At 49.8% G+C, this 139913-nt stretch overlaps 5 protein-coding genes across 19 annotated transcripts; 1 reads left to right on the forward strand and 4 right to left on the reverse strand.

The window, feature by feature from the left end:
- Positions 1-1043: 1043 nt before the first annotated feature.
- Ralgds (ral guanine nucleotide dissociation stimulator) lies at positions 1044-40253 on the reverse strand. 7 transcript variants are annotated; one of them, XM_021152626.3, is made up of 18 exons: positions 39847-40253; positions 13157-13267; positions 11517-11710; positions 11001-11099; positions 10225-10418; positions 9585-9982; positions 8721-8936; positions 8427-8530; positions 7994-8078; positions 6690-6758; positions 6347-6433; positions 5853-5885; positions 5493-5614; positions 5240-5335; positions 4909-5110; positions 4531-4773; positions 3527-3641; positions 1044-2015 (listed from the first exon to the last, which is right to left on the reverse strand). In XM_021152626.3, the coding sequence occupies exons 1-18, from the start codon at positions 39862-39864 to the stop codon at positions 1840-1842; spliced, it is 2562 nt and encodes an 853-aa protein (XP_021008285.1). In that variant the 5' UTR covers positions 39865-40253; the 3' UTR covers positions 1044-1839. The 7 variants fall into 7 exon arrangements, with proteins under 7 accessions (XP_021008285.1, XP_085691199.1, XP_029330120.1 ...); XM_085835073.1 differs by lacking the exon at positions 39847-40253 and adding an exon at positions 19937-20198 and having other exon boundaries at positions 4531-4599; positions 11001-11060; XM_029474260.2 differs by lacking the exon at positions 39847-40253 and adding an exon at positions 19937-20198 and having other exon boundaries at positions 11001-11060.
- Positions 40254-48149: 7896 nt separating this feature from the next.
- LOC110290105 (globoside alpha-1,3-N-acetylgalactosaminyltransferase 1) lies at positions 48150-69315 on the reverse strand. Of its 6 annotated transcripts, XM_085835074.1 has the most exons (8): positions 68854-69315; positions 56997-57167; positions 56227-56394; positions 55621-55686; positions 52257-52307; positions 52142-52177; positions 51087-51221; positions 48150-49499 (listed from the first exon to the last, which is right to left on the reverse strand). In XM_085835074.1, the coding sequence occupies exons 3-8, from the start codon at positions 56295-56297 to the stop codon at positions 48815-48817; spliced, it is 1044 nt and encodes a 347-aa protein (XP_085691200.1). In that variant the 5' UTR covers positions 56298-56394; positions 56997-57167; positions 68854-69315; the 3' UTR covers positions 48150-48814. The 6 variants fall into 6 exon arrangements, with proteins under 6 accessions (XP_085691200.1, XP_085691201.1, XP_085691204.1 ...); XM_085835075.1 differs by lacking the exons at positions 56997-57167; positions 68854-69315 and having other exon boundaries at positions 52257-52348; positions 56227-56390; XM_085835078.1 differs by lacking the exons at positions 56997-57167; positions 68854-69315 and having other exon boundaries at positions 51142-51221; positions 55621-55682; positions 56227-56382.
- Positions 69316-85337: 16022 nt separating this feature from the next.
- Mrps2 (mitochondrial ribosomal protein S2) lies at positions 85338-88457 on the reverse strand. The gene is made up of 4 exons (XM_021156396.2): positions 88368-88457; positions 88151-88267; positions 87552-87681; positions 85338-87077 (listed from the first exon to the last, which is right to left on the reverse strand). The coding sequence occupies exons 1-4, from the start codon at positions 88408-88410 to the stop codon at positions 86492-86494; spliced, it is 876 nt and encodes a 291-aa protein (XP_021012055.1). The 5' UTR covers positions 88411-88457; the 3' UTR covers positions 85338-86491.
- A 1570-nt stretch (positions 88458-90027) lies between these two features.
- Positions 90028-94808, forward strand: Pierce1 (piercer of microtubule wall 1). Its single transcript, XM_021156394.3, has 3 exons — positions 90028-90435; positions 91228-91306; positions 94386-94808. The coding sequence occupies exons 1-3, from the start codon at positions 90242-90244 to the stop codon at positions 94572-94574; spliced, it is 462 nt and encodes a 153-aa protein (XP_021012053.1). The 5' UTR covers positions 90028-90241; the 3' UTR covers positions 94575-94808.
- A 5893-nt stretch (positions 94809-100701) lies between these two features.
- On the reverse strand, positions 100702-109476 carry Ppp1r26 (protein phosphatase 1 regulatory subunit 26). Of its 4 annotated transcripts, none has more exons than XM_029474710.2 (5): positions 109181-109476; positions 108100-108201; positions 107155-107369; positions 106223-106330; positions 100702-105959 (listed from the first exon to the last, which is right to left on the reverse strand). In XM_029474710.2, exon 5 carries the CDS (start codon positions 105899-105901, stop codon positions 102401-102403), a length of 3501 nt encoding a protein of 1166 aa, XP_029330570.1. In that variant the 5' UTR covers positions 105902-105959; positions 106223-106330; positions 107155-107369; positions 108100-108201; positions 109181-109476; the 3' UTR covers positions 100702-102400. The 4 variants fall into 4 exon arrangements, with proteins under 4 accessions (XP_029330570.1, XP_029330573.1, XP_029330569.1 ...); XM_029474713.2 differs by lacking the exon at positions 109181-109476 and adding an exon at positions 108779-109068 and having other exon boundaries at positions 107155-107266; XM_029474709.2 differs by lacking the exon at positions 109181-109476 and adding an exon at positions 108779-109068.
- Between the last annotated feature and the right edge of the window lie 30437 nt (positions 109477-139913).

A 139913-nucleotide genomic window follows, 5' to 3' on the forward strand; every position in this document is an offset into this window, starting at 1 on the left:
ACACGTGATGGTGAGCCACCATGTGGAATCCAGTTCGTGTCCTCTACAAGACCAACCATCAAGCGCCCCGCCAGCCCCTCTTCCTACAAACCCCACACATTTCTGTGTTTATGAGCATGTGGTGCACCCGGTGATCTCACTTACAGGAGTTGTATTTTCCCCACCATGTTGGTCCCAGGGAGCAGACTTGGGTTGTTGGGCTTAGTAATGGGTACTTTCACCTCCTGAGCCACCCTGCTGGCTTACAACCTACCACTTCTTTCTATCTCATTCACCTACCTATCTTCCTTCCACCCATCTTTCTATCTATCTATCTATCTATCTATCTATCTATCTATCTATCTATCTATCTATCTATCGTATGTGTATGAGTGTCATGAGTGTTGGCTCTATCTATCTATCTATCTATCTATCTATCTATCTATCTATCTATCGTATGTGTATGAGTGTCATGAGTGTTGGCTCTATCTATCTATCTATCTATCTATCTATCTATCTATCTATCTATCTATCTATCTATCTAATGTGTATGAGTGTCATGAGTGTTGGCTGCATGCTTTCCAGTACCTGAGGAGCCAGAAAAGGGTCAGATCCCCTGGAGCTGGAATTACAGGTGGTTGTGAGCTCCCTGACATGGGTGCTGAGAAGCAAACCCAGGTCCTCTCCAAGAAGCCTGCCTCTGGGCTCTGCCCTCCACACCTCCCTGAGACCTCCGCATATGTGTGTGCTCTTAGCTGTAGAGCCCCCACCCCACTCCCCAATCTCCTATCTCTATAGAGACGGATCCCTGGAGCCACCGCCTGACACCAGCCATTCACAGGCCATCTCCTCATGAGAACACTCCAGGAGTGCTGAGAGGCTGTAGCACTGAGCACATCACCCCTTTAACTTGTCTGCTGCACATGAAGTGGGTATGTGCTCCTTCAGCTGCCTCTTCTCTGCCTGCATGAAATCAACTGAGAGTCCTTACAAAAGAGTCAGAAAACCCTGCAAATAAGTAAGGAAATAAAAACAGTAAAACCACAGTGACCAGGCCGTAGTAGAAACTGGATTTTAATATAATATTCAAGTCTAGCATTTTCTATTTACAACAAATAAATATTGTCCCACCCCAATCAGTAAACTTTTTACGTTTTATACAAATATTCAGTTGTTTTCCTCCTCCCCACAAACCTCCCACTGTGTGTAGTCTTGTACAGCCCGGATGCAGCGGTGGTGAATGGCACTTTCAGTGGACTGGGATTCAATACCAACCGGGCAGTTCATGAGAGGGCTTCTCTCTCTGATCCAAGGGAGGGCTTGGGCTCCTGGTGGGCGAGACTCCCTCACTCTGTAGGCCCTGAAGGTGGAATCTTTGGTGCAGCCTGAGAAAGGCTAGAGTGTGGGAGGAAAGGCTAGGACCTCCATGAAGGTCCCAGGCCAGTGCCTGTGGGCACAAGGAGAGAATGCAGTCGGCAGCCCTGCTGGGTGTATATGTGTCCTGGAGCATCCGGAAGCATGGGTGGCAGTGATCTGCACCTGGGGAGGTGTCAGGAAAGTGTGGTGGATAGTGTCCAGGGCAGGCAAGGTCCCATGCCCAGTTGGCAGCACTCCTTGGCAAAAGTCAGCTAGTCCTCTGGTTCCAGAGAGCAGAAGGCACCGAAGGCGGCAAGTGGTCCCCAGAGGCCAGGTCAGCCTGTCAGTGGCAGGTGTCAATCCCGGCAGCAGGAGAGGTTCAGGGTGAAAGTGGAGTAGGGGGTAGCCTGGACTGGCAGGGGGCAGAGGTACCTGTGTGGCCTGGGCCACTCTAGTCCGTAAGTGCTTAGTCCCCGGCCCGTCAGCCCGCCCCAGGAGACGTCCTTAGAAGATGCCTTTGGCAATCCTGAGTCCCTTCTGCTTCATACGAGGGAGGGTGGAGCTGGCTCCATGCTTGACTTTAGCCCCCTTAGTGAAGGTCCGCTTCTTTAGAATGAAGTCATAGTTGGCGGTAGAGTTCATGGCATAGAACACATTGGCGTTTTCTGGAATCTTCAGCTCTGGTGGGAGAGGGACAGGGAGTGGTGCTTTATGTGGCTGAGATGCCCCCACCTCCTGAGAGCCTCCTCCCCGCCAGGCCACAGCAGGGCCTTGGGAGTCCTCCAATCCAGCTCCAACAAGGACCTCTCCTGTGACCCCAGGAGAGGTCGATGAGAGCCTAAGGAAGTCTCTCCACACCACCTTTACGGCTGTCTCTGCTGGCTAAGACTTCCAGCCAGAGCAGGTTTCCTGGAATCCACACTGCTTTCCTTGATGCTCCACTGCTACTCACCAAGGCTCCAAGGACCAGCAGAGGGCAGAGCCTTCCTCTGGGTTCCATTCCACTAGTCACCGCTGGCCTAGAATCTGTCCATCATTACCAAGCGGGACTTGCTGCTCCTGCTGACCCCGTGTCTGCCTCTAGTTCCTGAGCCTCTGTAGGCCTGCCTTCTGGAAGGAAGGGCCCCCCTCACCCTGTCCATATAACCAAAACAGTGGAGAAGCTGAGAGGAGGTTTGCAGTAGAACATCTAGGTATCTTGGGAGTTACTGCAGACAGCAGCAAATAGTGAGATGGGGGTGTTTAGCTCACTTCAGCAGTGTCTGTGGTGACAGACATGGTGGCCTCTGTGGTGATGTCTCTCTCTAGCATTAAGCTGCTGGCCACAGCCTCCTTTTGGGGAAAAGGACATAGGCACAGAGCCCCTGAAATTCTCCAAGATCCTTGAGAATGGCCTGATTTTTCTATTTATCTTTTTAATTACGTTCATGCATCTATGGAGGCCCAAAGAGGGCATCACATCCTGTACAACTGGACTCATAGGAAGTTGTCAGCCAGCTGATGTGTGTGCTGGGAACTGAACTCAGATCCTCTGCAAGAGCAGCACACACTTAGGGGATTATAAGTAACCATGTGGGTACTAGGTACTGACTCAGGACCTCTGAAAAAGCAGCAAGTTCTAACTGGGGAGCTGTCTGCCCAGCATACAGCACACTGTAACCATTGACTGAGCCATCTGTCCAGCACACAGTAGCCTGTACACTGTAACCACTGAGCCGACTCCCCAGCCCAGGCTTGTGACTCCATCCTTCTTTCTAGAATGCTGACTTGTCTGTGTGCTTTTTTGCATCTCATGTGTGTATTTTTTTTTAGAAGATGTATTTATTTGTATTTTGTGTGAGTTGGTGTTTAGCCTGCATGTATGGCTGGGAAGGTGCCAGGTCTCTGCAAATGAAGCTACAGTGATGAGCTGCCATGTAGGTGCTGGGAACTGAACCTGGGTACCATGAAAGAGCAGCCGGCGCTCTGAACTGCTGAGCCATCCAGCCTCTCGTGTGTGGATTTTAACATAAGCATTCTTCCTGAAGTACCTGCTTTCTTATTTTAACCAGGCAATGTCCTCTCTGACAGGCCCACGCATGAGCCTCTCTCCTCAACTCTTGTCTCTTATGGAGAGGCCCAGCAGCAGACTCTAGGGAAGGGGCCGGTGCTGAGCCGCCCCTCGGCCCTGGCCTACAGTTGACTGACTTACTGTGATCCTCTGAGATGATCTGCACCAGCTCATAATCCTCCGGCTCGTCCTCATCTAGGTTGTGTTTGTCCATGGCTTTTCGGATGACAGTCGGAGCCTTATCCTGGCTGGTCACCTGAATTGGGATGGGGAGCAGGCTATCAGGACAGGGCACAGTGTCCTACAACAGCTTGCCACCAACTTCCACATGGTCTTGGGGAGCTGTGTGCCCCTGAAGCAAGAGAAACCAATAATTTCCACTCCGATGGTAAGGAGGAAGCAGCTAATGCTCACTGGCCTCCCATGGCCAGCCCTGCCCTAAGGCTGCAGTGGCAGGCAGCACAGGCTAGCTCAGGGGGTTCAGACATGGGGTCACCCAGGTGAACATGACTAAGCACCATTCCGGCTCCTGGCACTGAGGGGCACCGAGGGGCTAAGGCCCTACTGGGGTGGGTACGGTAGGGTACCTGACCCAGTGTAGCGGCCGTCTGCAGCTTAAGCCCTGGCAGGTGGGAAAAGCCCTCCGTGTGCTGCCCATCCATAGTCTGATCCCATTGGCTCCACATTCAAACAACATCCACACCTTGGCACTACTGAGTCTGGCCATGGCTACCAGCCTGCTTTGGTCCCTACCTTCCTGAGCTTGGACTGCAATAAGCTCCTAAGCAGTCTGCCTCCATCTTGGTCAGCAGCCTATCCCCATGGACACACCCAGTCACCACTGGCTTCTGTTTCAACCCTCAAGAGAAAGTCAAGGGCCTTACAGGTCAACGGGTCCTGAATGACTTTCCCTTAATCCCTTGGGCCTGATGCCCTACAGGCTGGCCCATTTCCTGGGTGCGTGGGCACAGTGCTCCTCTCCCTCCTCATGGGCCCGAGTGCTGACCCAGCTCGCCAGGTTTTCTCTCTATTCTTTTTTAAGATAGTTTAAGATGGTTCAAAGACCGACAGCAGGCAGGTATCTGTGCATGTCTGCCGTCCAGCCAAGTCAGGCCCCACGGGCACACGGGCTGCAGCTCACTCACCAGGATGCTCTTGTACATGTTGCCGTTGTCCACATCCAGGCTGACCCTGATGATGCAGCAGTCGCCCACCTGCTGGTTGTAGAGAGGCAGTGAGGAGCTGTAGCTGCAGACCCCTGAGACGGAGCGCTTGTGGGTACGCGTGGTAGACACGGGCGTGGTGGAGGCTGACGAAGAGGAGGTGCTGCTGGAGGCGGAGCTGATGCCAGAGGTCTCTGGGGACGACTGGGAGGCTGACTCCCAGAACTGTGGGCGACAGCAGTGTCAACAGCAGCCTGAACCACGAAGGGCCCTGAAGGCCAGCAGCCAGCTTTGGGGACTTCTGGGCCCCTTGTTGGACAAGGTGTAAGGATGGGCAGAGGAGGGAGCATGGGTGGTCACCTTCTTTTCCTGGCCATCAGGAGACTCTGGGACAAAGCTCATGTTGATCTCCTCCACATCAGAGCTGGAAGAGCCAGCTGAGTGCACACTGAGCGCGTCAGTGATGTCCCCGCTGCTGAGGTAAGGGCTGCACCGAAGCTGGTCACAGGACTTGGAGTGGGCACTGCTACTGGTGCTGAGCTCTGTGCTGGGAGCCTGGCGGCTACAGGAAAAACTTGGCTTACTCTCGGGGTCTTCCCATCTCATTAAGGTGAAAACTGAGGCTCAAATTGCTGACTCAGCTCACTCTGTGAAGGGCTGGTGGGTGTTAGGATTAGGCCCCAGCACTTACTCGCTCCAGCGCTTGACAATGGCTGTGCTTTTCTTGCTCCTCAGGGTGTTGCTGGCTGACTCAGATGGGGGCTCCAGCTCACACGACAGGGTGTAGCTAAGGAAGACATGGCTGTGAGGCTACCAGGAGCCAAGCTGGGGCTCCCAATCGGGGTAGCCCCCAAGCTGGAGCCTAGATGCGCAGTTGTCACCAGGCAACAGTGATGACATCATGCCCCCCCACCCCCACCCCACCCCACGGCCAGCATCCTCACCTCTCAGCCTCACTGAGTCGCTCCATAGCTCGGAACCAGGCTCCAAAGTGTTCTTCCGGAGCAATGCTGTAGTTGTTGCAGGCTGACTGCAGCAACTTGATCTGGGCAATGACTTCGAACTCCTGGATCAAAAGACAATAGGGTGGTGAAGCCTCTGTGTCTTTACCGCCGCCTTACACCCACTCACACGTCTCCCTCTTTTTACACAGGAGGCTGTCCCGGATGTCATCACCCCAAGACCCTTTTCTATGGAATAGCCTCTGAAGAGTGTACCAACTATCACCATAGAGCAACACAAGGACGCACATGCCTTGCCCAGCCCACGACCTCCCCCATCCCCTGAAGCTGGCAGCTCCTCACCTTCCTTCTCTTTTCAAAGTTGATCAGTCTCCCCTAGAAGACAGACAGCCAATGTCCATAAGTAAACAGGCACCTTCGAGCACTGCCTACCTTCTGTACTACCACAGACACCCACTAGGGGGCAGGAAGTACCCACGCCTGGCTCTAGGCACTAGCAAGGGGAAAACCCTAAGGGCAGAGGTTGTGGGCAGAGGTTGTAGACATTTCTGTCCAACCCACTCTGAGTTCCAGGGCTCTGCCTCGCCCACATGCTGTCTGTCCAGCCCACTCTGAGTTCGAGGGCCCTGCCTGGCTCACATGCTGTCTGACCTTGGAGTGGTAAGGTTCACTCTCTTGCCCATGCATACCTAGTCTGGCCAACCCTCAGTTCTGCTGTCAGAACTCTGTAAAGTCTTCAAGGGGGCAACCTCCAAGCTCTCCTGAGAACCAGAGCTCAGGGGGCTCCTCTGTCCTCCTTGCCCTTCAGACCCTACCACAGGCCCGGGTACACTTACATAGAGATAGTCCTTCATGGCAGTGTCCAGCATCACCAGGTCAGTGAGGAATGTGCCCAGGTAGGGAACGGTGCCCTGGATGACTCCCTGGGGCATCAGTCAGGTGGGAAAGAAGTGAGGCCTGGTCAGGGCCTCTCCACGGCTCACCCGACCCCAGCCAGGCCCACTAGGGCCTGCAGCCCAGGCTACAAACATCTATGGCCCCTGCTCATACCCTTCCCAAAGATCTCTGCCACGCCCTGATTCTGATATCCCCAAAGATATAGCAGGTCACCTTGCCACAGGAGGTTAAGGGCCAACCAAGGGAGCCCTTCCTCTCCCAACCTCCGGGCGGGCCACTCACTGTCTCCTTCTGACGTCTCTGGGCTCTCCTAGGGTTCATCTCCAGTGTGGCAAACTTGGAGGTTCCTTCCTGCCAGGGTTGAATGTGAAGTCAATAAGATTTTCTTCCTCTCCCAAGCCCAACCTGTGCTCCGATCCTGGGCCTGGCTGGGCCAACGTGTCTGCTGCCACATTTGATATTTCTAGATCAGTGTCCTGTTTTAACACTCACTGGGTGGGGGAGGGAGGGCCTGGGCCTGGCCTTTGTGCACCTCACCTTCAAAGTTCCTGGGGACAGGAGGGCTTAATTCCTGGCCCCTAGTGCCATCTTGACTGGCCTGCAGCAGTGAGGGGCATGCAGCCCGGTGGCCTCCTGCACACCCCTCATTTCCCTTAGAGCCATTGCGTCCTGCGAGCTCAGCATCCTCCATTTGCCAGACAAGAAAACAGAAGCCTGCACAGTGGCAGTACCTGGCGCACAGTGGCAGTACCTGGCATGGAACCCCACAGGGACCCAAAGAACTGCAGGCTACTGACTCGAGTCCTGTCCTCCGGCCACAGGAAGCATGGTAGGACGGTCTCTAACTGAGCTGTCATACGGGAGAGGGAGAAGGCGGGGCCTGAGACCAAAGCTTCCCAGTTCCACAGGTCCCTTAGCAGATGCTTTGTTCTCTAAGGATCTTGGGCCCTGCAGGGCCACCTCAGCCTGCTCTGCATAGCCAGGGCAGGGCCCACTGATAATGCTCTTCTTATGCGGTAACTTCTAGGGTGAGTTCATCAGCCCCCGATCCGGCTAAGCTGCCGGGGCACCCTATGGCCTCAAGGGATGAAGCAGTCAGTCCACCACCGTTCCTCATGCTGGTCAGCTGCTGCTTCAGGGCAGCGGGGAGAGCCACCTATACAAGCATAGCTGCACCCTGGGACTAGATGTTTGGAATGGAGGATGACACCCATCCCAGGTAGCCTCTCACTGGGACAAGCCTGGCACCACAGATAGAACAGGCTGACTCAGGGAAGTAGCACCCTCTTCCATCTGCCATCAGTCTGCCAGTGGCTAAGCCACAGCAGGAAGCTGTAGACCTGCTAATCCGGCTGTCTCATCTTCCTGCAGCAGGCTGGCTGGCTGTCCCTACTACATCAGATTACCAGAGGCCTACTGTTCCACCAAATGCCTGCCACCTGTCCAAGAACAAAGTCATCCCCTCCTCCTGTCTGGTCTTGACAGGACTGGAAGTTGGCCAAAAGCTTTCAGTGAAGAGATGAAACCCTGCCATCTCCTGCCCCCTCCTCTGGCCCCTTCCTCCAACACCCTGTCTGCCACCTCACCTTGATGAGCAGCTCTCTGCTCAGGGAGTAGTTGTTCTCATCAGAGAAGATCTCCGACAGTTTCTGGAACACTCGAAAGCTGTCCCTGAAGGAGGCACAGAGTGAAGGCGAAAGTAGGGAAGGCTGTGCACTGGGGCAAGCACTGTGGGGAACCCGTTTTCCTTTACAACAAAGCTTCCGTACTGCTGGAGAAGAACCCTAAATATGGTTTCACGGAAGCCTACCAGAGCAGGCAAAACTGTTTTGCTCTCAGCTGGGTAGTTCTGTGCTGTGTGCAAGCACGAGATACTTACCTGGCTCTAATCAGGGAGTGCACACTGAGCTGTGCCTACCAGTGAGCCTACCCTTCCCTTGGTCTCTGCTGTTGGGCCTCACTAAAGGTAGAGCCAGCCTGGGATACAGGGGGTGGGGATGGGGAGACAGGGAGACCTACCTGGAGACCTCCTCCCACGTCTTCTTTAGGCGGTGGATGGCATTGCTCTGTAGAGCAGAGAGGATGGCGTAGAGGGAGGAGAAATTCTTGAGCGCTCTGCACTCCTGGGGACAAGGAGTCTGTGAGTGGAGCCCATGGACGAGCCCTTCCTGATGCCAGGAAGCTCCCAGAGGGCATGCCAGGGACACACGTTCACACAGCAACTCAAGTGTACAGTGCCTGGAGGGAGTATACACCTGGCTGTGTGGCCCTGAGGTCTATGAAGAAAAAGAAGAGGCCCCTCCTGTAGCCTACCCTGGCCACCTCGATCCAGTGTTCCACCACCCGGGCCCTGTCCGGAGCCTTCATACTCTGGTCCCCAAGGCAGGTAGTAATGACACAGTTGGCCACGTTGTTGAACTGGGCGACAGTGGCGCGGATGGTAGGCGCGAGGTGCTCCTTGCCCTTCTTGTCCCTTTGGGACCAGATGGAGCCCAGGCAGTGGTAGGGCACGACTTTCTTGAATAGTTCCTAGGGAGGGGGTCAGTGTCACAGCCCTGCACAGCCCAAAGGCCCAAGCTGCAGCATGTAAGAGTGAGGATGTGGCTGAACCTGTGGGACCCTCGCCCCTTCACCTGACTTCTGAGGGTACCCAGTGCAAGGCAAGCCAGGTAAAGTGAAGGGAGAGGAAACGCACACATAGCAGTGTCCCTGCCTGCTCACCTCTGAGAGCATCTGCTGCTCGTCGCTAGCAGGCAGGCCTGCTGCTATAGCCCACCTGAGTCTCAGTCTCCAGTGCACAGTAAGCACGTCATAAATGCTGAGGTTAGACAGGCTTCAGGGTGGAGTGGAGGAGGGGGACCCAGGAGCACCTTGGCGAGCACTCCTCCATCCCTCAGAGATGTGCGTGTGCACGTGCGCAATACACACACACACACACACACACACACACACACACACACACACACACTCATTCTCTCTCTCTCTCCCCTCCCCCCTTTCCATGTTCACCACGGGGGTGGAAAATCAATGCCTTGGGTTAAGTAGTATGCCCTAATCACACGTTTGTTAACAGCGGAGCTAGGACTTGCCCTGGGACAAAGGCTCTGAACCAGAAAACAGGTCTAGACGGCAGAGGATAAAAGGAAGCCTGCCTTGCCCCAGCCCCAAGCCACTCACTGCATCCATCAGAGTAAACTGTTCAGCCACCAAGTCAGGAGGGAACAGCAGAAGGTGAGGCTTCTCGGTTAGTCCATTCTCTGTGACTTCAGGCAGAGACCAGGAAGGCTCTAAGGCAGGAGTGGGCATAGGAGTTGACTCCAGTTCCAGGCTCTGTGAGACGGCGGGCTCCAGCTCTGGAGCCAGTGCTAGGGATGGCTCAGGCTCTTGAGGTGGCTCTGGAACTGGTTCTAGCTCAGGAGCTGGTGCCACCACTGGGCTGGAGGCCAGCACTGGCACTGGGGCCGTGGCGGGCTCTCGTACTGGAGTTGATGTCACCGCTTGGCTGGGCGTCAGCAGCAGTGCTGGTTCTAGCTGTGAAGCTGGCTTCAGAGACAGCACTGGAGCTGGGGACAGGGCTGCAGGAGATAAGATGCCCACTATGGCTGTCTTGTCCAGAGCACTTCCAAGACAGAGAATCACTGACTGCCAGAGAACAAGCCCCCATCCCAACAACAAGATGGTATCCCAGACTCTGGTGTACTACCTACTGGGCCCCAGGCTCGCTCTTGCTCCTGGCTTGGTGGCTGGAGCCTCTCTGTGATAGAAACTTTTACTGACCCTCCTAGCAGGCTCTGTGTGGCTGCCCCTGGTTCCTCACCCTCAGGCTCAGCCTCACTGGGCTCCAGGTCCTCCAGCTGGGCCAGGAGAAGGTGAGCGCGGCGCTCCAGATCTGAGCCAGGCATGTTGAGCTGTACATAAGCCACCAGCTGCTTGAGGCAGGGAAAGTCCGGAGGTTGACAGAAATCCTCTGAGTATTGGTCCAGCCAGGTGCCCAGGATGGAGGAGATGGCACTGGGGACACGCAACAGAGTCAGAGGCATGGTCTCTCCTCGTACCCTCCCACAGCATCCTGGTGTGCCTCCACCCACAAGTCCCCTTTGGCTGTTCAAGTAACTAGACAGAGGTTACAGAGGGCCCTACAAGGAGGCAGCAAAGGCTCATCAATGGGATGGTGGCTCACCCGGTTCCCACTCCTGCCCAACTCTACTGGAATGGAGATGCCCAAAGGGCCTGCCATTCAACCAGTGGTGAGGATTACCTCGGTACCTATTCTTTGTAAGCCAGGTGTGGGTTGCATTTTCCTGAGGGACTCAGGGACTAGCTAAACGCCCATTCTTAAGGAGTGAGGTTGCACGTCTATTGAGACAGGCTATGCTAGGGAAGGATTTTCACAGTGACTGGTTCTGAATATCACATACTCTCTCTCTCTCTCTTTCACACACACACACACACACACACACACACCCCTCCTCTTCCATCTGACACAGGGGTAGCCTTAGACCTTAGCCCAGCATCAGGAATCACATGTGTGGGCCTATAGTTTGCTCAACCCTTGTTCCCTAAACCTCCCCTCTGGACTCAAAGCCTACTTACTTTTTGAGTTGGTCCTGCGGTCCACCGTCCTCACTGGAGTAGGGGAGGATGCAGCCATATCTAGAGGAGGCCGTGAGGGCGTCACATCTACCGTACCTGCTTATGATGTCTAGTGTTACTGGTCAACTCCCTGATGGGAATGGGGCCCAGGGAGGCAGGGACTCAGCTCCTGTCACAGAGTTAGGTGCTTGGGAACATGGCTACGCACAGCAGACTGCTTTAGAAACCGAGGCACTTCAGCAGACCTGAGGTCTCTCAGTCGATTACCACAGGGCCATCCTTGCTCTGTGTATATCTAGGTTGAGGTCCCCCTCCTTTCTATGTAGGGAACCCACTTAACCTGAGGCTGAGGAGAGGAAGGCCCTGGCAGCCCAGGCTGGCTGGGGCCACCCCACCCCGACAGGACCTATGCAGCTCAGCCCTGACAGGAGCCTGGGAGGAGGCTTATCCCCAAGCTGGGCTCTCCCAAGGCGCTGCCGGCAGGAAGGGTGTCCTGGGTCTGGCGGCAGTGCTCACCTTTTGAACAGCAGGTCTAGCACCTGCTGGGTGGTAGTGAAGGCTCTGTAGGTGCACAGGAAGACGGTGACGTAGGAAAGGTCACTGCCCTGGAAGGCAGGCACCAGGTGCTCCACCAGCTTCTCCAGAGTGCCAGCCTTCACCGTGCGCACCTTGCAGGTCTCATAGAGGTTCAGAGCCGACTCGTTCTCACACTGGGGGGACAGGAGAAGAGCGAGGTCAGTAGCAGGGTCATGTTCTCAGGGAAGCTGGAGGCTGGAGCTCGGGTCACCTCCTGGACACCCTCAGCAGAATGTGGCCCAAACTGGGACAAGAGGGTCTCTCTCTGGTTTTAAAGTCTTGGATTTTCAAGCAGAATTTGAAGTGTTGAGCCCTTCAGGGTGGTTTCTTAGGTGAGTGACAGCATTCTCTAACATACTCTGTGGGAGGGGAATGTTTCCAAACTGAACAGTCCATCCCAGAGGAGGAAAGACAGGCTTACTCCAGGGGGTGGGGGGGTGTTGGCCTATCAAGACCCAGAACCCTGAGCAATTTCAATGACCACAGGAGAGAACCATGCTGGGATGCAGCAGTGGTGAAGCATGGCTGTGTGGCGGCACCAGCACTGTCTTCTGGAATATTATGTGGCTGAGTCGCTCAGGCTCAGCTTCTTAGCTCAAGGGGCCCACAAGACTTGTTCTGAGACAGCAAGTTGCAGAGAAGTGTATACATGTTGAAGAATTTTGTCAGCTTGATACATCTGACAAAATTAGAGTCATCTGAGAGAAGAGACCCTCCCCCCCCAACTGAGAAATGCCTCCTTAAGTCTGCTGTGGACAAGACTGCTGGGAGAGGGTCCAGCCCTTGTGGGTGGGGCCTTCGCTGGGCTGGTGATCCTGGGTTCTGTGAGACAGCAGGCTGAACAAGCAATGGAAGCAAAACAGTCAGGAGCTCCCTCCCCTCCACGGCCTCTGCATCAGCTCCTGCCTCCAGGCTCCAGCTCTGCATACGCTCCCTAACTTCCTTCAGTGATGGATGAGGATGTAGAAATGTGAGCCAAATGAACCCTTTCCTCCCCAGCTTGCTTTTGGTCATGGTGTTTCTTTATAGCAATAGTAATCCTAAGACAGACAGCTTACAAAGCCTAAACTTCCATTCAATGGGGGCAAAGGGCAGCCCTTCTATGTGAGAGGATTTCTGAGACTAGGGGGAAGAGGACGGGGGAGGAGAGGAGTGACATGTGAGGACAGGTGTTTTTTTTTTTTTTTTTTTTTGGTTTTTCGAGACAGGGTTTTTCTTTATAGCTCTGGCTGTCCTGGCGCTCACTTTGTAGACCAAGCTGGCCTCGAACTCAGAAATCCGCCTGCCTCTGCCTCCTGAGTGCTGGGATTAAAGGCGTGCGCCACCACGCCCGGCTGTGAGGACAGGTTTTAAACCTAGCAAAATACTTGAATATGCATGGCCTTATGGGCAATGAGAAGCAAAGTCAATGGCTTCTCTTCTCACCTGTCAGCAGGTGATGTCAGCAGGATCCTTGTGCATGGGCTGGGGAAGGGAGGGAGGCTCGGCCCAGAGTCCTCAGAGGGACTAGGGCCCTCAAACAGAAAACTCTGGAAAGAAGTCTGGCAGGGTCACCCTCCTGGTCTCCTCTCCATACTTACCCCTAGCCAGCGCTGGCCCTTAGTGGCTCCTTGGTGTAGCTGGACCTTGCGCAGGGAGATGGAGTAGATGACCCCGTTGATCAGTTCCTCCCCAATCTCCTGCGTGGAGCTCTGGAAAGACAGGGCCCAGGAGCCAGGCCAGGCCATCAGGGGTCTGCTGCAGGGGCATGGCACAGGCAGCTGGCTTCTGGACTTCCAGGACTTGCCACCTGGCTCCTCATGACCTTAAGGTCAACATCTCAGGAACCTGCTCCTACTTAGTACTGGACAGCCCGACACAGTCTACCTGGACAGTACTGTTATTCAGCCATTTCAGAGGCGGGTAAGTGGAGGCTGAGGCAGCCAAACTGTCTGGTGTATATGACAGATCCCCTATGCCAAGGCCCTAGCATGGTCACAGGCGGCACTGGCCTCAGAGCCCAAGGCCAGGGTCACCCACACTCTTCTCTCTTTGTCCCATCTGAGGTTCCAGGCTGACCAGGCGGCAGCAGGCAGCTCTTTCTAGCCCAGCGCTGGAGTCGGCACCATGGCTCTAGGGCAGGTGCAGACGCTGACCACATCTGAGGCCACTTCCTTCCCCTTCTGCTCATTCATGCTGCTGAGACTTCTTGGGTAACATGGGGGTTCCCAGCTGGCTATTCTTCCTCATGTGAGTGAGTGGGGTACAGCAACAGTGCTGGGGATCCACAGAACCCCAAATCATGAGGCCTGTGTGGGGAAGGGGGTCATGTGACTGCTTCTCAGAGCCTAAAGCAGAAAGGAAACACTCACTTCCTTGCACCTCAGGCTCTCTCTACTCCCGCCCTCTGGAGAAAGGATAGAGGGGACCCGATTCCTGGAAGTCAGTGGGTAACAAGAAGGCTCACCACCCTAAGCAATCCTGGCCCTCAGCGCAGGGAACTTCCCTTCAGAGACTAGTGGCACTGTCATCAGCTAACCCCTGACCCAGATCTAGAAAGTCTTTCAGCAAAGATAAAGGAGACCATGGCTCTGGAACACCCACTGTGTCGGCTCAGCGTTCTTAAAGTCGGGGCTGGCAGAGTCTTCCTTCCCCAAGGAGCCTGTGATGCCTGTACCAGCATCAGCAGCAGAGTCAAGGTCACACATGAAGCTCCTGCCACACAACACTGGGGTTCAGCCTGGGGACCCTAGTACGGTGCTAGTTTGCAACAGGTTTTTATCGATGCCCATTAGACAGAAATGTGCCCTGGCCAGGCACACCCGCGGGCGTAGCTGGATGCAAGCAGCAGTGGCCATCCCTGAGCAGGGCGCAAATGCAAGGCTTTGCTTGGCCTGGGCTTCCGCTGATAGCCCAGCAGCTGGCCTGGGCCCTGTGGGAGTGTCATGTGATCCCCGTACCCTTCCCCCAACCGAGGGGGGCCATTCTGCCAGCTGGATGGGGGTGGGGGTGCAGACAGGCTCTGAGAGCCATACATGTCTTCCTCTGGGGAGTTGACACCCTGTTGCACAGATGGGAACTGTTCCAGCCATGAGGAGCTAAGCCCTCACTCTGCTTCCTTCAGACAATCACAGCAGAGTGAGCCAGGCCACCTCACAATACTGAGTGTGGGCCCCTTTGCACCAGATACCCAGAGAAGGCAGAGATACCCCAGGCCTGGTTAGAAAGCAACAGAGAAGAGCTGCCCTCCCCAGTCTAAGGATCTATCCTCAGGTCCCTCTGAGGTTGGACGGGCAGGGACCATGTAACCTGAGGCTACCTTGAGCTACCTTTCTAGCAGGCAGCCCATGTAGGAAGTGTCATGATCCCAGGAATATTCAAGCAGTCCAGGGAGGGGAGGGGGTAAGCTGGACTGGTAAACAGCTGAAACAGCAAAGATGTCTGCCAGCCTGCCTGCCTGGGGCAGGCATCCAGGAGGCCTCTGAGCTCCAAGAAAGAAATGCCACATGGTTGGCTGTGTCCTTAGAGAGGATCATCTCCTCCCAACACCCCCCACCCCCAGGCCCTCAAATTTGCAAGGCCCCCAGGGACCTGGGATGAAGCTGGCTGTTGTCGCTTGAGGGTGAAAGTGTCCCTGGGAGTCCTGGGAGTAAGCCGTCCCCACAATCACAGTCTCTTGAGCATAGCCCAGAGCTCCCAGAATGGGGTGTGTCACCTGATCAAAGTTCTCAGGGTGGCAGGCCAGCAGGATGTATGTCCCCCAGCTAAAAGAAAGAGAGCTGCAGGCCAAGCCCAGAACAGCAAGGGGCTCAATAAGGATGGGGATGCCAGGCTTGTGTCATATCTCCCTAGAGAGCACTGGATGGTGGTGGTGGCCTGGCCTGGCAGACACTGGCTGCTTCTGCTTTGGAAGGCCTTGGCAGATGTGGTAGAGTTCAAACATGAGACCACAGTTTCTCTCTATGTGTGCAGAGGCCGGGTGATTCCTACCTCACCACACCTACCTGTACCACAGTCACCAGGGTTTCCCAGGGCTCTAGCAGCTCCCTTGCAGATCCCCTACAGCTCTGGACACACAGGGTCCACAGGACCAGACCCAGGTACTGTATCTCAGGAGGAGTCTCACTCCCCAGCTTGGCTCAGTAAGCTGGCCATGGGCTGAGAGAACAGCAGCAGCAGCTAACAGGTGGCATGGTGGGGGCTGCAGCTGACTAAGGATGGCAGAAAACACTTGGGACAGCACAGGAACTGGTGATGTATGAGAGCCGCACCTGCCCGAGGACCACCTGGACTACTGGATCCAGATGGCAGCTCACTCAGAGTCCTGCCCCATGCTTGGAAAGGAGCTTCCAGACGAGGGAGGGGCAGTCCAGATTCGAGTGAGCCATCTCAGGCTCTTGTCATGGAGGGAGCGCACCTTCCAGTTTTACAGGTGGAAACCAAGCCCAGGGGAGGGTTGAGGTGAGAATCCACAACTTCTCACGCCCAGGCCATGAGCTCCAACAGAGTGGGTAAAATGTGAACATCAAGCATTAGAACCCTGTCTCAGCCCCGGCACTGGGTGGGCAGCCTCGAGGCTGTGCCTCCGTGGCAGCCCTTGGTGATCAGAGGAAGCTTCAGCTAGGGACTGCACAAGGGGCCTGGTTGCCATGGCAGCAGGAGAGCACCAAGACCAAAGAAAAGTCTTGGGCCTGTGCAGAGCTCCCACCAAGTCAGATTCAGGTCCCAGGAACCCTCCCTGTCAGTCTGAGTCCTGCTAATGGCCAAGTTAGCATTTCAGGAAAGAAAACTAGACTCAAGTGGGAGGGGGCACGCCCCAGTATATAGCAGACCCAGCTGACGTCAGACTCACGCCACCCCATGACCATGCCATCCAGCTAACACAGGCACTTCCTGCCCCCGAGCTTCTGTATATTTGATGCATGTAATTTAGTGTGGTGCTTGGTGGATGAAGGGACACCAGGTAGGGACAGGTAGAGCTAGGAAACAGCAGCCAGGACAAGGATTTCACCCCTGGCCTGTAAGGACACACCCAGAGCTGGTTGCGGCTTCTGTCAGGCACACCGTTAGGGCAGGGTCCAGCCACAGTACACAGATGCAGGGGAGAGGCTGAAGACAGAAATGACTTCCTCGGGCTACATAGCAGATGGAAGGTGGCCAGGCTGGTGGCGTCACACCCGTGCCTCTGAGCAGAGGCTTAAGGACGTGTCCTGGGGAATGGATCCTCCAAGCCTGGCTCCTCTGCCGGCTGTCAGTTTCACTTGGCCAACTCCACAACTCCTTTTTGTTTGTTTGTTTTTGTTTTGTTTTTCAAGACAGGGTTTCTCAACTCACTCCATAGACCAGGCTGGCCTCAAACTCAGAGATCCGCCTGCTTCTGCTTCCTGGGATTAAAGGCATGCACCCTCTCTCACTGGGCTGGGCTGGCTCACTCCTCTGCGGTATATACCCGATAACACAGCATTTGTGAGGGTATCAGAAGTTCGGTTCAGGGCAGGTGCTAAACTGTAAGACCCTTCAGAGTGAAGCTGAGCCCCTCCAGATGCTTCCTTGGTCGGAGCCAGCAAGAGGTCTATCCACCCACAGTCTTGAAAACTGTCTGACAGGCGGTCCCTGTTCCTGTCCCGCTAGCAATCTGGTTCCTCCTGCTCCAGAGCTGCCAGGAGGCTCCTAAGAAATGGGCCAGCATCTATCTATCTCTCTCTCTCTCTCTCTCTCTCTCTCTCTCTCTCTCTCTCTTTCTCTCAGACTGGAGACGAGGACCAGTGCCAGCCATCTGGCCCTCCTCATCCTCATTACTGTGCTTCTGAGGAAAGCAACTGGAGGAGGAGGAGACCCTGGGGGCGTGGCTTTGATGGCAAGTCTCCTCACCAACATAACAGGCTCTAAAGTTCTTGAAGGCTACCCTTTTAGAGTCAGCCAGGAAGTATCTCTGGAAGATTATCTTGTGCAAGCGAGCGTGCACGTGTACACATACATACACACACATACACATACATACACACACACACAATGTACCTATATCTCTGAGTTTTCAGGGTCAAGGGAACAAAAGAACCCTCGGGTAAACTACGAGCTGCACACAGTGTGATCAAGAAAGCAGACGGCTTGGAGGAAGAAGCCTGGACTCACTGTGTCCAACCCACACAGCCTTCAGGCGACACACAGGCAAGCAGCCAGGATAAGACGCCTGCCTGCCTAGCTTCGGCCTCTGCAGTTGACCAGCTTGTTGAGTGCAACCTAATTAGTTGTTTCATTTGTTAAATGAGCTATTAATAGCCCTGAACCCCTCAGAGGACAAAAATGCATGCAAATTATTTAGCCTAGGCTCTTCCACCAAGCCCCAGCGGCTGTTAGCTTTTATGTTAAGCCCCTGGTTACAGTTCCCAAGGTCTCAAAATCTGAGGTACTCTCACCTTCTCCTAGACTCTAAGCCTCCCCATCTCTCACCCGACCAAGGCTTTTTTGCAGTGCTTGGGTCAAGCTCTATCCACGACCTTTGCTGGCTTCTACTGCTCACTAGCCATCTCTGCTGGGTCCTGCTTCCAGATCTTATATGTAGCAGACACCCAACCCCCAACCCCAGGGAACACTGTGCTGAAGTCCTGTCTGCGACCCTTTCTGACAATGTATTTATTTAGGTCAGGGACTTCACCTCTCTGGCCTCCAGCCTCTTAGCAGATGGCACTGGCATCTGAGCTGGAGGTCTGTGTGAGCCGGGAGGAACATGGTATTGGTGCCTGCTACCCGTAAATGCTACAGATCCACAGTCACTCTCGCCAGGATGAAGCTGAAGCAAGCCTGTCGCAGGAGCATAAACCTCGTGACCTCTATAAAGCAGACTGGGGCAGGTCAAGCTAGGTCGGTGTGGGGCAGGTCAAGCTAGGTCGGTGGTGGCTTGACTTAGAACTGAGAGGGTAGGCAGATGCCCAGATGTGTGAGGACATCTGGCAACCCCAGGCTGATGGAAACAAATGACAGAAGACGAAAGGCAGAGACAGAGAGTGCAGGGACCTTAATTGGATCGATTTCATTTCTGGACCTGGGTCTGCTACCAGGAAACCAGATTCAGGATGGGGATGGGAGGGAATTATTGGCAAAACAGACAGGGATTTCCCTGCCCCCTCCCCCAGGCGAATGCTAAATGGTCATTGTGTTCAGTTTCCGGCTGTGGCCTCCTCTCCTGCCAGGACCCTGGTTTTCCTGCCCCAGCCAGAAGCTTCCCCTCTGATTTCTAAACAGTGACCAGGCTGCATGACAACACAGAGGCCTGGAGAGAGGGCAGCAGAGGAGGCACAGATAGCAGCAACCCATGCAGGAACAGAACCTTTCAACAGCCCTGCCACAAAGGGTCCTTAGGGATGTAGCTGGACAGAGTCAGAGAGAAGCTTGACACCCCCCTCCAGGAGTGATCAGGCTAGGCCCTTCCAGCACACAAAGCCGGAGACTCTGCCAGACATAATGAAAGCCAGATGAGTGCAGGGCTGGTGGTGGGCCGCCCACCACCAAGCTCCTCGGAGTCCCTCCCCAGCCGCCTCCAGGATGAGACCACTGGGTGAATGAGCAGCCTGGCTTGGGACACCTGCCAAGCACAAGAGGCCTCCTAGGCCTGGGGGCCCCATGACCAGAAGTTCCCGAGCATGCTTTGTCTGAGCCTTCTTTAGGCAGAGCAGGATGCAGGGCTGCCTTGGGATTCCACTACCCCTGGGGCATGGTGGCAGGTGTACACTAAGGTGGAAGGAAGAGGGCACTGCTGGGTGTCCCTGCCCAGGACACTAGAAACAAGCTCCTACCCACACTCACTATTCCCACCTCCCACACATAAAGGCATGGCCTCTGAATCTTCCAGCCCATCCACTCCCTTCCTGCCACTGCCTCCTCTGAACAGCCTTGATGTTCCCGGGTCATTAGACCTATGTCTGACTCAGTGATGGGTATTCAAAGGCCCCTGAGGTCCCACTCACCTCTGGGAGTTTAGGGCTGTGCCACCACAACCACTTGCTGGTCTACTATATTGTGGCCTCCTCGTGTAACGCGCCCCATTGACAAGGGTTTGAAATGAGGATAGGCCCTCGTGGTTGGTGCATTCACACACCACAGGCGTGTAAATAGTGACAGCATGGAGGGGCTTAAAGGTTTGACTGACTGCAGTAATTGGCGTTGTCACACCTGTGATGGGTGGGAGCAGGTACCGGGATGAATTGAGGGGGTATGGAAATTCAGCTCTGATTCCCCACCTACTGCTGAGGGTGTGCTGGAAGCTGTAATGCCCAACTGGCTGCCCCGGGGCAGATACAGCAGGGGGACTTCTGAGGAAGGACCCCCCCCTCCCCCAAGCCACACACAATGCTGCACAGGACCTTGGGCCTCGGCTCACCCACCTCCAGGCGCGGCAGATCAGGGTCGAGCTGCGTGAAGCTGTGCAGCACCACTGGGCAGCTGTCGGGGACGCCCACCTCCAGGCGCACGGCGTCCCACACGCTGCGGCTGCGCCGGGAGCCGGGAAACAACGGCTCGGTGCCCCCTATGGGCCCGGACGCCTCAGCCCACATGCGCTGCACCATGGACGACTCACGGTGGCGCGGGTGGCCGGCGGGCCGCTAGACCCCGGGCAGCGCGGGCGCAGGGCCGGCGCGGCTCCGCGCTGCCTGCGCTCTGCGCCAGGGGCCGGGCCTCGCTGATGTCAGCTGGGGGCGTGGGCTGCTGGGGGAGTGGCTTCAGAGGGGGCGTGGGCCTCCTCTAGTTGGCAGGCCTGGTGGACAACGCTTGCATACACAGTCTATGTATTGTGTGGGCGTGCCCGTGATGCTGTTTTGCTGAAATCAGATCCACTTCCGGGGAATTCCAGTTACAACACCCCCCTAGCTCTGTAGCCTCAGTTTCTTCACCTAGAAAGTATGGGTAATGTAAATGACTTCCTCCAAGAGTGTGACTGGGAGGATGTCATGAGGTCACTGGCTATGTGCTCATATATCAGAGCACGGGTAAGGATGACCCTAAGGATTGATTGGGCTCAGTGTCCACAGGGCGTTGGCATCCAGTCCAAGCTCCATTGGGAGAGGGATGCTTCCAGCCTCAGCACCAGTCACCACAGTCATGCACAAACTAGACAGACCTACTGTGCAAAAGCAATGCTGGTTACCACTAGGTGAGGTGGTGTACTTTTAAAGGCTTGTTTATTTTATTGTATGTGTACTGTTATTTGCCATGTATGTGTGTACACTGCAGACATGGTATATACTGGTGTCTGAGGGGAACAAACTGTGAGTGCTGGGCCATCTCTCCCGCCCCAAGGCCTAAATTTTCTCTGAAATTTTTAATTGTCGGAAAGTATTTTTATGAACAGGCTCCAGTGAATATGATTTAAGAAAAAGATAGGCAGATTTGGCTAGGTGTGGAGATCCCCTAAGGCTGCTCAGAACCCCGGGCTCTGCCCTACCTCCAGGAAGTCCAGGTGTGTGGGGTATATCACAGGAAGGCAGTGGCTCCCACACATTCTGTAGGCTTTTCCCCAGCCCCATTCCTGGGCCAAGGACCCGGCAGCAGCTCAGCTTTGTTTCCTGACCCTGCTGCTCTCTCCTATTCTGGCTTTCTTTTTCTAAGGGCCGCTTCTCTCTGATACTTAGTCCCCAGGCGTCAACCCTGCGGGCAGGCCGTCGGCAGGCAGGCTGCCTCCAGACACACTAATTGCAGGGATGGACGGTGGCAGAGGTGAGGTTCTATCGTCTACTCTGCCTTTCTGGTTGCTGTCCACCTGTTTTATCAAGTTCCTTTCCTGTCTCGTTCTGCATTTCCCTCCTGGGAAGTCTGTTCATGGATATCACATGCACAGATACAGAAACACAGACACACATATGTGTAGGCAGATACACAGAGACATAAAGCCACACAGACAAACAAACTCCTCACTCCCATAGGCCAACAGCTCAAGCCTTTTTACTCTGACCCCCTTTCACCAATATAAGTGTCCTCATGTTCCTGCCTGCTGCCCTAGACCCCACAGGGCTCACACCCTCAGCATCCCCAGCACCAGCTGTGACTTTTTAGATACTTCCCAGAAAGCAGAGCCCTCCCCAAGGCCTCCTAAGCATTCCCTCATGATTAGCCCCCGGCCTACAGGGAATACCCTTTACCAAGAGCAGGCCCATCAAAAGAGAGGGGATAAGGACAGCATATTCGGGACAGTGAAGAACGTCTTGCAACCCACACCTAAATCTAACCATCACGTGGGGGAGCAGCAGGAGTCAGAAGGATAGCCTCCACACACCACCAGTCTATAACCTATGGAGATCCAGCCTGTAGGACACACAGACAGGTTTTGCTTTGCTAACAAATATATGGGGGTGTGGAGGTACACAGAAAGAAGAGATACCAGCCAGTATGTGGGTTTGTGAACCTGATATGAACAAACTGACTGTTGAGTAGCAAGGCGATGCACTCTAGGATACCCAGCAGGATCCTGAAATAAGGGGAACAGTGAACTGTGCTAGGCACCACAATGGTCAGAGCAATGACCCAGGCAGCCAGGTTGCTCCCTAAGCAAGCAGTGTTTGAGTATAGCGGGCAAAGGGATGACTTCACATGGGAGGCGTGGCGTGGCGTGGGGAGAAAAGGCTTGATTTCATTAAGTTGCTCAGAACAGCAAGAGATTTGATTCTAGAATTTTCCATTTAATATTTTTGGAGCAGGGTCAACCTTAGGTAGCTGAAGACTACCATAAATTGATGGCATTGGCTGCTGCTGCTCCCCTCTTCCTCTTCTTTTTTTGTTTTTGAAGCAGGGTTTCTCTGCATAGCCCTAGCTGTCCCGGAACTCGGAGATCTGCCTGCCTCTGCCTCTGAGTGCTGGGATTAAAGGCGTGTGCCACCATGCCTGGCTGGACACGGACATCTGGACTTGGACATTGTTTCTTAGCCACCACTATGGTGTGGTTACTGTTGAGAGTGATATGGCAGGGTGGGGATTTAGCTCAGTGATGGAGAGCTTGCCCAGCAAGTGTGGGGCCCTGGGCTCAGTCCTCAGCACCAAGGGGAAAAGAAAAGGGGGCGTTCTATGGCTGTGCCTGGGATTTACAGATGAACTGATGTTATTAAAGCCATATTATGCCATATTCCCTACCTTGAGTCTATTTGGGATCTCTCCATAATAAAAGTTAAAAGAACAAAGGGGCTTGGCTGAAGACTCGCCCTCTGAGGCCCCTGGTGGGGGGTAGTGACCCTGGGCTAGATCTGAGCCATTTTCTATGTGCTTTATTCAGCCCAGCCACTGACAGGATCCTGAGAACAAAGCAGCCTCAGGCAGTGGGTGCCCAGGGAACTAAGTCCCGAAGTTCACATACTCTTAAGGGAGGCTGGGGACAGCCCTGGTGACCAGGAGTGAGACCAAGGCTGTCACACAGCATGCTCACCTCTGCAAGAGACGGTTACAAGGAACTGGTCTCTCTCCTCTTCCTCATCCCAGCCCTCCTGGGAACGCAGCTGGCCCTCACTGGGAGGCACAACAAACCCCTCAGGAACAATGCTGACTTTACACAGTTGGACGATGTTCCTCAGAGAGCAAGGCTCTGAGCTGACAGGCGAAGACTAGAGGGAAGCCAAGAGCACCTCACACATGTATTTTGTTTGGACTGCAAAGTGTTTTTAAATGTTTGAGCCAACAGTAAAAGGTCAGGTGATTTCACATAAAAATCCAAAATTCAGGCATCTCCCGTAACTCTGCGTGGCCTGAGCACAGCAGCTGTGTTCCTGAATAAGACTAGAGGCTAGGTGGGAGCTGAGCCGCTTGGCACCTGTGGGCTTTAGCTACCCCTGGACACCATTCCCTGATGCTCAGACAAATGAGCCCCACAACTGTCTAGGTCCCTGGAGTCTGACTTCCTGTCTTCTGAATCTTCCCCCGACTAGGATGAAAATGCGTCCGTCCTTACACCACTTCAGTGAGTGCATCGCTAGTCCTTTCATGCTGCCAAGGTTGCCCCTGCCATGGTTCTCAGGGGCCTAGTTCCATGTCTGCTGGGTAGCAGACAGCCAGAGCCAGACCTGGACACCAGGCAATGTCAGGACGACCACAGAAATGAGCCAACACTTCTTCACACCCAGGCTGGTGCTACAACCCCAGCACTGGGGAGGCTAAGGCAGGAAGATTATCAACCTGGAACCAGCCTAGGCCTCAGAGCAAGACCCTGCTTCAAAACAACAGACGACTTTTCATCCCCGGATGGCAGGTAAAGGCCTGCCGGCATGGCAGGAGGACACTGCTAAGGTGTGGCCCAGCCTAGCCCAGCTCCTCTGTCATTTCCCGACTAGGGCATCATCATTCCTGGCCTGCCTGGGTTCTGGGGTGGCCCTGTGTGGGCGTGTGAGCACACACCTTGGCGGGAGGTGACGCACCTGGGCCTGAGTGGCCCAGCTCAACCCGGTGCCCTGCAGTCAGTCTCAGGAGCCTCTCCACACAATGGAGGAGAGAACTGAAAATAGCAACTCCCCCAGGAGGTCATACTGGGTGGAGGGATGTGACATGATTACCCCAAATCTCTGACCTCACATAGAGTTGCTGTCCAAGGAAAACTGGAACAAAAGCAGCCTGAAGCTCAGTAGTTCCGGAAGCCAACTAAGTTCCAAGCAAGCTGTCTCCTGACCACCACCCATGCACGGTGGCACACATGCCAAGCAAACTGTCTCCTGACCACCACCCATGCACCGTGGCACACATGCCCACATACATCACACATACATGCATACACAATAATAAATAAGAGGGGCTGGAGTGATAGCTCAACTGTTAAAAGCACTCACTGCCCTGGCAGAGGATCTAAGTTCAGTTCCCTGCATCCACAGCTAGCTCTAACTCCAACCACAGGGGATCTGACACCCCTGACATTTCTGATATCGAATAGCTATACCCACATGCAGACACACGCATCTAAATATAATTAAAAATAGTAAAAGAGTTGTCTGTGCATACATGCACACTAAATGACTGTCTCACTCACACACACACACACACACACACACACACACCCCACATACATCAAGCCTGGGGCAATGGAGATGGCCCCTGTAAGGACACTTGAGTCTTGATTAGCCTCTCTGGCTTCAGCCTCAGGGAATTCACACTCTGGATTGTTACACTCTGTCCCACCAGCGAAACTCCACGCTGCCAGCCTGTTGACTGCCCCCCACCCCCGTCACAAGATACCCACTGTGGACCTACCCACACTGACAACCCTGGGTACCACTAATGCTCCAGGTGCCACATGAAGTACACAGAGGCAGAGAAGAAAGACAGTAAGGACACAAGCACATAAAAACGGAAATGGAGATTCAGAGCTGAACCCAGACTGAAAACTGAAGAGAGGAGCTGGTAGTGGGAGGCCGGGGGCATGGTGGTGGAGGAATAGACAAGTCGTGGCCTGTGTGAGCTGATCAGAGCAGTCAAGGGAGCCACTGAGCACGTGCAGTAGCTCCATGTGTCCCACAGTCTCATCGGTCCCTAAGCCTAGAGGCAGTGACATTTGTCCCCCAGCACACCCCAGAAAGGCCCTGGCATCAGGCTCCCATTCCCTCCCTTCCCCGAGAGCGTTCAGCAGGCTGCCAGCCTGGCCCTCCTCTTACACTCAGCCAAGTGCCAGGTAGGAAGCTTCCTGAGGCTCTGGAACCCGGCTTTGAGCCCTACTCCCTGCTCCACGTCTTCAGAGCCCCAGGCGCAAATCAGAGCTCAATATCTCTCTCAGAAAGAAGGAGACACTAAGAAAACAATGAGGACCACATACCAGCTATCGCTCTGAGTCAAGTATAATCCAAGAAGCACCATCCGATGTTAGCTGTGAGCTGCTGTGACGGCCCACAGGCATGCTGTCTGCCACTGCTGGGGACAGGTGGCCAGCCAGAGCTCATACACAGCACCCCAGCCTCTAAGCTGACACCGGGTACAGGAGACAGTCTCCTGGTGCTTCTAACCAAACTCCTTCAACCAGTTCTGACAAGAAGAGTAAGGAGCCCTAAGGTGCCAACTCCCACGGCCCAGGCCAGGTCTTGGCTGTGACCTGACAGCCTTTCTGGCAAACACTTACCTCAGCAGTGGGTGCCAGCAGGGGTGCCGGGCAAGGTGTCGGAGGAGTGGGAGAGTGGGCAGTGGTGCGGCGGGCAATGGCCCACCGCCTGGCAGTCACCACTGAGACACAGGCGAAGAACACTGAGCCCTTCCTCCCCCTGGGCACAGCAGGCCTAGCATGGACCCGGTCTGCTTCCCGGGCCATAGCAGGGCGAGAACCCAGTGGGGAGTGGGCTCTTTGGCAGGCTGTCGGATACTGTGTCTGTAGCCCGCCTGCCCCAGTGGAGTTGAGCTCCAAGAGTGCCTAGGCCTACTGTCACCTGCATGGCTGTCATACCTGCTGCTGTGACGGGCAGGGCCAGGAATTCCCGCTTGTACCAGGCCACAAGGCAAGCAAGGATGAGTGGCCAGGACTCTGTTCTGGGCTGGCCTAGTCATCTATTGCTAACCTATACCCCTTAGGTAGACCTAGCTTTCTCCTCCTATCCTCTGCCACCAAGACCTCATTCCATGGATCTCCCTTGGGGGGCTGGAACTCTCTACACTGGGATCAAAGCAGCCTTTGTCAGGAGCAGAGTCGCCAAATGAGCATAAGTCAGGTCTCAAAGCCCCATGTCACCATTCTAGAAGCCTTTCCTGACCACCTAACTCATAGCTCCTGTCCCGGGTATTTGGCATGGATTTTTTTTAAAAAAACAATTATTTATTTTATGTATATAAGTACACTATAGTTGTCTTTAGACACATAAGAAGAGGGCATCGGATCCCATTACAGATGGTCGTAAGCCACCATGTGGTTGCTGGGAATTGAACTCAGGACCTCTGGAAGAGCAGTCAGTGCTCTAACCACTGAGCTATCTCTCCAGCCCCTGGCATGGATTGTTTGTTTGTTTTTGAGATGGTGTCCTGTAGCCCAGGCTGACCTCTCCCTTACTATGAAGCCCAGGATGACCTTGAACTCCTAATGCTGGGATTACAGGTGCTGCCAGCCCACCGGGCACAGTACTTCATTTTCAGCAGAGACCGAGTAGGGTGGTAAACACTGAGTACTATGCCCGCCAAGATTTCAGAAAAGAGACCACAGAAGAAGTAGGTGGGATGTCTGTCTGTCAGGAGAAAGGCAGCAGCTGAGCTGGTGTCAGGCTTTAGAGCAGCTCACCATCCTTCCCCTGATTTTACTGCAAAACAAACACTGGAAGCTACTAACCGAGCTCAACATGCCTCTGACCCAGAAGAACCAGGGTCAGGGGAAGAAGCCTGGCTCCTACAGCCAAGCCCACAGGCTGCTTCTGTCTGCAACCACAGACCTGACCCAAGGCCCACCAAGCCCAGGAGGAAGTAGGCAGAAGCCAGGCTGTATCTTTACCCTCCTGGAACTCTCGCTGGGCTTCCAGCACCGAAGAGGCAGGAAGCCAGTGGTGGCCAGGGAATCTCCAGCTCCCCCAGAGGCACTTCAATCCCCAGTGGGGGTGGCAGAGACCCAGCATCCAGACTGAGCCCGCCAGCCCCCCAACTCTACTCTCTGAGCAATGCACACCCTCTTTCAATGGTCTTCCTGTGACTCTTCCAGAGTGACTGACTGACTGATCAGTGTGGCTCCAAGCCTTGAGGAGGGAGGGGGCTTCAAGCCTTGGCTCCTGTGCCTGCTTGGTGCTGCCGCCTGCAGGACTTGCAAGCACACCACACTCCTCCATATTGGCCTCTCTCTCCTGTACTACCCACCTAACCACTGGCGTTGGCCAGTACAGGTTTACCCGTGAAAAAGGGGTTTCCCCACAGAGGCATGTGGAGGAAGTACGAAGGGACCAGAAGGGCAACGGCATTATGTTTGTGCCTTTGACGGAGCAGCGTTTACATGGACTTCCTGACTGCCAGGCCTGTGCAAGATACAATGCCTGCCTCGGATGCAGGCTCCTTACTGCCCCACAGACACTCCCTCCAGCCCTCCCAGCATCTTCCAGGCCTAGCACTCTGATTTCCTCAACCCGCCCCAACCTCAGTGTAGGCTGCAGGGCTTGATCCTGCGGCTATTCTGATTCTCACAGGGCAGGGCTGCCTGGGGCAGCAACACTGAGCAAGCTGAGAGGGCTGGAGGGTCTGAGTCACAGCTAGGTCAAAGAACAGGACCAGAAGGACCAGCTGCCACTCCTGAAGCTGGGGTTCCAGGAGGAGGGACCAAAGAGAGGGAGGAGCCAGTAGCTCCCAGCCCCACCCTGCCACAGGCTGGCCCTGAGAGAGCAGGCCCTTTGTTCCAGGCCCTCGGGAGCCACGTGACACCTGTCACTGTCACTGCCTGGAACGGAGGATGGCCACAGGAGCTCCCAGAGCCACAGAGTGGGCTCAAAGGGCCCCCTGCCACAGGGACAGCGCACCACCCCTGCCTGCACACCAGTGTATATGCTCCTGCCCATTCTCTCAGGACACCCCTGTCATCTGCTCTGTTCTACACACCAGTGGCCCTGGGAGAAGGTACCTGGCCACTCACACAAGCCTGCACGGTGTCCCTAGGCCCAGATGCTAACATCTATGGGGGTACTACTGCTGTGGGAGTGTCTTCCCGCCCTTCACAGGTGGGGAGGGGGGCTCTGAAGGGTGAGAGCCCATTGTTTATAAACAACTGGTGGCTGTCGCTAGGAGGCTAGGAGCTGTGACTCAGCTGAGTGCTGACTCGCAGAGCTGTTTACTCCACACAGCATCCTGTCCCTGAGGCTGACTGGGGCCATGGCTCTGCTCTTCTTTCCTGCTGCCTGCTGACCTGACACTGGGGGTCCTATGGGGGAGGGAGAGGACAGTTCCTCTACCCCACCATACACCAGGAACTGGGCCCGTTATCAAGTCACCTCACGCATGTTCCTGTGGTCCGTGCTTCACTGGCTTCTTCTCTGGGGCCAGGGCGAGTGCAGGCCTCAGCTCTGGCCAAAAGGCCCCGAGCAGTGGTGCTGCCATTGTCTGTACTCCTCAGCCCCAAAACAAGATTTACCCACAGAGGGGGTAGACACCAAAGCCCTGGTCCCCAGGCAGGCCAGGCTTTTCGCTCTTCTCAGTGAACACAAAACATTTCCCACCCAGCCTGAGACAGAATGCTGAAGCCACCATCATTATCTTCATGGTAAAGCTGGGGACAGAAGCCCAGAGAAGGCAAACAATCTCCCCAAGGTCACGAGGCCATGGAGATGCTCAGACCCACTCAGGGTCCAGGGCTGCCTGCTTTCTTTTACTCTCAATCAAGTTAAAGATCAGAAAATATTTATGCCTGGTAGCACTGACAGGCGTAGTAAGGTTGCAGGGTTCATGTCACCAAGAGTGGTGGTCTGTCGTGGACAAAGACTAGGCTGGGATACTGACTTCTCTCTCCTGGCCACTATCTGTAACCTGGTTGGTGCCTGGAGTCCCAACTACTAGGCCTGAAGGGCAAATCTTTTCCACTCATTCCATAGTTTAGGTCGGTGACCTCGGAGAGCCTTCCCTTACAAAAACCACCCAGTGTGTCACTGAGTCACCACAATGAGCCAGGGAAAAGGCTCCTCACAGCCACGCAGCAAGGCCAGTCATCCAGTGCTGCTGGCTGTAGCTGGTTCCTAGCTTCTCTTCCCAAAATCTCTTGCCTGCCTTAAAAAGACCAGGATGCCTCTGTCCTTGCGGTGTCACCCATGGTCAGGAGGAGCTCCTAGGGTTTTGAAGAGCCAGAGCTTCCAAATGACTTATGGGAAGCTTCATAGAGCCATGGGTGGGTTTTGTTTGTTTGTTTGTTTGTTTGTTTTTTCGAGACAGGGTTTCTCTGTATAGCTCTGGCTGTCTTGGAACTCACTTTGTAGACCAGGCTAGCCTTGAACTCAGAAATCTGCCCGCCTCTGCCTTCTGAGTGCTGGGACTAAAGGCGTGCGCCACCACTGCCGGGCAAGCCATGGGGTTTTGTTGCCTTCTCCTGCAGTCCAGAACTGGGGAGGCCAAGAGCACAGAAGCACGTGCCACACCTGCCCCAGCATGTGGAGGCTGGGCAAAGCCTAGGGGGACCAGGAGCAGGCTGGCAGCTGAGGCCCGCCCCAAGCACAGCAGTACCTCACAAGAGACTGGCTCACCACAGGGCTTTCCTGTGCTGGCAGCCTGCTGCCAGGCCTCCCACCAGACCACTGAGTCATGAGATTGCCAAGAAGGGGAGGACCTGAGAATAAGTGCCCGCCCAAGCCACTCCCACTGGCTTTGGGCCCAGCAGGATCCAGCACTGCCAAGAGCTTGAAGCTCCTCTGGGGGTGGGGGTGGGGAGCAGCTGGGATTAGCTCCGCCTCCTGCAGCCTGGGCCTGCCCCCGGGATGTCCAGCAAGTATCCTCCCTCCAACTGGAAAGATCCAAGTGGCAGCTGTGAGCTAGGATCTGGACAAAATTCTAAGCCACCTGATGGTTTTGTCGGTTTTTTTCCCTTGCTGGTCCTAGCCCCCAAAAAGCTAATCTCTGCCTCAGACAGGCTGTATGTTTAAAAGAAATGTTCAGTGGAAACACTTGTGACAGGGCAAGATGATTTCGTGGGCCACTTGTTCAGAAGAATGGCACCCCAAAGCTGCTCGGGGTTGATCTTCTAACCAGACCTTTTTGCTAATTAAGAGCCATGACACCGGGCTGGAGAGATGGCTCAGTGGTTAAGAGCACCAACTGCTCTTCCGAAGGTCCTGAGTTCAAATCCCAGCAACCACATGGTGGCTCACAACCATCTGTAATGAGATCTGACACCCTCTTCTGGTGTGTCTGAAGATAGCTACAGTGTACTTAGATATAATAATAAATAAATCTTTAAAAAAAATTAAGAGCCATGACACCTTTGCAAAAATATAACCAACATGGTGACAAATGCTACAGTTTCTAAACCTGGTCAGTTTTGATACTTAACTAGAAAGGTCACAGGATCTGACCATCTAGGACCACAGGGGTCCCCCAGCCAGCCTGAGTTGGTGATAAGCTGGCAAACAGAGCAGATGCAAACCCATCTCTAGAGCTGGGGGACCCTGCTCAGTTGACAGAGCGCTGCCTAGTGTGCATGAGGCTCTGGATTCCATCTCCAGAAATGCATAAACTAGACATGGTGGCCATGCCTATCATCTTGGCACCTGGGAGTTGGGGACAGGGGAAGTGGGAATTCAAGGGCATCTGTGGCTACATATGGAGTTGGAGGCCAGTCAGGGTTATATGAGACCCTATCTCAAAACCAAAATTTCACAATTGCCATAAAAAAAAAATCTACCTCTGCTCCTATGACCCTAGGGCATCATGTAAACTTCATGTTTGAAAAGGAGAATGCCGAGGGGGGAGAAGAGCAGGGGGGACACAGAGGAGGCCACAGCAACTGTCACAAGCCAGGAAGCCCTAAGCTTCATGGGCACAGCAGCCCAGTGTCCTGCTTCTCATCTATGTCCACAGCTAAAGTGTGCTTGAAGGCTGAGATGCCTCACAAGTATTGAGAGCTAAGGGGATACACACACGTATAACAGCACACACACCAACACTGCTGTGTCAGCTTGAGGCCTGCCAGGTGGGATGGGATGGGAGCCAGGTGCCCCTGGAGGACTGGGGCTCTGCTCCCGGCATGGGTAGGTACCTGACTTGGCAGACTCATGAGTACCTGCATAGACAGGTGGATCTGACTGTCCTGGTGGCTCCTCTGGCTTCCAAATTCCTGGACTCTAGTCATAATTCCTCAGGGTTACGAGTGCTTCATGGAGGAGGAAGGGTGCACTGTCGGCCCACCTGCTCCAGGGAAAGTGTTGTCTTGCCCCAGAGGAGAGTGAAACAAAACACCAAAGCACAGGAAGGCAGGGAGGTGACAGCCAGGCTTTCTGGGAAGCAGGCACCCTTTTCCTTAGAACAAGAGCCAGGTGCTTCCCAGAAATCATCTTGCCCTGAGATGCCAAGTCAGCTCTGGCTCAGCACAAGGTCCCCCTCTTTCCTGGCTGGCCAGAAGCAATTTTAGGCAGTGGGTCTCTGGCCACTGGCTAACTATAGGTTGTTCTGGTGCAGCTTGGCCTGAGCAGAGACACTGGCACCAAGGGACAGCGGAGAGCTGGGAGAGGCTGTGGGTGAGGGGAGCCCACAGCCAGGCTCTTGTGCTCAGCAGGCCATGGCCATCCAGGGTTCGGGAACCACAGGAATCAGGACAAATGGGCCCTTGTGGTGCAGGAGACTGTTTGCTGTGCCAGGGACACTGCGTGCCCAGAGCTGCCACCAGCCTGCAGCCCAGGGCTGGGAAGCAGGACTGCCCTTTCAGAAGGACCTCCCGAGTTGCCCTGACCTAAAGAGGGCTTCAGACTCCGTCTAGATGCCAGGAGATGGCAGCGCTGGTGCCTGCTGCCCTATTTCCCACAGAACTTTTCCAACAAGGAAGTTACCCAGCCTGGGGGCTGGTACTGCTTTGTCCCACCCCCGAGCTACCTGCTGGCTCTCTACCGATCCTGATTTTGTCCTTCTTTGGTGTCTTTCCAGAAGGCAAGACTCTCAGATGCTCATATCTGGGAACCTAACAGAAGAGCAAACTGCCAGGCCCCCTCTCCTGTTGGGGCCTGCCAGGGGCAACCTGGTCTCCATGCCCCCAGTATGATAACAGAATGACCATGCACGCCAGGCACTGTGTAGAGCACTCCCTAGCCACTGAAATGCTGGGTGAGCTGAGAATGATGAACATATGAACAGATCGGAGAATGGACACCGAAGCAGCTGAGCGTGAAAGCTCACCTTCCTATCCCACAGCTAGGATGCGACAGCCCTCCCCGCCCCAGCTACTTGTCCCTTCACATATACACTGGCCCAGCCACCTGTAGGTCTGTCAGGTCTGGGGACACATATTATTGGATCACAGAAACAAGGGCCTGGATTTGCTCAAAAGTGGGCAAGGGTGTCCTGAGGCAGGGAGATGTCCCGAGCCACCCCAGCAGCATGCACACAGAGAGCACACACTGATCTGCACCCCACACAAGGCAGCAAACGATGCAGTTGCTCCATCTTGAAGGCCCAGAGAGAGGCCTGGGAAGAGGCCTGGAAGGCACCGCATTTTCCCCACACAACTACCCCACAAGGACAGACTGTTACCCGGTGGCTCCCTCCTTCATCTATAGCTTCTGTGCCCAGCACCCGTTCCTGGCAGGGCTGCTGGGAGCAGTGCAGGAAGCCAGGGCTCTGTGAAGGGATTTCCCAGCCCTGGCTGCTAGGAAGGAAACACTCTTAGAATCCCAAAGATGTTGAGAATACGAATCTCAGCCCCTTCCCAGGGGACACCACCTGCCCACATGCTCCCTCCAGCCTCTGGTTGTCACTCTGGCCACTCAGGGCTGCTCCAAGCCAGGTGAACCACCTTGCTTTTAAAATTAAAGTCCAATCTTGAGCATGGATGTTCAGTTCAGAGGCCTGAAACTGGCCCCGGGGGAAGCAGTGGATGAAGGCAAGGCCACGTCAGATTGCTCAGACAACAGACTCCACCTCCTGGGGTCTGAGTGGGAATATCTGTGGATTCAATTCAGAGCCTGCAAGTGTCCTTGCCTGCTGCCTGTTCTAAGAGCAGTCACTTCTGGAGAATCCTGTGGCTGTCTGCCTTTGGAAGGCCTGCTTGTGTGGTGTCAGGTGTCTGAGCACCCTCATATACACTTTATGCCTTTAAGCCTGTAGGGGAGGGAGGTCATGAAGGCTTGGGGTTAAAGAGCTAAGTGAGGATTTTCATCCACCTGGCTTCATCCTCCTCCCTTCTGATTTCCAGACAAGCCAGACCTGCTAGCACCTCCCCCTCCTTGTGACAATCAGGGCTGGGCCACAGTCAGGCAAGGGTGGATTCCTTGGCAATGGCTTTCTTTCAGGTAGGGAGAACCCCAAGGACTCAAAATCATTTCTTCTCTGCCCTCCCAGTTTGAACTTTTGTTTTGTTTTGTTTTGGTTTTTGGAGACAGGGTTTCTCTGTATAGCCCTGACTGTCCTGGAACTCACTCTGTAGACCAGGCTGGCCTCGAACCCAGAAATCCGCCTGCCTCTGCCTCCCAAGTGCTGGGATTAAAGGCGTGAGCCACCACTGCCGGGCCCAGTTTGAACTTTACTGGGCTATCTCACCTACCCCCAGTCTCTTGGGACATGTCACCTCTAGGGTCAGGATGGAATCCAGGAAGAGACAGAAGAGAAGGTAGGTTACACAGGCCCACCTCTCCTCATCTCCTTTGGCAATAAAGGGCCTTGGGCAGTGCTCAAGGGCAACGGCTCAGCCCTCTTCAGGGGAACACACTGGGTTTCAACTCAGAGGAGGCGAGCAGGGAGAGGACTCAGTTCTCTCACCCAGCCCCGCAAGAGCAAGAAGCCTCAGCTCCTTAATTATGCACCCAGTCTGAGGGCAGGGCTACAAGGCCAGTCCAGGAGGTAGTCAGAGACCACCTCTTGCTCGACTGTGTCCCTGAACAGCCTTCTTCCAGCACAGGGTTGGAGACCACAAATGAACACAGCACCTAAGGGGATCTATAGTTACCTATTCCCTTGCAGGGAAGCCAGGAGTGGGAATTTCCTTGGAGAAAGGGAAAGGGGAAGGAGAGAGAACACAGACAGGTTCTGAAGGATGGTAGCACACACCTTTATCCCAGAACGTAGGAGGCAGGGGCAGGCAGATCTCTATGAGTTCAAGGCCAGCCTGATCTACATGGTGATATTGTTCTAAAAAATATACAAACAAACGAAAAAACACTGACTGGCTTAGCAATCATTTCAGGATATTTAATACTAAATCCTCAAGCCCAGTGTCCAGCTGCCCAGACTGTGCGCCGGAATCCAGTTATCTCAACCTCAAACCCTGGAATCTACCAGCGGAGGCAGACTCAGCCAAGTGCAGGCCCTGGGCCCGATTTCCCACATCCCATGCAAGTCCCCAAAGCGACATAACTTACAGGGCAGTATTGATGCTTAAAGTGGTGAGCACAAGGGAAAGGGACAGATGAGCCAGAGATGGAGAAACAGGTCAAGAGGAATTATGCTGTGGTCAGCCGGCTAGTTAGTCTCAAAGCTGGTTTGGGACCACAGCCTTGTATTCCAGGAGCTCCAGGGGACTCTTGGTCTTTGCCACACCTGGGATGCTGCCTTGCCCCAGGACTAGGGAGTCTGGGGCTACAGGGTATTTGTGTATGGGGCAGGGTGTTGTTAAAACATCATGCCTGTCCCTCTGGAATGGCTGGCACTAGGCTACAATTGACTGTACCGCTGATTCTGAATTTTTCTGACATTCTACCACTGTCCAATTGTCACTCAGATATCTAGAAAATGGCATTGGTTGCTAAGGGACTGGCCTGATGGTAGGCAGCTGCAGCTTGGGGTAATAGGAAGAGGGAGTAGACTGGGGTTTCTCTCAGTAAGGATCCAGGGGCTGAGGGCTGCTAGGCCCTATATGGAGGTGTGGGTGGATCAACCACAGGAGGTAACCACTCAGAGCTAAGAGCCACACACAGGCGGTGGGAAAGCCCCTAGCCGGGAGCCTTCCTGCAGGTATTTTGGGGGACTGTGGTTGCTAAGCAACTGTACTAGGTTGCCATGGGAACTCTCCCTTCTTCTGGGACTTGTCATTTTTATGGAGAGGCCACATTCCTTCCCATCTCTACCTCCTCAGGCTGTCTTAGCTACCTGTAAGGGGACCTGGAGGCTCCCCAAAACTACCTTGCCTACAAGGAAGCCACCTATCCAAGAAAGTCCTATGCCTCTAAGACTCAGTTTGGGGGGGTGTGTAGGGTATGTGTAGGGGATTCAGGTTTCACAGTGTACCTCAGGATGACCTTGAACTCATAATTCTCCTGCCTCAGCTGGGATTACAGTCGTGGACCACTGTGACCCTCTAAGAGAGGATTCTCTTGAGGTTCAAGACCCAACACAGAAAGCAGAGTTGAGGCCCTCATTAGAGTCAGGGGGATGAAAAATCTGTCTAGCTTGGTTTGCATCTCCATTCTTGCTAACCACCAACTCAGGCTCTTCCTGCCTTACAGGGCTGTGACCACTAGAAGCCCAGTATAACTGGAAGGCATTCTCCACCCTAGCCCTGGTGCCTGGCCCCTCCCTTGTCTGTAAAGGAGTGTCACCTGGGGCTTGCCATTACCTAACCAGGGGTTGTCCCCATGCCCAGCCAACCAGTGTTGACAGCATGCCACGCTGGGTAGACATGCCTCCTCTGGGACAGGCTAAGGATAAGGTCCCTGCCAGTCATGTGTTGTACAAGCAGCTCACCTTTCCTAAAACTACTTCCTGTGGCCTGTGGTAATAGGTAGGGAGCTGTCTGCAAACTGCAGTAGGCCAAGGCAACTTACTGGTGAATCCAGGCCCCAAGGTGTGTGTGTTGGGGAGAGGGGGTGGGGGAGAAGCTTGGGTCTCCTCCTCAATGGTTACCAACAACAACACCCTGCTGCTCGCCTGCTATCATTCTGATTTCCTTCAGTGTGTGTCACCAAGGATGACTCCTGACCTGTTTACAGTTTGCTTTGTCTCCTGGCAACCAGGTGAGCTTTTGTGGAAACTCTGGGACAGGGCAGTGCAGTACTGAACTTCCACACCAGAGGTCACAGCGCCACCTGCTGGTGCTACCATTGGTGGCCTTCAAGCCTTCCTACACAGATGAAATTCTGCCACATCCTAAGGAACCTGGCCTTTCCTATAACCCTCGTCACAGGCTCAGCTGTGTCCTTCCGAAAGCCCTCGGGTCCTGCAGATCCAGTCAACACAAGGCTAGACTGGGATGGTCAGGTCAGGTCAGGGCTCACGCTCACCCTCACACACACACACACACACACACACACACACACACACACAAGTAATGGAGACAACCAGACACACACAGAGACACAGAGGCAGCTGTGTGGAGGCAGAGGACTTGGACTGGCATGTTTAGGGGGATTTAAAGCTAAGGACTACAGCCATGCCAGAAGCTGTGGTTCAGTGGTGTTGATGCCCTGCTTTTAGGCTTCTGGCCTCTAGAACCACGAGAGGTTTCTGTTGCACTGGGTCATCCAGTATATGGCATCCTGCTAGAGCAGCCACAGGACACTAACACAATGTACCAGGCCTGTCACCTTTTTGTCACCGTCATGCCTACCTCGCTGACTCCTGCCTCGCTCCCTGACAGCTTTCTGCACTGCTCTTCCTGCTTTCTCTCGTGTGGCTGACCTATGAGATGCTCAAGCTCACGGATGAATGGCTCTCCAGCTCTGCTACTTCACCAAGTTCAGACGACCGTAAAAGTCAGAAGCTGGGGAAATGGCTCAGAGGTTACAGGGCCAGGACCTCCACGACTCAGGCAAATGCCTGATGGCTGTGGCTATCCAGACAGATATAAATCTAGCCTCAAAGGGTAGAGACGGAATCTCCAGAGCCCAGCCCTATTAGTTGAGACCCTGCCTCCCTCAACAAACACAGCACCTACCATATGCATGTGCCAACACATGCATCTACGCCCAGTGTGTTGGAGTTCCCAGCACTTGGAAGAGGATGTCTGTGAGTTCTGGGGTCTACACAGTGAGTCCCAGGATAGCTAGTGCTATGTAGAGACCCAGTCTCAAAACAAATGAACCAAAACTCATGCACAACATATATGCACATATATGTATAACACACATACCTGAAAATGGAAGAAGAAAAAGTCAAGAGACAGCAGCAGGTGTGCAGATGGGGGTGGGGTGGGGTGGGGTTGACAGCAATGGAGGCAATAGCAGGTGAGGAAGAAGACACTTCCTGCTGCTCATGGCCACCCTGGTGCCAGGACAACCAACCTCTGTGTTTCCATATCTCTGACCCTTCAATCTCAGGAGGCTAAAGGCCATGTGAGTCACCCATCTCTGTTCTTTGTTTTCCTCTCATGGCCTACCTGGTCTCCCATAAGCACAGTGGAGACTCATTCCAGCACCTACTTAACCGTGTGTGTGTGTGTGTGTGTGTGTGTGTGTGTGTGTAAGATGACACCGTAACACTTGGGGACTGCTGTCAGCTGTGACTAAAACACAACCTTAAGAGTTGGAAGAATTGTGGGTAGGGATGGAGAGTGGCAGGGATATAAACCACAGCAAGCCTGGCTCTGGGCAGTGGTATAGGGACAGTCATGTCCTCTCTTGGTCTCCTCTCCCAGTCTACACACTGGAGGGTCGACAGGTAAGCAAAGTCAGATGTGCCCCTCTGGCACACACCTCCCATTGGCCTGCATGCTAAGTCTTCTGCTCAGCCCATACATCAACCCTAACACCGCCCACGGATCCCCACCATTCCTAACCCCATCCCCTGAAGCGTGCTGGATTTGACTAGCTTCCAACTAACAAATACCGTGACCACAAGGTCACTGCCAATGTTCTGTTTAGAAAGTATCTTGTGTCTTACTGGATTTCTTGTTTCCTCCTGGCCCTCCGTCTTCCCTGCCCGACTCTGAGGAGGAAGCAGGTTCTGATGTTATGAGCGGTTTTACAGAAAGGCAGGTCCACATGGCCAAGAAGCCAAAGAGGTCTCATGGTCAACATGGATCCTGCCAACCACAGCAGGATGAGCCCCAAGGTGGTTCTTCTCAGCTGAACCAGCGTGGGTCTTGTAACATGAAATGGATTATTATCAAGGTCCGGGGGCCGTTGGCTGTGAGTCAGGGGCAGACTCTCACACCTCAGAGGATAAACAGAACGTCTGCTTCTCCTCTTGTATTCTTGGGTGTTTCCTTTTTTTTGGGGGGGGGGAGGGGTCCAGACTGGGTTTCTCTGTATAGCCCTGGCTGTCCTGGAACTCACTCTGTAGACCAGGCTGGACTCGAACTCAGAAATTCCGCCTGCCTCTGCCTCCCAAGTGCTGGGATCAAAGGCGTGGGCCACCACGCCTGGCTCTTAGGTGTTTCCTAAGGGCAGGACCTACCTACAGCCTTCATTTTAAGAGCCACACCCAGGAGCAAGGCAGCCACTGGTTAGAGTTCAGGCACGCAAGGCACTACGGGAAAAGACAAGAGGAAGCCAGGGCCCTTACACCCAGCTCACTCTGAGGACAGGGATGCTAGTTGGGGGAGGCCTGAAAGAGTGGAACACACAACACAGAAAGAATGATTCTTGGAACTCTGCCCCCCTCCCCCGCAGTTGCTCCATTGACTAAAAGGATACTGCTGCCCCCCAGTGGTCAGTACCAGTACTACAGCCCCCAGGCAAGAAACCCTGAAAACAAAACACTACCTTTTGTTTGCGGGTTGTCAAGGTAGCAGGTCTCCCAGGCCCCAGCTGGGCAAAGGAACAAGACCTGTATGTTTCAGGGGTTACCACAAAGACCTCAGTACCCTCATTTCGCCCCTCTTTCCTTCTGATGGCTCTGGGACTCTGGCTCACTCAGGGGGCCTCCTCTTTCAGTGTAGGCAATGACCCTGACCCCATTTCAAATAAGAATCACACATTCTAACGAGGGTGGTCTTGTCCTTGGATCCTGGAGGAATGGTCTAGAGTTTGCCTCCCTCTAGTTACTCTGGCCTTTAAGTCACTCAAACCCTAAGGCTGCTTAGCAAGTCCACCAGGGGGAAGGCATTTTCCTAGAATTTTTATGGGTCATTGTAGGAGAACCAAAGCCAAAAGACATTCCACAAGCCCCTGGAACCCCCGGGGGCGGGGACGAGTCACAAGGGCCAAGCATCCTAAAGTGCAAAGGAGGAAACTAACGTCTCCTCAGCAGCCTCCTCCACACTAAGGACCTCCGCCCTGCCCTCCAGGCTAGTCTGAGGATGGCCCCAGACAAGCAGACCCCAGGAATCTTAACATCTCTCGGTCCATCAGCGCCTCTCGTACAATGGGCACCCCCAAATGTTGCTAGGAGACTGGACGCCTCAGCCCCAAGACAGAGCTGCCTCCTGCCTCTTCCTTCTTCCACCTCACCACACCACCTCCACTGTCCCACCCCTCCTCGGAAACCTAGGAAGTCTGTAGATCTATCGAGAGTGAGTAGGGGTGTGCGCTCGTGTTTGGGTAGGTTCCACAAGGAGGGGGTTAGCCAGTGTTCCCCAGGACCTCAGGAGACTCATTCCCCAAGCAAACCATACACGAAGGTTGAGCCCTGACCCCAAGGGCCGGAAGCCCTCCCTTCTCCGCTGGTCCCCGCCCACCGGGCATGCCTCTTTCCAGACCTCAGTTTCTCGATTGTACCCGGTTGGACAGGTTGGACGCGGAACAGCGTTAAGTGCACGCTCTGCGTGGACGCTCGCTCTCCGGGTGGGTGCGGGCTTCATTCACCGGTACAGGGCCCCATGCCGACTCACCTGGCAATCTACCATCATCCTCAGCCTCGGCAGCTCATCGCCAGCCCCAGGGCGCGGCCCGGGGCTCGCAGAGGCCGCTCGCCTCGGCCCGCGCACGGCGCAGCGGGGCGTCCGGCTGCGGGGCTCATGGCGCGGCCTCCGGTCCTCGCCAGGCCCGGAGCTCCGCGGCCTTCGCCAATGCCGCTTCCATTGTCTGCGCCGCGGCGCCCCGCGCCTCGCCTCGCCTCGCCGCGCTCCTGGCCGTTGGGGCCTCGCTGCTCGGTTCCGCCGGAGCTCCCGGAGCTCGGGACGGGTGGGCGGAGACAGCGCGGCCCCGCCCCGGCCCCGCCCAGCTCGCCCGCAGGTGCGAGGGGCGGGCCCCGGTGCGCGAGCTCGGGGACACGCTCGGCCTCTTTCCCTGCCGGGCGCAGGCGACTAGACCTGGGACGTCGGCCTGGTGTCCACCGCCCGGCGCGCGCACGTGACCCCGCCTAGCCGCGCGCACGCGCCGCGCACCGAACGCCTCTCTGGGTTTGTCTCCCGACGCCCCTACGCCCACCCCCCCAGTCCTCTGCCCAGCCGCCTGCGCTGTACTCCTGCCCTGGCAGAGTTTAGAATTACGGTCATGGGTGCTGAGTATAGGTGGACGTGGGGCAGCTCCAGGATGGAGATCCTGGACATTCAGTTTCTTAGGTACCCCGACGCCACCTGCAGGACTCATCTTGGTGGCAGGAGACTGAGACTGGCAGGAAGGTCAAGTCGCTCCTCCAGTCCCTCCCTGGACCTTCATCTCTCCTATCCCTTCTCTTCCCTGTCACCACAGAGAATCAGGTTGCCTCTGGCTGGTATGCCGGTTAGGAGAGAACCTAAAAGGAGGTTCTTGTACCTGGGGATGAGCAGGTGTTGGGGTCGGTAACTTACTTCTACCAAGGAGTTCTTAATCACTCGGGATTAAGCCTCATTTGGGGAGTTGGAGAGATGGTTCAGGTGGTAAGAACGATTGCTGCTTTTCCAGAGGAGCCAAGTTCAGTTCCCAGCACCTATTCTGGAGCTCCAACGCTGTCTTCTGGCTACACACATACACATAAATAAAAATAAATCTTGCTGGGTATGGAAGTGCACACCTTAAATTCCAGCTCTGAGGAGGCAGGGGCTGGCAGAGCTTGACTATGAGGCCATTCTGGTCTACAGAATAAGTTTCATGCCAACCAGGGGTCCAGAGTGAGTCCCTGCCTCAAAATACTTAAACAAAAAGCCTCATTTATAATGAGCAGTGGCACCAACGTTCACAGCTAACCAGCTTTTGTGACCACCTAAACCGTGCCTGACTTAAAAGCAGTGCTCATCCTTTGTCCAGTGTTGGGCGGGGCCTTCCCCAGCCGCTGATCTCCTGTCTAGGCCTATGGAGGGCCTCCATCTTCCTGTTTTATTTGGAAGCACACTTACAGGGGCAGTCACTAACCCACTTAATTTTCTTTTCTTTTTTTCAATTTATTTTACTTCTTATGTGTATAATACATTTCTGTAGCACTTATGTGCAGTGTTCAAGAAATCTAGAAGAGGATATCTGGTCCCTTGGAGCTGCCTTATGAAGGCTGGGAATTGAACCTAGGTCCTCTGGAAGAACAGCCAGTGCTCTCAACCACTGAGCCATCTCTCCAGCCACTAACCCATTTTCTTTCTTTTCTTTCTTTCTTTCTTTCTTTCTTTCTTTCTTTCTTTCTTTCTTTCTTTCTTTCTTTCTCTTTCTTTCTTTCTTTCTTTCTTTCTTTCTTTCTTTCTTTCTTTCTTTCTTATTACTTATTATTATATCTAAGTACACTGTAGCTGTCTTCAGATACACCAGAAGAGGGCGACAGATCTCATTACCGATGGTTGTCAGACACTGTGTGGTTGCTGGGATTTGAACTCAGGACCTTCGGAAGAGCAGTCGGTGCTCTTAACCACTGAGCCATCTCTCCAGCCCCCACTAACCCATTTTCAATGTAAGAAACAGGCTTTCAGAAGTCACAGAGACCCTACCTGTCAAGGGTCATGATGAGGTCCAATTATTATGGCTTTGAAACAAGGTCAACAGACCCCAAAGCGGTACTGTATAGGAACCCAGGAGGCATGATGGGGACTCTGAGGAGCTGGAGCTTGGAGTGCCAAGTGATACCAGGCCAGGAGTTGAGGGTTACTGCAGGCGAGGGGTCCTGAACCCTGTCTAAGAAGCCTCCTCAGAATCAAGGCATCTTAGAGAGGATGGCTGGAGGTGCTGGGTGGGTGTTGGTACCCTGGCATGGATCCCAAGCCCTGCTTCATTGCCTTCCTGGGCCTGTGGAGCTATAAGCAGTTGAGCTTCCTCAGAAGTGCAGCCTCCTGCCCGGGCTGGAGCCATCCAAATAGCTGTCCAGGAAGCGTACTTTCCAAAGGGTACAGCCATTATCCCATGTGACGGGGTGACCTGTCCATCCTTGCACAGGTCCTAAAACAAACTCCTAAACTGATGTTCATTCTTCTGCCTCTCAGACTGAGGAGTACTCCCTGAGTGTCAGCATCCAGAGGAAGCTCAGCTGCTATCCTGGAGCTCACTGCCCACAAGGACACTGCTTGGAAGGGGGAATCAGAGCTCTTGGTGGCATCCTATGGTACTGGCATCTCCAATACACTGGGTCTTCCTCTGCGACTAGGCTTCTCCCATAGCCTCTCATAGGCTCTCTTCATGGTGCCAAGCCTCGGCTTCTTTGCATGGCCCCTTCAGTCATTGGCCTTTAACTGCCACTGAGGCTGCACCTTCATCAATGGCCTCTCCTGGCATTTCAGAGTGCCAAGCCTTCACTGTTCTCTATGACCACTGCATGCCTTCAAGACCAGTCTTGAAGACCACCTGGGTGACTCTTACATATTACCAAGTCTGGCTCTCAGCATGATGTCTATCTCTGGAACACAGCTTCTCTGTGCTCTCATAAAATACTTCCCAGAAGATTTTTCTTCAGAGATACTGGTCTTAACTCCAGCTAACGAGCACCAATTGTCCCACTAACCCCTTCTATTCTTGACTCTGAAGCCAGAGCCACGTGGCTGAAGCTGCTGAGTTCTATGAAACATGGTACCCTTGTTCTGTTACATCTTTACCAGTGTTCTGGTTTTGATTGTAGTTCCACGTCCCACCTCTCCTCTCAGGGACCCTGCCAGTACACCAGCAGGAGACAAGGCAGAGTCTGGAACAAGTGGGGTCCACTGTCCACCTCTCCTCCAGGCTGGAAGGGGGAAATGGAGTCTGGCACAAGTCAGATACCAGTTGGTTGGGAGCAAGTGCCAGGAGAGTGGGGAGAGAGAAGGGCTTCTCTGAGAATCTCAGAGTTAAAGCTTTTTTAGGTGAAGGCCTTCTCCAGTGATCTTTAATGAAGCAACTCTCTGAGATGATCTTAGCTTGCTCATAGTTCTTTATTGGGGTGGGGTGGGTTTGAACACAGACACCTTATTTGGGGTGAACCAAGGGTTATATAATTTTGGGGAAGGCTGTGAGGATACCCAGGGAAGGAAGGCCGTTGGTATGTGAGGCTTAGCTTGGAGAGGAGGAGTTCCAGGTGTTGGGAGCGTGACTGACTGACTGCCTGTGATAGGAAAGGGGCTGCTTCTACTCCTGCTGGCCTCAAGTTTGGAGATTTCTGGGGTTTGAACTTGCTCTACCTTACCAATTCCATGCTGGTTCCTCTTGTGGCATAATTCACGAGCACAATATTCGAGAATTTCCTTCTCTGACTAAGCCTGGCTGTTCTGGAACTTGCTCTATAGACTGAGGTGGAGAAACCTTGCTGCAAAATGGCCGACTCCCTTGACCTTCTCCTTAACTGACCTTGTCTAGGGACCTTAAAACCCCCATACCCTCTTACATTGTAGCCGTGGTTAGATTACAGGTTCATCTCCCGTTCTTCTGATAAGAAACCCGTTGAGCAAGCACCTGAGATTCTTGAAATGCCTCCCCCTGCTAATGAGGCATCTCGGTACCTTAGCCTTCACTCAATGACCTTTGTCCATCCCGGATACTCCTACCCACTCCCCCAAAACTATATAATCCGTGATTCACCCCAAATAAAGTTGATCTGTCTCCCCAAGCTGATCCTGAAATGTGGTCCCAAAATGTCGACACTTCCATTCATACTCATGGGCTGGCTGAAAGCCTGTTCATGGACTCTGCTTCCTTTGTCTCTGTGGGCCAGCGGCCAACAACCCCAGGGGTGGGTTGGGGAGAGAAGAGGACCAGGAACTGGCCTTGATTTTAGAGATCTGCATATCCTTGTTTCCTGAGTACTGGGGTTAAAGGCCTACACCTCCAACGCCTTGACCTAAGCTTTTTTTTTTTTTAAACCTGGAACTTGCTCTGTACCAGGGTGGCTTTGAAGTTAGAGATCTACTTGCCTCTGTCTCCTGGGATTAAAGGTATGTACAACTTGTCTGGACCTAAGCTTTTCTTTAATTCCTTTTCACAATATCTTTATAAGCATGACCACTATGCTTCAAGATCTGGACCAAAAGCCTGTGTCTTATAGCCTCAAGATCTGGATCACAGGTGTGCCCTCCATTTGTGGATAATACAAATTATTATTGTAAATTGCCCTGATATCACCACTCCCTTAATTCCATTTAACATCCTTGAACACAGGATTTAGCTCCATTGTACTTCCTGGTCCCCTTTTATACTTGAACTGTACATTTTGTATTTTCCTTTCTAAGCCTGCAACACTTGATCAAAATACTCCCCATAAGAGTGAACCACAGGACTGAGTCTATGCTAGGCTGTTTTGAGATTTCCTTCCTCAATATAATTAATCTAAAACTCTTCACTTTAGCATCAAACAGTGCTGGGATAATTTTCTTATACACTGTGTAAAGGGTGTCTTTGTTTTATTCAGATGTTGATTTCTGTATGGGTAGAGAGCTGGGATACTGTCTGGACTTTGTGTCGTTTTTAGGACACATCACCTATCTCTTTGTTTGGTAAACATCCTCCTGCAGCATCTTCTGATCAGTGTAATAAAGCGCTGATGGCCTATAACGCGCAGGAGAGGAAAGCTGGGACTTCTGGGCAGAACAGGAACTCTGAGAAAGAATCAGGCATGGTGGGAATTTGCCAGACAGACAAGAAGAAGAAATAGATGCTGGTACTGAAAGAGAGGTAACTGGGCCACTCGGCCGAACTTAAATTAGAATAAAGCAGTTGATTAAGCTACATGAGCTAGTTGGGTAATAGCTAAGCTAAGGCCTGAGCTATAATAAATAATTGTCTCTGTGTCATTATAGGAAACTGCAGGGTCAACACACTCTGCTGGTAGGCAGACTCTTCAGACAAGGGCAAAAAGCAGCTATGTTCTTCAAAATATCACAAAAATGATCTTTAGGCAACATACGAAAATTCTTTTCCTCTGAAACTTTCTTCTTCTTCTTCTTCTTCTTCTTCTTCTTCTTCTTCTTCTTCTTCTTCTTCTTCTTCTTCTTCTTCTTCTTCTTCTTCTCCTCCTCCTCCTCCTCTTCCTCTTCTCCTTCTCCTTCTTCTTTTTCTTCGAGGCAGGGTTTCTCTGTATAGCCCTGGCTGTCCTGGAACTCACTTTGTAGACCAGGCTGGCCTCAAACTCAGAAATCCGCCTGCCTCTGCCTCCCAAGTGCTGGGATTAAAGGCATGCGCCACCACCGTCTGGCTCCTCTGAAACTTCTTGAGCCGGGCCCTCACAGTTCAAATCATCCTCAGTACAACTGCCTTTCATGTTCTTACTAAGATAACCCATTAAGCCCTACTTAAAGCACTCCATATTCCTCCAAACAAAAATCACGGTCAAGCCTATCACACCAATACCCCAGTCTCTGGTACCAACTTCTGTCTTAGTTAGGGTTTCATTGCTGTGAAGGGACACATGACCAAGGCAACTCTTATAAAGGACATTTAATTGGGACTGGCTTACAGTTTCAGAGATACAGTCCATTATCATCATGGCAGGAAGCATGGCAGCAGGCAGGCAAACATGGTGCTGAAGAAGCCTAGAGTTCTACATCTTGATCCAAAGGCAGCAGAAGGGGATAAGCATTGGAAGCGTCAAAACCCACCTATACAGTGACACTCTTCCTCCAACAAGGCCACTCAGACTCCGGTAAGGCCACATGTCCTAATAGTGCCACTCCGTATGGTCAAGCATCCAAGCAGATGAATCTATGGGGGCCTAGCCTATTCAAACTGCCACACCCATCCAGGTCGGCCTGTCAATCGGTGGTGTTATTTTTTTAAGTCTTGTTTAGGCAAGGATATGGTTGAGATATTTCTAGGTGATGCTCCACTGTCAAACATAAAAGACTATCTTGAAGCAGACAACCACCCATAGCCTGCCCGGGTCTTCTGCCTCTTCCAGTCTTTCCACGCTCTCTTCTGGGATGGTTCCTGAGCCTTAGGTGTCAGGGTTGTGTTTTCGATTTATCAACTGGGTCTGGGCACTCCGCAGTCAGTTCTCTACATTTTGACCAGTTGTGGCTTTCCACGACGCTGCAAAAAGAAGTTTCTTTGGCGAGGGGTAAGAGCTACGAGGGTAAGAGCTACATTTATCTTTGGGTATGGCTAAGTATTTAGAATTCTGTTAGAATTTTTGTTGGTTTTGAAATGACCTCACCAGCCACAAGTAGTGGGTTACCTTTTTGTTGTTGTTTTGGTTTTTGAGACAGGGTTTCTCTGTGTAGCCTTGGATGCTCTGGAACTCACTCCTTAGACCAGGCTTGGCCTCAAACTCAGAGATCCATCTGGCTCTGCCTCCCGAGTGTTGGGTTAAAGGCATGAGCCACCGCTGTCTGTTGTGGGTTTTTTTTTTGGGTTTTGTTTTAAATATAGCAAAACGTGGTGTGCTGGATAGTTTATGCCTACCTGACACAAGCTAAACTCATTAGAGAGGAGGGCACCTGTTTCCTGAAGAGGGCGCTCTGTGATTTTAAAGCTTCTGAGCCCATAAAACTTGTCTGTCCTGGAAGAGTGTTGCCCATCGCTCCACAAACCTCAAGTCTGATCTTTCTACACAGAGACTGAGGACCCCTTGCTGGGATTGTCCGTGGCCACCTTCAGAGACAGAGGGCCAGGCTCCTGCTGGAGCCGCTCCCAGCCCAACCCTTGCCTCTGCTGGAAAGCAACATAAATACAAATTGCGTTCAGTCTCTCAGCTATCGTCTGGGAACTGTGGCCCAAATAGGAACCAGGTGAAAGGCCTCAGCTGCCTATTGAAGAGGCCATATGACCAAGCTGGCTGGATGTGGGCACAAAGCTAGGCTGAGAGAGATCCTCCATCGTCACCCCTGCTGGCCAGTGCTACCCTAGGCCTGTCTTTCGGAGGCGTCTCCAAAGAACAATTCCTTGAATGTAGATACTGCCCCTGTACCACAGCTCGGCTTCAGGACCATTTCCAGGCTTGCCAACCTCAGACAGGTGCTTTCTACCAAGGACAGAGGCTACAGTCTGTTCCAGCTCCTCTGTCTAGAAGCCCCAGGGACTCTCCTGCTAGGCTGTGCTCTTGTAGTGGAGATTCTGCCTGGCCACTCTTATAACTACGCCTGCTTGGCAGATGAATTATAAGGTATAGAAAACCAGGCTCAGGGTGAGCTTTGCCAGGGATGGTGGGTTATGACTTCAGAGTATAGCCCCAATCCACACATTGCTTCCTTTAATGGAAAAGATGCTGCAGCTTAGGGAAGTGTGTACCAGGAAGCCAGGCTCTCAATCAATATCCAATTCCATCTCTGCCTGGTTTTTAAGGGCCTTTGAGGTTCTAGACCCAGGCTGTTACAACCTCTGATCCTGGCCCATCTGTCCCACTGCCCTGGAGTCCCCTGCTCACTAGTGACCTATGAGAGGTGTAGTGGCCATGAATACAGATGGGACCACCTCCTGTATGCCCTGGGGCTGAGGGTACAATGAGGCTGTTGATCATTGCTACCCTCTAGGTGTGGCGCATCTGTCCACAGGACCCCGCCTTACCCAGGCTTCCAGAACTGGAATAAGCAGTCTGTGGCAGCAGCAGCTGGAGCTCTATCTCCTGAATAACCATTAACCAAACTTCTTCCCACATTGATTGTGCAGCTGGGCGTGGTGGCGCACGCCTTTAATCCCAGCACTCGGGAGGCAGAGGCAGGTGGATTTCTGAGTTCGAGGCCAGCCTGGTCTACAGAGTGAGTTCCAGGACAGCCAGGGCTATACAGAGAAACCCTGTCTCGAAATACCAGAAAACCAAAAAAAAAAAAAAAAAGAAGAAGAAAGAAAGAAAGAAAGAAATCCAGCTTGCTTGGATTCCCCAGAACTATCTAGACTGGCAAAAATAGTCCACTGTACAGGTAAAATCCTGGCCAGGATCTAGTATACACCATCTTTATTGAAAGCTACCTCAAACCATGTAACAAAGTAGACATGGAGTGCCTGAGAGTGTGGCTCACCATGGGATACAGGTGACCAGAGGGAAGCCAAGCCTTGTCTGTTTCAGAGCTAGCTCAGGAATCCTGAGCAAGCCATAGCTGCCCATGGCTAGGGGAACAGTACTGCTGGGATGAGGGCATTAACGTGCAGCTTCAAGGCAGCAGGCAGGGCTGAAGGCAGCTCAGGGGCTGAGCATTTCCCTTCAGTGTGCAAGCCCCCCAGGTTGGATCTCCACCATCGCAGATTAAAACAAAACTAAGCATCAATATTTAACTAACAATCGAGGGCAGCAGCCCACAGGCACTCTGAGCAAAGCTGGATTCCCCAGCCTGCCTCGAGAAGGCACATCCATCCTGCTGGGTAGGTGTGGGGAGGCCTGAAAAGCCGTCTATTTTGATGCCTCCCTCTTGTCCAACCAATCATGTGCTGGATTGCTATATGACTGTGGGTACACAACATCTCATAGTTTACATTGTCTCTACATCCATTTTCCTGGTTGGATTCCCCTGGTATACTGAGATATGCAAGGGGTAAGCTGGGCTTGGCATGGGGCGGGTCTTAGCTCGGATGTTAGCTCCTCAGCCAGTTGGCATTCTTTTTCACTGAGGAGAATCGAATCATCTTCAGGCTTCGGGGCAGAGGTTTCCTTTCATCCCAGAGGTACTCTGGGGACAGCACCTTAGATGGTTTGTGCCAGATGAAGTGGCGGTTCAGGTGGCTCTCCTCCTGCCAGGCTGCCATAATGCTGTTAGCTTTGTCTGCCAGAATGGTCATGTGGCAGGCCCGGGTAAACTCATACACTCTGGCCACTCGTCCCCCAAAGAGTGCCCCACCATAATAGAAGTCCCCCTCATTGTCTGCCACAAAGGCAGAGGAAACTTGCCTGCGTTCATAAGGGAATTTCCGGCGAGGTACAGCAAAATAGCCTGGGTGAATGGCAGCCACTAGATCCCCCAAGGTCTCAGGACCCCATGGGTTATGGAAGACCATATCCACATCGACACAGAAGAGGTAATCCACTTCTTTGTGGGCTCTCTTGGCAATGTGTTTGTTGATGGTCTCCATTCGGCGCATGGAGATCTCCTCCCACCGGGAATAACCCTGGATAGGGATGATGCTGAGGAGCCGACCAGGACCCAGGGGAACTCTGGGAACGGCTGTAGGATCATGGGTAAAGAGGTAATAGTGTACTTGGTACCCACGCATAAAGAACTCTTCAGCTGACTCCAGGAAGGGCTGAATGAAGCAGGTGTACCTGGGGATGACAGCTCTGTTAACCACTGCTGTCCACAACTGCCCGGGTCCCCAGTATGCGCTGAAGTCTACACACTAGTTTTTCACCTCAGGAAGTCATTGAGGTCTTACCTTGGGGTCCTTATCTGTCAAACTCCCACAATCCTTGTCAAAGTTGGTCACCCTCATCTGAAAGCCCTGCTTCTGAGTTTTGGATTAAGATGTATAATTGTTAAAGTCTACACAAATTCTATACCATGAGACTCTTCTGGTTCAAGTGTTTATAATTAGAGATACCAGGGATACTTCGAGTGTGACAACCATTTGAGACTGATCTTTAGTCACCTGTGGCTGTGTGCACACGTGTCCTGTTGGCTGGCACTAGGCACGTGGGCATCTTCCTTGCTGTTTGCTCTGGTTTTTGTTTTTGGTTTTTTCAAGATGGGTTTTTCTCTGTATAGCCCTGGCTGTCCTGGAACTAGCTCTGTAGATCAGGTTGGCCTCGAACTCACAGAGATCCTCCTGCCTCTGCCTCCCAAGTGCTGGGATTAAAGGCATGCGCCACCACCATCTTATTTTTTTGTGATAGGTCCTTAATGAATCTGGACCTCAATAATCTGGCAAAGCCGGCTAGGTGGCAAGACTCGGTGATGTTCCTATGTCTGCATCCCTGGTGCTAGGATTACAGGCATGTGCTATTGTGTGTGTCTTTTTTTTTTTTTTTTCAACATGGATGCTGGGGATGGAACACAGGTCTTCATGTTTGCATGAAAGCATTTTACCACCTGGGCTTTCTTCCTCTGTGTCTGATATGCTTTCTTAAATTTTTTTTTTTTTTTTTTTTTTTGGTTTTTCGAGACAGGGTTTCTCTGTGTAGCCCTGGCTGTCCTGGAACTCACTTTGTAGACCAGGCTGGCCTCGAACTCAGAAATCTGCCTGCCTCTGCCTCCCAAAGATTTTTAAAAATTAATTAATTAATTTATATGTGTGAATGCAGAGGACAGCTGCCAAGAGTTATTTCTCTCCTCCCATCCTGGGGACTGAACTGAAGTCACTGGACTTAGAGGCAAGAGCCTTTACCTACTGAGTCATCATGTTTTGATTGAGCATGGCAGACAGTGTTGTTTGGGATTCCTATGATCTCTATTAATGTTCTGCTCAGAAACTTGACCACTTTATACACACTCATACTGAACACCAGGAGGACGAAAGTAGTTGAGAGGCTACCAGGGGTCAGAATCAAGGGAAAATGAATGCTAGACAATGGGACATACAGCAGAATCCATCCCTAAAACCAGGGGCTCACCTCACCTACGTGGTCCTCTTTTAATCTGGCCAGTATTTTAAGTTCTAGGGCCCAAACACAGTTCCAGACAGACTTAAAGGAAAGGCCAGGTAGGGACAAGAAGAGGTAGGGAGGACAAAGTCTCTCCCTGTACATACCCTGCTGATCCTGACCTAGACTTCTCCCTTTCCATGGCAGGCGAGCCCTTATATCAGAAAGCTCTCCCACACTCCACAGCACTTGGCCAGGCAGGCTTCCTCCTAGACCAGAAGCCCCTGTGGCTCAGGGAGACCAAGCCCCACTCCTGCCTCAGCCATGACTCACTTCCCCACGGCAAACACGGTGACGCCAATGGTCAGGTTCAGCGGCTGGTACATACTCTTCAGAAGCTCTGGGTCGAAGGTTCCCTCGGAGACGATGGGTGCCAACCACGGGGTAAGTGTCAGCAGCTCTGTGGGTCTGGCACAGGGGAGGATTAGGCCATGGAAGCCTGCCTTCCTGTTTGGAAGCCTGGGCAGCATCTTGGTCCTGTTTTCTGGGTCTCAATTTCCCCATGTGAAAGTGGGGATAATAACAGCTTTCTCCAGCTAGGGCTGGGAAGCCTGAGAGTTGGGATGGACACACAGAGTGTCTAGAGCAGTGGTTCTCAACCTGTGGGTCACGACCCCCACATGAGTCGCATTCCAGATATTTACATTTATGAACCCTAACAGTAGCCAAGTTACAGTTGTGAAGTAGCCACACAATAGTTTTTTGGTTGGAGGTCAGTACAACATGAGGACTGTATTAAAGGGGTCACAAAAAAAAAATGAGTCTGGTGAGATGGCTCCGCAGTTAAGAGCTCTGACTGCTCTTTCAAAGGTCCTGAGTTCAATTTCCAGCAACCACATGGTGACTCATAACCATCCGTAACGATATCTGATGCCCTCTTCTGGAGTGTCTGAAGACAGCTACAATGTACTTACATATAATAAATAAATAAATAAATAAATAAATAAATAAATATTTTTAAAAAGGGGGGGATGTCACAGCATTAGGCAGGTTGAGAACCAGTGCTCTGGAGTGTCCTAGAACTCATAAGGTGACAGAGTGTACCATAGGTGGCGTGCCCTTTCTAAGTAAGGCATGCTGCACAGTGCCACTGTTTACTGTTCCAGCCTTGTACAAAGTAGGTAATATATGATCTCAAAAGGTAAAGCAGATTCAACTGCCTAAGGTCACACAGTCAGTGACAGGTGGAGCTTGGCTCCCTGGCTTGCTGGGGCCCAGGTCCCCTTTGCTATTGATTGCTATCCCTCCACCATCCTCACCATCCTCTGGCTACTCTGGATCTCCTTGGTCCCCTCCCTGCCACGACCAGGTCATTCCCTGACACCTACCCGTGTTCCAGCAGCTTAGGCTGAGGGTACTGTAACCTGTAAACAAGAAGAGCCAGTGTGAGGGAGGCAGCTCCCACTCCCAGGGCCAGAATCCAAGGAGAAAGGGTCTACTTACTGTGTCACAGGCTGCAGCAGTTTCTCCTCCCTGAAGGGCAGCTTCATGTTGCTGGTGGCAGAGAGAGAGGAGGACTTGTCAAGGATACCTTACTGTAAGCATAAACACAAGGGTTAAGAGAAAGAGAGGCACGGGAATGGGGGTGGGGTGCAAGATCCTGGAGAGGCTACATGAGCACTCAAGGGGGAGTTGCCTCACCTTTTCTTTGAGAAAAGAAAAATCTCTCCCTTGTTGAGAAATTTCCGAGTAGGTTAATCAGCTAGCAGCAAGCCCCAGAGACCTACCTGCCTCTACCAGCTCAGCATGAAGATGTGTAAGGGAATCCACACCACCATACCCATGGATTTCACAGCTTTTGGTGATCAAGCTTGCAAGAAAAGCATTTTATTGACTGAGCTCTCTTGATGGCCCTCTTTCAATTATGTTGAGGTGCAAAGCTTACTGGCATGGTGGAGCAGCAGAGGCAGAGAGGCAGAGAGGCAGAGAGGCAGAGAGGCAGAGGCAGATGGATCTCTGTGAGTTTGGGGCCAGCCTGGTCTACAGAGTGAGTTCCAGAACAGCCAGGGCTACACAGAGAAAATCTTGTCTCTAAAAACCAAAATGAGAGAGAGAGAGAGAGAGAGAGAGAAATGTTTTCTGTGGACCTGCCCATTGAGTCCCTGCCACCACTTTACCTCTGCCTCTATGAACTGGTATTTCCTCTTAAAGTAGAACAATGAAGAGAAGGCTAATTATTAAATACCGATCTATTGATTTATTTAGTGATTTACTTAAAGCACTGCTTGAATTGCCTATCTGCCAAGCATGACTTCACTTGCTACAGGATGAGCTGGAGAAATAACCAAGCCGATGTATCTTCGCCCTTAACCGACATTCGCCTCTGTAAAATCTCGTTTGCTTGCCTGCCTTGCCTTGTGGTGTTAAGAGAATAAAATGTGAGTACAAACTGGGTCCCTTTCAGGAGACACTTCTCCTCCACTCTCTTTGGTGTCGGAGTGCTTATTCCAGAAAGGTATTCGACAATACTGTGAGTGCAAAGTATCTGGCCCTTCATGGTTTGTCTCTGCTCTTCATGCCATTCTCTGAACTCTTATCTACTGTGTCCCTGCTCAGAAGATAAAGGAAGCAGTCAGAATCAAGTAGAGTATGTCACACCAGGATTCAGCATTCTGTGCATCCCGACAATAATTTCTTTGCTCCTACAAGTCCAGACATGCTTTAGCTACGTTAAGGAATGATGCACAAGAACACAGTCCTAAAGAACTGTTTCTAAACAGGTCCTCCTTTGCCCTATTAACCCTTCCTTCCCACTACCTCTGGTGGGTGATAGGCTAGAAGGGAGGTTAAAGGGTCTAAGAACCATTATTAAAGTAGGTTTTGAAAAATATAGGCCTACAGAGCCGCACTCCTCCATGGCCTTTGTATCATCATCTCCTGCCTCCAGCTTCCTGCCTGACTTGCCCTTTGTGATGGGCTATGATGGACACATATAAGCCAAGAAACTCTTTTCTCCCACCCCGCTTTTGGTGATGACGTTTTGTTACAGGAATAGAAACCTAATAGGACAGTGTGGTGGTCTGAATAAGGATGGTCCCCATCAGGTCATATAGGTGTGGCCTTGTTAGAGGTTTCAAAGTTCCAGCCCAGCCCCAGTCTCTCTCTCTCTCTGCTGCCTGTAGATCACGGTGTAGCTCTCAGCATCATACCTGCTTGTATGCTGCCACGCTCCCCATCATGATGATAATGGACTAACTTCTGAAGCTGCAAGTAGGCCCCCAGTTAAACGCTTTCTTTTATAAGAGTTGCCTTGGTCACGGTGTGTCTTCACAGCAACAGAACAGTGACTAAGACAGGCAGACAGCCTGAGCTACATAAGATCCTGTATAGGAACTGAAGAGATGGCTCAGTGGTTAAGAGAACTGACTGCTCTTGAGATGACTTGGGTTTAATTCCCAATACCTACATGGTGGCTCACAATCACCTACAGCTCCTGTTCCAGGGCACCTGACACCCTCTTCTGGCCTCTGGCGGCACTAGGCACATGGCACAGACACATGTAGACACTTAAGCACGTTAAAAAATGATAACAGCCAGGTGGTGTTGCCATATGCCCTTCATCCTAGCAGTCAGAAGGCAAAGGCCGATCTTTGTGAGTTCAAGGCCAGCCTGGTCTACAGAGTGAGTTCTAGGACAGCCAGAGCTACACAGAGAAACCCTGTCTAAAAAAGAAAATCAATAATAGTAATAGCCAGGTGTGATAATACATACTACCTTTAATCCCAGGTTTATTATTTATTTACATATATATATAAATATATATTTATATTATATTATATTATTTAATCCCAGGTTAATATTTATTATAAATAATAAATAATAAATTCAAGGTTAGCTTGGTTGTCCCCATCTCAAAAAAATAAAACAAAACAACAACAAAACAAAGCAAAACAAAACTGTCTTCAAAACAAAAAAGAAAGAGTCCAAAACATATACACAAACCTCTATATCTTAGCATACAATGCCCTGTACTTGCCTGGAGACTTGCCAACAAGAAAGCCATCAACAAATTCAACACAGCAGCTCTTGATCATGGGCCAGAACTGTGGGATCCTGTTATAAACATCTGGACAAGGATTATTCTGTCTTTAATAAAACGTGTCATGCCAGGTAGTGATGTGCACACCTTTAATCCCAGCACTCAGGAGGCAGAGGCAGGTGGATCTCTGAAATTGAAGCCAGCCTGGTCTACAAAGCAAGTTCCAGAACATCCGGGGCTACACAGAGAAACTGTATCTCAGAAAAATCAATCTATCAATCAATCTATTAGTCAATCAATCACCCATGTTATAAAATAGCCTATAATCTAGATGCTTAATTTTTCTTTAGCTATTACGAAACACGAAAGATCTTTTCCCTTGGCTATCAAACAGGTTCACCAAATGGGGAAGGCCTTTTTAGCCCAATGCCACTCAGTTCCCCCTGCATCCACACAAAATGGAGCAAGAGGTTCCTTCCTAACAGGACTCTCTACTGACCACCTCCTAGGTACCAGAACACCAGGCTCCTCAGAAGCAGCAGCCCAGGAGGGCCATGTCTACCCTCCCGTCTAACACACAGCAAGCAGCAAGGGAGGCCCAGAGCGGTGCGGCAATGTCTAAAGCAGAAGTAGGCTGAGCGCAGCAGGATGTTGGAAGGCTGGAATCCCGGGTTCTCAGCACGAGTCTACAGCAGCTCTAAGGAGCACTGCTCAGAGCCATAAGTTAAGGCTACAGGTTCCCTTGGACAACATCAACCTAAAAGATTTCCTGTCTCTCCAAATATGGTCACCCCACTCTGTCGCCAAATCCTCTCATCCAGTACTTACAAGACCTCTGGGCAGGGGAGGTAATAGGGAATGTAGGAGACCAGCAGCCAGTCCTTGATAAACTTCCTAGAAAGAAAAACGCCCGTTAAATGCTATACTGCCTTAAAGGATGGCCTCGCTTGTGCACTTCATTAGGAGCAAAGACCTTCATTTGGGAAAGAGTCTCCTATCACTCCATGGCTATTGACTGCAGAGTAAGGACCCATCTCTAGCATAGGGCCCAGTGTGTAGCTGTCTTTTTGTCCACATAGCTAGTCACTCATGGTATGGCTAGATCCTTGAAGCATGGCTTCCCACAGACAGACAGTAAGGGACATGCAGTGGCCATAACTCCCCCACAAGGCCAATAGGGGTTACTTTAGGAACATGAACAGGGTTTCTTATCAACATGGTTTGAAGGACAGTCTAGGCAGAAAACATGGCAAATAAAAGGCTGGGAAAACCCAAATCATGGCAAAACACAAAAGCCAAAACTAGTTAGCCTTCCTGAGGCTGGAGGATCCTGAGCCTCGAGGGTTGATGGGTCCTGAGAAACCGGTTGACTATCACATTTAGGAGGCAGGAGAACTGAGAAGGGCATGGAAGAGATTCCAAGTAGCAACTCACCACAGGACCCAGAGACCTGTGCCAGCGAGCAGGAAGAACGCTAGGCCCCGGGCCAGTCTTGGGTGGGTCATCACTGGGTGTAGAATAGAAACTGGGCACTTTCAGAAACCCCTAGGACCTTAGGTCTGTCAGGCTCTGGGCCTACCTCACTTGAGGTCTTAGAAACACCTGCAAAGAAATGTTCCAATTATTTCCCTCTTTCAGCTGGCCAGGCTCAGTGGCAGCTAGGATGTCACCCCCAGGCAGTGGTCTATGTCTCGGCTCTGTCCATTCATCAACAAAGTGATAAAGAATCGCCTAGCAACGGACTGGGACAGCATCCCCAGTGACTTAAGTTCATGGAGGCAAACTCTTAATTTCCTAAAGCTATTTCTGGCCACCTGGGAGAGGTGGGGTCTGAGCTTTGTGACACAGGCAGAAGGTGCTTCAGCAATCTGGCTCAAAGACCTTTTGCTTGGTGGTTCTTCACCACCAAAGGGTTGGGGGGAGATGAGATAACGCTACAGGCCACGGAGAGGAGAGTGTGGTAAGCCTGAAATCAGAGAAAGTTCCCAGATCTGGAATCCTGGAGGTTAGGGCTCTGCATACACTGTTCTGGCAAACCCTTCCCTCTCTTGCCCTCTGGGACCCCAGTTTCCCTTCCCAGCTCACCATTTCTGCCTCACTAGCCTCAGGCTCAGGCTTGAGCTGCACAGAACTGCGAAGCAGATGCCAAACTCAGACCCAAACCCTGCAGGTCCAACCCAGAAGTTGGGGCTGCAGAGGAGTACCTTAACTTTGTCGGGCTTGTTCTGGCACTGGGACTTCCTCCTCTTCCTCTTCCTCCTCCTCCTCCTCCTCAGGGGCTGCAGTGCGGTACGGTGCAAGGACCCAGTTGGGTGGGGCAGAGCAGATGAGACTGTCTTTGGGGTTATAGAACCACTCCCTTTGAGTTGACCAAGCTTTAGGATGGAAGGAGGAGCAAACCTCAGCCCAGAAAACAGGAACTGGACTTTCCCAGAGCACAACCCCCAGGCCCAGCCCAGCGCACAGCAGGATTCCTGGTCTCTGGGGCGGAGCCAAGTAAATCTGGGAGCGGGCAAGTACCTAGAGATCTGAAAGCCACCTGAGTCCCACCCATCCATGCCTTCAGCCTTGCCCTGCCTGTGCTTGAACCTTGTCAGTAACTTCTCTGATCTTCTAACTCCAACCCAGCCTGCGGAACGCCCAGCTCCTAGGCAGGGATTGTAGGTCTCCCAACACAGGCTGAGATGTGAGGTATGATTTTGGAGAAAAACTTTCAGAAAGTCAAGGAAAGGGAGAACCAGAGTCTCTGAATCTGGCCAAGGCCCTGTCTCTTCTTAGTCTGAAGAAATATAGTTTTAGCTTGGCTAATGTGCACCAAAGCTGTTTGCAGAGCTTCTCCCTTACCCCTGCTGCTTGAAGAATTTTCCCTTTCCCTGCCAATGTAAACAAGTTCAAGACCACCCGGCCCCTTCCCCATCTGGAGGAACTGACTATCGGTCATGATGACCACAGCTGCCAGAGCAAGATTAGCTGCTCTCAAGAGTTAGCCATGACAAAAATAACAGTCCTTGGGACCCCTGCCTCAGTTTGAATTCTAAGATAAACCGACCTTGCTGACAAAGTTTCTGGCACACCAATAGCTGACCACTAAAATAAAAAATATACTGTTGCTTGGCTAGCCCATAATAATATAGCTGTGTAACCCCCCCCCCCTTCAAAAGAGTATAAAAAAGCTGTACTTTTGACAATCGTGGCTGACTCTCCCTGCGAGGCTGAGCAACCCCACGTGCTACGAAATAAAAACCTCTTGTCATTGCAGCGATCTGTCGTCAAGCTGTGTTTCTGGGGGTCGCGTTCTCAACACTTGGGCCCCTGGGGTCCAACAATTGGAGGCCCAGCGAGATTGTGAGCCCCCAGACCCACAATTGGCGAAGAGATCGGAGGTATGCTCGAGCAGGTCTGTGTCACTTTCTGTTTCGTGTTGTCTGCATCCACTGTCCTGGGAGGGGACAACTGGTTTTTAGGTTTCAGGTTTGGTTTTGGACTGGTCTCAGGTTTTGGTGTCTTCTAGGAGACCCCATCCAGGTTGCTGTTGTGACGGGCAGACGTGTCGGATGTCATGGGCCAAAGGACGCTGGAGGGCGCTCCAGAGTCACGCTGAGAGGTTAGATCAGAAACGGTCCTTCTCAACCCAGCAGCTGCTAGGGTTCAGCAATCGCCTGGCACAAACAGTATCAGGCGTCTCTGGAAATCGCGTGTAGGACGCCCTGTGTTGGTCTTGTTTATCTTACTTGTTTCCTGTGGTGTAGTTGTGACACTTTATTTGGACGAGATGATGGGACAGACCATTTCCACTCCCCTGACTATTACCCTTGACCACTGGATGGATGTAAAAGAAAGGGCTCACAATTTGTCTGTTGAGGTTAAAAAGAAAAAGTGGCAGACTCTGTGTGCTTCGGAGTGGCCTTCCTATCAGACTGGACAGCCACCAGAGGGCTCCTTCCTCCTAGACAAGATAGAGGAAGTTAGAGGATTTTTTTCTGGGACCAGGGGGACACCCCGACCAGGTTCCCTATATTGTTGTCTGGGAGGATTTGGTTTTGTCACCCCCTGCCGTGGGTTTGCCCTTTTGTTTCACTTTCAGATCCAAGTCTGGCAAGAGTGTGTGCCGTGAAAACTGAGACAGAAAAGAAGCCCGTTCTGTCCTCTGGAGATGCAGACTTACTCCTTTTGGATCTTCCTCCACCTTATCCCCCTGCTCAACCCCCGGTGCCAGCCCCACATAGAGGGGCACCTGCCCCAGAGCCCACAGTGCCCCCCCCGGCTGCGCCGCAGGCTCTCCAAGAGCCAGAGGTTTCTTCCACCCAACCCCCAGTACAGGGTCCAGCAGCCCTGGACCCCAGGACCCCTGATGCCCCTATTTTACCCTCCGGGTCTATGGTCTCGCAAATGACCAAGGCAACCAAACCTCTACAGTACTGGCCTTTTTCCTCTGCTGATCTCTATAACTGGAAAACTCATAATCTGCCCCCCCCCCCCGAAAACCCTCAGGCTCTGACTAATCTTTTGGATTCTATTCTCTTCTCCCACTGACCGACTTTGGATGACTGCCAACTCCCTTCACAATGCATGAAAGACAGCGATTTATCCTTGAGGCTAGAAAAAACATACCTGGAACGGATGGTAGACCCTCTCTTCTGCCTAATGAGATAGATGCTGGGTTCCCCCTTACTAGGCCCTTCCTGTAGGTAGGGAACACCTGAGAGTCTATCACCAGACTAATGGTGGCTCCCCAAGGGGCAGCATGACGCCCCACCAATCTGGCCAAGGTAAGGGAAACGGTTCAGGGCTTACGGAATCCCCTTCAGCATTCCTTGAGCGCCTGATGGAGGCATTCCATCAGTTTATGCCCTATGACCCTAAAGCAGAAGAACATAAGGCTACTATTACTATAGCCAAGGATATTAAGAAGAAGCATGCAAAAGTTAGAAGGAAAGCCGGGCGTGGTGGCGCACACCTTTAATCCCAGCACTCGGGAGGCAGAGGCAGGCGGATTTCTGAGTTCGAGGCCAGCCTGGTCTACAAAGTGAGTTCCAGGACAGCCAGGGCTACACAGAGAAACCCTGTCTCGAAAAACCAAAAAAAAAAAAAAAAAAAAAGTTAGAAGGATTACATGATAAAGTCATGAAGGAGCTTGTGCAAGTAGCCGAGAAAGTGTTCTATAACTGAGAGACAGAAGAAAAAGAAGAGAGAAGGCAGAAAGATCAGGAAGCTAGAGAGCTGAAAAGAGACAAAAGGCAAGAAAGGAATCTTCATAAGATCCTGGCCACTGTAGTAAGGAAAGCTAGGAAGCCCCGAGAATGTAGGAAGGTAGCACCTGGCAACAGAAGGGAGCCCCTGGCTAAGGAGCAGTGTGCGCACTGCAAGGAAAAAGGACATTGGAAAGGAGAATGTCCTAAGAAGCCCAAGAAGGCCAGGCGTGGTGGCGCACGCCTTTAATCCCAGCACTTGGGAGGCAGAGGCAGGCGGATTTCTGAGTTCGAGGACAGCCTGGTCTACAGAGTGAGTGCCAGGACAGCCAGGGCTACACAGAGAAACCCTGTCTCGAAAAAACCAAAAAAAAAAAAAAAAAAAAAAAGAAGCCCAAGAAGAAGAGAGCCCTGTACCCCAAGGTGTTGGTGGTGCAGGAAGAAGATAGTGATTAGTGGAGACGGGGTTCAGATCCCCTCCCTGAACCTAGGGTCACTCTCAAAGTGGAAGTGTTTTTTGGTGGACACAGAAGCATAACACTCACTCTTGCTACAAGCTGATGGGACTATGTCCTCCAAAAGGTCTTGGGTCCAAGCGGCTACAGGGAGTAAACAATATCCATGGGCTACCCAAACAACAGTGGACCTGGGCATGGGCCAGGTATCCCACTCATTCCTTGTAATGCCTGAATGCCCCTACCCACTGTTGGGATGAGATCTTCTCACCAAATTGGGAGTTCAAATTCACTTCCTCCCCGAAGGGCCTGTGGTTAAAGGACAAAAAGGAGAGCCTTTGCAAGTTCTGACTGTTAAACTAGACGATGAATGTAAACTTTATGAGCAACCGGGCGTGGTGGTGCACGCCTTTAATCCCAGCACTTGGGAGGCAGAGGCAGGTGGATTTCTGAGTTTGAGGCCAGCCCGGTCTACAAAGTGAGTTCCAGGACAGCCAGGACTATACAGAGAGACCCTGTCTCAAAAAAACAAAACAAAACAAAAACAAAAACCCAAAAACAACAAAACAAACAAACAAACCTTTATGAGCACATAAGGCCCCAAAATAAAGAAATGGGAAAGTGGCTCCACAGGTTCCAGGGAGCCTGGGCAGAGACAGCAGGTATGGGGAGAGCCAAGTATCAGCCTCCTGTCTATGTAGAACTTAAAGCCCAGGCCTCCCCCATAGTAGTCCGACAGTACCCTATGCCTAAAGAGGCTTGAGATAGGGATGAGACCTCCATCGCCTCCTTCAGTTGGACATCCTGAGAAAGTGTCAATCTGCTTGGAATACCCCTCTCCTTCCTGTGTGAAAGCCAGGGACTGACGACTACCGTCCAGTCCAGGGTCTGAGAGAGGTAAATAAACGGGTAGCTGAAATGCAGCCAACAGTACCCAACCCGTACAATCTCTTGAGCACTCTATCACCAGAACAGGTTTGGTACACAGGATTGGATCTTAAAGATGCCTTCTTCTCTCTGACCCTGACTCCCTCGAGCCAAGAGTACTTCACTTTTGAGCAGAAAGATCCTGACACAGGAACAACTGGACACCTGACATGGACTCGCCTGCCACAAGGATTTAAGAACTCTCCTACCATCTTTGATGAAGCCTTACATCAGGATCTAGCTGCATTCAGAGCCTCCAACCCAAAGGTAACACTCTTGCAGTATGTAAACGACCTTCCGGCTGGCTGCAGCCAGCAGAGAACTGTGCCTACAGGGGACCAGACACCTGCTCGCTGAACTTGGGAGATTGGGATATCGAGCATCGGCTAAAAAGGCCCAGATCTGCCAGCAACAGGTCAGTTACTTGGGTTACCTAATAAAAAAGGGACAGTGATGGCTCTCTGAAGCTAGAAAAGAGACTGTTTCATATCCCTCCGCTCACCAATCCAAGACAAGGTAGAGAGTTCTTGGGTACTGCAGGCTTTTGCAGGCTGTGGATTCCAGGTTCTGCTGAACTAGTGGCCCCACTTTATCCCCTCTGCATGGGGAAATAAAGAGCAACAAGCATTTGATACCATTACAACTGTCCTAACGTCAGCTCCAGCTTTGGGCCTCCCGGATGTGGCTAAGCCTTTCCATTTTGTCATTGCAGTGATCTGTCGTCAAGCTGTGTTTCTGGGGGTCGCGTTCTCAACACTTGGGGCCCTGGGGTCCAACAAGTCCAGTCAAGTGGCTCCACTTTCTTCATCAGCCTATCGGCTTTTAGAAGGCCATTGGTTGTCTGCCCCAGCATCTTAGGAAGGCCCCTCTGACTGAACTATTGTCAGCCAAGCTCAGTGGATGCAGAGGACTCCTCTAGGAAGGAGGCTAGAAGCCAGAAGCCAGGGAAACCAGCCAGAGAAACCAGGCATACAGGGAAGAATGAATTCGGATTTTGTAAAGTAACTTTTATTCGCCCAGATGTAATTGTTGTCTCAGAGGCTTACTGCCTAAGTCTGCTAACCTGCTAGTCCTGGAAGCTTCTAGCCTCTATACAATCTTATTTAGGCCTAGTTCATCCTCTGAGACTTACTGCTGAATAAACTCACCCTTTCTTGTTCTTTCTGATTGGCTGGTTCAACTCAGCTGTTCTGGCTCGAACTCCTCTCAAGCTGACCCGATTGGATCTGGCTTCTTACTCCTGGCCTCTCCTGAATGGCTCTGCTTGGCCTCATACTAACTTTGGCAATCTGTTAGAATTTTCTGTCCCTATCTCATTCTCTGGCTTGTTCTCTCTTCAACCTGTCTCTATAAAACTCTCCCAGTAAAACTGCCACCTTCCCTCTCCTCTCTCATCTTGTGAGAATTGGGCATATCCTATTCTGTCAAATCATTCTCTGGTTCATCCCTTTGTCTGCTATCACTAACGTTACCTTCATTGTTTTGGGATTAAAGGCTGAGTTATACCATAACACAATCTCAGGATTCACATGGTGATCAGATATCCTGCAACAGGATTAGAAAGAGAAAGATTTGCTCAGGGTCACAAAGCACTGTGCCACAGCCCTCCTGCTCAGAGAAGTTAATGAGCAGCTAGGTGAGCGAGTCTAATAGTTCAACGGATAAGGCTAGTGTGGTGGTTTGAATATGGTTAGCCAATGAGAAGTGCTACTAGTAGAAGGTGTGGTCTTGTTGGAGGAGTGTGTCGCAGTGTAGGCAGGCTTCCAGGGCTCCTCGTGCTCAAGCTCCACCCACTGTGGAAGAGTCAGTCTTCTCCTGGCTGCCTTCAGATCAAGATGTAGAACTCTTAGCTTCTCCTTCAGCACCACGTCTGCCTGGATGCTGCCATGCTTCCCACCATGATGATAATGGATTAAACCTTTGAACCTGTAAGCCATCTGTGATGGTTTATATATGTTTGGCCCAGGGAGTGGCACTATTAGGAGGTGTGGCCTTGTTGAAGTAGCTGTGTCACTGTGGGTGTGGGCTTAAGACCCTCATCTTAGCTGCCTGAAAGTGAGTCTTCCACTTGCAGCCTTCCGATGAAGCTGTAGAACTCTCAGCACTGCCTGCACCATGCCTGCCGGGATGCTGGCCTTGTTCTTGCCTTAACAATAATGGACTGAACCTCTGAACCTATCAGCCAGCCCCAATTAAATGTTGACATTTATAAGACTTCCCTTGGTCATGGTGTCTGTCCACAGCAATCAATGGTGGTTGTAAGTCTGACCTAGGAGGGACTCACTGCCAGCATTCCCCAAAGAGCCAGGCAGAGTGTTATTTAGTAGCTGATGTGCAGAGATTAACAAGAGATGGAGTGACAATGAGGACAGAGAAGTGGGATCAGGGAGAGGTTAGGGAGGTAAGAACCTCTGATGCATGTTGGATCACCTCTACCATGTCTATGCCTAGGGGTTGAGGGTGTAGGGTGGGTACCCTCTGTGCTTTGATTGTGCCTGATGTGATTGATGGCTGTGACAGATGCTATAGTAAACTTTACTGGTGATCCCTGTCTCCCATCTGGAGTGCCATGGATTTTTTTTTTTCTTCGAGACAGGGTTTCTCTGTAAAGCCCTGGCTGTCCTGGAACTCACTTTGTAGACCAGGCTGGCCTCGAACTCAGAAATCCACCTGCCTCTATCTCCCAAGTGCTGGGATTAAAGGCATGCGCCACCATGCCCAGCTCTTTTTTTTTTTTTTTTTGGTTTTTGGTTTTTTTGAGACAGGGTTTCTCTGTGTAGCCCTGGCTGTCCTGGAACTCACTCTGTAGACCAAGCTGGCCTCGAACTCAGAAATTTGCCTGCCTCTGCCTCCCAAGTGCTGGGATTAAAGGCGTGTGCCACCACCGCTCAGCCGAGTGCCATGGATTCTTAACTAGAATATAAAAGATCTCCCATTCTACATAAAAGATAGAACACCTTCTCCTACAGGACTAGTAAGGGCAGCCTCCATAACTCTCTGGCCAATGTAATAGATAATAATCTCTAGTTTGATCATAAAGAAAGAAAGCTAAAGGACAGGTGTTTTAGAAGTTGGTTTGGGCAACTGTGAGTTCAAGGCCAGCCTGGTCTACAAAATGAGTTCTGAGACAGCCAGGGCTGTTACACAGAGGAATCTTGTTTTGAAAACCAAGCCGAATCAAAGAAGTTGATTTAGGAGTTATAGGAACCGTTTGGCAAACTGCTGGTGAGCAGTCTCGAAACCCCACCATGAGAGTAGTGTGGTTAAACTGCTGGGTATAGATTTCCTTGTTACAGGAGATTCGATTATTGTACATAGAAAATCTAATTGTTAGAAAAATATAAAAGCTTAAATAGATGTCAGATGCTGTTAGGTATGTCCTGTAGAAATGCCGTTTGGATGTGTCTCTAAAAGCTTCCAGAGATAAGAATGCTAAAGAATGGAAAGTTCCTGCCTATTTTAAGGCAAGTTGCTTGGAAGAGGTTTTATGGTCTTTGCTCTATGAGTAGAGTCAAACTCAGTCGGATGGCCTTGGGATGCCCCACTGTAAAGATGAAATGGTTCGGCCCCCCCACTGTCTTGGCTTGAAGCTCCACTACCATGACAGGGACAGATTCAGCCTGTTAAGGGTGTAGGAGTGTAAGGTATAGGCTAGACGTGTAGGCTAAAGACTTCTTTTATAGCAGTTGAATCAATGAAAGCATTCTCTCTCTCTCTCTCCTTTCCCTCCCCCTCCCCCTCTTCCCCTCTCCCTCTTTTTCCTCTCTCTTTTGGCTTGGGAAAGCTTTCATGGAAGAAGATCCTGGTAAGAGATAGGGATTCTCTTGTTGGGCTTGCAGGAACCACGGAGAAGCAGCTGCCGGGACACAGGTGAGGCAGTATTCTAGGAATGAGAGCCAAGGAGCCCTTACGGGTCTAGAGGAGCTCAAGAGAAAGACTAACTCAGTAGCATAACCCAGATAGAATGAGGTTTCGAAAAAAGCTAGCAGTATAGTTGAAGTGGCCAAGCTGGATTTCAGGAATCTTGTGAAATTATTGTCACGCCTGCTCCTGTACCTCCCAAGCCTTCAATTTCAATTCTGTCTAACTGTATTTTTAACTTTGGACTCTTGTCGTGTACAGTAGCCTACCAAAACATCTGGTTCCTTGATATGTTTAGAACGTCTTGCTTTATCCACAGGAGAGGCTCTATCTCTGTTGAATGGTTTACGTTTTCAGCAGCCCTGCTTGGTCAGGCTTTGATTTTTCTAGTTGTTTTTCCGAACAGTCTTTCCTGATGGACAAAACCAAATGGCTCATATTGTTTGTGTCAGTCAGTTTTCTACAATAAGGAATTCCCTGGAATATCTGTGGATGACCTACATTCATGAGCTTTTATGTCCGTTCCTTCCACGCCTTCTACATTTCATTGGAAAGTTTCTCTGTGAATTAGAGAGGAATTTATCCTCAGGAAATCTGTCTGCAGTCCTTTAGAGAATGACCTGATCTTTCCCAGCCACAGCAATGGACATACTGTGTTTTGATATCGCCTGTAATGTTTTTGTCCAACCACAAATGAATTGTGAGCATTAGATTCTATATCTGCAGTAGTTTTAATCAATTCATAAAGAGGTCTGGATCTAGTCCTTAAAGGTCTAGTACCCTTTCTGCATTCAGCATCAGCATTTTCAAAAACTAGATTCAGTTAAAAATTCTCTAGCAGTTGGATCTGATACTGTTTTAATCAGAGATGTAGTTAATCTTTGTAAAAAGTCAATGAAAGAGTCATTTGAACCCTGGGTTATCTTTGCATACAATTTAGATTGTCCGTGTTGTTCAACCTTGTCCCAAGCATTTAAACATACTGTTCTAAGATGGCATCATCAAGGGTAATGTGCACTCTTAATTCAGAATACAAACTGACCCTTTGCAATACCAATGCCTCTAGTCCTATTCAGTTGCTCCATAATTGAAGACTCATCTTTCCACTATGTTAGCAATTAGAGTTGAGGGCCAGGCTCTAAGGTGGCTGCCATCAAATCTCTCCAATCTTTTGGAATTATATTGATTTTTGCCTGGTCCAGTTGTTAAATATCTGTTTTACATATGGTGAATGCAAGCTATAGGCTGTTACTGATTCCTTAAATCTCTTTAAGTCTTGTGCTTCCGTGGGCCGTCATTCAAATTCTTTTTTTTTTTAAGATTTATTTATTTATTATATGTAAGTACACTGTAGTTGTCTTCAGACACTCCAGAAGAGGGAGTCAGATCTCATTACGGATGGTTGTGAGCCACCATGTGGTTGCTGGGATTTGAACTCCGTCCTTTGGAAGAGCAATCGGGTGCTCTTACCCACTGAGCCATCTCACCAGCCCTCAAATTCTTTTTTTTTTTTCTTCCTCAAATTCTTGATAACACAGTAGACCCTGCTCAGCTGGTTCCCTTATCAAAACTGGAAACACCATTTTAGGTTTTTTAACGGACACAGACTGCCTTTTTGTAGTCTATGATGATGTAGAGTTTGAATTGGATTCATCTGAAATTTCTTTAAGGGATTGTCTAAATTTTGTTCTTAACTTATTAGGGATTTTTTTTTCAGTCCTTTCCTCAAGTCTGCTTTATTCTGATCTCTTCTTAAAGAGGGTATATAAAATTGTAATCATTACTGAAAATATAATTAGGGCTGGTGAGATGGCTCAGTGGGTAAGAGCACCCGACTGCTCCTCCGAAGGTCCAGAGTTCAAATCCCAGCAACCACATGGTGGCTCACAACCATCCGTAACGAGATCTGGCGCCCTCTTCTGGAATATCTGAAGACAGCTACAGTGTACTTACATATAATAAATAAATAAATCTTTAAAAAAAAAAAAGAAAATATAATTATTTGTGTGCTGTTAAGGGAAACAAAATTATACAAGATTTATTTTATGTATATGAGTGCACTGTAGCTGTCTTCAGACACACCAGAAGAGGGCACTGGATCCCACTATAGATGGCTGTGAGCCACCATGTGGCTGCTGGGATTGAAGCCAGAACCTCTGGAAGAGCAGTCGTCAGTGCTCCTAAACCCTGAGCCAGCTCTCCAGCTTCCATTTTTGTTTTGTTTTGTTTTGTTTTTTGAGACAGGGTTTCTCTGTGTAGCCCTGGCTGTCCTGGAACTCACTCTGTAGACTAGGCTGGCCTTGAACTCAGAAATCCGTCTGCCTCTCCCTCCCAAGTGCTGGGATCAAAGGCATGTGCCACCACGGCCTGGCTAGATTTCCATTTTTTTTTTAAAGATTTATTTTATTATATGTAAGTACACTGTAGCTGTCTTCTACACTCCAGAAGAGGGCGCCAGATCTCGTTACGGATGGTTGTGAGCCACCATGTGGTTGTTGGGATTTGATCCCCGGACCTTTGGAAGAGCAGTCCGGTGCTCTTACCCACTGAGCCATCTCACCAGCCCGATTTCCATTTTTTAACACAGAAAATATTTTTCTTTTAACATCTCTAACACTCTCTTTCCTCTGAAATGGAAACTTCTGGTTTCTTTGAAAAGTCAGGTTTGAGGCCAGCCTGGTCTACAAAGTGAGTTCCAGGACAGCCAGGGCTGTACAGAGAAACCCTGTCTCGAAAAACCAAAAAAAGAAAAAAGAAAAGTCAGTTTCATCAAACGATATTTTGCTGGTAAGACAATGTCTTGTTATAGCAGACATGTGAAAGAATGTTTCCCTGAGGCAGACACAGGTGAAGGGATGCTCTGCTAGAGCAGACACGGGAAAGGACATGTAATGAAGGAGTATAAATGTGACCCACAGACTGGGAGCTGGAGCATGCTTTGCTCTGCCTTGCTCGTCTTCGCTAACAACCCACGTGGATTGGTTCACCTCACATAGCATTGATGGTGCCAGAGAGGAACTCAAAGAACTTCCCATAAGGTTCCTGCGACTTCTTGCTGCTTCTGTGGCCTTGGGCTGGTTGTTGAGTCTTATGGCTTCCTCAGGACTGGACCGAAGCTGTTGGATCGTGCGTGGTGTTTACCTGCTGAGAGGACTGGACTGCAACTGCTGATTCATATTTAGTGTTTGCTCTAGGACTGAATTGTTAATATCCTGACAACGAAGGTTGGACTTGCCCCCAAAGAAATATTCCTAAACAGGTTTATTTCCCCTGTGTCCTAATACATTTTCTCTTCCACTACCTCTGGTGGGTGGTGGCAAGAGGAGAGGTTGAACGTATATTAAAATAGGCTGCAAAAATTTATGCGTACATTCCTCAGAGACTTTTTTTTTTAATTTTTTTTTTTTGGTTTTTCGAGACAGGGTTTCTCTGTATAGCCCTGGTTGTCCTGCAACTCACTCTGTAGACCAGGCTGGCCTCAAACTCAGAAATTCGCCTGCCTCTGCCTCCCAAGTGCTGGGATTAAAAGCATGCGCCACCACGCCCGGCTCAAGACTTTTATTTTTAATATGATTTTCTATACCAGTTTTTCTTTCTTTACGCATAAGCATAATTACAAACATTTTTACCTTGTCAGAGGCTCCTATCTGGGCTTGGATTTCTTCTGCATGTTGTCTCCAAGGTTCTGTTGTTTTGTTGTGCTTTGTGCTGCAGCCAGCCCTGTCCCGCGCTGTTCAGCTAGCTCACTGTGCTGGTGGTTGGCCCAGAGGTGATCGAGGTGGTTCCAGGTCCCATGTGCCATCTGCTGGCAAGCCTGGGCACGGCTGCAGGTTTTCACCCGTGGGCTCTTTTCTCAGGCTCTAGCCTTGGATTTTCAGCCCCATGTTAGGAGCAAATATAACCATGGGCCTTTCTAAGCTTGTCCCAGTTCCTGAGTAATGACACTGGGAACTCTGCTTCTTTATAAACATTTGCCTTTACTGAGGCACTGTTTCCCACTAGCTCCTACCTCAGCCTGTTTGTTTATATCTAAGTTCTGCCACACGGCTGGTAGTTACCTCTTCTTCCTTCCCTGCCTGCTGCTTCCTCCATTCCTGGGGGACTGTGAAAGGCAGCCTGTTTTCTGGTTGAGCTAGGTTTAAAACCCTGGGAGACCCAGCAGGTGTTCCTGTAAGGGATGGAAGGTGTTTGCCACGCCCCCAGACACCAGGCTCCTGACACAAGGCTCCATAATTCTGTGGCCATCATTCACATATGTGAATGCCATCATTCACATGAATGATTCACATCATTCACTTGAGGCACCACCTCAAGCCCATGGTATTCTTTTTTTTTTTTTTTTTTTTTTTTTTTTTTTTAAAGATTTATTTATTTATTATATGTAAGTACACTGTAGCTGTCTTCAGACACTCCAGAAGAGAGCGCCAGATCTCGTTACGGATGGTTGTGAGCCACCATGTGGTTGCTGGGATTTGAGCTCTGGACCTTCGGAAGAGCAGTCGGGTGCTCTTACCCACTGAGCCATCTCACCAGCCCGCCCATGGTATTCTGTCTGGACTCCACATCCACAGTTACCTGGCAACAGCCAGGTTTGCTCCTTCCCACAGTTACCTGGCAACAGCCAGACAGGCCTGGCCCACTATAAAAGGGGCCACTTGCCCCCTCCTCCCTCTCATATGCTCTTACTCTTGCCCTCTTGCTCCCCCTCTCTCCGAATTCCCTTCCCCCACGTGGCCGTGGCAGGCCTACTTCTCTACTCTTCCCCCCCCCCCTTTCTGTCTTTCTGTCTCTCCTACCCTTCTAGCTCCCCTTCCCAGACACTCCTCCTTGCAAAAGGTATTTAATCTCAGGCCCGCCCTGAGAAAAGAGGGAAAGGTTTCACTCATCACAACTCTCTGCCATGACAATAAATACCTTAAAACCGTGGACTGTCTCGTCTCATCAGGATCCGCCGTGCTGGAGCAATGGAGCAAGTGCGGTGCCCAAGAGTGAGAGTCTGCCCTCCCGGCCTCTGTGCAGGCCCTGGGACCACTGAGCCCGGCTTCTGGCAGTTCTCCAGGGACCTCAGACTGCACCTTCCCACCCGCCAGAGTGGGGTCCCGTGACTTCTCACAGCCCGAAGCCTGCCTGGCGTGGGCATGCGCAGTCAAACATCCTGTGTCTGCCTCCACCAGCGGCCCCCTGAGCCCTGTAGTGGACCAGACACAGGCCACCATTTTAACCCACACATTCCCAGATGACTCTTTCCCATAGTTCCTCTCTCTTTCCAGAAGTCCCACTTTACATCCTGCCTTTGCTATAGGCCATAGGCTCTTTATTTTAATCAATCAGAAGGTGCCCTAGGCAGGCAAGGAAGGACAGAGACATCGTCACACAGTGTAGAAAAACATCACTCTCACATGTAAGAACCACTCAGAAAAGGCATGGATAGAAATAGAGGAGAAGACAGTAAGTTTGTTTGTGTGGTGGCAGAAGTTGCCACCATTGAAAAATAGAACATGCCAATTTTGGCTTTGAACTGTATCGAGGCCAAGCTGTTTGTTGTAACAGAGTGAGGGTTTAATAAAATATGAGCTCAAGGAGGAAGAGAGGAAGGGTTGAAAATGAACTTCACCAAAGGGAGCTGACAGACAAAAAAACGAAGCCCAAAAGGCAGAGAGAATCTGTGAGACTTCCATGGTGGAGCTGAGACAGGAGGGCAAGGTTTCAGAGGTCAGGAAATGCTTACGAAAGCTTCAGAACTTAGCAGGCAGCTCCTAGGGGTAGGAGGCAAAGAAACGGGGGTGGGGTGGGGTGGGGTGGGGGGTGGGATGGGAAAAGGGGCACGGGTGGGGGAAGGGGGATGCGTGGGGGCAGGGGGAGGAGAGGGGTAGGAGAGGAGCAAGTGTCTTAGCAACTAGAGAGTTACCCACATGGTGAGGATCCCGGAGAGAGGAGGGTATAACATGCTCCAGGAGTCAGAGAGAGAGGACATCACGTAGGTGAGTTGGTAAGGAGAGACACAGAGCTGGTGAAGGAAAGAAGTTGCTGAAGAGGTGGTCTCTAGAATTTAGAACCAAATATAAGGAGTGGCTGAAGCATGATCTGTACGCAGAAATGATCTGTACGCATTTTTGGAGAGTCAAATCAGCAGCTCGAATTGGTTTGAAATGTTAAGACGTCAGGTAGTAGTGGTGCAAACCTTTAGTCCCAGCACTCAGGAGGCAGAGGTGGGGGCAACCTAGTCTACAGAGTGAGTTCTAGGACAGCCAGGCTTTCACAGAGAAACCCTGTCTCAAAAAAAAAAAAAAAAATTGAGGTATGGGCGTGGCTTAAGGATAAGTGTGTCATGTGTCATCCTCTACCAAGAGAGAGAAATTGGGAAGGACGTTGGAGTCCCTTCTGTGTTAGGAGATGGGTGGTGAGGAGAGAACACAGGAGTGGGTAATTGGAAGGTTAACCTCTTTTTTTTTTTTTTTTTTTTTTTTTTTTTTTGTGATTTTTCGAGACAGGGTTTCTCTGTGCAGCCCTGGCTGTCCTGGAACTCACTTTGTAGACCAGGCTGGCCTCGAACTCAGAAATCCGCCTGCCTCTGCCTCCCGAGTGCTGGGATTAAAGGCGTGTGCCACCACGCTCGGTTGAAGGTTAACCTTTTTTATTTGGGTATTAGAGGTTCAGATGTGGCCAGAGCACACAGGCAAGGGGACCCACCCTTGGATAGTATGGTCTTATTTTTTTCAATTAGTATGCAGCATACACAAAGGAAAGTCCTAGGTGGTGACCCAGGTTCCTAAAAGTTTCTCCCTCCTTTTCTGTGACATAGAGAGGAAGCAAGTTCAGTTTAGAAGCTGTAGAGCCAGGATCTGCAGCAGGGCCTGTTGAAGCTTATGAAAGAGGTTGGTAGTGGGAATGAAGAAGGGCTCACAGAAAGGACCACAGGCTGCTTCATAAGGGGCAGGCAAGAAAAGAGAGAGAAAGAATCCAAGAGTGGAAGAAGCCAGCCATTCCCAGGAAGATTAGCATTTTGACTTGAAAGTGGTTAGATTAGATGTTTTCTACGTAGGGTAAGAAACCTCTCTAACCAAAGATAACCCTCCTCTTATCATCCAACTACAAAACTTTCGCTCTTATCCAGGGAAAAAGCAAGACATTGCCTGTCCACCTGGTCCAGGGTGTTTGAAAAGTTTTGTCTGTCTGTTTATGCAGATGTGTCTCTGTTTTCCAGACACATCTTGCAGCAAACATCTCTCCAGCCCACGGATATTTTCAATGAACTAAAAATGAAATGAAAGGGGGGGCTGGAGAGATGGCTCAGTGGTTAAGAGCACTGACTGTTCTTCTGACGGTCCTGAGTTCAAATCCCAGCAACCTCATGGTGGCTCACAACCATCCATAGTGAGATCTGATGCCCTCTTCTGGAGTGTCTGAAGACAGCTACAATGTACTTAGATATAAATAAATCTTTTTTTAAAAATGAAGTGAAAGGTTCTCTGGATACCTCTCCTACGCAATTTTAATCTCTATCAGTTTTAAAGGTATCATTTCCTGTGGAAAGATAAACAAATTCATGTCCCCAACCTAAAACTTTCTCTGGCTTCCATTCTGATGGTAACACATCCTTATAGTATATAGGGCAATTTAATCCCAGAGTTTTTTCTATAACCCAGTGTCTCGCAGCTGTTATCCCTTTCTCATTAACATTCAGAAAAATTAAAGTTAATAGAGAGAGCATTATTTAGTCTACCCCTGGGGGTCATTATTTACCCTGTGGTTTTGTAAGCATTTCCTTTAAGGTACAAGTAGATCTTTCTACAACTGTTTGTCTTGGAGGATAGTGTGGTATACCTGTAATCTGCTTTATATTATAATATGCAAAGAATTGCTTCATCTTATTGGAGACATGTGTGGGGCATTGTCAGTCTTGATTTGTGCATGTATCCCCATAGTGGCCATAACTTCCAGTAATGTGGAAATGACAGAATCTGCCTTCTCAAATCTCAAAGCAATTGCACATTGAAACCCTTATTCTGTATCAATGGTATGGAGCACAAACTTTCGTTTTCTAAATTCTGCAAAATGAAACGTACCCATCTGTTTCAGAATTCATTTCTTTTCTGACCCATGGGGTGACTTCCAGCGGGCAATGGAGTCTGGTTATACAAAGAACGAGTAGGAGATTTTCTTATAATTTCCTTGTCTGTGGCCAGGTGGTTGAAGTTTTTTTCTTCAAACATTTACTGTTAACTTGATGGGGGTTTTTAAAATAAAGCTTTGAGGGTTTTAATACATTTCCTATTAATAATCAGTCAATTTCTTCATTTCCTTGTGCAATGGACCTGGAAATGTAGTGGGTTGGCCTAATGATGCTTGTATTCTAATACTAATTTGGGGTCACCAAGACTGGTTACCCCAGAGATGAGAGAGTCTACAAATAAGCTACTGAGTGATCCTGACCCCAAGTTATTTCTGATTGGTAAATAAAGATGTCAACACCCAGTAGCTGGGCAGAACAGATATTGGTGGGATTTAGGTTTCATGGGCTTGGGGTTGGAGAAGGGGCACAGGGAAAGAAGAAAGTGCAGGAGAAGGAAGGAGAAGCTACCATGGGTTAGGAGTCAAGAGAACTGACCCTGTGGGCTGGCCAATTGGAGTTAAGAACAGCCCAGATGAAACAGTACATAGTAACCCTGGGTTATCAATAGGAAAGTAGATTCTAACAACACAGAGAATAGTATCTGCCCAGCTCTTGTGTTGTTTAAGGTTTATTGTAAACATAAAAGATGTGTGTGTCTTTCATCTGGGAACTAAAGGGTCAAAGGTGGGGTAGAAACCTTGTCCTGGGATTTAAATAATTTCCACAACACAGGCAAGCCTGTCTGAGACAGAATATGGGTGATATATAATGGGTAGTTTCTATTTATGATTGCCTGTTGTACCTGTATAAATAACAAAATTAATTCTGAATTATCTGGAATAAATTCAGCAATTTCTATGTGCAGAACAACTCTTTCTGCATATTGAGAGTCATTGATTATTTTAAGAGATTCAGAAAAATATAATAATAGAAGAATCTAAGAATTGTATACAGCTCTGATTTTTGACCTGAACTATATAGGTTTTGAATTACTTTGCTCATTTTGTCTGACTTACAGCTTGCCATTCCCAACTTATTTGCATCAGTATAGACTATAGGTACTTCAGGAATTGCCATTTCTTTTAAAATGGGTGGGAGAATCCAATTAGTTCTTTTTATACACTGAAGATGTTTGCTTTTAGTATATTTACTGTTAATTTCTCCAAAATAGTTGCTACAAGCTCTTTACCAATCTTCATTGATTACCCATAATGACATAATCTCAGCATTGTTGTTGTATAAGGTAATAAGATTTCTTTCTGTTCCTGACAACGGACATAGTCTTATTCTACCTTTTATGATTAAATCAGAAACGTTTTCTATGTAATTCTTTAATGTTTTGCTTTGTGTGCTAAGAAAATCTATCTTCTCTTAGCATAATGAGCCCAGGAGGAGAATGAGTTAAAGATGAAATAAGCTTACAGAGAAACCCTGTCTCGAAAAACCAAAAAAAAAAAAAAAAATAACCTGGGCTGGAGAGATAGCTCAGCGGTTAAGAGCACTGACTGCTCTTCCAGAGGCCCTGAGTTCAAATCCCAGCAACCACATGGTGGCTCATAACCATCCATAATGAGATCTGATGCCCTCTTCTGAGATGTCTGAAGACAGCTACAGTGTACTTACATATAATAAATAAATAAAATCTTAAAAAAAAAAGAAATAACCAAAATATAGGTTTGGGATCTATATATGTGGCTTGCATTCTCTGTTCTACTAGAGTTAACTCTCTCTCTGCCTCAGCTGTTAACCATTTTGGACTGTTTAAGTCCAAATCTCCTTCTAACATTTGAAGCAAGTTACTTAAATATTGAGTAGTTAATCCAATGGTAGCCCGTAGCCAATTAATCTCTCCCATTAATTTTGAAACTCATTAAGAGCTTGCAACTGATATCTTCTGTTCTGTACCTTTTGTGGTTGAGTTTTTAGTTGACTTATTTTATAACCCAAGAAGTTAATAGGTTCTCCTCTCTGTAACTTTTCAGCACCATTCTATAACCCCAACATGGCAGAATTCTTCGTGTTTCCTTAAACATTTTCTCTTAAATATCTGCAACAGAATCAGCCAACCAAATATCACTCATGTATTGATAAATAAAGGATTGAGAAAATTGACTACAAACTATTTCTAGAGGTTGTTGCACAAAGTATTGACATAAAGTAGGACTGTGTAATAACTTTCCCTGTGGAAGGACTTTCCACTGATATCTCTTTACAGGTTGAGCGTTGTTGTTAGGTAGCCACTGTGAAAGGAAAGCAAACCTTTCTCTATCCTGCTCATCCAAGGGGATAGTAAAAAAAAAAAGTAATTGTTCAAATCAACTACTATCATAGGCCATGAGTTAGGTAATAAAACAGGTAAAAGAGTTCCAGGCTATAATGAGCCAATTAGCTAAATTATTCTACTTACCACTCTTAAATCTCAGGTGCCTGTAACTTTCCCTTAGTTAAGAGCCATTGCTCAAGGGGTCTGCAACCCTCTAGGTGGAACAACAATATGAACTAACCAGTATCCCCAGAGCTCGTGTCTCTAGCTGCATATGTAGCAGAAGATGGCCTAGTCGGCCATCATTGGGAAGAGAGGCTCCTTGGTATTGCAAACTTTCTATGCCCCAGTACAGGGAAATGCCAGGGCCAAGAAGCGGGAGTGGGTAGATAGGGGAGCAGGGCGGAGGGAGGGAATAGGGAACTTTTGGGATAGCATTGGAATGTATATAAAGAAAATATCTTAAAAAAAAAAAAAAAAGAGCCATTGCTCTACCACACAGGCTTGTCAGTCAACTATTTTAAGGGCAGGACTGTTGCACTTCAAATGGTTCCCATTATAAATCTGGGAAGTCAGTCTCTGTTATATCCTTTGTTTGAACAATTGGCAATGCATGCTTTGTTTTTTTTATTTGTTTGTTTTTGCTTTTTTGATGACCTATATCAATACCTTCTCCAGGAACATCTACCATTTCACCCCTTATGTCACTATGGGCTGTCTCTATCTGAGTACTCCTCTGTTGTTAAAAATAATCCCTTCTCCATAAATTTATGGGTATTTCAGTGACATACAGCTCTTAACTACTTTTTGACGGCACAATCCCACACATTTAACCCATCACACACTTTGCTGTATCTGAGATAACTTCCCACTTCCTAGAAACTGAGCATAAACCTTTTGAAGTGGCCATTCTGAATTCCAAGACTTTTGTGAAATGATAGTTACATAGCTCCTGTACCTACCAAACCTTCTATTTTCTTTTTTTTTTTTTTTTTTTTTTTTTTTTTTTTTTTTTTTTTTTGGTTTTTCGAGACAGGGTTTCTCTGTATAGCCCTGGCTGTCCTGGAACTCACTTTGTAGACCAGGCTGGCCTCGAACTCAGAAATCCGCCTGCCTCTGCCTCCCAAGTGCTGGGATTAAAGGCGTGCGCCACCACGCCCGGCTTCCAAACCTTCTATTTTCATACCATTTACTTGAAATGTTAGTTTGGCCTCTGATCCTTATCTGTTTTCTAGAAGACATGTTTTCTAGTACTTCCAACCTCTCCTGTTCTTTCTGCTGGAATGGCTTTGCTTCGGATGAACTGAAACAGTTACATCCTATATCACCTGTGTTAAATCGCATCTCTCCTTTTACACAGGCCATAATTTTAACCTCTCCTTTGAAATCTTCATCTATAATTGCTGGATGCACAGTGAATCCTTGAGAAGTCAGTCTTCCTAAGATCATCCCTACTGTCCCTTGAGGGCAAAGGATATACCTGAGTTTTGGGGGATAGAGTAAAATGTTTACCTGCGGCCAAGTCTAGAGCTGAGCTGCCTACAGTAACATGTATTAAACATTCAATTCTGAGTAGAGGTTTTTCAGTCTGCATGTCATTCCTTGGCTGAAATGGTTTATACTTTTTACTGTAGGGCCACAATCTAGACCCCCAAGGTAGTAAGTCCTCTTGACAGTAAGAAATTACCTTGAATATCTCTTTTGGACTACACTCGTTGGTCCAAAGGCAATGTGTTTTTTTGTTTTGCACACCTCTGGAAGTCTAGACCATCTTTCTTGTTTATATTTAGAAAAAAATATTGTCCTTAGAGATGTCTTGTTCACAATTTTGTTGCAAATGACCATATTTCCCACAATTAAAGCACCAAGCATTTTGAGATCTGAGACTCTTAGTGACTTAGTCACAGTCTCTTTGCAAATGTTTCCCACAATGAAATCACCAGACATTTTGATATTGGAGACCTCCAACTGTACCTTGACCTATGATATTAGTGTGGTACACAGAAGAACTGATATTGGAGCTGGGCAGGGGTGGCACACGCCTTTAATCCCAGCACTCGGGGGCAGAGGCAGGTGGATTTCTGAGTTCGAGGCCAGCCTGGTCTACAAAGTGAGTTCCAGAACAGCCAGGGCTATACAGAGAAACCCTGTCTCAAAAAAAATCAAAAAAAAAAAAAAAAAAAGAAAGAAAGACCAAAAAACAAACGAACAAACAAAACAACAACAAAAGAACTGATTGATATTGGTCATATCCCTTATCCACTTGTCCCTAAGTGCTGCTCACGCTTTTAATGGTCTAATAACATTTTTTTACATTCAATATCTGAATTTTCACACACCAAGGTCTCTTTCAATACCTGCCTTTCATACGGCTTTATTTACGGCTGAAACTAATCTTTGTAAAAAATCAGCGAAGGTTTCTCCAGAGCCTTGTATAATCTTTGAAAATGAAACTTTTTCCAGGGCTCCTCAACTTTGTCCCAAACTCTTAAAGCTGCTAAGCAACATTGTTCTATATTAGCGTCGTCAAATTGAATCTGTTTTTGTATATAAGACCGTAACTGGTCTTTGATTATATTCATCCCCTTGTTCTATTTTGCTGTTCAATATTCACAGCTTCTTCCCTCCCCCAAGTTAACGATTGTAATTGCTGACTGGCCTCTAGTACAGCTGTTATCTATCCCTTTCTGTCTTGGGTAATAATTCTATTTTGAGCAGCCCAGTTTAGAATTTGTTTTACATAAGATGAGTGCATCCCGTATGAAAGTATGGCCTCTTTAAAGTATCTTTGCTCTATCATTTCTGTAAGATGCCATCCTATCTCAACATAGCCTTGTTTCACACCATTAGCAGGCATATGCTGTAAGACTACTGAGAAAGCTGATGCTGACCTCATAACCTGGCTGCCCTTCCTCCCACTCTGGCAGCAGCACAGTTGGTTCAAGATTAACCCTTTCTCTCCGTACAAACTGTATCCTCAGATTATCCTCCCACTCAGATTCTCTCTGACCCAACCACCCTCTGGCACAGTTTCTTTCCCTATATCCTCCAGCAGGATACTCACGGGGACTGTGCCTTTTTGTTCTCTCTTTTCTGGTGTTCCATGACTCTCAAGAGCTTTCATCTCCAACTGGAGAGGTTACTTTCCAGTTGCTCTGCCATTTCTGCAGCCCTTCCAGAAAAGAGAGAGTAGACTGAATGGCCCCTGTTGTTTTCCCATTTCAGCCACTATTTGTTTTTCAGGTCCCTTCATTTCCACCTGAAAAATTTCCAAGTGCTCAACCAGTCTCTCAAACTTTTATGAAACATAGTATATGACGAACGAACAAACAAACAAACAACAACTAACCCAGAAAATCCTCTCTGGGTACAAAGCAGGGAATATCCCAGCAGTAACAAACTCTCTCTCTCTCTCTCCATATATATATATATAAATGTGTGTATATATATATATACATATACATACATACACACACACACACACACACACACACACACATATATATATATATATATATATATATATATATATATATATTGCTGGTGTCTTGGAAAAAAATCCATTCCTTCATCCTTTGCTGCTTCCTCTACAGCATTTGAAATCAGATTTCCCATTTTTTTCCTCAAGTTTTGAGCTCTATATTGGACACCACTTGTATCTTTGCTACTTTGTGGGTTCTTCTTTTTCCCACCCTCTAATCCCCTGTTATCACCCCCTATCACTAGGTAGGAGAGAAAGAAGGATAGCGGTTGAAGGAAAGAATTAGAGATCTCTTGGGCTGGAGAGATGGCTCAGCAGTTAAGAGCACTGACTGCTCTTCCAGAGGTCCTGAGTTCAAATCCCAGCAACCACATGGTGGCTCACAACCATTGGTAATGAGATCTGATGCCCTCTTCTGGAGTGTCTGAAGACAGCTACAGTGTACTCACATATAATAAATTAATAAATATTAAAAAAAAAGAATTAGAGATTTCTGAATCTAATTTTTTTCTTTTGTTTCTGCTTTGAGCATGACTACTAACAAACCATAACCCACCCCTCTGAATAACCAACAACCACTGCCCCATGGGGCTCTTAGCATTTATATACCTTCTATAAATTTCCCAAAATTCTAAACATCACACAATCGCAAAAACTATCTGCAGCTGGCACACCTTGCTAGAGCATGAGGCAAATTATAGTCAGCTGTTGTGAAGCAGCTCCATATAGCCCCACACCTGGGATTAAAACAAAAATCTCTCTCTCTCTCTCTCTCTCTGTATGTATGTATGTATGTATGTATGTATGTATGTATGTATTTTAAAGAAACCAAAATTCCAGGATTGTTACTACAAATGGTGCTTATTTTGGCTGCTTTGATGGCCAGGCCTTAGAATTTATCTTTGGGTTTTCTGGTCACTGCATTCAGTTTAGCAGGGATTCAAATGTCTTTTGAGGGTGGGTAATATTAATGTTGTTTTAAAGTTCTTGTTTAATATCCAGACTTTAATATTTAACATTTAATATTTTAACTTCTTGTCCAGATTTCTTCAACAACAGATTCAAAAGATATCTAGCCAGACTTTTAATCAGTTGCTATTACGGGACTACCGCATCTCTAGTGTGAAGTTTGTTCTAGTGTGGCATGACTTTGTAATATTCCTTGGCTCCCGGTTGCCAGGATACCTCTACTAGCAGAGCTGCAACACTTTCACGGGGGGTGGGGGGGTGGGGGTGGGTGGAGAGCCTCCCAGGAATCTGCAACTCCTGATTATATTGTTGATTATAGTGAAGATCAAACCCAAGACCAGGGTCAAGAAATAGAATCCCACCAATCCCTGAGCTTGCCACAGAATTTCACCAATCCTTGAGCTTGCCCCCAAATCAGGCCACATAATCCCTCTGTTGGGGAACCTTGCTATTAAGGTAACAAGCAGTCCTCCATGACTCGATGGCTTTCTGAACTTGGTGCAAAAGGGGGGACTTCCATTCTCAGCAGGGCTTCCCTGTCTCTGCCTGTCTTTGGGGAGTGTCCCTGAGCACAGGTGACTGACCTTGTCTGGCCTTGTCTGAAAAGTGACCTTGTACAGAGCTCTCTGCAAGGCTGCATTACTGAGAACACAGGGCTCACTCTGGCTTCCCGCCCACATGATAATTAGGTGCTGTATTATAGCCAATCAGCTCTTCCTGCTCTCTCGACGTCATAACCAATTAGCCCTTTCCACCTGTACTCCTAAAAAGCCCTTCTATATCCTACTCCTGAAACAATAATGTATGTAGACTTGTCTCACCGCAGTAGTCTCCAGTGGACATTCTGTACTTTCAGCTCTCTACCTTTTCTTTCTTCTTTTCTCTCCTCAGGCTGTTGGCTAACAGCCTCCGGGTAGAAAGGAGGGTCGAACACCCCTCCAATTCCCGGCCACCCTGGAAAGCTCCTCTCTCCAAAAAAATCGCATGTAAACTCTGCCTCTGCTCAGTTCCCTGCTGCTTCTCGACTGAACAGAGGCAGCTACCCTCCTGGGTTTCCCCTTGCCTCCAATAAATCTCTAGTGTGAAGTTTGTTCTAGTGTGGCATGACTTTGTAATATTCCTTGGCTCCCGGTTGCCAGGATACCTCTACTAGCAGAGCTGCAACACTTTCACGGGGGGGTGGGGGTGGGTGGAGAGCCTCCCCTGCCAGAAGAGAGCGGTTACACTTACATCAGGAAAACTTTCCCCCACGGTGGGAACAGAGCTGGATGTAACACTTTTCTAGCAGGAGCCGTTCCCTTCAGAGCTGCAATGCTTATATTTTGGTGTCTTGGTTCAGATTGAGTGTTTTCTGTCTAGGGTGATGGATGGCCTTGTGAGTTGGAGTAATAGCCAATCCCAGATCAGTAACTTGAGGGGTGGGAGACCCTTCATCCCCAGCTGGACAGAAAGTTGAATAAGGTAGAGGTGTCTGCCTGGCTAATTTGTTGTGATGTGTTGTGGTTATTCTGTGGCTCCTGACTGCCAGGCTACCTTTACAATCTATAGTGGCTACTCTTGGTTGTCAACTTGACTATATCTGGAATGAACTACAGTCCAGAATTGGAAGGCTCACCTGTGATCCTGATCTTGAGGCTGGGAGATAGAAGTTTCTAACCTGGATCTTGAGATGGAGACCTTGAGGCATAGTGGCTATGAATTCCAGAAGATTAAGACAGAGAGATCTTTAATCCCAGCACTTGGGAGGCAGAGGCAGGCAGATTTCTGAGTTCGAGGCCAGCCTGGTCTACAGAGTGAGTTCCAGGACAACCAGGGCTACACAGAGAAACCCTGTCTCGAAAAACCAAAAAAAAAAAAAAAAAAAAAAAAAAGGAAAAAAGACAGAGAGATCTCTGAGTTCAAGGTCATCTGGGATAAAAGGTGTGGTGGCACACACCTTTAATCTGGGCTGCACCTTCTGCTGGAGACCTACATAGGACATTGGGAGGAAGTCTCTCTCTCTCTCCCTCCCCCTCTCCCTCTCTCCTTCTCCTGCTTGCTGTGTGGAACTGAGCAACTGCTAGATCCTTGGACTTCCATTCACAGCTGCTGACCATTGTTGGGAGTTGGACTGCAGACTGTAAGTCATCAACAAATTCCTTTACTATATAGAGACTACCCATAAGTTCTGTGACTCTAGAGAACCCTGGCTAATACACATTCAGAGCTATAACATTTGCACTGGGGAAACCTTTCCCCTTCAAGTTGTTAACACTTATAAGTCTGAAGTGGGCTGATTACAAACAAGGGGGAGGGAAGATTAAAAGGACTCCCATGACTTAAAATTATACCAATATCTGGGGTGAGAGAAACTGCAGGTGCACTCGGGAAGTGGGTGGGAGAGAGTGGGGGTGCACTCGGGAAGTGGGTGGGAGAGAGTGGGGGTGCACTCGGGAGGTGGGTGGGAGAGAGTGGGGGTGCACATAGCTTTACTTCTTTTTAGGGGGGAGTTGTAGCTGCTTTTTGCTATTTTGTGGGTTCTTTTTACCAACTCTTTCCCTTAGTTTTACCCCCCCCCATCACTAATTAAGAGAGAAAGGGAGAGATCCTTGAATCTAATTTCTTTAAGTATGACTACTAACAAACCACCCTCCCCGCTGAATGAACCACCTCTTGGGGCCCTATCATTTATATAACTTCTGAAAAGTTCCCAGAATTCCAAATGTCACACAATTGCAGAAACTATATGCAGCTGACAAAACCATGCCTCTGCTAGAGCACCAGGCAAATCATAGTCAACTGTTGCCGACAGTCTGAAGCAGTCCCACACCTAGGATTAAAATGAAAACATGTTCTTATAATATTTTTTGTTTTTTAAAAGAAATAAAAATTCCAGAATTCTCAAATATGGTACATGTATGGACTACATGTGTATTGGGGGTGGGGGATAATCATGTTATTGTTTGTTTGGTTTTCTGTTTTTTTTTTTTCTTTTTAGGTAAGGTTTCTTTGTATAATAGCCCTCACTGTCCTGGAACTCATTGGTAGACCAGGCAGGCCTTGAACCCAAAGAGATCTACCTGCCTCTGCTTCCCAAGTGTTGAAATTAAAGGCATGTGTCACCATGCCCAGCTTGGCCTTACTTATTGTTGGAGCACATGGATGACCTGAAATGATACTTGGGCAGACATGGAAATGTTCAAGGTAACTAACATGAGGGCCAGAAAGAACAAAGCAAAGGGAAAAGAGACAGAGAGAAGGGAGCCATGAACATGTGGCTCAGTGTTTACTGTCCCTTCTCTGCCTTTTTCTCTGGACACAGAAATACACACATGCAAATGTATCTTCTGCATCCTTGTGTATGTGTGTGTGCACATGTGCACACGTGTGTGCATGTGAAGGTCCAAGGTTGACATCAGGTGTCTTCTTCCATTGCTCTTCACCTTAAACATAGAGGCAGATTTTGGTGTGATTTATTTCCCATCTTCTGATGCTCATGTATTACCCATGAGTTCAAAGTGGTTGCTGCCTCCAGCTTGCTTGGCACAGTCAGCATAATGTCATCAAAACAGTGGACCAATGTGATATTTTGTGGAAGAGACAAATGATTGAGACCCCCTTCTAACTAAATTATATTACACAGGGTTGGAGTGTTAATATAAGCTTGAGGTAAAACTGTACAATGCTGGTCTTGCCAACTGAGAGCAAATTGTTCTGGTGGTCCTTGTGGACAGATACTGAGAAAAATGTACTTGATAGATCAATAGCTGCATACCATGCACCAGGAAAAGTGTTAATCTGCTCAAGTAAGGATAATACATTTGGTACAACAGCTGCAATCACTTACTACCTGTTTTCCATAGTCAACTGTCATTCTCCACGATCCATCTGTCTTCTGCACTGGCCGGATAGGAGAGTTAAGGAAGATGTGGTGGCAACTGTCATTCCTGCATCTTTCAGGTCTTTGATGGTGGCACTAATTTCTGCAGTTCTTCCAGGAGTACAATACTGGTTTCTCTATTTTCCTTGCCAGTAGCAACTTGAAAGGCTTCCATTTAGTCTTTCCAACCATAAGAGCCTTCACTCTACAGGTCAGGGAACCAATGTGAGAATTCTGCCAACTTCAACTTCAATCTATTCCAAATATACCTTCTGGGGTTAATAGCCACAGGATTTCTCGGACCCACTGGACCTACTGTGAGTTGGACGTTAGCCAAAACTCCATTAATAAGTTGACCTCTGCCAGGCGTGGTGGCGCATGCCTTTAATTCCAGCACTCGGGAGGCAGAGGTAGGTGGATTTCTGAGTTCAAGGCCAGCCTGGTCTACAAAGTGAGTTCCAGGACAGCCAAGGCTACACAGAGAAACACTGTCTCGAAAAAGAAAAAAGTTGACTTCCATTAAGTCCCTACTTAATTGGAGGGCCACAGTGTTTCTTAGGGTCTCCTAGAATTGGTGTCCAGTAGACCCTGGAGAGTCTGATTGTTTCCTTTTCTCTAGTTGCTCTTGCCAAAGGCTATAATACTCTCTGGAGGACTGGGAAAGGCTAACAATGAGACTTTTAGATATTTTATCAAGGACTTCCCTGGCAATCACTTCACTGTGGGTCTCCAAACTGGAAATTGGTTCATGGGTTGAGAATCTCTTTTGCCCTGATTCAGTGTATTCTTGGTAGATTTGACAAGTTTTCCACTTATGCAGATCAAACAAAAATTCACTAGGCTTCTTTTCTATTTAATGCCTGGAAACCCCATGACTAATTAGCTAGTACCAAAGGTCCATACAAATCACGCCACCATAAAATTCACTTTGCCCGTGCTGACCATAACAGGTCAGGCCAATATGGACACTGCTTTGTCTACTCTGCTCATTGTGATAATGCATGATCGATCACCTTGCCTTTGGTGACACCTGGCCCCTGCGGGGGCCCAATTAAACCCACTGCATTTAATTCATCCAACAGAGCATGCATCTCCAACCCTAAAGTCTAGTACTAGGAAAAGGGCAACAGCAAAGCTCTTCGAATGTGCTGGTGTCCCTCTTACATGACAGGGTTAGTGGGAGGCTTGTTCCCACCACCTTCCCATCATGGAGGATCAGGTTTTACAGTGTGCCACTCTAGCACTGCAATTTCCCTGAGCCTTAAGAGCCGTTCATCACCACTAAGCCAAGAGTTATCAGGTATCCCCAACTCCTTTTCAGTATGGTTTGGGGGTCCCTGCAAGCATCAGGGCCTGTGAAAGGCAAGAAAGAAAACTTGCCTGACTTAGTTGGTACGGGTTCAAAGTTCTAGAGAGTCTGACACCAGGTGGTTTACTGTAAACATATATTAAAACAGTACAATTCTGGAAAAGTTTCCCGGTGTAATACAATCCCAGGTGTAAGAGGCATAATTACATTGAAACTCAGCTCAAAGTACACTCGACCACAAAGATGGGTCCTAAAGCTTAAGGGCCTAGGATCTGGTGTGGTCTCTGACCAAGATAATGTAGAGGTCAGCAGGTTATAAAATACTTGTGACATCTCCCCTAAGCATGGATTCTATTGTTGGAGAAACTAAGTTAAAAATAAAGGTCTAGGAAGGAAGAGTCCAAGACAAACATTTTGGGGGGATCTGGGTGAGGTCTGGCTCTACAAATAGCAAAGGTCACCAGGTCAACAACATCCACGCCCAGGCCTCTGGGTGGGAAACAGGTATGGATTTCCTTCTTTGGGGAGACAACCTTATGTGATTAACATTCCTGGTTTCCTTGGTGATCTGTGGGCTCAAGGACTTTTGTGCTCCCAGCAGCAGGCTCTTCTAAAAAAGACTTCAGCCAAACATGGAACAAACTTTTGACACCTTTTTTCACTGTGCAAGCTTCCATATTAAACACAAGAGCTCCAGAGAGCTTGTATCAATAAAACTCAGCCTGACTCAGTTTTATGTTCTTTCCATTACCCCACCCCTTTAAAATCCATTCCCACATATAGTCCCCAGCCTTCTGCTTGAATGAATTAGCAAACTCATTAAGTTCTTTAGTAGTGCAGCACAATGCATGGACTATACTTCCTATCTCCCCTCTGGGAGCCTGCTTAGCCTTGAGTCTGGTTTCAGGTCTAGAGGTAACTACTGGGGGTCCTGAGGGACATCAGTGTTGGTTTTGCTTGGAATTTTCTTCAGAGAATGAAGGATTAATTAGCAGACAATGGAGGATTAATTTTAACTGAAAAGAGAAGCCGAAACTTGGCTAGCTATGTTCAAGTCTTAATGGATGCCAGAGGCCATGTGACTATGTACTCTACCCGAGTTTGTTCCCAGAAAAGAGACAGATAAGGGTTAGCTCAAGATCATTGGACTTTGGGGTGGCCATATCTAGGGAAATAGGACTGTGGTGCTGATGCTGAGGACAGAGAGTGGGGACATAGGCCAGGGTTGGACAAGGACCTTCCTGCTCAGAAGAGGTGGGAGAAGGGCTTCCTGTCATGGGGAATGGCTCTTATCAGGCACAGGAGATGTCCCACTGCCCTCGGACCCCTTGGAACTCTGCAGCCGATGCAGGGCCTCCATCTGCCTCCTCTTCTCCTTGGCCCTGTTGATGGTTGTCCGGAAGAGCTTGCAGAAGAGCTGGATAGCTTGGGGCGAGTCGTCGTTGCCAGGGATAGGGTAAGTGATGAGGCATGGGTTGCAGTTGGTGTCCACAATGCCCACTGTGGGGATGTTCATCTTGGCTGCATCCCTCACAGCAACATGGGGTTCAAAGACATTGTTGAGCGTGTGCAGAAAGATGATGAGGTCTGGTAGGCGGACTGAAGGCCCAAAGAGGAGTTGTGCGTTAGTCAGCAAGCCGCCCTTGAAGTAGCGGGTGTGGGCGTACTCCCCGCAGGCCTGGGCTGTAGTCTCAATTAAGTGAGAGAACTGACGATTCCGGCTCACAAACAGAATGATGCCCTTGCGGTAGGCCACGTGCGCGGTGAAGTTCAAAGCCAGTTGGAGATTCAAGGCTGTCTGATCCAGATCGATGATATCTTGGCCCAGGCGGTTCCCAAAGATGTACGGCTCCATAAACCTGCCAAAAAACCCCCAGGGTAAGCGGACCCGTGTGCATGGAGCTGCCCCGCCCCTTCCACAGACACCTACCTACCAGCCACCCAGGCTCTTACATTTACCAACTCCCCACTACTCCTGCCTAGGGAGTGATGGGCTGGGGACACAGGTGTGGACTTGTGCACAGACATCAGGTTTGTGGCTCAACCTGTCCCACCTTCTCTCCCTGTGGAGATTTGCGAACCAACTGCAGATAAACATGAACCCAACCAAGGTGCTCTGTCCAGTGTAGCTCTCTAGGGCCACTTCTGTTCTATACAGCAGGTCCTCTCCACGGGGCTCCCCTGCCTGCCATGACCCTCAGTTTTCACCCTGTCTGTGAACCAGCATCAATACTAGCACTGTACTTGGTGTTGCCGCAGACACCCCCACCCTGCCCCCACTTCCAACCCTGACCCAACTCCACCATTCTGCCCACACGGCCTGTGCCAACTACCTATGGCGGCAACCAGCTTTATGTCCCAGGTGTACTCGGGCCTCGAAGAGGCTCTTCACAGAAAACAGCTCCTTGACATTGAAGAAATCCGAATGCTGTAATGGCGTATCTAGGATCCTGCTCTGGAAATCTGAAAAAAAAAAAAAAGAGTAAGGGCAGACACTGTGGCCCATTCACCAACTAACCAAAGACTCACCAGTCTCCTGGGAGTGGGAAACTCAAAGCTGAGAGGAAACGCCAGGAAAGATCTGGAAGTCACAGGGGCATTTTTGCAACACCGAGGGGCTAGTGTCAAGGTCTAAAGTGACTGTGTGTGGAGAAAACCTGGTCAGTCCTCTTCCCTTAATTTCCACAGATGTAAGAGGAAAACGAGACAGGGGCTTCGTTGACTTCGGGTGCCTTAAACGCCCCGCCAGAAGACCAGCAAGATGGACAGATACAAAAGTAGTCTTCACTGGTCTTCACTGGCTACCAGGCCACAGGGGTTCTATTCTCCCTCCCACCACACTTAGATTGGTACTGGGTTCGTTTGGGGACCCTGCAATGACAACCTCTCCACGATTCCGCGCCCCGACCCACCTCCACCCGCTGATCTTTACCGTCGCCATCCTGGGGCTCGCTGACCGCGGGGACCGGGGCTCCCGTGACCTTCCTACCAGTCTGCTCCGCAGGGCCCGGGATCGCCTTCTGCAGGAAACCTGGCCAGCGCCGCACACCTGCGGGGAAAGAGCCGGTGGGGCCGCGTCCAACCCTCGTCCCTGTCCTGCCCTCTCGGATCTCCGGGTTTCTCCCATCTCCGAGATCCACCGCGCTCACCTGCACACAGCAGCCGGGTCAGCACGGCCGGAGCGGGCGCCATGGCGGGCGCGTGGACAGAGATCCTGCAGAGACTCTTCCTGCCCGGCAGAGCGCCTCCTCCGCTGAGCGCGCTGGGTTGCAGCGCCGCTTGCTGGCCCGGAGGACTCTCTCCGCTGTGCACCGCTCGCTGCGCCCGCGTCCTTGTAAATGGGCGAGTTGGTACTGTGACCAGCGGTCTGCACTCAGCTGGGACGTGTGGTTGAGCTAGAATGAGCGACCTCTCACCCACAGTTCATTCCTCTCGGTAAAATTACAGCATCCTCTGGAGGAGGCGACCCTCTTGTTCAAATTGGTTTTTAGAGGTTGTTTTTAGGTTGCTGTTTTTTTTTGTTGTTGGTTTTGTTTTGTTTTGTTTTGTTTTGTTTTGTTTTGTTTTTCCTGAGACCCGGTTTCTCTGTGTAGCCTTGAGCCTTGACTGTCATGGTATTCGCTATGTAGACCAGGCTGGCTTGAACTCAGAGAGCAGCCCGCCTCTGCCTCTGGAGAACTGAGATTAAAGGCATGCCCTACCACCGCCCCGTTTATTGTTTGTTTTTAAAGTGCATTTTAAAAAAATCTGTTTATTTATTTTATGTATATGAATACACTGTAACTATCCTCAGACACACCAGAAGAGGGCATCAGATCCCATTACAGATGGTCGTGAGCCACCATGTGGTTGCTGGAAATTGAACTCAGGACCTCTGGAAGAGCAGTCAGTGCTCTTAACTGCTAAGTCGTCGCTCCAGCCCGCATTTTTTATTTTTTAACATTTGTTTTAGATTTACTTATTTTTTGCCTACATGTATGTATGTGTACCTTGTGAGTGCCTTGTCCCTGTGGAGAGCAGAAGGTGTCTGACCTCCAGGAACTAGAGTTAAAGGTGTTTATGAGTCACCTTGCAGGCTCTGGGAGTTGAATCCAGGTTCCCTGCAAGAGCAATGAATGCCCTAAATTGCTGAGCCATCTCTCCATCCCCAAATTACATTAAACTATGACGACAACAATGATGACGACGACGACAATGACAACAACAACAATCTCCCTGACTGGCCAGACATTCATAGAGATCTGACTGCCTCTGTCCTCTGGTTGTTGGAATTATTGGTGCACACCACCACACTGTGCCCCAAGTAATTTTTTGTTTGTTTTTAAATTACTATTTATTTATTATTGTTGTTAAGTCGGGGTTTCACTATATACTCCTGACTGGTCTAGTACTCTCTTTTTAAATCAGGCTGGCCTCGAACTCAGAGATCTGCCTTCTGGCATTGCGCTAGCACGTCATTAATGCTGAACTATGTGCATGGTTCACTAGATCATTTTTTATATTTCACCAATATTTGGCCTAGGATTCCCTAAATTTAGCAACACCTCACATCTAGATTTAGGCTGAGTTGTGGGGGTATTGGGTGATAGAGGCCAAGGAGAAGCCATGGCCAGTACAGTAAACGACAGACGTGTGAGTACTTGCTCAGGCAGAGATTGGAAGCGCCTAATTCCTGCCTATTGGCTGGTGAAATCCTAGGTTCTAAGGTTTCATTTGTCCAGGATCTGCCTCCTAGTGCATTTTGGGATACACTAGGATGTTCCCATAGTCCCAGAAAAAGGTCAGCGGATCTCCCCCGGAGGAGGAGCGAGTGGAAGCTTGGAATTCCTTGTTTAGAACTTACGGTCTCCTTTGTTATTCGCCCTCGGGAAGATTCTAGACTTGCCTACAGCTAGCTGTTAGTCAAAGCAACCTACAAAAGACCTTCCCGCCTCCTGATCAGGTGACTTCATTGCCTAGCAACAGGACGCTTTGCTGCAGCAGGCACAGACTTGACCAGGGCTAGTTTCCTGCGGGAAGCCAAATGTCTGAAGAAAAACCTCAAGAATGTGCGGAGGAGCTGGAGCCGGGGGAGCCCAAGGCTAAGCCCGCCCTAGAGGAGCCGGAGCCGGGGGAGCCCAAGGCTAAGCCCGCCCCAGAGAAGACCAGCGACTACTACCGCATTAGCGAGAAGCTCCCAGTCAGGTTCAACAACCCGGGGTGGTTTCATGGCTACGGGTAAGGAAGACTGAGGTTACCTCCTTCATGCAGCAGGGTGGCCCTAGCTTTGGCCACGTGTTTGAGAACTCTCAAGTGCCTGTGGCTCCTGAGGTCAAAAGGAGCCAGTCATGAACCTTTACTTGTGTCATCATTACTATTAGGGTCCTGCTGTCTGAGCAACCACAGAGTGAACGTGTGTGAATATAGCCTTGTTGCAGGCAGGGGGATGTCTCTATTTTTAAAGCTTCCCTGAAAGTTGTACACCTTACAGGGCAGCCTGGTTCTCGGGGAAGTAAGGATGGAAGCCTTCTTGACTTGTGTGAAGCTGGTGCAGGCACACTCCCTTTCCACGAGTAAGAAGACAACTCGCTGAGGGCTCCAGTGTGGAGAAGAGCGGCTGGTAGCCTCTATCACAGGCCACAGCCTCACAAACTAGATTTCTTACCTCCTTCCCTCCTGACAGGAGCTTGGTCTCTGTAAGGTTGGGGCTCAAAAGCAGAGGGACTTCCAGTGTCTGGAAGTTGAGACGCTGTCTCCGAGGTAGTGGTAGACTATGCCAAAGTCCCACCAAGACCCCTCCGCCAGCATTTGCTGGCTGGGTGTTCTCTAGGGGTTCCCTTTGGAAGGATCAGGGGCCACGGCCAGCAGAGGAGGCCAGAGAGAAAGGTCTGCTGGGAGAGAGTGCTCTCAGTGGACATGGTATTGCCACCGTCAGGGACAATAAAGTTCCATCAATCAATTTCTTCCAGGCTATGACTTGGCTGACTTATTCTGAGTATGTGTGAGAAACAGTGCATCTCTCTCCCACAGGACCAGGGAAGCTGTTTCCATGTACAGGACCAGTAACCAAACGTACGGGAGCAGAGCCCCCACCGTGCATGAGATGCCGGTAAGTGCAAGTCAGGCCTGCCGGGACGAGGGCCATCAGGAAGAGCGGACTTATGAGGAGTCAGAGTTGGGAATCAGCTTCCCACGTTGTAAATGCATGGCACCTCAAATCGAGTTAGGACAAGGCGGGGCAGAGAGATGATAGAATGCAATTTCAAAGCAGAATAGATTGTAGACAGGAAAGTCCAAGTAAACTTGCTTCCACGTTCTCCTCCCCATCAGACAGTCACGCACACCTTTGCATGGGCATACACACCTTTGCACGGGCACCCGAAGGCCAATTAGTGAAGCCAAGCGTTCATATGAGTGGCAGAACTCCTCGGAAGAGCCTGCCCACGGAAAGAGTCAGTGTTCCAAAATCAGACGCAAGGTGTTTCTGTGGGAAGCAGGAACATGGGAACTGCTGCCCATACCTTCTTAAATACATTCACCTTGTCTCTGTGTAGTGGTACGCCATGCCACACGTGGCTGGAGGTCAAAGGACCACATGTAAGAGCTGGTTCACCTTTCACCAGGCTTGGTAATAAGTGCCTTTGGTCTCAAGTTAGCCAGGGCTAGTTCTGAATTAGTTCAAAGCTTTGAACTGCCTGCACCTCGCAAGTGCTGGGTTAAAGATGTGCAGTGCCGGGGCTTTGCAGACGTTAGACGTGGTGTTCTGCCTACTGAGCCACATCCCTGGTTTCTGTTCTGCCTTTGTAAAAGGCCACGGAGAAGAGGCTGCTCTTTTCCTACAGGCTTGCTTTACAGCCCCTTCTTTTTTTTTTTTTTTTCCGAGACAGGGTTTCTCTGTGTAGCCCTGGCTGTCCTGGAACTCACTTTGTAGATCAGGCTGGCATTGAACTCAGAAATCCGCCTGCCTCTGCCTCCCGAGTGCTGGGATTAAAGGCGTGCGCCACCATGCCCGGCTGAGGCTGCTCTTTTCAACAGTGGTGCTTTCACCCAGGTTAGCAGGCCATGGGTCACAAGCCGCGGGTATCAGAGGCAAGCTAGGGGGTAGGTATTCCCTGCTTCTTAGTCCTGTTTTCTGGGGTCGGCTTGTCAGCTTTCTGACTCAGTCCACTGCACCCTGTGAGCAGTTCTTAGTATTATTCTGCTACGGCACCGGTGGATATTTATTATTATGGACTGTCAGAATGCACTGACTGTGCAGAGCCAAGAGCGGGCAGGCCCCAGTGCTCAGTGCACAGCCCAGGTATTGGCTCAGGTCGATCAGCTCCACCTGCAATACACCATGCAGACAATAGGGGGAGCTGTGTGCATTGGAATGGTATTTAGACATTTTTTTTTTTTTTTTCTTTTTTTCCTTTCTCAGAGACAGGAGTTCTCTGTGTAAGTAACATCCTTGGCTGTCCTTGAACTCTCTTTGTAGACCAGACTGGCCTTGAACTCACAGAGATCCACCTGACTCTGCCTTCCAAGTGCTGGGGTTAAAGGCATGCTCTACCACACCTGGACTTGGACACTATATTTTATGTTCAGTTTCCCAGGAGATCTCAAATTTGCCTCTTGAAAAATGCCTGAAATAATTTCTCTTTGCTTGTTCTGCCAAAGAGAGAAAATATCAGGTGATCTTGGCCCAGGGTGGTCTGAGGACAGGTAGGACATTACTACCTGGTGGAGGTTGGTCTGTACACGCCGTATGTCCCCCTGTCATCACTGGAGTTCCCAGACTCACAGTGGCCACTCTCTCAGCAAGAACTGAGTGCTGCCAGGCAGTGGTGGCGCACGCCTTTAATCCCAGCACTTGGGAGGCAGAGGTAGGTGGATTTCTGAGTCCGAGGCCAGCCTGGTCTACAGAGTGAGTGCCAGGACATCCAGGACTACACAGAGAAACACTATCTCGAAAAACAAAAACCAAACCAAACCAAACCAAAACAAAACAAAAAAGAATTGAGTGCTTCCAGCCTCAGCAGGGCAGCCCTTCCCACACACCGGGCTGGTGGTGCATCGTGCCCTGGCATCTTTTTTTTTTTTTTTTGGTTTTTCGAGACAGGGTTTCTCTGTATAGCCCTGGCTGTACTGGAACTCACTTTGTAGACCAGGCTGGCCTTGAACTCAGAAATCCACCTGCCTCTGCCTCCCGAGTGCTGGGATTAAAGGCGTGCGCCACCACGCCCGGCCTGGCATCTTTTTAAAGCACCTGACAGAGGATTTTGGCTCACGGGATAGAAGCTCATTGCTAAGGCTTGGAGGAGTTGACCCCAAAAGGTCTGCGTGTTAAAGGCAGGGTTACTAGTGTGTGCTATCGGGGTGTGGGACTTTATAGGAGTTTTCAGGGCTCTGGAGCTGTGTCCAGAGAGGGATCCTGGGATCCAGCCAGTCCTCTCTCTGCTCTTCTTCATGGCCCATGACTTTTGCTCTTATCACAGTTACCCAGCAACCCCAGCCAAGGGCCAAAGCATCGAGGCTGTATTCATGAACTGGAGCTTCAGAAGTGAGGCCCACGTGTGTTCTCTGTCTCTGACTCTCTCTTTCTTTCTGAGAAATGGTTTTTCTATGTAGACCAGGCTGGCCTCAGTCTCACAGAGACCTGCCTCTTGAGTGCTGGGATTAAAGGTCTGCTCCACCACACCCAACTCTTTCTCTTCATAAGTTAGTTATAAGTATTTTGGTAGAATATGGCAGACAGTGCTGTAGAGTATTGTGACTACACTCACAGAGGAGAAGGCTGAAGCTTACACAGGCCTAGTGGCTTGCCTAGTGTGGCATGGCTAGCAGGAGTAGACCTCAATGTGTGTGTGTGTGTGTGTGTGTGTGTGTGTAGGTCTAACTCTGACCTCACTTCAGGTTAATGATTGCTGTCACACCTAGGCATGGAGCTGCGGCATTCAGGTGATCCTGTAACTTCTCTTGCTGTCCATGTGGCGTGGGAAGGAGGCAGTGTTAATCATATTAGACACAAGCACACACTGGCACAGTTGGGGCAAAGGAGACCATCTTGCTCACCTTGGTTTCTGGGCTTCCTAGCACCAGAGGCTGTATTTTCTCACAAATTCTCACTCTTCGTCCAAAGAACCAGTTGGTGGGGCTGCCTGAGTGTTACCGTGCACCACTAATCCTCTTGTTTGTTTGATTTTCAGAAAGTATTTTATCCATCTTCAAATAAGTTTTCCAGACAACACGCAGCTTTTGGAATGTTCCAGAGTCATAATATTAATGTCACCCTGGAGAAGAGCTTAGTGACCGGGCCTGACAATCACATCACCCACTATGACCGCTTGAACTTTCACCCCAGTTACAATGTCAACAGGCCGTCCATCTGTGACTAAGGGAGCTGGGTTCCTGTCCTCGGGGCTCTCCTGACTCAGGGCTGCTTTGGGGAGCATGGATGCCCTTGATCCTTGACAGGTGACCTATTCTAAAGGCTTGGATCTCACTGCCTTCTCAGAAAACACTTTTCTTTTCCAGGGGAGAAAAATGTGCAAATAGAGCCATAATATCTTGTGTTCTGCATTTCACACAGGAAAGATGCTGACAGCATCTTTGTTTTATTAAAAAGTTGCCACAGCCTCAATTTCTGCCATGCCTCTTATTTATCCTGAAGCAGCAGGGGAAGTGCACAGCTTGGAACCTGAATCTTGGTCTGAAATGTGGGGTGTGCCAGAGAGTGCCACTAAGTGCCTTTATCTGGGAGCTGTTGCCATATGTGTAACTGTACTAAAGTCTCACAGACCGCAGAGAGCATGGGGTGCCCCACCTGGTAGCACAAATGTCAAGTGCACATTCTTCAGTCACAGTGAAGGTCAGGGGGGACACATGCCATGCACCAAGGTTGACTGTGGCTGCCATTGTTGACGGTGGAGATTGTCTCCCATCCAAGATCCATCCAGGACTGACCACATTTAGCTTCCCAGACTGGAAATGCTCAGATTTAGACAAATTCTCTCTCTGATCATTTTATTTTTTAAGATTGTATTTTAAAATAATGTGTGTGTGTGTGTGTGTGTGTGTGTGTGTGTGAGAGAGAGAGAGAGAGAGAGAGAGAGAGAGAGAGAGAGAGAGAGAGAGAGTGTCTGAGGAGTCCAGAAAAGGATGCTAGATCTCTTGGGGTTACAGGAGATACAAACTGCCCCAATAGGTACTGGGACCTGAACGTGGGTTCTTTAGAAAGATACCATGTGTTTTCAGCCACTGGGCCAGCTCTCCAGCTCTGATTTTCTTTTCTTTAATTCTTTCTTTTGTCAGGCTTGTCAGCAAATGCTTTATTCGACCTGCTAGCCATGTTGCTGGTTGACTTAGGGTTTTAAACTGCTGCAGTGAAACTACATGACCAAGAAGCAAGATGGGGAGGAGAGGGTTTATTCAGGTTACACTTCCACATTCCAAAGGATGGCAAGACAGGAACTCAAGCAGAATGGGAACCTGGAGGCAGGAGCTGATGCAGAGACCGTGGATGAGTGCTGCCTACGGGCTTGTTTCCCATGGCTTGCTCAGCCTGCTTTCTTATAGCCCCCATGACCACCAGTCAGGGGATGGCAGCATCCATCCATAAGGAACTGAGCCCTCCCTCATTGATCACTAATTGAGAAAATGCCTTACAGCCAGATGTCATAGAGACATTTCCTCAACTGAGACTCCTTCTTCTCTGATGTGCATGTGTGCTTGTATGCACGTGTGCAGGCCAGAGGCTGACATCTGTTGTCTTCTTTTATTGCTCTCCACCTTGTTCTGAGACAGGGTTCCTCACGGAACCTGGAGCCCGGAGTTCCAGTTTTGGCTGGACTGACTAGCCAGTGAACCCCTGGCATCTGCTGATGTCTGTCCTTCAGTGCTAGGGTAAGAGATGCATGCTCCTGTGTCAGGCTGGGGATCCAAAGTCAGGTCCTCAGGTTTGTCAGGTAAATGCTTCACCCACTGAACCACCTCTCTGCTTTTTTTTTTTTTTTTTTTTAACTTTATTCCCATGAATGAGGAATTCTCACTACAGGATATCTGGAAAGGGTTGAGCTCAGAAATCCTAACATGTCGAGCAGTGGCAGCACACGCCTTTAATCCCAATACTTGGGAGGCAGAGGCAGGTAGATTTCTGAGTTCGAGGCCAGCCTGGTCTACAGAGTGAGTTCCAGGACAGCCAGGGCTACACAGAGAAACCCTGTCTCGAAAAACCAAAAAAAAAAAAAAAAAAAAAAAAAAAAAAAAAAAAAAAGAAAAGAAAAAGAAAAGAAATCCTAATACACGATCATTAATATTTTGTTCACAGAAATTAAACATCCTGTTTTTTTCTCTCTTCAGTATTATTAATGCATAAAATAAACCTTTGGCAATAGTCTTAATGTCTAACTTAGAGTGGAAATGCTTTCTAGAAAAAAATAATTGATTGGTTTAATTAAAAAGCTATGAGCTGAGGCTGAAGCCAGAATCTTCAGACTGCCCTTGTGAGGTAGAAACTCAGAAGACAGGGTGTCCAACTGAAAAGTCAGTCTTGTTCTGTTTTGTAAGATTTATTTAGGGATGTGAGGAGGTGATGCATGCCTTTAATCCCAGCACAAAGGAGGCTGAGGCTGAGGCAGAGGCAGAGAGGCAGAGAGGGAGGGAGGCAGGCAGAGAGGGAGGCAGAGAGGGAGGCAGAGAGAGAGAGAGGCAGAGAGAGAGAGAGGCAGAGAGAGAGAAAGGCAGAGAGGCAGAGAGAGTGGCAGAGTGGCAGAGAGGCAGAGGCAGAGAGGCAGAGGCAGGCAGATCTCTGTGAGTTTGAAGCCAGTCTGGTCTATGTAGCCAGTTCTAGGATGGTGTCTACATAGAGAGACTCTGTCTCAAAAAAAATTTTTTTTTCTTTTTAAATTTAGGATCTGGAGTGGCTCAGTGGTTAAGGGAACTGATTACTCTTTCAGAGGACATGAGTTCAATTCCTAGCACCCACATGGTGGCTCACAACTGTCTGTAACTCCAGCTATAGGGCATCTGAGGATGCCATGTGGTACACACATTTACATGCCGACAAAACACGTACACACATACATAAAAATTTTAAATTTATCATTTGTGTACATGTGCATGCCTTCATGAGTTTTATACCACATGAGTGCAAATACTTAAAGAACCTAGAGAAGGGGGTCCCTGAGCTGTAGTTACAGGAGGCTGGGAGCCACCTGATAAAGGTTGGGAAGTGAACCTGGGTCATCTGTAAGAGCAGAACTGCTCTTAACTGCAGAGCCGTCTCTCCAGCTCCTGAATTAATCAGTTTGTGACTTTTTGTTTTTTGTTTTTTTTTAAAAAAGATTTATATATTTTATGTATATGAGTATACTATAGCTATTTTTTTTCCAAGACAGGGTTTCTCTGTGTAGCCCTGGCTGTCCTGGAACTCACTCTGTAGACCAGGCTGGCCTCGAACTCAGAAATCTGCCTGCCTCTGCCTCCCAAGTGCTGGTATTAAAGGCGTGCGCCACCAGGCCCAGCTATAGCTATCTTTAGACACACCAGAAGAGGGCATCCCATTACAGACGGTTGTGAGCCACCATGTGGTTACTGAGAACTGAACTCAGGACCTCTGGAAGAACAGCCAGTGTTCTTAACTGCTGAGCCATCTCTCCGGCCCAATTTATGGCTTTTTTGAGACAAGGGTCTCTCTACATAGCCCTGGCTGGCATAGAACCCACTAGGTAAGCCAGGTTGGCCCTGAACACACAGAGTTCCACCTGCCTGTCTCTCAAGAGCTGGGATTAAAGATGTGAACCGTTACGACTTGATGAGAATAGGTGTGGTGGTCGGAATATGCTTGGCCCAGGGAGGGACACTATTAAAGGTGCAGCCCTGTTGAAGACTGCTTTGACATCAGCCATAGAGATGGAGAGTTTGGAGTTTGCCCAGGTGTTTTCCTATCTTGCTTTGGGGATTACAGCTAAGTGATTGGATGAATCTCAGAAGAGACTTTGAATGTTGGACTTTTAACATTGTTGAGACTGCTATAGACTATGGGGGGCTTTGGAAATTGGACTAAATGTATTTTGCATTATGCTATGTTTAGGTATGGCCCCCATAGACTCATATGTTTGGACATACCTATCAGGGCTAGGGAGTGGAATGTGATGGTTTATATGTGCTCAGGCCAGGGAGTGGTACTACTAAAAGATGTGGCCCTATTGGAGTAAGTGTTTCTGCGTGGGCTTTAAGACCTCATCCTAGCTGCCTGGAAGCCAGGGTTCTGCTAGCAGCCTGCAGATGAAGATGCAGAACTCTCAGCTCCTCCTGTGCCATGCCTGCCTGGATGCTGCCATGTTCTTGCCTTGATGATAATGGACTGAACCTCTGAACCTGTAAGCCAACCCCAATTAAATGTTGTCCTTTATAAGACTTGTTTTGCCGGGCAGTGGTGGTGCACGCCTTTAATCCCAGCAAATGGGAGGCAGAGGCAGAGGCAGGCAGATTTCTGAGTTCGAGGCCAGCCTGGTCTACAGAGTGAGTTCCAGGACTGCCAGGGCTACACAGAGAAATCCTGTCTCGAAAAAAAAAAAAAGATTTGTCTTGGTCATGGTGTCTGTTCACAGCAGTAAAACCCTAAGACAATAGGTCAACGATCAGTAAAAATATTCTTTAAATGCCACCAGCCCTGCTCTATTTTGCCGCTCCTTTTTCCATATCACTGAGGATGGCCTTGAACTTCTGACCCCTTTCTCAACCTCCTGAATGCTGGGATGACAGGCATCCACTACCACACTTGGTTTATGTGGTGCTGGGTTCAAGCTCAGCTGAGCTACATCCTCAGCCCTATCTGTCTTCTGTGGAAAGAAGGCCATAGCAACCAAGTGCTGTGAAGAAGGGATACCTTCATAGCAGCCATCCTGCATAGCAGGTGGATGGTGCCGTGGTGGGGGAAATCCCGAGACTGAGGCTAGCCCAGAGTGATTGAGATGGCCTGCTGTATAATGAGGTGGATTTGTCTCAGCAACTGAGTGCTGGACAGTGCCCACTTCCAAAGCCCAGGGTAATATGGGGCCTGGGCCAGGATTGTCAGCTGGCAAACAAAACGTGGTTTGGCACAGGGACCAAGCTTGCCTGCAGGCTGTGTGGGTTTCATTCTGGCACTATGGCTGGGCACTGAATTGCTTTAATTGGCCATGTCCAATAAAATGCTTTTTCTGGAAGAGCTGATGAAAGTACAAAGGTAGACAGTGCCTGGAAAGCAAGCAAACAGACAAAAACAAAAAACGTTTGATATAATTTACCTGTCTGTCTTACTCCATTTCCTGTTGATATAACAAATTATTTTAGGCTTATAATTTATAGAGAATAGAGGTTTGGGGGCTCAGGGTTCTGGAGCCTAGGGATTCCATATCAAGCCCCTGATATCTGCTGAGCATCTGTGAGGCCCTCACTCTGGACCAGAACAGGAAAAGGCAACACATAAGGAGACAGAACAGGCCAGTTAGACCAGGCCTCTCACAAAGCCACTAGTGCTACAACGCAAGCATTTATCCATGCTCTGACTGTAGAGGTGATGTGGCCACCCGGCCTCTCCACTGTATCTTTGAACTAAGCCAGACAGAATCAACCCTGAAGTTGCTTTTGTCAAGAGTATTTTATCATATTGTCAAGAGTATTTTAACACAGGGACAGGACAAGAAACCAAGATATGCGTATGCATGTGGGACTTGCTGGCCATAGCTGATGCTGGCATAGCCCTCAGCCCAAGGGTGATGTCCTTCTGAGTCAGGAGCAGCTTTTCTGTTGCACACAGCACAGCAGACTTGGAAGGAAGCATTACAGATCCTGGTTTCAGGAGACTGGACTAGTGTCACCCCAGCCTGTGTCTTAGCTAGGATTCCCACGTGTCTTAGCTAGGACACACCACGACCAAGGCAACTTTTTTTTTTAAAAGATTTTATTTTATGTATATATTCTGTGACTGTCTTCAGACACATCAGAAGAGGGCACCAGATCCCATTACAGGTGGTTGTGAGCTACCATGTGGTTACTGGGAATTGAACTCAGAACTTCTGGAAGAGCAGTCAGTGCTCTTAACTGCTGAGCCATCATTCCAGTCCCAAAAGCAACTCTTATGAGGACAACATTTAATTGGGACTGGCTTATAGGTTCAGAGGTTTGGTCCATTATCATCATGGTGGGAAACATGGCAGCATCCAGGCAGGCATGGTGCAGGAGGGGCTGAGAGTTCTACATCTTCATCTGAAGGCCAGTAGAAGACTGCCTTCAGACAGCTAGGAGGGTCTCAAAGCCCACCCCCATGATGACCCACCTCCTTCAACAAGGCCACACCTCCTAACAGTGCTACTCCCTGGGCTGAGCGTTTTCAAACCACTACATCTGGAAGGGAGCAGGAACAGGGCTGAGGGATGCTTGGTTCCAGGGCAAAGCTCCTTTCCTTTGGTGCTGTCACTGCCCCATCCAAGCCAGGCTATGTTTATAGACCCCCAAACAAAGAACAAAGGAAGCTGTGGATAGGTACTTGGTTTATTCATTAGAAAAACAAAAACCAAAAACTGGATGGGTCTTATATACAAAACAAGATGCTCTTTGTTTTCAGGGGCTAAAAGCACTCAAAAAATTTAAAGTGGGAACATGGATGATGACACAAAGCTGTTTCTCCTAGAAACACACGAACAAATATCACAATGAATTTACTATACATAGATCCAGATCATTTAGGACCACAACGGGACCAAAGAGCCTGCCACCACATCAAAGTTCCAACGTGGCAGATGGGGAGGATGGTTGGAGTGTGTGCCAGCATTTGGGCACAGAAGTGATTTACAATTCAGACCCAGGTGCATAAAGTAGAAAACTCACTCCCATGTCAGAATACCAATAGAATTCAGCCACAAAGTAGCCACCCAGCAATCCAGAATACTGAGCTGCAGAACTCAGGGAAGACAGGTGGAATCACAACACACATGTAATCCTCACATCTGGGGTCCAGCACATCTTCAGTTCCCAGTTGCCACAGGCACCTCAGCACCAAGGTGGTATCACTGCTGAACTCCCAGGACCCCAGTGCTCTTAGTCTGGCCTCAGCACTGGCCAGAGCCTTCTTTCTCCTGCGTAGAGGCAGCATTGCAGAAAGCCATGAAGCCTGCTGGTGTTATCACTGGTCACCCACAGCAGCTGTGGGAGGGTTTGTCCTTACTGCTTCCAGGGCTGGGGCTCACCATCACAGGTGGCTAAGGTGTTTGGGGACCAAGCCATCTCATGGCCTCACTACTCACCCATACACACATCATGAACAGGACAGTCAAAACGAATATGTGGGATCACCTTTTAGAGCCATGATTAAAAGCAAATCTGTAGCCCTTATATGAAGGGATTTATATGGATGTTAGAATCCTCTAGCTACTGGATACTGGATGATCTGGGGTCAGCTGAGCTACAGAGCCAGTAGTGATTCCCACACTAGAAGGGATGGATGGTTAGCTATTTGCTAGCTGTTGTGCTTTGAAATGTTTTCTAATTACAGGTCATGACTACAGAATCCAGGGACACCCTTGTCCCAGTGGTATCCTGACATACCTCAACCACATTAGCACTTCCAAGGTAAATGGTTGCTGTGATCTCCAGGCCTGAATATCTTCACTAGCAAAGCGGTTCCAGCCTCTGTCTCCGACCCTCACAGGGACAGGTAGAACCAAGGGTCTACTCACCTACCACACATGCACTGAGACACAGAACTGCAGCTAGGAACACCCTGCAAGACTCAACAACATTTTCAAAAAGTATTTTTTACAGCACTTTTAAAATAATTTACAAAAAAACCTACAAAATCCATTATGTACCAGGACACATTCATTAAATAAAAATGTCATTTGAAGTTAGTGTACATATTTATATTTATATTGGGGGTGGATGGGAGCTGCATGGAAGGGACCCAATTTTTGCTCTTCATCTGTCAAGATCCCCTACTTCCACCCTATGCTGCCTAACACACAGGCACACACAGGCACACGCTCTCTCTCTCTCTCTCTCACAGGCACACGCTCTCTCTCTCTCTCTCTCTCTCTCTCACACACACACACACACACACACACACACAGAGGCTCACGCACGCACATAAACACAAAGTCACACACATACAGACAGGCATGCATGCACACACATCAGGCAAGACATAGACACTGCTTCCCACAGCTATGGCATGGCATGCCTGTCACAACTTGAGGCCTTTACTGCTCACTGTGGCACTGCCCCCATCCTCCATGGAAGTGTCACTGAATTCGCTGGCATCACTGCCCAAGGTCTCCTGGTCCTGCGGTTCCCTGTCAACCCTGTGCCGATATCTCAGGTCTAGAACTTTGTCCTCAGAGCCAGAATTCCTCCTGTCCTGTTGTCTCAGGGTCCCCTGAGCCTTTCGGCTTGGCCAGTTCCCACTGTCTTTCATTAGCAAGTGTGGGCTTCCAAATACAGGGTTGTGGCCAGGCTGGGTCTCCCTGAAGGCTGAGAATGCTGGAGCCTGCAGAGGTAAGCCTAGATTGGGGCTGAAGAGGCTGGTCTGCTTGCCCCCCCAAGAAACATTCTTCCCGAAGTGGAAGAGCTGGGTGGAGAGGAAAGGCAGGCCCTTCCTGGGGCCTGAGGAGAGGCTGGGTGGGGCCCCAGCCTGTGATGTAGCCCCCTTTTCCTTCTCACCCCGAAAGACCCCTGTCCACACTGTGCCTTGACCCGAGTTCAGCACCCATGGGCTGGATAGCCTGCTCTGGTGTGCAAAGTCACTCCAAGGAAGAGTGAGGTCAGCCTGGGATCCAGGGTTGGGGGTTAGCAAGTTCTGACTGCCATAGTTCAGGTGAAAGGTACCCCCAGCGCTTCCAGCCTCGGCACCCACTTTGGCACAACTGGGCAGCTGACCGAACATACTTTCTGTCGTTGCAGTCTGGCTTCCCTGTGGGCTATGGTCTTTGTGAACATGAGTACTTTTCCTGCTTGGTGGAGATGCTTTGGCAGAGCTATTCCTGCAGGTGTTCTTGGGTAGTGCTGGCTCACTTCGGCCCAGGGCAGTGGTGAGGCGGGTGGTCTGCTCAGCACGGAGGGTGCCCTTCCCAGACTGGCTCAAGAGACCGGTTGCCTGTGTCCGGGCTCTCTCTGGGCCTTTCCTTCCTTCGGCCAGCTGAGGGGTTCCCCTGGCTTTTTGGCTCCGTGTGCACACTCCAGGCTGCAACCCCAGGGTTAGATCTTTCCTACAGGGCATCTCCGGCTTGGCAGGCCCCCCTTGAGGTTCCGTGTTGCGTATAGACTCCTTGGCCTTCTCTGCCAAAAACCTCCTGATCTCCAGCTCAATACTGTCATCACTGTCCACTGCGCTGTCCTCAGATGTGGGGCTGGAGGCTGAAGGAGGGTGGCCACTGGCTCCTGTGTCCGTAGAGGGAGGAGCCCCTTCTGGACTTTTCCTCCTGAGGAGAAAGGCAGGGGTTGCATCCTCGCCCCCTGTACCACCCAGCTTTGCCCTCTCTGCCACGCTGCTGAAGGCGCTTCCTGGGCTCCGTCCTGGGCCATCTTTATTATCCCCTCTACACTTGGGCAGACAGCTCCGTAGTGCCTGCTGTCTGTGGTCTTTCCAGTCCCCTGGAAGGTTGCTCGGCTTCTCCCCACACCGAGTCTCCGTGCTGCCAAATCTGACCTTCTTACAGGAAGCCCGTGGGTCTCGGCACCTCTTCTTAAACTTGCGCTTGGATCTTAGCAAGTCCTTGATGGCCATGTCCAGGTCCTCGTCACTATCCAGAGAACTGCTCTTATCCTCAGAGCTTTCCTTCTCAGTGGCCTTCCCGAGGGCCCCTTGTGGTAGGTGTGTATCACTGAGCCCAACTGTCCTGGAAGTGACAGGCTGCTCCTTGGCTTCAGCCTCTCCTCCTGGGGTCTCTGTGATTTTGCTGTGCCCGAGAGGGTCCCACCCGTCATGGCCAGGCTGAGCCTTCCCCTGGATGTGGTCAGCGTCCTGGGTACTTTCTCTACCCTCCCTTATTTTCTTGGGCATTGTGGTGCTGCCTCCTCCACCTCTCCGTTTCCGTTTGCAGACCAGAGGGAGATCTAGTGTTTTAGCAAAAGGGGCCTTGGGGATGCCAGGCTGGCCACTGGGGCCAGGCGAGGACAGTGGACCCTGGGCAGGCTGAGGACTCCCTACTTGTGCCTTGAGAGCCAAGAACGTTCGGATCTCCTGCTCGATGCTATCATCACTGTCAACGTTGCTGCTGTCACCTTCAGAGCGGGGAGGCATGGGTTGGGGACAGAAGAGTGGGTTCCTGGATGGAGGCCTGTCGCTGCCTTCCATGGGGGCTGGCAGAATGGTCTTGGAGATGTCCAGGATCGCTTCTGCACACATCAGTTCGGTAGATGTGTCTGCTAGGCGTGAGGCCTGGCACACAGCTTCGCTCTTGGCAGCTGCGTGTCCTGGAGGTACAGAGGCTCTCGAATCCGTCAGGAGCTTGGAGAGGGGATCAGGGTGGAGGACCCCCTGGGTGGTGTCTATAACCTTGGGAACTGCCAGCTTTTTCTTGCTAGGGGGTCTCCTGTGGGCTTCAGGCAAGGCGTTTGGCTGGGCACTGCCAGGGCTTTCCTCTTTCAGCTGGCCTCTCAGAGGTGGGTCCCCACTGGCCTCCTTCCTGGTTTTCTCCAGCTGGTACAGCTGGATGGCCTCCTCAATGCCGTCGTCACTGCTGGAGTCCGATGCCTGGTGCACTGGGGCCGAGCTCCTGATGCGCTTGCTGCGCCTGGCAGGCATGCTCCTCCTCACCCCACCCCTGTTCTGTGCAGCCTCCGGTCTGTGGGCGGTCAGCTTTGTGCTCACTGGGGTCTCAGGCTCTGTGGCGGGCTTAGGCTGGAAGTTTCTCTGCTGTGTGCTCATCTTTGTTAACCTGGGAGGTTTTCGGAAGATGAACTCCTTACACGTTCCCATCAGAGCTGCCCTGGCTGAGGTTTCTCGGTTCCCTCTAAGTCTGGCAGGGCTGTTGTTTGGGTCGGATTTTTTATCCACAAACCCATCACACTTCGGGTTTTCATGCTGTCTTTTCTCATTAAGAAACTGTTCTATTTCAGCTCGGATGCTCTGTTCAAAGGAGTCCTCGCTGCTCATGCTCGCTGGGGAGGTGGAGCCCTGGTCTTCACTGGCTCCCACAGGAACACTACCTGAGCCGGGAGTGAGCTGTGAGGGACACGGGATGGGCAGGGTGCTGCTGTGGGCAGGCTCGGGGATAGAGGGGGCCCCTTGGGACATAGGTTCAGAAGCCCCACCCCTTGCCTTCAGGTACTCTTGGATAGCTTCCTCAATGTCCCGGTCCACGGAGTCATCACTGTCAGAATCCAGCTCCAAGGGACCGCGTCTCCCAGATTCATCTTTCTCCAGGGCGCTGCAGTTTGCCACGAGACCACAGGCAGGGAACTCTGGCTGCTCTTTGCACACAGCAGGCTTGGGGGCCAGCCTGGTGTCCCGGGACCTCTCTGCACGTTGGCCTCTTTGGGTGAGACGCTCATGGCCCATGCCCAGGGCAGCCTCGTCCCTCTGAAGCGTGCTGATGAGCATCTGGACCCTGGCACTCACTGAAGCCCTGGAGCCGTCCTCTTTAGCCTCGGAGAAGCAGTCTGGGAAGCAGAAGCTCCTGGGCTGGCCAAAGGCCTCCCATCTGGACTGGAGCGCCACCACTGGAGGGGCGTTCATGAGGAACATCCTAGCGGGCAGGCTGGGTGCTGAGAGGCAGGGCTTATGGGTCAGCCTGTTTCACATCCTGGGAACAGAGAGAGCATAAGGAAGGGGAGAGCTGAGCAGTGACATCAGCAAATAATCACGCCACTACAACCTAATGTCTCGTTGGCTGGAGTGGCTTATGCCAGCCTCTTAGGTGTCAGTTTTGTGAGCAGTCCTAGGAGTCACTTCCACCCCGTCGGTGGAAGACTCCGTTAAAAAAACAAAGTGCAAACTCCAGCAGCCCTTTCCTTTCCCTTCTGGGTTCGCACTTTGCTGTAAGAGGACAAAGGAGACGTCATTTACCTCCCAGTGTTGTCAGAAGCCACAGCAGTCCAGAAATGCTTGTCTGTGCTTTAAGAAGAGTGACTACACACATGCCCAGGTAAGTAGGACTTTATGGGTGGATCCTCTCTGGAAATGACCAATAAATATGATCAAAGCTGCACCATATGACGGACGCAAAAAGCACTTCCTCGAGCCTTTTTTTCCAGAATTGCCTTCCCTACGCTGTTTCCTGTGAAAAATGTCAAATGTGTATTTGACAGCTGCTACTCAAAGGCTGACACCAATTTTGCCCAATTAGCATGAAAGTTTTGGTGGTCCTATCATGTGGGTAGGCCTGGAGAAAGGACTGTGTGATGTGTAGACAGATCATGGGCTTGCCAGCTTGGAGGCCGAGGACACTGTTTAGTGCCACGTGTCTATGTGGTTAGAGCCAGGTCTCTACATATCAGCTAGGCTGGTGTCAGGAACACTAAGAAAGCTCACAGAGTCATCCTAAGAGGAGCCTAATCTAGGAGGCACTGGGTCACCCGGAAAAATGCCAGCTGCTCTGTACAGCTCTCAATTCCTCCAGGCTTCTCTGATGCCCTTCTGCCTCCCCGAGATTGAGCAGCACCTGCAAGGCTGAAGGACAGAGACCTGAGTTCCTCCAGGGGAAGGCATGGAAGGCTGTCCCGCCCCTAACCCAAGGCCAGAGGGTAGAGCCCGACCTGCAGTTTGCTTTGCTTCTACGTACTTAATCAGGACCTGCCTTTCAGACAGGCTAGGATGTGCTGTAGACATACTGAAATCCCTCCCCTAAGAGGTGGGGCTGGGCATCTAGACCAAAATCTGCTCAGAGCGACAGGCAACAAACTAGAGGTCATTGAAGATGCAGCGGCAACTCATGGTGATTACCAATGTGTGCTTCAAGAGTTAAACTAGTATATAAAAAAAAAATCTATTGTAATTACTTGAAAGTTTCAGGTGTAGGCTGATGCTCTGCAAGGCTTCCAGGTGAGATCTTCACGGCGCCGCTTGCACTTCAAAGCATCTTCCACCAGCTTTTAAAGTCGGCCGTGAGGGCTGGACATGATGGTGTACACTTTTAGTCCAAGCACCAGGATAGCCTGGTCTATGCATAGTGAGTTCCTGGCTTAGCCAGGGCTCTCTAGTGAGACCAAACTGTCTAAATAAATAAACAAATAAATAAACCAGCATTTACTACCAGGATTATAATCAGTAACATCTAATTTAGAAACTGATCATGGCTTATAAATGTTTTTTTCTGTTATGATATGCCCTTAATGTAAAGAAAGGCTTGACAAGTTGAGGAAAAACTTGCCCTGACACCAACTACACTAACTGTGGCTGATTTGCCTCTCCTCAAGTGAGAGCCGTAGGATGGAGGGTGCTTTCCTCTACCAGCTACCTGAGCTCACATCCTGGCCATCCTCAACAATCACTTTGCCTTCCTGAGACTCCCCACAGGCACAAGGCAGTGGGAACTAAAGGGAGGAGTATCTGCTTTCGCTGGCTGGAGGACCTACCGCTTCTTTGCTGTAGGCGGTATTCAAACTGCAATACTATAGAAACCACGAAACATTTGCAGGGCTTAACTGTGAAGGGTCTGAATCGAGTAGGGTGTGGTGGGGTAGGCATGCCTTAATCTCAGGTGAAGGTCAGAGGATCAGGAGTTCAAGGCTAGTACTGGTTCCTTATCTAGTTCAAAGACAGTATCTGGGCTACTTGATGCTGTCTCAACCCACCAAAGTAAAGACAACAAAAAGTGCTCTCCCGGTTGGGGCAGGGCAGGGCAGGGCAGGGCAGGGCAGGGTGGGATGGTGTGAGTAACATTAATATCTTAACATGACAGCAGGTGCAGAGCCGAGGGAATAAATCAGTTTATTTCCACTCACCTGCTCACAGCTTATAACGATGGACCTAGAACTGGGCTCCTCTGACAGTCTTAATTGGCTGTTTGTTGGTCCAGCTACCTTGTCATCTTGGGAGCTGTCACTCTGGAGAACCATGAACTTCAGTTAGAAATGTGAGCTGAAGCCAGAATTGGGGCTTTAAACTGGAGGCTCTGGGAATCAGGTTTCCAGGGTGGTGGTGGGTACAATCATCACCCCTCTCGGCCCCCCAGCATGGCCTCTGCACTTAAGTTATGATGTAGAGGGCCCTGTACTCCAACTTAAAGTGGGTGTGGGTAAGATTTGGTCCTTAGGAGCCAGAGGTGTTGACAAGATTCGGCCCCCCAGAAAAACTGTTGTGACTGCCAATCCCTGTGCACAGTGCTGGAAGCAAGGGGAGACAGATTCCCCCTGCTCCCTGGGTACTGACTGCTCTTCTCACTGTCCAAGAGGCAGCCGGAGCCGCAGTCTGGTCTGCAGCAGGTTAATGCCAACCCTTCTCCAGTCAGTGGCAGGGCCTCCGGCTGGTCTGTGCCCCCACCCATCCATCCCCCCCAAGTCATTTTCTGGGATCCCAGGCTTAGGGAATCCCGGAGCCTCGAAGCTGTTTCTGGCAGGTCGAGAAGGCAGCCTTGAAGGCCAGGTTCAGTGACCCGGAGCCCGCCCCTCACCTGAGCCTCACCTGGGCCCGCCCGGCGCCCGCTGGCTCTCGAGGAACGCAGGGCGCAACAAGCGCCAGGCATCCGCGAGAGGCGCCTCCCGGGGGCCGTGACCCTCTCCCGTGACAACACCAGCCCCAGCCACCAACCCGATCCGGACCCCGCACGCCGCGGCCTGCACCACGAAGCCAGCCCAGCTGCCCGCCCTGCGCCCCGCGTCCCCGGAGGCGCCCGGCCCGGAGAGCGGGGAAGCACCGACACTCCCGCCCCGCCCTCCCTCGGTCCGGCGCCCGCAGCCACCGCGGAGTCCCGCGGGGACTCAGGGGCCCAGCGCGCCGTGGGAGCGCGGGAGAGGAGGGCGGGGCCGGCGCGGCGAGGGGCGGGGCGACCCACCCCCACCCCGGGCCGTCTCTCCCGCCACCTACCCGCGGCGGCGGCGGCCGCGCTCCGGAAGCCGTGCCCGGTGGCTGGGCATCATGGGAATGGCACGGCCGAGTTCCGGGGGAGGCGCGCGGCCCGGCCGGACCCCCGCCCGCGAGAGCGCGCCCACCTGCACTGCGAGCGCCCGCGCTCGGACACGCACGGCGCGCGGGAGGAGCGCATGGGGCAGCTTGGAAGCGGCCCCGGCGCCCGCGGGACTCGGAGCCTGCGCGGGGACCCTCCTTGTCCTCCCACCCGGGGCCTGGCGCAGCTCCGGGCGCCGAGAGCGTGCGCAGCCCAGGGGTTCAGGAGGTCGCGCGCGTCGGCAAGTTGGCCACGGCGAGGGGCGTGGCCGTGGAGAGAAGGAGGGCGGCCGGACCCTCGCACATACCTTCTTTTGGTCCAGATCCAGTGGCCCCCGCGTGCCTGGCATCTGCTCACAGTTGCCCTTCCTATCCTCAAACACAGCAGAGGTGTGCTTCCTTGCCTGCAGTTTGCACCCAGCTCAAGATTGTGCTTAGTTTGCCTGCTGTGGACACCGTGGGGCCTTCTGGGCTACCCAAGTCCCTTTACTTTGTAGAACGCTTCTATATGTCTATGCACAATGCCCCCTCTCCCCACCTTAGCCAGATCTTAGACTGTGCTTAGAGATAGGAACCCTGAGGCTGAGGAGAACTAAGCAACAGGAGTCATGCAGGGTGACCTTGCTCCACATTCACACCAGTGGTCTTAGGAACAGGTGGGATAGGACTAGCTTCTGCCAACGCGGTCAGGATTATACAGTGGAATTTCTTGGCTCCGTGGCACACTGTATGTGATGTTGGAAATCTCCCTAGTTTTCTTTTACTTTTTAGACAGGTCTGGAGATACTGTGTTGATCATGTCAGGGAACAAGCCAGGCTCACCCCGGGCCCTAGGCACACACCCTGTTTGATAAGGCAGAGGAAATGATTAGAGAGTGCCAGGGATCTGACAGGAGAAACCCCCAGAGACTCGTTATATAAATGAGCCTGACCTCAAACTTACACAGATCCACTCGCCTCTGTTTTCAGAGTGTTGGGATTAAAGGCAAGTGCCATCACACCTGGCCTGAGTTTTTGTCACTATGAAGTAATATTATGAACATTTAGAGAGAATTACACAACTAATAATACCATCACCAAGATGTGGCTGTAGGCCTATTTTGGCATGCTTTTAGTGTTGTGAGAAACACTTTTGGGTGTCCCTGAAGCCACTCTGAGTATGTCTCCTGGTCTAATGCCTAGAAGACAATAGTCTGCTTGGGAGAGATGGGAGGTGCTGACACTTGGCAGGTGCCCTTCAGAGATGAGGACTGTTTAGTTATTTTCTACTGCTGTGAAGAGACACCATGACCAAGGCAACTTATAGAAGAAAGAGTTTATTAAGCTTACGGGTTCAAAGGGTGAGTCCATTCCACCATGGCAGGGAGCATGGCAGCAGACTGGCAGGCATGAGCTGGAGCGATAGCTGAGAGCTTACATCTTGATCCACAAGCTTGACACAGAGAGAGCAAATTGGCAATGAAACCTTTGAAACCTCAAAGCCCATGTCCAGTGACTCACCTTCACTAAGGCCACACCCCCTAGCCCTCCCCAAAAACAGGTCCACCAATCAGGGACCAAGCAGTCAAACCTATGAGCCTCTCATTTTGTCACCACAGGGATCTACCCCACTGTCTTCAGGGTAAGCAGATATTTCTCACTTCCTGCCAGCCTGTAGAGCTGCCATACCACTGAGTCCGCAGCAGTCTCACCATCTCCTTGTCCCTCTCTCTCTCTTCCTCCACCCCTTCCATGCTTGGTCTGTAGCCTTGGCTAGCCTTGAACTTGCAATTCTCCTGCCTCAGCCTCTGGAAGGCTGACATTACAAGGATTATAATCTTTTGACTTTGGAGTTATTCTTCCTCTTCATCCTCCCCTCTTTTTCTTCCACTATGGTACCAGGGATTGAACCCAGGGCCTCTCATATGCTGGGTCAGAGCTCTACCACTGGGTTTCACCCACAGCCAAGGGTTACTGTTTTTATCTGTTGGTTTGCTATGCACATTTTTTCTGTTTTTCTGTAGTTTAATTTGTCAGATGATTGACAGCTGGGCTTGCATAAACCCGCCCACAATAGCTTTGCCCATGATGTGTTGTTAGTCAGTCTTTCATTGCTGTGACAGAATACATGAGTTAGACAACTTTGAAGTGGGAAAAAAACAGGTCTGAAGAGATGGCTTAGCTGTTAAGAGCACTTACTGCTCTCTCAGAGGATCCAAGTTCAGTTCCTAGCCCTTGTGGTGGGTGGCTTAGGACCAGCTGATAACTGGCTGCAGGGGATCTGATGCCCTCTTCTGGCTCCCACAGGCACCTACACTCACATGCACACACACTGCCACAAATAAAGTAAAAGAAGGAAAGATTTATTTTGATTTAGGGTTTTGGAAGTTGCCCTTCTTGGTTGCTTGGCCCCATTTCTTAACCCTGTGGCAAAATAGAACATGGCAGAACCATGTGGTGGAGACCATTATTCACCTTACAACAGCCTGGAAGTAGAGCAAGAGGAAGGTGCTGGGCTCCTTTACCCTGATGACGTAACTTCCAGACTCTAGACCCATTTCTCCTGTGTCCTGGTTGTACCCAGAGTCTCATGCTTGTTTGGCATATGTACCACCACTCACCCATGTATCTAGCTCTCTGTTTAGTGTTTAAACATTTGGAGAATCTCCTAGGTTGCTTAGGTTAGCCCTGGACTCACTCTGTAGCCCAGGTTAGTCTTAAATGTGTGATCCTTCTGCCTCAGTTCCCTGAGTGCTGGGATTACAGATGTGTACCACCATGTCCTTTCTTATTTTATTATTTAGCTAATGGTATATATATATATATATATATATATATATATATATATTTGAGTGTTTTTCCTGTGCTGTATGTGTATACAGTTTTATCCTGCAGTTCTGTATTCTGCAGGTAACAGAGGTAGGAAAGGGTCTAAACATTGCATATGGAGGCCTCTGGACAACTCTGGGGCTAATGTGTCACTCGAAGCCTTCTCTTGACCCCTGGCAAGGTAGTAGAGTGTAGGACTGTGAAAGGCAGCCTGGTTTCTGGTTGAGCTAAGGCTAGAAACTCTGGTGACCCTAAAGGGACAGTAGGCATTTCACCTGATCCCCGGGCACCAGGCTCCTGTCACTGGCCTCAGTCCTCCATAGATTTGTGGCTTTCAGTCATGTAAGGGCAATGCCCAAGGCCCTCCACAGGTAGAGGACACAACCTGTGGTCACCTAGCCTCAAGACAGATCTCCATTTTAATGAGATACCTAAAGGCCTAGAGATTTAGCCAATAACCTCTCTTTCCCAGACACTCCTCCCTGCAAAGTGTATTTAACCTCAGGACCACCCTAAGAAGTGGGGTACGGGGGGCTGGAGAGATGGCTCAGAGGTTAAGAGCACTGACTGCTCTTCTAAAGGTCCTGAGTTCAATTCCCAACAACCACATGGTGGCTCACAACCATCCATAATGAGATCTGACGCCCTCTTCTGGAATGTCTGAAGACAGTTACAGTGTACTTACATATAATAAATAAATCTTTAAAAAAAAAAGAAGTGGGGTACGGTTTTACTCGCCCACTTTCCGCTATGACAATAAATGCCTTAAAACCACAGACTGCCTCTGTTCATCGGACTCTGCCATGGGGAGCCATGAAGACCTTTGCCTAGAGAGCCCCCATCTAATCTCCTGTAGAAGGCCTCTCTGGGTTCCCATCCATGGCCAACACCAAGCCAAGCCCAAACCTGCTGCCGCCACCACCAAGTCAAAGACGCTCCCCTCTGGACCAACTAGAGCTCCCCTCATTTCCCCCTCCACACCCAGTGGTGTCTGGATGCCCAAGAGCCTGAGAACTGACAGCCCCAGCCTCCTTGCAGGCCCGAGCCCCGCCCCTCGCCCCTCCCCCCCCCGCACCAGCCTCCTTGCAGGCCCAAGCCCCGCCCCTCGCCCCTCCCCCCCCGCACCAGCCTCCTTGCAGGCCCGAGCCCCGCCCCTCGCCCCTCCCCCCCGCACCAGCCTCCTTGCAGGCCCGAGCCCCGCCCCTCGCCCCTCCCCCCCCCCGCACCAGCCTCCTTGCAGGCCCGAGCCCCGCCCCTCGCCCCTCCCCCCCCGCACCAGCCTCCTTGCAGGCCCAAGCCCCGCCCCTCGCCCCTCCCCCCCGCACCAGCCTCCTTGCAGGCCCGAGCCCCGCCCCTCGCCCCTCCCCCCCCTCGCACCAGCCTCCTTGCAGGCCCGAGCCCCGCCCCTCGCCCTCCCCCTCGCCCCCCCCCCCCCCCCCCCCCCGCACCAGCCCCGGTGGTCCTGCACCTCAGACTGTGTCATTCCCCACCCCCAGAACAGTGTCCTGTCCCTTGGTTTCTCTGTAGCCCAACACCTACCCCGCAAAACTTCCAGCATCCTGACTACAGCAGAGTTCTCTGTGGCAGAGCGGATGCAGGATCCCCACCAACCCTATAGTAGAGACCCTCTTAGGACCTCTAAAATCTTTTAAATGTCGTTTCTTTGCTTATTTATTTGGTGCCTGCACTCTCTGTGCATGGTTTTTGTTTTTGTTTTTGTTATTGTTTTTTTTTTTGGTTTTTCGAGACAGGGTTTCTCTGTGTAGCCCTGGCTGTCCTGGAACTCACTTTGTGTGACCAGGCTGGCCTCGAACTCAGAAATCTGCCTGCCTCTGCCTCCCAAGTGCTGGGATTAAAGGCATGTGCCACCATGCCCGGCTCTCTCTGTGCATTTTGATAGGTTATTTCTCTGCCAGTGAAATGAGCCAATTCAAACCAGATTAGATTGGATCAAATGCAGGTTTAGTTGGAAGCTGCTCTCTTTCCAAGGAAGGAGGCCAGGAAGTCACCATGGGAAGGGACAGATAGGAGAGGAGCAAGAGAGAAAAGAAGAAAGAGGGGGAGGGAAGGAGATAGGGAAAGAGGGAGAGAGCAAAATGTCTGGGTTATATAGGGAAGAACATCTGGGGGAAGGGCAGCCCAGCCCCTGGGATGGACTGTTCAGGATTGGGGGGCAGGGTATGCAGGTAGGGACTGAGGAATGCTGGGAGAACTTGGAGGCCAGGTCTGCTTTAATATGTAAAATATACACCTCAGTCCCTTTTCCTTGGGTCTAAAACCAAATACATATATGTATATGCATGCATGTTGTCATGTGGATAAGGTGGTCAGAGGACAACGTGAGGTTCTCCTTCCACCATTTGCACCCCAGAACTGAACTCAGGTCATTAGGTGTACTGGCCAGTTTTGTGTGTCAACTTGACACAGGCTGGAGTTATCACAGAGAATGGAGCTTCAGTTGGGGAAGTGCCTTCATGAGATCCAGTTGTAAGGCATTTTCTCAATTAGTGATCAAGGGGGAGGGCCCCTTGTGGGTGGGACCATCTCTGGGCTGGTAGTCTTGGGTTCTATAAGAAAGCAAGCTAAGAAAGCCAAGGGAGGCAAGCCAGTAAAGAACATCCCTCCATGGCCTCTGCATCAGCTCCTGCTTCCTGACTTGCCTGAGTTCCAGTCCTGACATCCTTTGGTGATGAACAGCAATGTGGAAGTGTAAGCTGAATAAACCCTTTCCTCCCCAATTTGCTTCTTGGTCCAGGAATAGAAACTCTGACTAAGACATTAGGGTTGGAGTCAAGTGTCTTTACCCACTGTGCTCTTTTGCCAGTCCCTCTGGGAACTTTCTTTGGGTCATTCTGCAGATGGAAAGACAGGGACCTGGGTGGGGCCCTAACGGTAAACTACAGGGGTCCTTTGTTATGAAAGAACTCACTTGAAAATAGTTACCATTGACCCCTTACTGCCAACTCCCCATCCTTCCCCTCCCCCTTAATCTGAGAAAATTTGACAGTGAGCAGACCCTGTTTGAGAAGACAAATAAGACCCATATTTGGGACGCTGCCCTGACTGTGTCACAAGATATGTGTGTGTCAATTTGTGTGGGTCTGTGAGCTGTGAACATTGTCCTGAAATTAGGCCCACAGCACTGTCCCAGTGCACAGCACTGACCAAGTGCGCAGCTGCAAAGGCTGTTCTTTGCTTGACAACATAAATATCCCTAAGAGGTGACTGATGGGAAGAAAGTAGTAAAAGTTGGTGCTCATCCGGGTGGGCGGCAGTGACTCAGTTCTAAAGAAAGATTGTCTTGTGCCCTGGCAAGAGGAGGGGTCCCAGGGTCATAGACATATGCAAACCAAACCAAACCAAACCAAAACCAAAACCAAAACCAAAACCAACTAAACAAAACACCTTGCCAGACAAAAGGAAGCTGCATCCTGGTGTCCTGGAGAGGAAGGTGGGTGTGGCCTATCCACAGCTACCTAGTGGTGCATCCTGCTGTGAACTGTGAGATGGATTTTGGATTGTGCCCTGCAGTGGAGAGTGGGGTGAAGATAGGAGTCCTGGTGATGTTCGTGTTGCTTTTTGTTGTTGTTGTTTTGCTTTATTTTGTATTTTGAGACAGGTTTCTCTGGATGTAGACCAGGCTGGCCTTGAACTCAGAGAGCTCTACCTACCTCTGCTTGCTAGAGATTAAGGCGTGTGCCACCACACCCAGCTTGTATTGTCTTTTATGCTGTATGAACACTTAAAATCTTGGGCAGTGATCTCATGTCTATATAACTTAAATGCTGAAAATATTTAATGCAAGCACATAAATATTTATGCATGAAAGATGGTTTGAGAAACCAAGGCAGGAGGATTGCCAGGTCCACATAACAAGACGCTTGTCAAATAAGGAATATCCATGCTCTCAATACTTTTTTTTTTTGTACAACTGTATGTAATGTGTATCTGTATGGATGTTCACATGTATGGTAACATGTAGGTATAGGTATGTGTGTGGGAAGCCACATGTGCCGTTGCAGGGTGGCGCTGGCTTCCACTGGCCACGACGCATACATAGGCAGTAAAGTTTTTTGCCAAGATGAGGTTTTGAGAATTAACCAAAATTAACCAATCAGATGAGAGAGAAGTTAACCAATCAGATGAGAGACAAGTTAGCCAATCAGGTGAGAGAGAAGTTAACCAATCAGATGTAGGCATGCAAATGAGTTGGTAAGCATAACCCAAGCACAACCAATCCGGGTGTGAGACACGCCTCTCCTAGGCCTATATAAGCAGCACCAGTTCTGGGCTTGGGGTCTCTTTGTCTCTGCAATCAAGCTCTCCCAATAAACGTGTGCAAAAGGATCCTGTTGCAGCGTTGTTCTTGCTGGCGAGTCGGGCGCGCACCAGATATGTGGATATGTGTGTGCATGTGTGTGGAGGCCAGAGGTTGACATCTGGCATCTTCATAGATTGCTGCTCTCTATTTACTGAGGCAGGGACTCTCAGTGAACCCAGACTTGCCTATTCAGATAGTTTAGGTAGCAAATTTGCCCCTAGATCTGTCTCCTGCTCCCAAGTGCTGAGATTACAGAAGATCCCCATCCATTGGACTTTTCCATGCGTGCAGGAGACTCAAGTGCCAGTCCTCATGTTCGCACAGTAAGAACATCTCCATTGACAGATCTCTCCAGTCCTCCCCACCCCCATTCTGTATGCATGAATGTGCCATGCCATGTGAGTGGAGGTCAGAGGAGACCTTTCAGGAGTTGGTTCTGCCAGAGACTGAACTCAGGAGGTCAGGATCAGCATAATGCGTTCTTACCCGCTGAGCCTTGCTCGCCCATCTTTCTGACAGTCGTGAAGTAAGTAGCTCTGCTTTGCCCCTGCTGTTCCACAGCGACGTCCCCCCATCAGAGGCATGCCAACATAGAACCAAGTTGATCGTGGATCCAAACCTCTGGAATGAAAATGCTAAAAGACTGCAAGTGGGCTGTGCTTTGAAAAGCGCCTGACATTCTCTAGATTTGGTGTGTTAAGACATGACAGAAAAGATCTAAAACAACCACCTCAGCCATGAACATGTCTATATTAGAGGAATTTAAGCTGTGGAGTGTTATTGGTTTTTTTTCTCTCTCTGCACTTTGACATTTTTCATAATAAGTATTACTTTTTTTTTTAAAGATTTATTTATTTATTATATGTAAGTACACTGTAGCTGTCTTCAGACACTCCAGAAGAGGGCGCCAGATCTCGTTACGGATGGTTGTGAGCCACCATGTGGTTGCTGGGATTAGAACTCTGGACCTTCGGAAGAGCAGTCGGGTGCTCTTACCCACTGAGCCATCTCACCAGCCCCTACTTTTTTTTTTTTAAGATTTATTTTTTTATTTATTATATGTAAGTACACTGTAGCTGTCTTCAGACACTCCAGAAGAGGGAGTCAGATCTCGTTACGGATGGTTGTGAGCCACCATGTGGTTGCTGGGATTTGAACTCCAGACCTTCGGAAGAGCAGTCCGGTGCTCTTACCCACTGAGCCATCTCACCAGCCCCAGTATTACTTTCATAAACAGAAAAAATGCTTTATTTTAAAAAAAAATTTTTAAAGATTTATTTATTTATTATATGTAAGTTCACTGTAGCTGTCCTCAGTTACTCCAGAAGAGGGCATTGGATTTTGTTACGGATGGTTGTGAGCCACCATGTGGTTGCTGGGATTTGAACTCAGGACCTTCAGAAGAACAGTCAGTGCTCTTAACCACTGAGCCATCTCTCCAGCCCCTTAAAATCTTTTTTAAAGGAGCATAGTGTGGTGGTGTATGCTTTTAATCCCAGTGTCAGTGCTTAGGAAGCAGAGACAGGCAGATCTCTGAGAGTTTGAGGTCAGACTGCTCTGCACAGTGAGTTTCCAGGACAGCCAGGGCTGCATAGTGAGACCCTGTCTCAAAAAAAAAAAAAAAAAAAAAAAAAAAAGATATTTATTTCTCTTTTTGGTTTTTTCTTTGTTTTTTGTTTTTTGGTTTTTTTTTTGGTTTTCGAGACAGGGTTTCTCTGTATAGCCCTGGCTGTCCTGGAACTCACTTTGTAGACCAGGCTGGCCTCAAACTCAGAAATCCACCTGCCTCTGCCTCCCAAGTGCTGGGATTAAAGGCATGCGCCACCACTGCCCGGCTAGAAGATAACTTTTGAGAGTTAGTTCTCAAGAAATAGAAAAAAAGAATTCTTCCCTTCCACCTTGTAGGTCTCAGGTTATTGTGTTTGGTGGCAAGTGCCCCTCCCTGCTGAACCATCTTGCCTGCTCCTCCAGCCCCCAAACTTTTGTCTTAGAGAAAAATCCACTGAATATCCTGTAGGTGCAATATTTTATTTTACTCTTCTGGTTTCTTATATCTACCACTCAACCCCTCAACACTAGGTAGGAGAGAAAGAGAGGTTAGAGAGGAAGATGGCATAGACCTGTTTAGACTACTTCCTGCTGATTAGGATGTCAAGTTTCTTGGGGCAGTCCAATTTTAGTTGTCAGAAAGGCTCCAAGCAGCGGTCAAGCCACCCAGCATATCAAGCACGGTCAGGACCCAGCAGCCGCAGGGGGAGCCGCCACCGCCACCATCCCACTGGGGGTCTCCCACTTACTTGTCTCTAGAGTCCCCAGAATTAAACTATCTGTAGCTGGCAAAATGGCACCCTTCTTAGAGCACAAGACAATCATAGTGGCTGTGGACAGTCTGGAGCAGCCCCATATCCCACACCTGGGATTAAAACAAGAAACATTTATATAACATAACTGTTTTTTTTAAGAAACCCAAATTTTCACTACATGTCTTACTTTTTAATGTTTACTGATTTATTTAGAGACAGCGTCTCACTGTGTAGTGCTGGGCTGGCGCTCACTATGTCAAATAGGCCAACCTTGAACCATATCACTCCTGCTTCTGCCCCCAGGTATGCTCCGTGACACACAGCTTATATACTTCTTTATGTTTTTTAAAAAAAGGTTTTGCAAAGAAATACTTTTTCCTACCATATTTTACTTAGTTCTTCCAAATTCTTAGTAACCAGTTCTGCAATCATGGAAAAAAAAAAGTCATGAATTGAGATGCCTCCATCTCTGAGTCACAAGCTGGTGGGTGGTGGTACTTGCTTCCTCTGAGGCCGCAGAAGGGGACAGCCTGTTTTCACCAGGGGCAGCATGGGTTGGAGGAACTCCTCATCAACTGGATTCATTTTGAAAATTCTATTCTTTTTGTGGGCCCCTAAGAGAACATGTCTTGAAGCCCAGGTTAGCCCTTATGGCTTTTATGAACTGCATAAGGATAGCTTAGCATTCCTGATCCTCCTGCCTCCACCTCCTAAGTACTGGGACTAAAGATGTACATTGCCATGCTAGGCTGAAAATTCTATTTCAGCAAAATAGTGTTTAGTTGTTTCAGTTTCCTTTATGGACTTGTGTGAATGCGTGTGCATGTGCCTATGGAGGCCAGAGAACAAACTCAGGCCCTTTTGAGATAGAACCTCTCGTTGGCATAGAAGCTCGCCATGTAGGCTAGGTTAGCCAGTGAGCCCCAGGGAGCCTCCTGTTTCTGATCCCTCAGTACTTGGATTACGTATGTGTCATTAAAACAAAAAAATATTTTAATTATTTTATTTGTATGGGTATTTGGCCTGCATGTATGTCTGTGCACCACACGTAGAAAGTGCCTGAGGATGCCAGAGAGGCCACGGAATCTTCTGGAACTGAGCTACAGATAGTTATGAGTCATGTGGGTGCTGGGGATCAAATGCAGAAGAGTAGCCAGTACTCTTAATACTGAGCAGTCCTGGGGCTTGAACTCAGGTCCCTGTGCTTGCAAGACAAACACTTTACCTACTGGGCTATTTCCTTAGTCTGCAAAGCATTGAACAATGCTGGTGTGGTGGTTTGAATATGCTTGGTCCAGGGAGTGGCACTACTTGGAGGTATAGCCTTGGAGTGGGCATGGCCTTGTTGGAGTAGTGTGTCACTGTGGGCATGGGCTTTAAGACCCTCATCCTAGCTGCTTGGAAGCCAGTCTTCTCCTAGTGGCCTTCAGATGAAGATGTAGAACTCTCAGTTCCTCCGGCACCATGCCTGCCATGCTCCCACCTTGATGATAATGAATTGAACCTCTGAACCTGTAAGCCAGCCCCATTCAAAAGTTGTCATAAGGAAAAGAATTGCCTTGGTCATGGTGTCTGTTCACAGCAGTAAAACCCTAAGACAGCTGGGATTGTGGATTTATTTATTTATCTATTGCCAGCATTTTACTCAATTCATGACTTATAATTTCAGGAGACAACTTGACTCTTAGAAGGCCTGTTTCTAAGTATCATTTCAAGCTATTGAAGAAGCAAGATTCCCGGGGAAGAGTTGCTCAGGCAAGCAGCTTGCAGCACACAGGGAGAAGCAGGACACTTGACGGATTATTTAAGGGTGGCAATGCTTTCCAAGACAGGGTGTGGGAGAATTATTTTCTCATTGACTCTTTGAAGAAAATAAATTGGAGGAAGGCCCTGCTGTTGCTTCTCCTTTTAAAAAATTATTTTAAAAAATGTAACTGCCGGGCGTGGTGGCGCACGCCTTTAATCCCAGCCCTCGGGAGGCAGAGGCAGGTGGATTTCTGAGTTCGAGGCCAGCCTGGTCTACAAAGTGAGTTCCAGGACAGCCAGAGCTATACAGAGAAACCCTGTCTCGAAAAGCAAAAAATAAAATAAAATAAAATAAAATAAAATAAAAAAATGTAACTATGTGAATTTGTGTGTGTCTGTGTCTGTATTTGCATGTGAGTGCAGATGCTCTCAGAGGCCAGAAGAGGGCATCAGATCTCCTGGAGCCGGAGCTACAGGCAGAAAAGAGCTGCCTGACATGGGGCCTGGGAGCAGAACTAGTGTCCTCTGGGAGAGCAGCAAGCTCTTTTAACCACTGAGCCTCTCTCCAGCCTCTAGACCCAGTTTCTTTTTTTTTTTTTTGTTTTTCAAGACAGGGTTTCTCTGTATAGCCCTGGCTGTCCTGGAACTCACTTTGTAGACCAGGCTGGCCTCGAACCACCTGCCTCTGCCTCCCAAGTGCTGGGATTAAAGGCGTGCGCCACCACGCCCGGCTTAGACCCAGTTTCTTATGAGATGGTTTTTGTGATGCTTTGTTCCTTCCCCTCACAGCTGGGCCTAGGAGACCTGGATGCAAGGTGGCACAGAGGGGCCTAGAGGGACCAGAATAGGGAGAGGTGACCCCTCTGCAAAGGCGTGAAAACTTGTGAAGGGAAAGCAAATGTGAGAAAATGGTCCTTCTCAGACCAAGAAAACCTCTGGTGCAGGAATCCCACACAACTGAGACCCCCCACCCCCAGCCTCCCAGCTAAGAGCACCCTCAGGCAAAAGCAAGCAGTCACACAGCTCTGTTGTCATGCTGACACTCCAGAGGCCTCAGCTAAGGATGCTTGCTGGCACTCCAGAGCAGTGGTAGCCCCTTACAGAGCTCCCACTGAAGATGCTACTTGGCTGTCACAGCATGCACAGTGAGTGACCCTCTTCCCAGGACTGTCAGAGTGAGCAGTCCCAAGGGTGTGCTGTACACTGGTGACCACCGAGGACTGCTGAGCCTTTAAGGGGTCCCAGGCAGCCAGTCTGTGTCCCTCACGATCCTCCCCATCTTGTGAAGCAGGTGTCGGATCTTTGGACTTCCGAGTCTCTGGCAGGAGCTGGCACGATCTCTATTTTAGGCTAAGATTCCGTTAATTTTGTAGAACTCTGAGGCACGTTGCTGAAACTACATGCAGTGGAAGAGGCTGTGGAAAATGTGTCAGGCGTTCTAAGATTGTATGACTTACGTATGAAAACCCAAAATAGAATGTTAACCAGCAGGAATATGCCCATGGCAGATGTGCCTGAGGAAGTTACCACAGGCACGCTTCCCCACTCACGGAGAGCAAGTGAGGTGCAGAGAGGAAACCAGAAGGTCTACACGCCTCCCAAGCCTCTCCTAAAGATTATCCTCTTTCCGTTCCCCTTCAAGAGAAAGAAGGTTGGGAAAGACAACATATAGGACATGTGTGTGTGTGTGTGTGTGTGTTCAAAACAAGATAAACGTCTTATATCTTGAGACATGGGCAGGTAAATTGAAGTTTGTAGCTATTAGTTGGAGGCCAATGAAGGGCAGGTGGAAGGCTGGACTCTGTGATTCTTGCAGGGCCATACTAGAGCATAAGGAACTGAAGGTGGCTTAGCTCATTTTCTGTCACTGTAATACAGTATCTGGAATGGGGTGATTGATAGAGGGAGGAAGCTTATTCAGCTCAAGGTCTGGAAGCTCAGCAGCCTGAGAGCATCCTCTGAGCAGCTGCCTGCTGTCCTGTAGTCCTGTAACAGGGTACAGGGATTTCATGGCAAGCGGAGGAAGTGGACTAGCCTCAGGCTCCTTTGCATTTTTCTTTTCTTGTATTCCTTCCCTTTTCCTTACATCTCTCCTCTCTCTCCCTCCTTCCCTTCTTCCCTTCTTTATTTGTTTCTTGGGGCAGAGTTTCATGTAGCCCAGACTGGCCTCCATTCACCATATAGCTGAGACAGGCCTTGAACCCCTCTTCCTGCCTTTACTTACTGATTGCTGGGATTACAGGTGCACGCCACCACACCCAGGTGTGTTTTTAGGTTTTGTTCCTTAGTGTTTGGTGTCCTCTTCTAAGGGAGACCAAGGGACATATGGGTTTTTTTAGACTGGGTGGTACTGTGTAGATCTCTACATATCCAAGCTGCCCAGCCAGGCACCCAGGATGAGGGTGGAGGGCAGAGACAGGATGGACCATGGAGATGTTGGCAGGGCTTCAGCCCAGAGCTGAAGGTCACTGAATGGGGACATCTGAGTGGCTGACATCGTGGCAACTGCTGCATCTTCCAGCCATGCTCAGAATCCAACCAAGAAGGCTCCTTCAGTCATTGCTCAAAGCAAAATGCACATGATGAGCAGACCAGAGTGTTCTAGTGGTATCCTTTAGTGGGGAGGCCAGGGAGGGCCATTAGGAGCCCAAGCCCCACCAACGGAGGTGTGGCTTCCTGAGCTCTGCCTGGTCCATTCACAGTTAACTTCCTGTTGCTATGGCATTTCCAGGTTGTCTAGCACAGCAGAAACTTTCTGCTTAACTCTGCATCCATGGGGCTCTCTTCAGTAAAATGAGTCTTATTACCCAAGGGCTCAGAGGCAGATGCTTGGACACAGGGAGAGACACCCACTGCTCAGACCTTCATGTGTCCCCTGTCACTGACAGTATTTGTAATCTCTACCACCAAGGACAGAAAGGGACAGGAATGTGGTACTTCAAAAGATACTCTTGCTTTTAAGACAGAATCTCCTGCAGCACTTGGAGGCAGAGGCAAGTGGATCTTTGTGAGTTCGAGGCCAACCTAGTCTATAGAATGAGTTTCAGGACAGCCAGGGCTACACAGAGAAACCCTATCCCTATCTGAGAGAGAGAGAGAGAGAGAGAGAGAGAGAGAGAGAGAGAGAGAGAGAGAGAGAGAGAGAGAGAGAGAGACACAGAGAGAGAGAGACAGAGAGAGAGAGAGAGACAGAGAGAGACAGAGAGAGACAGAGAGAGACAGAGAGAGAGAGAGAGAGAGGGATGGGGGTGGGGGGAATCTCCCCTTGACCTGTAGAAGAAGCAGCTGCTTCATCCAAAATCACAAAGCAAGAAAACTGGGCCTTTGAGAGTGACACTAAAGAGAGAAGCCAGTTTCATGTCTGATGCTGGCTCAGGAATCCCCTGACCTGACCCAGCAGGAGACAGGGAAGCTTTGTTCAAACTCCACTGTTTAGGAGCCAGGGAAAAAAAGAGGACTTCCTGCTGTGAGCCTGCCAGGACTCCTCCCCCCCTCCATCCTCCTTCTCTCCTCCCCCCTCCTCATTTCCCTCCTCCCTTTCCCATTTCCTCTCTTGTTCTTTTCCTCTCTTCCTTCCCCTTTTCATTCTTCTCACTCTTCTCCCCACACCCTGAGACAAGATCTCACCACACACTGAGGATGGCCCACAAATCTCCTGTATCTCCCAAGTTTAAGTACCATTGGCAGAGGCAGAGGCAGGTGGGTCTCTGAGTTGGAGGCCAGTCTGATCTACACGGTGAGTTCCAGGACAGCCAGGGCTACACAGAAAACCCTGACCTGAAAAGCAAAAACAACAAAGGAAAACCAAACCAAACCAAACCAAATCAAACCAAACCAAACCAAACCAAAAGAGCCTACACCCCTACAACTGGTTCTGTGGGACTTTTTTAGCCCATAACTGCTCTGAGGAAAGACTCTTTGTGACAGGCAGAGGAGGGGATCCAGAGCTGACATTTCAAGGTCTTGGCCTTTAAGGGAGGGAACAACCATCTGTAACAGAGTCAAGGATGTGGCCCAAAGTCAAGGGCACCCGGGGGGTCCTCCCTCACAGGCACGGAACTCCTGGCAGCTGGCCAAGAGCCTGGGCTCCTATGAAGGGAGGGGCAGCTGCTGGAACCCTAAAGCCCCTTCCTTGGTTGTGGATTCCATGCCCCTGGGAGAATGCTGAAAAACCGACAAAGAGCTGACTGAGACTGTAGTGTGGAGTGGAAGTGCCTTTTGGAGGAACGTGGAAAGCCAGACTGAAGCCGGGTGGCCCCTGCCACCTTGCTGATAGTAACAGAGAAGTTACTCCAGATGCCCACCCTGAGCCCAAGCCTATTCTGTTTTAATAAAAGTTGTAAAAAAAAACTTCGACAGTTGACCCAATAATAGTGTTGTGCAAGGGAAATGTTAGTGACCCCCCCCAAAAAAAAAAAAAACCAGACAGGAGCCAATCTGATGCAACTCACAGCAGGGTCTTTATTCTATTCGAGCTAATTTGGGCCCCACCAACACACCACCATCACTCAGGACAGTTTTGGTGGTGGGGGAGCCCTGAATTTCTATCGGGGCAAGGCTTTATAGTAAGCAGCAAGCAGGGAATACGCGTGCAAGCATTTAATTGGAAAGCTACTGTGGCCTTTAACACAAGTGGCTGGTGCTGGGGGTCATATCATAAACTTAACTTCTGCTCCCCTCTGCATTGGTGGTCATTAGGCAGGGGGTAACCTGGGGTGTAGGTTTGTTGGGGGAATAACCTGCAAACGCTGATCTTGTTGGGGGTTAGCCTAGAGGCTGAAGCTGGGCTCAGGTTTTGTTGGGGGGCAACTTAGAAACTAGTTCTAGGTACCAGTGAAGAAGTAACAAAATTCTATGCCTTTAGGATGAGACTTGGGAATGTGACCTTTGTGACTCATTGCTCCAAGGTATGCTAATCATACCTTGATAGCGACATTCCTTCCTCCACCTACCTGCTTCCTGGGTTCAAAGAGTGTTCATTCAAAGAAAGTCACCCTGACCAACGCCAGAAACTGCCATGCAAATGTGCTATTGTTAGGGGCTCTTAGAAACTGAGAGTTAACCAAAACAATTACCAGGTATTCTCTGTGACTCTTGTGACTTTACACTTCCTTGTAACTCTTAACTGGTATCTTTGGTATTTTTCCAACAACGCCCTCCCCACTTCCTTGAGTTGTGGTTTCTTCCTTTAAATACCCCCTTATACAGCTACTCGGGGCGCCATAGTCCTCTACCCCTGGTGGTGTATGACCATGGGCCCGAGAACGCTCTCGAATAAAAATCCTCTTGCAGTTGCAGCAAGACCGTTTCTTGTGTGATTTGGGGTGTCGCCTCTCCTGAGTCAGAACGTGGGGGAGTCCTCACGTTGTGGGTCTTTCATTTGGTGCATTGGCCGGGAAACACGACCACCCCTCACACCCAAGAACCGACTTGGAGGTATGGGGATCCCCTTTTGTGTGTGTGCCGGCCGGTGTCTCTGTTTTGAGTGTCTGTTTTCTGAAACGAACATTGGAACATGTGCTTGTTGTGTTGGGTTGTTTGTGTCTTGTCCTATGTTTCTGAAGCATGGCGAAGTCTGAGTTCGGATCCATCTGAGTTTATTAAATTTGTGTCTTGGTTTTCAGGTTGCGAGATCGTGGGTTCAAGTCCCACCTCGTGCCTTGGTTTTACACCTGGCAGAGTGAGGAACAAGTGTGCTTCTCTGGTTTTGGTCGTCTAGGTAGAAATGGATGCTGGTGTTTGTAGACGATGGGGTGATGGGGTCTGAAATGCGCGCGCGGTCGGTATTTGCAGCTGTCCTTTTGGGCTGTAAGGACCGGAGGACTGTGGTTGGCAGACGTGCTAGGAGGACCACAGGCTGTGGCCCCGGGGGACGCCCTGGGAGGTAAGGAGAGCCAGGGACGCCTGGCCGTCTCCGGATCGGTCAGAGGGACCGAGTTCTGTTGAAGCGGAAGCTTCCCCCTCCAAAATCGTCTAATTCTTTTGCCTGCTTGTAGAGGACAAGAAAGGGTCAAATGTGTCTGGATCTGTTGGTTTCTGTTTTATGTGTTTTTGTGTATGTGTTTAGAGCTATGTGAAAATCTAGAAAAGCAAAGGTAATTCTCATAGGTGCTTTATACCCTGACTAGAGATAGTTTACACCTGAGATGTGAGAGAATGGGTTTTGAGAAAAGCAGTACTCTCCGACTATCTGGGGATAATTTGGTAAAAAATAAAATAAAATAAACAGTATTAATTGGTCTTTGGAGCCCTGCACCTGTAGTTAGGAATCTAGTGTGGCTAGAGAAGTCCTGCTAGGAGCTGATTATAAATGCTGCTCTTATAGGGACCAGCAGCTTCTCAAGTTCTACAAAAATCTCTGTGCTTGTGATAATTAGATTCATCAGGTGACAAGGTGCTCCTCTCTTGAAATTACAGCTAGAAAAATTAAGAATTTTGGTTGGTTTAAATGAGCAAATGTATGCAGCCATTTCATTTTTGTTTCTAAATAGTTTCAAAAGTATAAATATGTTTTTATATGTCTTGGTTATAGATTAGTGGCTCATAAGTTATTAGTTATGATTAAAAATTTGTAACATTGGTAACAAAAAGTTGACTTAAAACTGTTAACTCTGGGTTAGAGTAATTTAGAACTACAACATGCAGCATGAGACAACCCATGGGAACAGGTCTCTAAAGATACGCCTAAATTGAGTAATATTCTATGTAATTCTTATCCTAGAAATCCGATTTATAAAAGATAAGATTTAGGGTAGTGTCTTTTTAAAATATTGGCGGCTACACCTTCTTGTGTTTGTGTGCAGGAACAGGCAGCCAAAATTTGTAGCAAGTAATGTTTTTGGAGTTCATTTTTAAAGAAAAAACAAATTGTTTTCACTGTTAAAATTGGGTTTTGCTTCTCAAAATTGTGGTTGTACTCTTATGTTACAAGAAAAATTAAAGGTTTCTCCCAAATTGCAGCCACCAGCCAATTCGGCTCCCTATGAAGCCTCCTGAGTGGCCTAGTCCACAACCTTCCCCTTATCCACAGCCTCAACCCCAGCTGCCAAGGGAACCCTAAACCCCTCGGGGTGTCGAGAGGCGGACCACTGCAGTACATGGAACAGCAGAGCACAGAGTCCAGGCAGACTCTGGTGGACCCGCCCAAACTTTAAACCCTTCAGTACTGGTCATTTTCCTCTGTTGGTATTTATAACTGGAAAACTAACCACCCCCTTTCTCAGGATCCCCAACGCCTCACAGGGTTGGTAGAGTTCCTTATGTTTTCTCATCAGCCTACTTGAGATGATTGTCAACAGCTGTTGCAGATGCTCTTAACAACTGAAGAGCAAGAGAGAATTCTGTTAGAGGCTAGAAAAATGGCCCGGAAGCCAACGGCAGTCTACACAGCTACAAAACGAGATCGACATGAGATTCCTTTTGACTCGCCCCAGTTGCGACTGGGACATGGCTGAAGGTAAGGAGAGCTTAAAAATCTAACGCCAGGCTCTGGTCTCCAAGGTGCCTCAAGATGGGCCCACTAATTTGGCTAAGGTAAGAGGTAATGCAGGGGCCAATCGAACCTCCCTCAATGTTCCTTAAAAGACTTATGAAAGCCTTCAGGCAGTTCACTCCCTTTAATCTTACCTTGGAAGCCCAGAAGGCCTCAGTGGCCTGGCTGGCCTTCATAAGGCAGTTGGCCCCCAATATCAGAAAGAAGCTTCAGAGAAAAGAGGGAGACAGGCGATCTAGTGAAAGAGGCAGAGAAAGTGTGTGTGTGTGAGAGAGAGAGAGGCGGGAGGCAGAAGAAAGAAAAAACAGGAGGGATCGTAGACAAGAGAGAAATTTGACTAGAATCTTGGCCACAGTGATAGGAGAGAAAGAAAAAGACAGGATCTAGACAGGAAAGCTGGGCAACTGAAGACCGAGCCTCAGCTAAAAAGGCTCAGCTGTGTCAGACTGAAGTTACTTATTTGAGATACACCCTTCGAGACGGGAAGTAGTGGCTAACTACACCAAGGCAAGTAAGAAAATTCTTGGGTACTGCTGGCTTCTACAGACTCTAGACACCTGGGTTGGTGACCTTAGCTGCCTGTTGTACCCCCTAACCAAAAAAGGGGAGGTGTTTTGTGGATCCCGGATTGCCAGAAAGCCTTTAAAAAATTAAAAAGGCCCTCTTGATGGCCAGCCTTTGCCTGACCTAACCAAGCCTTTCACTCTTTATGTGGAAGAGAGATCAGGGGTCGCCAGAGGAGTCCTTGCTCAGACTTTGGGACTTTGAAAAAGGCCAGTGGCTTACCTATCCAAAAAGTTACACCCTGTTGCCAGCCGGTGGTTTTCTTGCCTGTAAGCTATTACTGCCATAATCTGCTTGTCAAGGATGCTGATAAGCTCACTCTGGGACAGCAACTAGCTGTAATGGCATCCCACGCTCTTGAAAGCATTATCTGAAAGCCCCCTGACTGATGGATGACTACCAACGCTCCTGTGACACATCAGAACTTTTTGTTGACTGAACGAGTGACCTTCGCTTCATTCCACCTGCTGTCCCACTGTGTGAGACTGTACCTACTCATCACTGCGCTGAAATGATCTGAAGGATCAGATCAGCCTTGGCCTGAGGGTTCGAGCTGGTACACTGATGACAGTAGCCTCGAGGTTAAAGGTAAGCAGAAGGCGGGGACAGCAGTACGGTGGTGGACAGAAAGCAAGTGATCTAGGCCAGTAGCCTCCCTGAAGGGACGTCGGCCCAGAAAGCTGAACTTGTGACTTTGAGACAAACTCTATAAATGGCAAAAGAAAAGTCTACACTGACAGCAGGTATGCTTTTGCCACTGTACGGAGCAATATACAGACAAAGAGAACTGTTGACATCTGCAGAGAAAAACCTAAGATGCTGTGGCTAAAGAAAATCAGATGGCAGATCTAACCACCAAACAGGTGACCCAAGGAGCAATAATCCTGGCAGTCAAAGAGCCTAAAGATTATTATGACATCAGAGAAACCAGCTTTAGATACACTCCTGAGCACTATCAAGTTATGGACAGTATTTGACCCACCTGGGGGCCAAAAATTAAAAGGTGTGGTTAGGTCCTTTGACTACTATGTTACAGGACTCTCCGACTTGGCAGAAGAAATAGCCAAAAGCTGCAAGGCCTGTGCTATGACGAGGTAGAATTTACAGAAATTAAGCCAGCTAGATATTGCAACAAGTACTTGTTAGTGTTTATAGACACCGTTTCAAGATAGATAGCTTTTCCTACCAGGACTGAAGATCCTAAAAGAAATCTTCCCAAGGTAATGGATCTGCCTTTGTTGCCCAGGTAAATCAGGGACTGGCCAAGATATTAGAGATTGGTTAGAAGTTACATTGTGCATACAGGCCCAAAGCTCAGGACAGGTAGAGAGAATAAATAGAACCATTAAGAGACCCTTACCAAATTGACAGCGGAGACTGGCACTAATGATTGGATAGCTCTCCTACCCTTTGCTCTTCAGGGTTAGAAACACCCCTAGACAGTTTAGACTGACCCCCTTATAAATTACTCTACAGGGGGCCCCCTCCACTGGTAAAAATAGCCTCTGTACATAGTGCTGACATGCTGCTTTCCCAGCCTTTGTTCTCTAGGCTCAAGGTGCTCCAGTGAGTGAGACAGTGAGCGAAAAAGCAGCTCCAGAAGGCCTGCTCCAGAAGACTTGCTAGACATCTCCACGCAGAAAACCTTGAGACTCGGGTGGAAAGGCCCTTATCTTGTACTCTTGACCACCCTACTTTCTACCTTTATGGGACCCCTTTTGATTTTGCTTCTGCTTTTAATTATAGATCCATGTGTGTTAAATAGACAAGTCACCTTTATTAGAACAAGAATTAGTGCAGTGCGGCTTTTAGTTTTGAGACAACAGTACTATGCCCTAAAGGATCAAATATGTCAAGGAGAAGATAGTGTCTAGTTCTAAGATTAGAACTATTAACAAAAAGAAGGGGGGAATGAAGAAGTAACAAAATTCTATGCCTTTAGGATGAGGCTTGGGAATGTGACCTTTGTGACTCATTGCTCCAAGGTATGCTAATCATACCTTGATAGCGACATTCCTTCCTCCACCTACCTGCTTCCTGGGTTCAAAGAGTGTTCATTCAAAGAAAGTCACGGGGCTGGTGAGATGGCTCAGTGGGTAAGAGCACCCGACTGCTCTTCCGAAGGTCCAGAGTTCAAATCCCAGCAACCACATGGTGGCTCACAACCATCCGTAACGAGATCTGGCGCCCTCTCTGGAGTGTCTGAAGACAGCTACAGTGTACTTACATAATATAATAAATAAATAAATCTTAAAAAAAAAAAAAAAAGAAAAAAGAAAGTCACCCTGACCAACGCCAGAAACTGCCATGCAAATGTGCTATTGTTAGGGGCTCTTAGAAACTGAGAGTTAACCAAAACAATTACCAGGTATTCTCTGTGACTCTTGTGACTTTACACTTCCTTGTAACTCTTAACTGGTATCTTTGGTATTTTTCCAACAACGCCCTCCCCACTTCCTTGAGTTGTGGTTTCTTCCTTTAAATACCCCCTTATACAGCTACTCGGGGCGCCATAGTCCTCTACCCCTGGTGGTGTATGACCATGGGCCCGAGAACGCTCTCGAATAAAAATCCTCTTGCAGTTGCAGCAAGACCGTTTCTTGTGTGATTTGGGGTGTCGCCTCTCCTGAGTCAGAACGTGGGGGAGTCCTCACGTTGTGGGTCTTTCACCAGCCTGTTAGTGAAAGGAAATAAAACTTGAGACCTGTGATTCATGTAATGTATGTCAAATAGCCCAAAGAGTTGTTTGTGAGCTTTGAAACCTGGGGCTGAGAACATAGCAGAACAGACCAGGACATGCCCGGGCAGGCCCATCGCTTCCCTATCTCCCACCCCTCTGACCTCAGGCTGCTGATGTTTAAATGGACCAATCATGTAAAACTGCGCCAATTCCTCCCCCAGCCCCACTCCTTTTCTATAAAAACCCCTAGCTTCCAAGCCTCGTGGTCGAATCCACTGTCTCCTGTGTGAGATACGTTTCGACCCGGAGCTCCGCCATTAAAATACCTCGTGTTGTTACATCAAGGTGTTGTGTTCTATTCGTGATTCTTGGGTGCACGCTGAATCGGGAGTTGGGTGGGGGTTTCCCCACTAGGTTCTTTCATTTGGAGGTCCCACCGAGATCTGCGTGACACCCAAGAACCCCAAGGACCCCTTGGAGGTACGTTTGTTTGTGTGAGTCTTGTATGTTGTCTGTTGTCTAAGTGTGTAAGTGTGAAACCGCTGAACTTGTGTCTTGGTTTTTCAATTCTGAGATTGTGGGTTTGAGTCCCACCTGTGTTACCAGTTCTGGTTTTCTGTATTCTGGCAGCTGCCACTGAGGACCGTAAGGACCCTAGTGGCTGTGGGAAGACGACGGTCTATTTCCCCACGGGCTGCAACCTTGGAAGACGTTCCGAGGGAGACCCTGGAGTGCCCAGGGTACGGAACAGTCAGGAGGACCTGGCTGTTGCCCGGCAGAGTGAAGAAGAGTGAGTGCTCTTCCTGCCAGAGGAGTGGACGCGGAATCCCACTCCGTCAGAGGTAGCGTTTGGCTGGTTGTATAAGTCCAGACGCGGACGAGTGTGTTTAGATGTCTTAGTGTTTTCCGTCTCTGTCATTGTGTTGTGTTTATTCTTATTCTTCACTATGGGACAGACCGTGTCTACTCCTTTATCTTTGACTAAGGACCATTGGACGGACGTTAGGGCTAGAGGACGAAATTTGTCAGTAACAGTGAAAAAAAAGCCATGGATGACTTTCTGTTCCTCGGAATGGCCTGTTTTTGGAGTAGGTTGGCCAGCAGAAGGAACTTTTTACTTACCCACCATAAGGGCTGTGAAGGCCATTGTTTTTCAGGAGGGGCCAGGATCGTATCCAGAGCAGCAACCGTACATCACGGTATGGGAGGACTTGGCACGCTACCCACCCCCGTGGGTTCGCCCATTCCTCCCGCCTCTCCACCCTGGCACCAAGATTCTAGCCATCCGAGAAAATGGTGAGAAAGAGAAACCGAAACCACCGCTCGGGGGAGATGATGATCGCAGCACACCAGTGACGAAACCCCCCAAGATCTATCCAGAGATTGAAGAACCCCCTGAGTGGCCCGACACCCCTCAACCCCCACCATATGCTTCCCAGCCCCAACCTTCAGCTCCCTCCGGACCCCTGCCTCAGGCCCCGGCCGGAGGAGGGGGTCCCTCCACAGGAACAAGGAGCCGGCGAGGAGTCACCCCTGAGGGGCCTGCGGATTCAACCGTGGCGCTCCCCCTCAGGGCTATTGGGGCTCCCCCTGCCGATCCGAACAGTCTACAGCCCCTACAGTATTGGCCTTTTTCCTCTTCTGACCTCTATAACTGGAAAGCTAATCACCCCCCTTTTTCAGAGAACCCTGCAGGACTCACTGGGTTGGTTGAATCATTAATGTATTCACACCAGCCGACCTGGGATGACTGCCAGCAGCTTCTGCAGACTCTATTCACAACGGAGGAGAGGGAGAGAATTCTCCTTGAGGCTCGGAAAAACGTCCGAGACGAGGCTGGGCGCCCTGTCCAAACTCCAGCTGAAATAGATGAAGGATTCCCGCTAACCCGGCCCCGATGGGATTATAATACGGCACCAGGTAGGGAACGACTGTCCAATTATCGCCGGGTCCTAGTGGCGGGTCTCAGAGGTGCTGCCCGGCAGCCCACAAATCTGGCCAAGGTAAGAGAGGTTATGCAGGGAGCGACTGAGCCCCCCTCAGTCTTCCTCGAAAGGCTCATGGAGGCTTATAGGAGATATACCCCATTCGACCCCACGTCTGAGGGTCAAAGGGCCTCAGTAATTATGGCCTTCATTGGCCAGTCGGCTCCTGACATTAGGAAGAAGTTACAGCGAATTGAGGGCTTGCAGGATTACACCATAAGGGATGTAGTTAGAGAGGCAGAGAAAGTGTATCATAGGAGAGAAACAGAAGATGAAATGTTAGAGAGAGAGAAAAGAGAGAAAAGAGAGGATGAGGATAGGAGAGACAGGAGGCAAGAAAAGGTTTTGACTAGGATCCTGGCCGCAGTAAGAGAAAGAGATAACGGAAGAAAAGGTAGACAGTCAGGGTACCTGGGAGACAAAAGACAGCAGGGACCAAGGAGACCCCGAGAAGGCAGGCAGTGCCTGGAGAGGAACCAATGCGCATATTGCAAGGAAATGGGCCACTGGAAGAGCGACTGTCCGAAAAAAAAACAAGAGGTAAAGGTGCTTTCTCTTGGAGAAGATGAAGACTAGGGGGAACGGGGCTCGGACCCCCTCCCCGAGCCTAGGGTAACCTTAGAAGTGGAGGGGACCCCTGTGGACTTTCTAGTTGACACGGGAGCCGAATTTTCAGTACTCAAAACACCTCTAGGAAAAGTGAAGAAAAATGAAAAAACCTTGGTGATTTGGGCCACGGGACAAAAGTTGTATCCATGGACCACATCCCAAGTAGTAGACATAGGGCGAAATCGAGTAACTCATTCGTTTCTAGTCATTCCAGAGTGTCCTATGCCTTTATTGGGGAGAGACTTACTAACCAAGTTAAAAGCACAAATAACTTTCACCTCTCATCGACCGGAGGTTTTCTGGGGAATAAAAGTGCCCCAGACTCTAGAGCTGTCTTTACAACTAGGAGAGGAATATCGACTTTACCAAAATAAAGTAAAGCCCCATGAGGGATTACAGGACTGGTTGAATCGATACCCTCAGGCATGGGCAGAGACGGGAGGAGTGGGGATGGCAAAACTGGTCCCCCCCGTGGTGATTGAACTTAAGTCCGGGGCCACCCCTATAGGGGTCCGACAATATCCCATGAGCAGAGAAGCTCAAGAGGGTATACGCCCCCAAATCAACAAACTGCTCCAACAAGGGATTTTGGTTCCATGCAAATCCCCTTGGAACACTCCTCTACTTCCAGTAAAAAAACCAGGGACCAGTGACTACCGTCCAGTCCAGGACCTTAGAGAAGTCAATAAGAGAGTTCAGGACATACACCCCACGGTGCCAAATCCTTATAACCTCCTCAGCACCTTGCCACCTGGTCGGACATGGTACACAGTCCTGGATATCAAAGACGCTTTTTTCTGTTTGAGGTTACACCCCAACAGCCAGCCCTTGTTCGCTTTCGAATGGCGAGACTCCGAGAGTGGACAAGCCGGACAGCTCACATGGACGAGGCTGCCTCAGGGATTCAAGAACTCGCCCACTTTGTTTGATGAAGCCCTACACCGAGATCTTGCTCTTTTCCGAGCCAATAACCCACAGGTGACTCTTTTGCAATATGTAGATGACCTGCTCCTAGCTGCAGAAACACGCGAGGACTGTGAAATTGGGACCCATAACCTCCTGGGCGAGTTAGGTAAGCTGGGGTATCGGGCCTCTGCTAAAAAGGCTCAGTTATGCCAGATAAAAGTGACCTACCTAGGATATGTCCTGAGAGATGGACAACGGTGGCTCACAGAAGCCAGAAAACAAGCTGTTATGCAGATCCCGGCCCCAACTACTGCTCGCCAGGTAAGAGAGTTCCTGGGGACTGCCGGGTTTTGCAGACTCTGGATTCCCGGATTTGCCTCACTGGCAGCTCCCTTGTATCCACTAACCAAAGAGAAAGGGGAATTCACCTGGACCAGGGAACATCAGCTAGCCTTTGAAACTCTCAAAAAGGCACTGCTGCAGGCTCCGGCATTGGCCCTGCCAGATTTAAACAAACCTTTCACCCTATACATTGATGAAAGAAATGGAGTGGCAAGCGGAGTCCTTACCCAGGTTTTGGGACCATGGAAGCGCCCGGTAGCCTACTTATCAAAGAAACTGGACTCTGTGGCCAGTGGATGGCCCTCCTGCCTGCGAGCGATAGCAGCCACGGCTGTGCTAGTAAGAGATGCTGACAAACTGACTATGGGCCAGAATGTTACCATAGTGGCCCCACACTCTCTTGAGAGCATCGTCAGGCAACCACCGGACCGCTGGTTGACCAACGCCCGAATGACGCATTACCAGAGCCTATTGCTGACAGAGCGAGTAAGTTTCGCACCCCCAGCCATTTTCAACCCTGCCTCCTTACTACCTGAGGCTGACGAGGCCCCTGCACATAAGTGTGAAGAGATACTGGCAGAAGAGACTGGAATCCGGCCAGACCTCACAGACCAACCTTGGCCAGGGGCGATGACTTGGTTCACAGACGGAAGCAGCTTTGTGGTAGAAGGTAAGCGGAGGGCTGGGGCAGCAGTAGTGGATGGAAAGTCTGTCATATGGGCCAGCAGCCTGCCGGAGGGTACATCAGCTCAAAAAGCAGAACTAATCGCACTAATTCAAGCCTTAAGGCTGGCAGAAGGAAGGACTCTTAATGTCTATACTGAGAGCCGGTACGCTTTTGCCACGGCTCATGTTCACGGAGCAATATACCGACACCGTGGACTGCTGACGTCTGCCGGCAAAGATATCAAAAATAAAGAAGAAATTCTCAGCTTATTAGAAGCTGTTCATCTGCCCCGTAGGGTGGCAATTATCCATTGCCCAGGACACCAGAAGGGAACTGGGCCCATTGAAAAAGGAAATCAAATGGCAGACCAAGAAGCTAAAAAAGCAGCCCAAGGGCCAATGACTCTGGTGGTGAAAACCCAACAGCCCACTGCTGAGGAAATTAATAAAAGAACCCTCACAGAAGAAGAGGGGCGAGATTACTTAGCTAACATACACCATCTGACTCATTTAGGAACTAAAAAAATACTAAAATTGGTTAGTAAGTCCCCCTATTACATTCCTGGATTAAAGAGAATTGTGCAGGAGATAGTAAAAAACTGCCGTGCTTGTGCACTTACCAATGCTGGGTCTAGCAGGCTCCAGAAAAGAAAACGACTGCGAGGAGACAGGCCTGGAGCCTACTGGGAAACTGACTTCACTGAGGTGAAACCGGCTAGGTATGGAAATAAATATCTCCTAGTTTTTATAGACACCTTCTCGGGATGGGTCGAAGCGTTCCCCACTAAGAAAGAAACACCTAATGTAGTGGTCAAGAAGATACTTGAAGAAATCCTTCCCCGCTGTCTTAGTCAGGGTTTCTATTCCTGCACAAACATCATGACCAAGAAGCAAGTTGGGGAGGAAAGGGTTTATTCGGCTTACACTTCCATGCTGCTGTTCATCACCAAAGGAAGTCAGGACTGGAACTCAGACAGGTCAGGGAGCAGGAGCTGATACAGAGGCCATGGAGGGATGTTCTTTACTGGCTTGCCTCGCCTGGCTTCCTCAGCCTACTCTCTTATAGAACCCAAGACTACCAGCCCAGGGATGGTCCCACCCACAAGGGGCCTTTTCCCCTTGATCACTAATTGAGAAAATGCCTTACAGTTGGATCTCACGGAGGCATTTCCTCAACTGAAGCTCCTTTCTCTGTGATAACTCCAGCTGTATCAAGTTGACACAAAAATAGCCAGTACAATTGACCCCTTGTCAACTTGACACACAAACACATCACTAGTAAGCCTCAACCCTTACATTCTTATTCATCCCCAAGATCTAAATAACTTTAAAAGTCCCACAGTCTTTACATATTCTTAAATTTTCAATCTCTTTAAAATATCCATCTCTTTTAAAATCCAAAGTCTTTTTACAATTAAAAGTCTCTTAACTGTGGGCTCCACTAAAACAGTTTCTTCCTTCAAGAGGGAAAATATCAGGGCACAGTCACAATCAAAGCAAAAATCAATCTCCAACCGTCCAACGTCTGGGATCCAACTCACGATCTTCTGGGCTCCTCCAAGGGCTTGGGTCACTTCTCCAGCCATGCCCTTTGTAGCACACACGTCGTCCTCTGGGCTCCAGATGCCTGTACTCCACTGCTGCTGCTGCTCTTTGTGGTCATCTCGTGGTACTGGCATCTCCAAAACACTGCGTGACCCTTACACATTACCAAGTCCCACTGCAGAAGGAGTATAACCTTGCCTATCTCTGGAACACAGTCTCTTTGTGCTTTCAGAAAACACTCCCCAGAAGATGTCACCTCAACGATGCTGGTCTCTTCTTAATCACCGCTAATTTCTTAGCTCCAGCTAACCAGCATCAATAGTCCCAGTAATGCAAAGTTTTTGCTTTGGTAGTTCTGGTATCTTGTTAATCACAGCTGATTCTTCAGCCCCAGCTAACCAGAACTACAAAATCTTCACAATCAAAACAGCAATGGCCCTGAAAAGAGTCTTTAATTTTCCCTCTGAAATTTCACAAACCAGACCTCCATCTTCTGCACTGTTCTCAACATTATCTTCCAAGCTCCTACACAACATCTGACAGAGCTCTTAACAACGAATGGATCTTCAAGCCCAAAGTTCCAAAGTCCTTCCACAGTCCTCCCCAAAACATGGTCAGGTTGTCACAGGAATACCCCACTCTGCTGGTACCAATTTGTCTTAGTCAGGGTTTCTATTCCTGCACAAACATCATGACCAAGAAGCAAGTTGGGGAGGAAAGGGTTTATTCGGCTTACACTTCCATGCTGCTGTTCATCACCAAAGGAAGTCAGGACTGGAACTCAGACAGGTCAGGGAGCAGGAGCTGATACAGAGGCCATGGAGGGATGTTCTTTACTGGCTTGCCTCGCCTGGCTTCCTCAGCCTACTCTCTTATAGAACCCAAGACTACCAGCCCAGGGATGGTCCCACCCACAAGGGGCCTTTTCCCCTTGATCACTAATTGAGAAAATGCCTTACAGTTGGATCTCACGGAGGCATTTCCTCAACTGAAGCTCCTTTCTCTGTGATAACTCCAGCTGTATCAAGTTGACACAAAAATAGCCAGTACACCCGCTTTGGGATACCTAAGGTAATGGGGTCAGACAACGGACCTGCCTTTGTCTCCCAGGTAAGTCAGGGATTGGCCAGGCAACTGGGGACAAATTGGAAATTACATTGTGCATACAGACCCCAGAGTTCAGGACAGGTAGAGAGGATGAACAGGACGCTAAAAGAGACTCTGACTAAAATAGCCTTAGAATCCGGTGGAAGCGATTGGACAGCCGTTCTCCCTTATGCCTTGTTCAGGGTTCGGAATACACCTGGACCCCTTGGCCTAACTCCATTTGAATTAATGTATGGGGCACCCCCACCCATTTTTATGACTGTAGGGGATAGGAATCACCCGGATGTGTCTTTCTCTCCTTCTTCTAGTCTTTTGGCTCGATTAAAAGCTCTCGAAATAGTAAGAAAAGAGGTCTGGGAACAGCTAAAAGAAACCTATGTTGCTGGTGACACACAGGTGCCGCACCAGTTTGAAGTAGGAGACGCAGTCCTGGTGAGGAGACACCGAGCGGGAAACCTAGAACCGAGGTGGAAGGGACCCTACTTGGTGCTACTGACAACGCCCACCGCGGTCAAAGTGGAAGGAATCCCCACTTGGGTCCACGCATCCCACGTCAAGAGAGCACCCCCTGGAGTCAGCCATGATGAGTGGACTTTGGAGAAGACTACTAACCCTTTTAAGTTGCGCCTGCTTCGTAAGAGCGATCCCAAAGGACTTCAACCCCCACAGTCCTGTTCAACAAACGTGGGAGGTACTCAATGAGGGGGGTAGGGCTGTATGGACAATCGCCGAGGTACACCCTCTGTGGACTTGGTGGCCTGATCTTTTCCCTGACATCTGTAAGTTGGCTATAGGAGCCCCTCCTGGATGGGACTTGGAGGGGTACTCTGACATTCAGAGGGCACCTTTAACACCCCCTCCGTACGTAGAAAAACATTCGAGAGACCCATGGGGTGGTTGCTCTAACCAAAGGGATAGAAGTATGCTTCGAACCCATCCCTTCTATGTCTGTCCCGGGCCCCACCGAAGTCAATCCCTTAATCCAACATGTGGAGGTAAGGCTGACTTCTATTGCAAGAGCTGGGGTTTCGAGACTTCAGGTACAGCCCACTGGAAGCCCTCCTCAAGCTGGGACTATATTAGAGTAACAGCCAACTATTCCCTAGCGTCTTATGTACCTGGAGGATTCGACCTAGACAAGTGTACTGACTGGTGCCATCCGCTCCGTGTCACCTTTACTGAACCAGGGAAAAGAGCTCTGGGATGGACAAAAGGGTATACCTGGGGTCTTAGGATTTACAAGGAAAGATATGATGAGGGATTATTGTTCACCATCAGACTAAAAATAGAGACCCCCTACAATCCTTTAGGCCCCCCAGCCAAGTCCACACCCCTCACCCATACTATTCCTCAGCCTACTCCAGTGATTGCGGACCCTCTTAGTATGGCTGCTATCACCCAACCTCCCACTCCTCAGGTACCTCTAATTATTACCCCTGAGATTCCTTCAACAAGACAGAGGATGTTTAACCTAGTGAGAGGAGCCTTTTATGCCCTTAATAGAACTGATCCAAGGGCTACTGAGGACTGCTGGCTATGCCTGACCTCGGGTCCGCCTTATTATGAAGGAATTGCTTTCAA

Source organism: Mus caroli, unplaced genomic scaffold, assembly GCF_978045245.1.
Source record: "Mus caroli unplaced genomic scaffold, Mus_caroli_1 scaffold_2, whole genome shotgun sequence".
NCBI classification, from domain to species: domain Eukaryota; kingdom Metazoa; phylum Chordata; class Mammalia; order Rodentia; family Muridae; genus Mus; species Mus caroli.

Coding starts and splice junctions, on each gene's coding strand:
- Ralgds (XM_029474258.2), bottom strand. CDS start 20,119: ATGGTGCAGCGCATGTGGGCTGAGGCGTCCGGGCCCATAGGGGGCACC. Junction 8,079..8,426: donor ACGTGGGAGGAGGTCTCCAG/GTAGGTCTCCCT, acceptor TGCCTCCTTCAG/GGACAGCTTTCGAGTGTTCC. Junction 5,615..5,852: donor ACTTTGAAAAGAGAAGGAAG/GTGAGGAGCTGC, acceptor CTTTTGATCCAG/GAGTTCGAAGTCATTGCCCA.
- Pierce1 (XM_021156394.3), top strand. CDS start 90,242: ATGTCTGAAGAAAAACCTCAAGAATGTGCGGAGGAGCTGGAGCCGGGG. Junction 90,436..91,227: donor GGGTGGTTTCATGGCTACGG/GTAAGGAAGACT, acceptor TCTCTCCCACAG/GACCAGGGAAGCTGTTTCCA. Junction 91,307..94,385: donor CCACCGTGCATGAGATGCCG/GTAAGTGCAAGT, acceptor TTTGATTTTCAG/AAAGTATTTTATCCATCTTC.
- Ppp1r26 (XM_029474710.2), bottom strand. CDS start 105,901: ATGTTCCTCATGAACGCCCCTCCAGTGGTGGCGCTCCAGTCCAGATGG.
- LOC110290105 (XM_085835074.1), bottom strand. CDS start 56,297: ATGACCCACCCAAGACTGGCCCGGGGCCTAGCGTTCTTCCTGCTCGCT. Junction 51,222..52,141: donor CCTAAGCTGCTGGAACACGG/GTAGGTGTCAGG, acceptor CCCCTGTGCCAG/ACCCACAGAGCTGCTGACAC. Junction 49,500..51,086: donor ACCGTGTTTGCCGTGGGGAA/GTGAGTCATGGC, acceptor TGTCATCCCCAG/GTACACCTGCTTCATTCAGC.
- Mrps2 (XM_021156396.2), bottom strand. CDS start 88,410: ATGGCGCCCGCTCCGGCCGTGCTGACCCGGCTGCTGTGTGCAG. Junction 88,268..88,367: donor GACCCGGCTGCTGTGTGCAG/GTGAGCGCGGTG, acceptor CTTTCCCCGCAG/GTGTGCGGCGCTGGCCAGGT. Junction 87,682..88,150: donor CGAGCCCCAGGATGGCGACG/GTAAAGATCAGC, acceptor TTTTTTTTTCAG/ATTTCCAGAGCAGGATCCTA.